Consider the following 144,179-nt stretch of genomic DNA (forward strand, 5'->3'; position numbering starts at 1 on the left):
TGTTTCCTGCCTTTCTGGTAACTAGTCTAGTCCAGATACAGACGTGCTGTATCTAGGACTGTTAGTAAGTGAATGAGCCCCCCAAGCATTTCTGTGTTGGAGGGAAGCCTTCTAGCTTATCAGTGAGAGTGGTAAGTACTAGGTAGCCTATCCTCCATGGGAAGAGTGAGTTTTAGCCCAGGAATTGTAGTTTATTGGCCATTTGGGCAGTTTTCCATCTCTTTCAACTTGCTGGCTTAAAAGCCTATGTTTGCATTTGTTCACCACCTTTCCTGTAACTAGTGTAGTCAGGTACATATTTGCTGTATTCAGGACTCTTTGCAAACTTCTAAGCCCCCCAAGCCTTTCTGTGTTGGAGGGAAGCCTTCTAGGTTATCAGTGGAATTAGTAAGCATTGGGTAGCCTGTCTATCACAAGAGGAGTGGTTCTGACCCAGAAATTGTAGCTTGGGCAGTTTTTTCCATCTCTTTCAACTTTCTGGTTTAAAAGCCGTACTTGCACTTGTTTCCCACCTTTCCTGTAACTAGCCTAGTCCAGATACAGAGTTGCTGTATCCTAGGACTGTTGGTAAGCTTCTGAGCCCTACAACCCTTTCTGTGTTGTAAGAAAGACTTCTAGCTTGTCAGTGGGAATGGTAAGCACTAGATAGCCTGTCTACCACAAGAGGAGTGGTTCTTGGCCCAGAAATTGTAGTTTATTGACCATTTCGGCAGTTTGTCCATCTCTTTCAACTTTCTGGTTTAAAAGACCACATCTGTGCGTGTTTCCCATCTTTCCTGTAACTAACATACTGGGAAGCCCTAGAAAGCCTTAAACTGATACAAGCCTTCTAGCATAGAAGAAAGACTTTGGAGTGATTAAGTATCAGTTTTCTGTATTTTCTTGCTGTACTTAACTGTTTTCCTCCTAAACACCGATTTTCCAGTGTTTATTGTGATTTAAAAGCTTGTTTGTTTTTACATATTGTACTTATTTGACTTCCTACATTTTTAAAAATTCATTTTTTGTTTAAATAATTTGTTTAACTGTTGTAGGCTACACACTAAAGTGCAATAGCCTTTTCTGATCATTTGTAGTCATTTAAAGCTGTTTTCAGTGTATTTTTTTTACTGTTTTTGCCTTATCTTTAAAAAAAAAATCCTTGTTTCCCACCTTTCTAAGCTAGTATAGCCTGGTTATCAAGCTAGTGTTGAATTCAGGGCTGTGTTACAAGTTTCTGAGTTGCCCATACCTTATCGGATAGAAAGAAGTTTTTCTGTTCACCTGTGAGAGAGGGGAGCTTTGAGCAGCCTATCTGTCCCTGGAGGAGTGGTTCCAGCCCAGAAGTTAGTAGTTTATTGGCTATTTTGGGCTAATTTCTCTCTCTTTCATTTTCCTGCTATAAAAACTGCATTTGCACGGTTTTGCACTCCAAGCAGCGCTGATTAGCTAGAGTTAAATTATTCCCGTCTCCACTGTCTCCTCTTCAGTTTTTCCCTTGAAACTAGTCTAACTCTCAAACTAAGCATTCAAAAAGCATCCTACAGCCCAGCACTTGCTCAGACCTAATAGCAAGCACTAATATACCCTGACACTTGATTGCCCAGCATGGCAAGGCTCTTTATTCACCCCTCACCAACCAAGTGACTAAGCAGATCACCTTACTATTCAGTCATGACCAAAGGGCAATTTCAGGTGTACTCTCCAGTCCAGCTGGTGAAGCTGGGTATCCTGAGGCAATGTTACAACTGCCTCATGTACACAGACAACCCTCTCCTCCTACCACAAAACACTAACATATTTGAGAGATGCAATTATACAGCCAAACTGGAGGCTAAGCTCTCTCCACCCAAGACTGGAACAGACAGTCAAGAGGAGAAGGTTAACACTAGCACCACACCACCAGCCACACACAGGCCTACTAAACCAGCACTGGCAAAAAATACACATAAATACACAAACATCATACTCAGAGGCTCTAAATAAAAACCTGCAAAAGCATCAGGGACCTCCAAAGCAGACACCCAAACAACCTGCACCTCCCATCGCATACCAGACAACATATGAAATACAAAATCAGTGTGCCGCACAATCACAGCCTTTAAGGCAAAATAACATACCTAACACACTAGTAATAGGTGACTCTGTAGCCAGGCATACTGACATCTCACTCACTAGGCTGGACAAGCAGAAGATTACTGTTAGCTACCTGTCAGGAGCCAGAATCTGCCACATAACACAAGCACTCAGGTCACTCCAGAACAAGTACAATTATGACTCTGTCATTGTAGATGTTGGTGTGAATGACTTGAGATGTACCTCCATGGAATACATGAAAAGAGACATGGAAGATCTCTCTAATCATGTAGCCCAGGCTGGTATGACCCTGACCCTGAGTAGCATCCTGCCCTTACATAGATTGATACCTCAGTATAAAGAAAACAATTATCAATTTCAACAATTGGCTAAACTTCTGGTGTCATTCAAAGGGGATCCAGTGTCTGTCAGCCTGGGATGACATGATCGATAAGCCCCCATTGCTTTGCAAGAGACAGCTTCCACCTGTCACTCCTAGGCTTTCGAATACTGGTCAAGGCTCTTGCTGCCCCCATAGTGCCTTTTTTAGGCAAGGCTCAAAAGTCAAACCCACCTCCATAAGCAGCACAAGTAACAAAAAACTGAGGGTTATGCTACTCTACACCAGGAGTTTAAATCTCAAAATGCATGCACTCAAAGCACTCCTCAGCATTGAGAATGTCGGCATCTATGCAGTAACGGAAACCTGGTTCAAGGCTCCAGAGAGTACCCCAGCACTACCGGGCTACAACTCATACCACACGTTTCGGCCACAGAACACAGACCAAAACACAAAAGGAGGGGTTGTATCCATATTCATCAAGGATACCTACACCTACAGGTTAGTGACACAGCATGATACCTCTGAGATCATACATGTCCAAATAACATCCGGGAAATCTGCAATGCAAATTGTGGCCTGCTACAGATCACCCTCCATGACCCAGGACCACCACTCCACCTTTCTGAAGAGAATGGAAAACATTAAGGTCCTACCAAACACCTTGATAATGGATGATTTCAATTACCCTACCATTAACTGGGAAACTACTTGAGTACAAACTCCCAGGCCCAGCACTTCCTGGAATTCATCAACTCAAATGCCCTGGATCAGCTGGTAAACTCTCCTACCAGAGGTGAAAACATATTTGACCTGGTCATCACCAACATGGGTGACAGGTGTTCCACACCGGAGGTCAACCCGTCTCTGATTAGATCAGACCATAAACTAATCACTCTGGATGTCCACACCCCACCACCACCCCCAACTAAGGAAACCACAGTAAAAAACTTTTCTAAAGCAAACTTCACCTTACTTAAGACAGAGGCGGTAAGTTTCACAGCCCCCACGCTAAAGGATAACGCTGCCCAAGATGCAGAAACCTTTACAAATGCACTCTATGAGCACCTACAAGGATGCATGGATCGTGCCATCCCTAGCAAAACCAAGACTCACTTCTCTAAGAGAAGGAAACCAGTCTGGTGGACCCCTGCCATAAACAGGCTATACAATAGAAGGAGGAAACTAGTTCATAAAAAAAGCAAATCCCAAGAAGGGAAGACATCCCTGATCAGTATCAGTAAAAAACTACGGTCCCTCATAAAATAATCCAAGGCTAACTTTGAAAGAAAAATAGCCAAGGATTCAAAAGGTAACCACAAAGCCTTATTTAGCTATGTTAAGAATTTAAGTGGCAACTCACAGATATGCACTGAGCTAGTGCAAAATAGCACAAAATGTACTGAACCTACTAATATTGCCAACATCTTGGCAGATAGATTCAGTGCAAGCTTCACCCCCCTCTCACCCCTAAAAGGGCCCACAACAATACCAGAAAAGTGTAGTGTCCAGGAAATCACAGATGCACAGGTGAAAACAGCCCTTTCAAAAGCCAAAAACACAGCTTCAGTGGGGCCAGATGGTGTCCCAGGCTGCGTCTTGCACAAAATATAGAACAAACTAACCCCCCACCTAAACATGCTGTTCAACCTCACCCTCTCCACAGGCTACATGCCCATAGAATGCTGCACAGCAATGGGTATTCCACTCCACAAAGGAGGGGCCACAACTGACCCTGGTAACTATCACCCCATAAGCCTGACTAGCCTGGTCTGCAAGGCTATGGAGCGCATCATCATGGAACTCATTAACAAAGACATTGGGAACCTCCAAATACTTGACCCGACCCAGTTCAGCTTTGTTTAGGTCAGATCATGTCTACTAAACCTGGTTAACTTCTTTGAGATAGTCACCAAGGTCATAGACAAGGGAAAGGTGGTTCACACAGCCTACCTTGACCTTGCCAAGGCTTTCGACACCATTCCTCACTTGGGTATTACAGAAAATCTCACCAGCCTGAACATAAACCCCTATGTCACAAGATGGGTTGCCAACTGGCTTACAGACAGAACTCACACGGTAAGAATAGCAGGCTCCAGGTCCGACTGTAAACCAGTCACAAGTGGTGTCCTGCAAGGCTCGGTCCTGGGACTCCTACTGTTTGGCATATACTTCTCAGAAGTACAGGCAAACACAGGACTATGGCTAACCAAGGTCACCAATGACTGCAAACTGGCAGCCATAATTGACTCTCTGGCTGACACGGACATCCTCCAAAAGGGACTTACTGAGATGACACCTGGTGTCAAAGTCTTGGCCTCAAGCTAAATGCCAAAAAATGCATAGTCATCCCATTTGGGAAAAACAAAACACCAACAAATTACCACATAAGTGGCAGCCCCCTTAATAAAGAAGAGGTGATAAGAGATCTAGGGACCCAGGTAGATAGTAATCTCTCCTTTGACAATCATATTGCCAAAGTAGTTAGGAAATCCTTCTATGTGGCCCATCTAATTACTAAAGGGTTTGCATCCTGAAATAAAGAGGTTATAGTGCCCCTCTAATTGTCACTCATCAGACCCATCATAGAGTACAATGCCCCATTTGGGATATACCTCACAAGACACTTCCAACAGCTGGAAAGACCACAAAAGTACCTCACCAAGAGGATTGCTGGCTTCAAACATATGTCCTATGCAGCCTGACTGAAAAAACTCCGGCTGTACTCAGTGGCATATCGCTTACTCAGAGGTGATCTCTGCCTGACTTACAAAGCCATGAATCAGAATTGATGGACATGCTCCACCTAAAAAAATCCAAGTCACTGCGAGCCACTTGTTCTAGTGGGCTAAACCTCACCACAACAATAAATAGAACATGCTTGAGGTATAGATTCCTGTCATTGAGACTCCCCATGCTTTGGAACAAAATTCCAAACTACATTAGGCAGAGCCCCTCACTAACACTCTTCAAGAGAAACCTTAATGAGTGGTTGGGTAACAGAAAATACACCCCTGGGATCACTTCATTGGCTCTGCTTGATAGAGGATCAGTTAATTAATCAATGGGGTGGTGAAAGCCGACACAATCTGGCTAGGCTTATAAATGCCCTCAGGCAGATAGCCTAGTACCTACCTATGAACCTATTACTGTAAGGTTAACTATGAGTACAGATTTTACACATCCACCAAGGGCAATCACAAGGCTGTCTTCACATATGTCTGCAATCTCAAAGGCAACAACCCAACCTACCCTGTAATGGTGGTCAATCGCACCACATACACACACACCATAGCTATAGCCAATCTAGTGCAGACAGGTTTAGGGCAAACATCACCCCCTGGCTCACCATCAGTATAGGTGGATATGCAAAGCACCCGCATCCCTCACCTCATCATCAGGGAGCAAGCAGGTGCATACTGGCTAATCAAAGTCAACAAAAGCAGGTCTCCATGGGGCCTGATAACATTCCTGTCTGCATCCTACATGAACTCAGGTATATGATTCCAGTTACATCACACACTGTATGCAAACAAAGCCTGAGCATCATTGACATCAATTTGCAAGGAAGATGACCACTGTCATTCCTCTACACAAGTGTGAATGATGAATGGTGGTTTATGCAATGTACTTGCTCTCATTGAGGGGGAACATGATGCATCAGGACCAGGAGTGCAATGCAGGTTCATACTGTGCTGATAGATGACAGGGGTATGATGTGGTTGTAAGTGGTGACTAATTAAAGACAATATTGATGTGCTGGCTCTGTAAATAACTCTGGGCAATGTCTGAGGTCCTGTGATGTGTTTCCTTGTTTATGTCTTCCAGGTGCCATGCAGTGTCATCCAGCATACACTGCAGAGGAGCATGCAGCTATTACGGAAGCAATAATACAGCACCATGCAGTGCTGTTCGGCCAGATCTGACAAAATCTGCAGGAGTGGACTGCCCTGTGGGACAACCTTGTCCACAGAGTGAACACCTTGGGCTACTATGGCCACACATATAATCAGGTCAGGCATCAGGCTTTTGACCTGATAAATCTTGCCTGGCAAAGGGCTGCTGCCATGGCCAGGGACTGTACTGCTACGGGTAGGGGTCCAGCCACACAGGCCCCACTTATGGAAACAGAGCAGTTCCCTGCCAACCTTGGGCAGCCCCCAGACAACACCCAACACATGAAACACCAGTCATGGAGGTGGGTGGCACCCAGGCAACAGGCGAGGAGCATCCAGGTAAGGCCACAGTGCACATCAATTTATTCATGTAACAGTCATACTGTCTTCAATAGAGTATATAGCTGCATATGTCAGTTCAAACTGCATTTGTGGGTGGGGCTTAGTAATGCATACAGGTGCACATCTATGGTGAGGGACAACAAATTGTATATTCTCATAGCTTGTACTGTACCTGTGCAGACATGCAGCATTCATCTTGTACCAATGTCAAATGCAAGTCTGTTGACAATTCCTCTGCCCCACAACTAAATAGGTCACTCTGGTCTGCATGTGGGACAGCAGCCTGAAGTCGTTGAGTATGGGATTTTCCTTTTGTGACTCACCAGTACCCCAGGCATGTTAAGATCATGCATGTGACCATGCACACAACTGTTATGCTCAGCTATTTTGCAATATCTGCATGTTCACTTGTGGGGTTAACTGTATTGCATCAGAGTGGTCATCACAGGGTCTTATTTGCAGGAGATGTCACATATCTCTAGCATACCTCACAACCTGTCATTGCAATAAATCTTGACAAAGACTGACAAAATGGGGGAATGAAGGCCCAAAACATAGGGCATATTTTATAAATTAGTGTTATACTGTGCATATAAATGGTGTACACACACCTGTTAGAATGTCAGGTATTTGTGAAATACAAAAATGAAAGCACAATAACACATTTCCAAACCCTTCCAGCCTATCATGTGACCTATAACCTGTACAATTCAATTGTAAAACAAGCAAATCTGTTAGGGGAACAATTATGACACAATTTACAAGAAGCTAGATGTATACGTGTGCACAGGCTAAAGCTAACACTGTGTTGAAGCAGCTTTCAATATTATTACAGCATTACATCTTCTTGGGTACACACCCGCCATCAATTACAGAGACTCTTGGATTAACAGCAAATAATGGTCAGCTGGCCTACCAGGATTATTCTAACTTTATTCTGTTGCCTGCTACAGCAACAGCCATACTTTTCATACAGCTTATGAAGCAGCAAAGGGATGTCATTTGTGAAAGGTATCAGCCCAGAGAAGGGTACCCACACATTTTCACAGCATTGTACATACCATGTTACACAGTGAAGACAGTCTTCAAATGGTGGTGGAAATATGGGACAACAATGACATTGCAGAGAACTGGACATACCTACAAATGTGTGGAAAAGACAAGACCTAAAGTGGTCAGGGAGGCTGCCAGGAAACCTACAGCAACAATACAGGAGTTGCAGGAATCACTGGCAAGTGCTGGTTGTGTACTACATGTGACAATAATCTCCCTTATCCTCCACATAACTGGCCTATCGGGTAGGTTTGGTAGATGGAAGCATTCTCACATGCAAAACAATATTCAGATCTGGCAAAATTTCTCAGGAAAAATACATCAGGTCCCCCAGTAGCATGTCGTGAAATGTGTTATGGTGTAATGAGACCAAGGTTGCACTTTTAGGCCACAATACCAAAAGATTTGCTTGGCACAAGAACAACACTGTGCATCACCGAAAGAACACCATCCTCATAGTGAAGCATGGTGATGGCAGTGTCCTGCTTTGGGGTTGCTGTTCCTAAGTTGGAAGTGGGCCTGTACCCAAGGTGGAGGGGATTAGGAACATTTCAAAATAGCAGTCTCTTTTGGGACAAAATCATCATGTGTCTGCTAGAAAGATGTGGATGGAGAGGACTTACACCTTTCCACACAACACTAACCCATACCATACATCAAAATCCATAAAATAATGTCTTCACCAGAAGACAGTCAATGTTTTGGAATGGCCCAGCCACAGTCGACACATACATCCAATAAAGAATCTGTGGGGTGCCCTGAAGAGGCCTATGCAGAATTGATGCCCTCACAATCTGACAGAGTCGGAGGGCTTCTGCAAGAGAGAGTGTACAAATATTGCTAAGTTGAAATGTGTCATGCTGATACACACCTTCCCAAGAGGATTGATTACTGTTGTGAAATCAAAAGGTGCTTTAACTAAGTATTAATTTAAGGGTGTGCACAGCCATGCGACCAGCCTATTTTACTTATTTCAACTTCCACGTTACCCCTAACCAATGTATTTGTTCTTCAATTGACTTGTACAGGTTTTAGGTCACATTAAAGGTGGGAAATATTATCACATGATTTCTCTGGCCTCATATTATATATCATACAAACCTGGAATGTTAACAGGGGTGTCTACACTTTTAATATCCACTGTAAGCTTAGAAGATTGATAGTGTAACCGGTTCTGTTGTATCATACATGCACTGCACGTTTTCAAGTATGAGACTCAAAATATGTCATTAAATAGTGACACCAGTCCTCATATCATCCCAGTAATGTGTCAGACAAATACTGGATTTATGACAAACAGATCAGAAATATGAGCCACACATGTAGACATTTAGCAACACTCTGTACAGTTGAGAGGTATGTTCTGTAGGAGTTGCCACTGTGATATACAGGTGAACAGCAATTATGTGTACATGAGTGTAGTGTGTGCTACTTGAATGCCCATCACCTACTAACACTACTCACATATCACAGAGGTGTATATAAGTTGTAACCAGAAGTGGAAAGGGCTGCACTGCATGATGTTGAGGCCCTCTCCAGGGTGTGTATGTAGTGGTCCGACTGTGTTGTGAATGTCACCAGTTGGCTATTGTAAGGTCTGTTTAATGCTTGTCTGCCACCTCACCTGTATTTGTGTGTGTGTGTGTGTGTGTGTGTGTGTGTGTGTGTGTGTGTGTGTGTGTGCGTGTGTGTGCGTGTGTGTGTGTGTGTGTGTGTGTGCATGCGAGTGTGTGTAGCACCTAACAGTATAGTGCAGGTATTAATTTACATATGTTGCATTTTCCCCACTGGTGGTCATGGTGGTCATGGTCCCTCCCACTCATTATCTGATGTCAGTGTCAATGCAGACTCTGGCAATGATGATGGTCATTTTCAGGCACAGGTGGTGTTGTCAGGGGCTGACTCTGTGCCATCAGTTGGCTTCCCATAGTCATCCACAATGTCCTCACACACAGTCACAATGCCCACAACTGCCCCATCCCCAGCAGCCACAGATGATGGACAATTGACAGGTGGTGGTATGGAACAGGCTAGTGTGGTGACTATGGCAGGCATGAGTGTAGACACTGGCCATAGCCAGAGTGCAGGCAAGGTCCCACACAGGCAGATGGAATGGGGTGCACATAGGAGGACTGCTGTATATCAAGCCACTGTCACAAGTGCCACAGCAGGTGTCACCAGATGCATGTTTTAGGCTGTCATGGATGCACAGGCATGTAGTGAACACCACACCAGACAAATGCTCAGGGTGGTGGATGCAAATCTTCCTGATTTACATGGTGATACATGACCTTGTTGAAGCCACATGCCAAAATACTGAGGTCATGAATAGATGGTGGGGTGAGACCTTGACAATCCTCAACCATGGCATGTCTGTGCTAGAGCATGTGGTGGGAGATGGGCATTGGCCACATGGATGTAGGTCATAGGTTCATAGGTTCATAAGTAGGTACTAGGCTATTGGCCCTAGGGCCTATATAAGCCTAGCCAAATGGTACCCTGGCTTTTGCCACCCAAGAAAATTATTTTCCTGTGCCCCTGTCAAGCAGAGCAAGAGTTGTGATCCCTGGGATGAATTTCCTATCTCCCATCCAATCATCAAGATTTTTCTTGAAGAGTGCTAATAAGGGGCTTTGTTTGATACAGATAGGTAGTTTGTTCCAGAGTATGGGAAGTCTCTGGGACAGGAATCTATCCCTCAGGCAAGTTCTGTTTATTTTTGTGACAAGGTTTAGGTCCCTAGAGCATGTAGCTCAGAGGGATTGGGATTTCTTTAAGTGGAGCATGTCCAACAGCACTGGGTTTGACATAGCTTTGTATGTTAGGCAGAGATTGCCTCTGAGTAGGCAATATGCGACAGAGTAAAGCTGGAGTCTTTTGATATGGTCTGCGTAGGACATCTGTTTGAGGTCAGTAATCCTCTTTGTGAGGTATTTCTGTGGCCTTTTCAGTTGTTGTAGATGTCTTGTAAGGTACATACCAAAAGGGGCGTTGTACTCTATAATGGGTCTAATGAGTGATAAGTAGAGGGAAACAATGACCTATTTTTTCTTGGATGAGAAACCTTTTTTGATGAGGTGCGCCATGTAGAAGGATTTCCTAACTACTGTGGCGATGTGATTATCAAAGGAGAGACTACTGTCCACCTATGTCCCAAGGTCTCTTATCATACTTTCAGTATTAAGTAGACTACTGCCTATGTGGTAGTGCATGGGTACAGAGTTTTTACCAAAAGGGATGACAATGCACTTTTTGGCATTGAGCTTGAGACCATGGCTTTGACAGCAGGCATCTGTCTCAGTGAGGCCCTTTTGTAGGATGTCCACATCATTAGGAGTTTTGATTATGGCTCCTAGTTTGCAGTCATCTGCAAACTTTGGTAGCCAAAGACCTTCTGTGTTAGCCTGTACTTCAAAGAAGTAGATACAAAAGAGGAGAGGACTTAGGACTGAACCCTGTGGAACTCCACTTGTCACTGGTCTGAAGTTGGATTTAGAGTCCACTACTTTCACAGTGTGGGTTCTGTCAGTAAGCCAGTTGGCAACCCATTTTGTGACATAGGGATTTATACCTAATTTAGTGAGTTTATCTATAATTAAAGAGTGGGGGATGGTGTTGAAAGCCTTGGCAAGATCTAGATAGGCTGTTTGAACCACCATACCCTCATCTACGGCTTTGGTGACTGCTTCACAGAAGTCTATCAGGTTTAGGAGACATGATCTGCATTTTACAAACCCGAACTGGGTAGTGTTCAGAGTTTGGAGATTACCAATGTCTTTGTTTATAAGTTCCATGATGATACGTTCCATAGCCTTGCAGACCAGGCTCATCAGGCTAATGGGGCAGTAGTTCCCATGGTCCATGGTGGCTCCCCCTTTGTGAAGTGGGATAAACGTTGCTGTGTGCCATTTAGTGAGCACAAAGCCTGAGGTGAGACTATGATTGAACATGGTGCTTATGTGGGGTGCCAATTCATTCTGTAGTTCATGTAGAACACAGCCTGGGATGTTGTCAGGTCCCATGGATGCTGTGTTCTTGGCTTTAGAGAGCATGTTTGTTACCTGTGCAGCCATGATTACAGGAACTTTGCATTCTTCCGGTATAGAAATGGGACCTTTAGGGGTGAGATAGGGGTAAAGTTAGTACTGAACCTATCTGCCAGGATGGTGGCAATATCATCTGGTTCTGTATATTTAGTGCCATTGTGCTGTTACTCAGAGCAGATCTGAGTGTTGACATTGAGATTCTTGACATAGCTATAGAATGCTTTGTTGTTGTCTTTAGAATTAGTGGCGTTTTTTTTTTTTGTAACTAGCTTTGGAGGATTTTATGAGGGATCTCAACTTCTTACTGCGGCTAACCATGGAGTTTCTCCAATCATGGGATTTTACTCTTTTTTTGCAAAAGTCTCTTTCTTCTGTTGTAGAGTTTGTTTATGGCAGGGGACCACCAGATTGGCTTCCGTTTTTTGGAGGATAGCATCTTAGTTCTTTAGGGATTGCATGATCGATGCATGCGTGTAAGCACTTATAAAGTGTATTTGTATAGGATTCAGCAGTCGTACCTCTATTGTCCGTCAGCATGGGTGTTGTGAAGTTTTCCACTTCTGTCTTAAGAAGCGTGAAGTTGGCTTTGGAGAAATGTTTTACGGTGGTTTCCCCTAATGAGGGCTGGGGGTGGGATGTGGATGTCTAGGGTGATTAGCTATTGGTCAGATTTGACCAACAAGGAATTGACCTCTGGTGTGGAACACTGGTTGCCCATGTTGGTAATGACCAGGTCTAGGATATTGCTGCCCCTGGTGGGGGTGTGGATAAGTTGATTCAAGGCATTGGAATTTATGAATTCCTGAAAACATTGAGTGCAATAGTTGGTACATGAGTAGTTTTCCCAGTCAATGGTGGGGTAGTTGAAATCGACCATTATTAGGGTGTTTGGTTGTACCCTAATATTTTCCAGTATATCAAGAAATGAGGAGTGGGAATTCTGGGGCATGGTGGGAGATCTGTAGCAAGCTACAGTTTGGATTGTGGTCTTGTCCAGAGTTAGTTGCACTTGGATAATCTCGGATGCATTATGTTGAGCAACTAGCCTGGAGGTGTGGATATCCTTAATGAATATAGACACACCTCCACCTTTAGTGTTTCGGTCCAGGTTAGGTGGCCGACGGGTGTGCTATGAATTATAGCAGGTGAGTAATGCAGGGGTGCTCTCTGGAACCTTGAACCAGGTCTCTGTCACTGCACAGATGTCGATGATCTTGAATTTAAGGAGTGTCTCGAGTGAGTGCATTTGAGATTTAGACTTCTAGCATTAAGTAGCATTACCCTCAGATTTTGCTTGCTTGTACCTGTTACTGTGGTGAATGTGTCATTTGAACTTTGCCTAAAAAAGGAGCTATAGGTGTGGTGAGAGCCTTAGCCAGAATCCGGAATCCCAAAGGCGACAGGTGCAGGCCATCTCTGCCAAACCATCGTGTTTTGTCGATCATGTAATCCCAGGCAGACAGATACTGGATCCCCTTAGAATGACAACAGACTCTTAGCCAATTGTTGAAGTCAATCATTTTGTCCTTGTACTGTGGTATCATTCTGGGTGATGGCAGGATGCTACGCAGGGCTAGGGTCATACCTGCCTGGGTTACAAGATCGGACAGCTCTTCCATGTCTCTTTTCATGTAGTCCAGGGAGGTATGTCTCAGGTCATTCACACCAACATGGACAATGACAGAGTCATATTTGTACTTGTTGTGGAGTGACCTGAGTGCATGCATTATGTGGCGGATCCTAACCTGACAGGCAGCTGACAGTAACTTTCTCCTTGTTTAGCCTGATGAGTGGAACATCAGTGTGCCTGACTATAGAGGCACCTATGACTAGAGTGTTGGGTATGTTGTTGTGCCTTATGGGCTGTGGTTGAGTGGCACACTGAGTTTGTGGGCTATGTGTCATTTGGGTTGTGTTGGGGGGTGGAGGTTGCTTGCGTATCTGCTTTGGAGGTCTCTGTTGCTTGGGTAGATTTTTATTGAGAGCCTCCGTGAATGTAGGTGTGTGTTTTGTGTTTCTATGTGTGTGTTTTGGTGGTGTAGGTTTTGATGGACTATGTGATGAGTGAGGTGTGGTGCAAGTGTTAACCTTCACCTCTTGACTGTCTAGTCCAGTCTTGGGTGAAGAGAGCTTTGCTTCCAGTTTGGTTATATAAGTGCATCTCTCACAGGTTGTAGTGTTGGGTGGTAGGAGGAGAGGGTTGCCTGTGTACATGAGGCAATTGCTGCATTGCTCCAAGATGCCCAGATTCATCAGGTAGACAGGAGAAAACACCAGGAGCTGACCCTTAGATATGCCTGAATAGGTGCTTATTTATTAAGTACTAAAAATTGTTTTCCTCTAGACAAGTGAGGAAAGTTGAGTGCTGTAGTAATTTGTAGCTTATTTAGTGCTTACAATGAGTTCTGAACAAGTTTTCTGCTCAAAGAAACAGATTTGAGTGCTGAAACTAGAAAACTGGCTAGTTCTAAGAAACAAAATTAAGCTAGAAGGCTTCCCTCCAACACAGAAAGGCTTGGGGGCTCAGAAGCTTACAAACATTCCTGGAAAAAGCAAATCTGTATCTGGACTAGACAACTTACAGGAAAGGCATGAAAGAAGCTATTTTTTTGTAAAGTGGAAGGGGTAAAGAAGGAGCAGAAACTAACTGGGTTGGCCTTCTCAAAAGTTCTCCCTGGATTAGGTAGAATGAGGTAATGACACTAGACTGGGAGGAGTGTCCCAGGTCAAATTTACAGTAGGGGTGGGCAACTGCAAAGCCACCAAGTATAAAAACAGCATACCAATAGGGAGGGTGGGAAACAAAAATCAGAACAAACAAATCTAACCAAATGCTTAACAATTGTAGAAAATGTTTAGTTAATACCTCACACACAGTGAAACTAGCTAGAAAAGTATATGCAGACAATAAAAGTGCTAAAAATAACTTGTAAAAATAAGCAAAAAAACAGGATACTTAAAGTTATACATCATAGATTAGTTGGCTCAGAGCCCTTCCTCTTATTAGCTCAGTGTGAAATGGTCAGCACCAACATAAGATGAGAGTCTATAGGGACATGCACCTTCACACTCCCATAGTGGCGGTGACACCAGCACTACTGAAGGGGACTTGCAGCCCACATCACAACCGAGCAGGTTATGGGCACATGTTCCTGGCTAGTCCCATCAGGGACACAGATCCAGCAGACAGCAGTCAACATCAAGAAGCAGTACTGCATCTGGCCTCGGGCCTGGTGATGCCAGTGACACCCCTGGCAGGACCAGTTCACTTGTCCATGGCAGGAGAATATGAAATGGACACCCTGCCATGTACAGACCACAGCTATCCAACATACCCCTGTGTAGGGTAGCCACATGGCATGATTGTGTGAATAGATGCACACACACACACACACACACACACACACACACACACACACACACACACACACACACACACACACACACGCACACACACGCACACACACGCACACACACGCACACACACTCACAGACACACACACACACACACACAGACACACACACACACACACACACACACACACACACACACACACACACACACACACATCTGTATCACAGGAAGATCACCTCCAGATGCTTGCTCACAGCACCTTTGTACAGCCCATCTATAAGATACCCCCTCCAAACACAGACACAGGGATGTCAACCATATGGCCCAGCCTAAACCTCTGGCAAACCCATACCACACCCTGTGCATATGATGATACCTGTGCCACATCCCTATCATCCATACCATCGATGCAGAGACAGGCTAATATGGGTCTGATACACAAGATGAATATAGTACCATGTAGCTATGTAATACTGTTTTAGGTGCTGTCTGCTTGCATTTGTTATGGGTATACATAAAGGTGTATATACCTTATTAGCCATGATGCATTATTGCTTTTAGTACCACTGACTGAATGTAGTCTGACATGCAGTATTCTGTTTGTGTTCCAGGTGTCTGTGTGTCTGCAGGCTGTGGCCCTGCAGGCATTACCAATGTGGAGTTTGGCAGAGTGGAAATACATCGACCATTTCATAGCCAAGGTACAGCTTTATATTTATATATGCATGCAACAGTGTGTGATGGACACTATTGTCATACAGTGTGACCTGGTGTACATACCCCTTGTCACAGACAGGTAGCCTTCAGACGTGTCACCTCATTGTTGTGTAGTACCACAGGCTCATACATATGGAACAGGTTACCGGAGTACTGTCAGTAGGTCCCTCAACAGCTTAGCCATTAGATTGACTGCAACAGATTCATGTGTTAGCACCTGTTGCTGCTGCCATTTCTTTCTCATACACTCAACCCTGATGCAATTGGTGAAGGCATGCATGGTACTGTGTATGACAGGTTTGTGGTATGTATTCCTGAGTTCACAGGGTGGAACAGGGAGACAAAATGGTATATCCTTTGCATACACACAGCAAAGACTGACACAGGGGATGTGCATACAGTAACACAAACACAGTAGGCAATGAACAGATTCATAAACCTACATATCCACTTTAATGTACTATAGTGCTACATGCACATGAGATACCACACATAGACTATATGTGTGGGACATAACCCACTACCTCTTATAACATGTAATGTTGTGAATGCCTTCATGGATGGTGAGTTAACCCACTAGAAATAGCAACTGGAGTCATCTATTCCTCCTACATGCCAGGACAAGTGATAGGGTAACAGACATTGTATCAGCATGATGTTTCAGTCAGGTATGATATCTGATGCTGGCATCAGTGTCAGTACACTAACTGTGACCTACTTGGCAATGATATCACATGCATGGCCATTGTTAGGGGACACAGACACATATGGGTTCCAAATATCCAGATATTCTGTAGACATGTGTACAGATGATTGGAATGGCCTGTACAATGGTTTAACATGCTGCATGTGAGGTGGATGCCATTAACATGTTATATAAAGCAATGCCATCAGAAGATGGTAAACAGGCATGTATGGTACACAACTCAAAATGGTATAACCCAGAGACAATATGATTCTCACCCCCCCACACACACACATACACACACAGTTGCCAGTGTTGCGATTAGAACCCCAACCTATTTAGTCATTTCTATGTATTTATTTATTTATTTATAGTTTGTTTGCCAGAATAGTCCATTGGGCCATGAGGAGCCTGTTTCAACTGCGTCCTGGGGAGAAAAGCTCCAGAAAATTACAAATTACAGATGTAACATAAGAGTAAGTTATTAGAGAAATGTAATGAGCACAAATGAAGCAAAATTAAACAAATAGAAAACACATATTAGTAGAGTGCATATATTAGTACAATGCAATAAGAGTAATATTTACAAACAAAGGTTTTAACAATTTAACATATTAGCAGAATGCAATAACAGAAACAGTCTAATTTTTTAACAGTTATGCTAATTCATGCAGTTAATTTCTAGGCTACTGAATTCTACTATAATGTTATGCAGTTATCAGATGTGCCACTAAGCTTATATGAATTTATCTTGTTCAAAGGTGAATGACATCAGCAGGCCTTGTAAAGTAGGGTAATGGGAAGTGTACAGGGTGGTACACAACTCAAAATGGTAACACACACACACACACACACACACACACACACACTTGCCTGTATTGAGATTAGAACCTATGCCTATTTAGTGATTTGTACTATAGTGTTACACAGTTATCACATGCACTGTGGAGTTTACTGTGGTAGCAACTGGACAGCAAACACACACACACACACACACATACACACACACACATGCACACACGCACACACACACACACACACACACACACACACACACACACACACACACACACACACTTACTTGCCAGCATTAAGATTAGAACCCCTGCCTATTTTGTGATTTGTACTATAGTGTTACACAGTTGTCATACTAGCTACAGAGTTTACAGGGCTAGTAATTGGCCAACGGTGCTGATAAGGGGAATGACATCAGCAGGACTGATAAAGTAGGGCACTGAGTGGGAAACTCATCAAAGTACTTCTTCTTACAAACATATACACTTACACACACATTTGCCGGATCTGAGATTAGAACTGCTACATATCTAGTGATTTGTCCTATAGTGTTATGCAGTTATTGCACACACTGCAGAGCTTACTGGGCCAAAGGTGCTGATAAGGGGAATGGCATCAGCAGGACTGATAGAAGTAGGGCAATGGGTGGGTAACGTATCAAAATATTTCTTACAAACATATACACGTACTTATACACCTACATTTGCCGGATCTGAGATTAGAACCACTGCCTATTTAGTGATTTGTAATATGTTTCACAGTTATTGCACATGCTTCAGAGCTTACTGGGCTGACAACTGGCCAAAGGTGCTGATAGGGGAATGGCATCAAAAGGACTGATAAAGTAGGGCACTGGGTGGGAAATTTATCAAAATAATTATTCTTACAGGCATACACACTTATACACCCACACACACATTTGCTGGATCTGATATTAGAACTCCTGTCTATCTAGTGGTTTGTACTATAGTGTTACACAATTACATGCATTACAGAGCTTACTGGGCTGACAACTGGCCAAAGGTGCTGATAAGGGGGATGGCATCAGCAGGACTGATATAGTGGGGCACTGGGAAATGTTGTAGGTGGGAATGGCCTAAAACTGTTTCACCTACAAACAAACAAACACAGACTCCCTCATTCTCACACACAAAACTGTCACACACACACACACACACACACACACACACACACACACACACAGTTGCCAGTATTGAGATTAGAACCCCTACCTACCTAGTTATGTGTACTACAGTGTTACACAGTTATCACACATGCTACAAAGCTTATAGGGGTAATAGGTGTCCAATGGAACTGCTAAGGAGAAAAAAGAAAAAAAGCAGGTACTGGCCCCCATGTTGAACAGCTTCAAAACTTTTACTTAAAAACACAATTAAAAACACAGGAATAAGTGCTTTTGGGACAAAGCCCTTCTTCAGATCTGAAGAAGTACAGATTGTAATGGGATATATACTTGAGTTTCAGACTTCTTACCATTTGTAGCCTTACTGCAACTATGAGTCCTGCTGTGCTATCACTGTGTGAGTCTGTAGGGGGGGGGTAATTCAACATTGCCAGCATTTGTGTGACTTTACCAGCCATTTTTCTCTGGTTTTCTACAACTGACTAACTGTTTGGGGTGGGTATGGGAGCCCCAAGACTGATATCTATGCCTGTGACCTATGACCCCCCAGTTAGTTGTCCCCACACATATACTGCAGTGGCATTTGCCACCTTGGTTACTACTGCATAGTGTGTTGAGGCAAGTTTTTTCCAGACATTTCCTCATGTCCCACATAGCTGTCAGTAGTGTGCTGCTATCCCAGTGGGTGACCCCATTTTCCCTTGCATGCATGCAGCATTACCATAGATATACTAGCAAAACATACTAATCCATTCATATATTGATAAACAGACTGACTTACGTTGTGCATGCAGCAGTTGTGAGGACAGTGCTTGATGGCCGACTATGTTGGATGCACACAGTACACTACCTATAAATGGTAAATTACAGGTAATGTGATGTGTGTGTCATCCATTTTACTGTGTGTGTGAGTCAGAGAGAGATGTTAGTCCCTGGGGGTCCCCACAGTGTCAGTGTGTGTGTGCTATGCATTACCTCTTTGCCAAGGCCTGAGCATACTGGGTACACCTCCATCTGCCTACAGGAACAGTCTTGGGGCCTCCTCCTCTGAATCACTTTGTGTCTGTGGGGACCTTGATATTGGTGGTGGGCTGTGTGGCCCTTCCTCATGCTGTTCCTGCTGCAGCTGTTTCCACAGGATCATATTGTGTAGCATGGTGCATACTATGAACATGTGTGCACATGCGGCTGGAAAGGATGGCAAGGCTCCACCAGATATGTCAAGGTTGCGGAACTGTGAGTTGAGCATCCCAAACATATGCTCTAAAATGAACCTGGTCTGTGTGTGTGTGCCTCATTATGGCGTTCCTGTGTGGGTGTGTGTGTGTGCATTTCTGATGGGTGTCATCATCTACGGCTCCAGTGCATAGCCAGCATCCCCCACAAGATGGCCATATGGGATGTCCCCACTGGCAAATGCCTGGTACAGCTGTGATGAATACCAGATGTGGGAGTCGTGATTGCTTCCAGGGCTTCCAGCACACACATTCATGATAATGCCCTGGGCATTGCACATGATTTGGCAGTTTATGAAGGGGAATCCCTTGTGATTTATGTAGACCCTACCCTGTTCACCAGGTGGTGCTTTGATGTGGATGTGCATGCAGTCTATCCCACCCAGTACCTCCAGGTATTCTACTACATGGTAGAAGAGATGCATATTGCTGACTCTTTCCTTATGGGTGTTGGGGAAGTAAATGTGCTGACTGGCATGTGGTAGCATGGCATCCAGGAACTGATGGAGCACCCTGAATGCAGATGCCTGTGAGACCCCTATGATGACCCCAGTAAGTCTTTGGAAAGTACCTGTAGCTAGAATTCTTAAGGCTACACATAACTTGGTATCCACTGGGATAGGTTCCCCTCTGTTGGTTCTAGGTCTGAGTTGAGGCTAACACAGCTCAGTGATTTGCTGAAGTACGTCTCTGTCCACTCTGTAGCAGTCTATTATCTCCAGATCGTGTAGTCCCTGGTAATTTACCCTGGGTCTGAACACGCTTCTCCTCCTCCTTGGTCTGTGGCAATTGTCAGCATTATCCTCCTCTCTGCCCACAGCCTCTAGCACATACTGATGGATCAAAGCAATGGCAGCCCCTAACATTTTTCCAGTTAAAATTCCCCTGCATGTGTACTCCAATGGTGCAGAGTTTGCGGGGAAAAATCAGAGTGTAAGGTATTTCCATAGTTTATATTGTTGCGCTGCAGATGCTGCCTGTATAAATTGTCGATTATGATGCATTCCACCTGCTAGCTAAGTAATTTCTTCTTGGTTGCTTTTATTCTGCTATTTTCCTTTTTTCCCTTCCCATTTCCTCCCCTTTTAAGCCCAGAGGTATGCTGTGCATACCTGGTGCCCAAATATAAACAGTCCTGGTATTTCCTTTTTTTTTTTTTGTTTTTTTTGTTTTGTTTTTGTTTTAGACTCGGTGCGCAATGGGCATACATGTTTAGCTTATGTAAACCAAAAGAAATGGCCTTCCCTGGACATGAACACACTCTTCAATTCATGGAATAAGTCAAAACAGCATCAGACACACACCCTTGCTTAGCTGTGCTTAGCTAAGCTTATCCGTGTGCCATAGGGCTCCAATGTGCATACACCATGCATGACACACACCTTTGTCATGTCTGCTGCTCCTCCTATTTACATGATTGTGCTATAACACCTAAACAGCTAGGTGCAGTTTGGCACTTAGAAGATTTTTGTGAGTTAGTAAATTTCCCCTCATTTGCATACCCCACTGCCTTAGTCCATAGTTACTGCACTACCCCAGAGCCTTTCCTTTTGACAACCACTGTTCCCTGGTATTGTTTTGACTCTACATGTCATAGACTATGATGGCAAAATGCAGATTTCCCTTAAAATTGTGTTTTCACATTTTTTTTCCATTTTCAGCAAGATCCTGTTTATGCACTGCTGCCCTATGTGTAAACTGCCCTAGATCGGCCAAAAAAAAACCCTTTATTTTTATAAAAATGAAGCACATTTCCATGCCAATGGCCACTGACATGCCTAAAGATTGTAATAGATGCTTTTTTTTTTGAACTGTCATGACTCTGCTTTCATTTTTGCAGAAATGTATTCGGCTAGTAGCCAAATACATTTCTGCAGCTAACACTATTATTGCACAGATGCTTGCCTGCTTGCTGAATCACTAATTCACCTCATTTGCATGGTTTTCACCAGCAAATGAGGTAATTAGCATTATGCAGTGGTGTCCATACAGGAATAGTGTAGGCAGGCTCGTGCACGTCATATAAGTAGTTGACTGGATTGCTCAGCAGCCATATTCCATGCAAGAGCGGCTATACTGTTCCTGCATGGAAAAATGACTTTATTGAATGTGTTTTAAATTTGTAGTTTTGAGCATTTGTTCAGTAAGCAATGAAACAAAATAGATGACCCAATAATGACAAAACTGCCCTTTTCAAAACATTTCCACCAGAAGGGGTCACTCAAACTTCTGCCATTACATCCACCAATACCAGTCAATATACACAATCTCTGCAGAAGTAAAAGTTATCTGAATAATTCTATATAAAATGGATCTGCAACTAATAAAGAGGTTGCTGCAAACAAACAACTTTATATTTCAGTGTTTTATCTACAAATTCAGTGCCTGCTTCCCTTGAAATATAAATTGTCTATGTTACAGTAAAAAATATTGGTAAGCTGGTAATATTGCAATAGGGAAAGGATAGCAAACTAAGAATAGATTCATTGTTACTAAGCATCTCATGCAAATGAGGACACTCTCATGACTGCGGGCCACTAGAAAACAGTGGCAGAAGTCAAAATAGCTTCTGCTTGCTGTCTGTTCTTGCAATCAGCCCCTGACATTATTTCAAAATGTTTCGTTGACAAGTCTAGCTGGCTGATTGTGCTCACTAAGTGCTTTACTGGGTTTAAAATCCAGCAAAATAACTTGAGATTTTTTTCTGTTATGAGTTGAACATGGAGCAAATAAATCTCCATACACTGCAAAGAAGTATAATTGGATCTCCAATTGTAACCCTAAAATATGTGTTCTTGACAGGGATGCCAGTCTTCCCCTCTCAGTCTTCACACTCAAGGTGAATTTTTTGGTATCATTATCTTGAACATGCTTAGGATCTGAGGCCCAATTATAATCCTCTATATTAACAATCTGATATTGTCTTCATATTTTATCAAATGAAATGCCAACCTGATCATGGCCACTGGTGTATAAGTTATAGCCTCCATTTTCTTAAATCACACATTTATAGTCAAAACATGTAACTTTTTAGGATGTAAACTTAATATACATTAAGTAGAAGATGAAAATATTTTGCATCATGACTTCCATAATGCTAGAGTAAAACATTTGTCTGTTTTACCTTATTGTTTCTGTCTGTAATTTTAATGTGACAAATCATCCATTTCCAAAAAACTAATGTCATGTAACACATGTAAGTAAAGGAATGCCAGAGAACATGCTGGTGATCTGCAGAGCTCCTGTTTCCTCTTATAAATGTTTTTATACTCCTGTTAAATTTCTAAAATAATTTATATTTTGTCAGCTCCACAATTTTTTACTAATGGTATTGTTGAGTTAGTAATCACAGCTTGATAGTCAATATAAATACTGCTGGGCATTTACCACATGCAGGTATAACATATGTATTCACTTAGGACTACCGCTGTGACTCTAAATGACAGCTTGTGACATTTTCAGACATACTAGGCTGCATATATTTGGAGAAAAAAATTGCTACTAAGTCTCTTGCATACTTACTTTCAGATGAATTTTATTAAGCTATTTAAAGGAAAAATAATGTAGTAACTTTCCAATTAATATAATCAAATTAAGACACTAACAACTCTGTTGACATGACCACAGACTCCATTGTGCTGTCAAAAATCTTAGAGCTATGCTGCTCTACTGTCATGCATTTTGATAATAACTAATATCACAGACAGGCTGAAGTGGAGAAGCTCAATGTAAGGAAGTCTGATTAACTGACTGTAATGAATCATGACCCATTCCCTGAAATTAAAAAAAAAAAGAAGATGCAATAATGGACTATCTTGTCTGTATTAGTTAAAAGAAACCGAATTGTGAATGTGATCTTTTATTTTAGCAGTTTAATCAATGAAACTGAATTGATCTTGACTTGTTAAAGCTAATGTTTTTATATAGAGCATCTTAATAACAGAAATGATTAGCAAGTGGTGGCTTACTAAAGAGAACACAGGAATACAAAATGTAAGCACATTTGCATTTAATGCTGGCTATTCAGTGAAATTCATCTGCATGTTTAAAATTATTTCTAAACGAAGTCTGTTTCTGTAATGTCATGAATGCAAATAACACTTTGAAAGACAAGATAGCTTGCATGTTCTAAGCTAGTAAGTTTAGTTCTGATATGGTGAACGAAATTTCTTTCTGATAGCAATTTGATACTGATTTAAAAAAGTATTTTTTAATGAATATAATGAATATGTCAGTACTATTACTCCTGTTTTTGTAACAAAATAGCATCTCTGAGGGCCATACCCTGCTATGGGTTATATGTAATTCAGTTTGCTGAACATTCATTAAACTAAACAAATAAAGCTTCCCTGCAAGGTTGTTACTTGTGCAGATAAATGCATGATTCATTTCACATAATATAAAGCATTAGATCAAATAATTTCTAACCAGTAATTGTAGTTGTGTGCAATGGCAGTTCACTTTATACAAAAAGACTATAATTTATTTTTGTAAACTGGGTGAGCACTTACAGAATATTCATTCATATTCCGATAAACATTTTAACTTCTTCAGGGTTCAGAGAAGCTGGAGTATATCTCAGCAAGCAGCTGGGTCCCCCATAAAACCTCAGCTTATAAGATATGAAGGAACCAAAATACCAAACACAAATGACAAAAATGGTGAAAGGGTGAAATGTATGACTGTAAGCATTTTTATGGAAGGGCAAGCCCCACTATCCCCCCTTACCTCCACAACCCTGCTCGCTCACTCACCCTCTTTCTCTCTCTCTCTCTCTATATATATATATATATATATATATATATATATATATATATATATAAACCAACTCTATGAATGCACAAACATGAAGAAAAAATAAAAATAAATCTCTCAAAGTAGAGGTATCACTACCAGTACACACTTACAAATCACACTGTAGTTATTTCCTATGGAAAACTGTGTTCAGCATTCTGTTCCTTGTCATTTTATGATTCTGGCACTTGACACTCAAAAAATTTGACCTCAACTATTTGTAGATTGTAATATAAAGAATTAGGCATAAGGCATTGACCTAATTCTGAACAAGATGCTATTTCTTTGTGTTATGCTTGTGTATTCTTGCATACTCAGCACAAACAGCTAGAAACAGCCTAAAGAGTCATTAACTCCTAATGGCAATAATTTAGGAGTGGGAAAAATGAAAACCCTGGTGAAAGCACACAAAATACAGTGAAGACAGGCAAACTTAACTCAGAAGAAATTCTAACAGGAAACTAAGTAGAAAACCAAGCACTATGAGCCAACAAACTAACGATTACACTACTACCTATTTAGGCAGTAGGTAAGTTTAAAAATGCTGTAGCTACAAGAAAATGTGCCTCAGATTTTTCACAAAAAATGTTTAATGTAAATAATCTATTGTACAATTAGAACCCATTACATACTGACTGCTGTCACTATTGTATGGTTTTACAAATATTTCTGAAAAGTCAGCTAGCATTTAAATAGTTTTACCGTGGAATTTATAAAGGTGTGCAGTTTGCCTGTGCAGTGCTAAAACTGAGTGGGCTCATTGAGCTTATTATGAAGGGATGGCATTAGCTCCTAAAGTATAAAGCAACATTATAAAGCAATCAGACAGCATTAACCGTTACAGTGTTATAACAGGATAATAGAATATGAGTACTAGCATGGTGTATAGGGATGATATGCATTATGTCATAAGAAAGACCCTGCTGAGTGTTCAGTGGATGAAAGCATATGTTTTATTGTTTTGTGCTAAACTTTTAGAGATTTTATTTACCTTCATTAAATTAATGCATTTTATTGTTTGCTGTCTTTTTGAGTCATACACTACACAGAGGCATTCTTAAAACAGCTTTGTTTTTGTGTTATTGATTATACTGGTGTTTCCTTTTGCATGTCATAAAACATCCTTATTTTCTACCCAAGACAAGGCAAATAGCTCTGAGCAGTCCACAGCTCTCAGTGTCAGAGTACTGTACATAAATAACATGTAGGGCAGCAAAGCAGAGCTCACTTCAGGAAGAGCAACTTGGGTGTGCCCTCCAAAGTGTTCAACTTGATTATCATTTAAATGGAAAGGCAAGATAGGAAAGTAAGAAAGTGGAGTACAGCAAATAGAGGGAAAAATGAAGTTAGCAATAAGAACTAGAAGGTAGAAAGGGTGAGAATTTTATTTCCTCTTATCCCAGACCTATTTCTCCATATTATTAGACCTATTTTTATTATTATACCCAAATTTTAAAATGGGAGGTACTTAGACCTCTATGATAATTTCTGTATTAACCTGTAACAACATTGCTTGTAAAAATGTTTTTTTTTTTTGCTATTTTTTTGCACGGAGCTTATCTCCCTGGGCCTCTACTGAAAATGAACATGTATCCAGTTAGACTAGCATGGTCAACAAATGTAAAATAAAAATAAATAAATAAATAAAGAATGGGTCTTTTTGTAGTATACTGTAGTATAAATCTTATTTATATTACTAAAAAAAGAATGATAGAAGAAAAAGGTACTGAAGATGGCTTCATGTGGGATAATGTGAGGAGGGCAGTCAGTGGGTGTTGATAGGGAAACAGATAACAGAGATAGAAACACTCAGAGGTGGTGTATGTAGAAATGGAAGAGTGGGCAGTGGATGGACAAATACAGACAGGTATTAGACAAATGAAGGTGGGGAGGTATGAGCACTGAACAAGGCACAAGTAATGACAGAAAAGTTAAGGGTAGGACTGAGATGAGGATAATAACCTATCAGATGTAATACCTCAGAATAATCTATTCTGTCTGCTGTGGCATCTCTGTCCAGTTATGAAAATAATGTGCATTTTCCATATGACCACTTATTTCCATAAAAATGACATATGCATCTATTCCAATACAACATTATAGAACTGATTAATAATAATAGCTATCACCTTTTTAACATTAAGCCTTGTGCACACAAAAGCTCTTTTTGATATGGAAATTATACTTGAATGTCAGCCAGCTAGCATAGAGTCAGGCAATGTCTTTGTAGTTAGCACAAATAATTAAGGCTCCAAATAGTAAATGAGCTGCTTTCTGTAACCAAAACACAGGAGCTGATTATTTTCACCTCCATTTGCCTGCTGTGTTTATTTGACCAAGTCACCTAACCAGATGATGCTCTCAGACTGAGTTTGAAAAAGGCTGATGTGGATAAGTGCACTATCCTGGTTAACCATCAGCTGCATTTGTCTATCTTATCCTGCACAGACTCTGAGCTATTCTAGTTTCAGCTGATACTGACAATTCTGAAATAATCCCCACATCTTTATCTAATCTTCTTCACATTCTGGCAAGTCAGTTCTGCTAAGTGTATTACCTGTACATATCAGTTTATTTGGTTTGTACACCCTGACTTTATTGTGTTAGAGGTGGAGGCCTGATTGCCTCCCAGGCAACTGGGGATCAATTAGAGATCACAGCACTGAAGGATCTGGGCATGGGGGAATGGGGTAAAAGGATATGGCCAGGTCACATGTCTCAAAGGGGGTGAGGAGGAAAACACACACTTGGGGGCATACTGAATAGTGCAATTCCTCCTGGTAGTAAATGGAAAAAAATGCCACTTGTGCTTCAAGATGATGGGCAACACAGTTTGAGAGGAAATGCTACCTCACTGAAAACCACTGAATATCAATTAATCATCAGATATGTGTCACTGGATGGAGCTGCATTAAAAAAAGAAAACCTCAACATACCCTGATGACTTTGTGAATGAGTGATGGAGAACAAAATGGGATGACTGGTTAGGAGTGAGCTAGTGATAGGCCGATAGGCTGACAGCATCTGTATGGGTGGGGTGGGGAGAATATTTGAATTATTTAAAACTTGTAAAATGTACTTCTGCAAACTTAGTAACATACTTGTAGCCTGGCTGTTGTTTTATAAAGAGACTTTTTGGACATAGCCTGCAATGGTTTATGCAGTGATTCCAGTATAACTGATTCACCACAACAATAATAATAATAGAACTTTTGATTACAAAAAAAAAACTATGGTCCCATTATTTTCACAGTATGATCACAATGTTGTGTCTTTCAGCTTTTCCCAGTTAGGGGTAACCACAGCAGAACTCTGGTCCGCTAATGATTGGCAGTAGATTTTTGCATGCCGAGTTGCCAGCTCTGCCACACAACCTTCAATGAAGGTATGCCCATTCACGCATGTCTCCACACAGAAGACAGTCTAGCTGAGAATCGAAGGAGACGTCTTACTGCGAGGCGACAGTGCTACCGCAGCACCACCACCGCAGTATGATCACAATATGTTTGAAAAAACCTTTCACCATGTATTACTAGGACGATGTTCCTGCAGCAGCATTGCTCCAAGTTTTTTTTTTTTTTTTTTGGACAGGCATTCATCTGAAATGTAACTGATTACAGTACATCATACAACTTTAAAATAGTAACTTTGATACAACATCTTGAAAATTTTGTCTTGGTCTTACAAAAGAATCAACCAACCCAATGCTCAAGTAGCTTCACAAGTAGCACTGTTATATCTGACAAGTTTGAAATGAGCTTGGAAAGATATTTAGCCATACCATGAAATCACATAAAAGGCAATTTGCCATGGGGTTTCTGCATACACTGGGTATGACACTGAACTACCCACAGTCCAGTATGAGTCCTTTAGTAGTAAAAACAAGTTGTATATAATTAAGAGTAGATATACTGATTTGGTACTTATTTCTTCTCAGCTTCAAACTTTTCTTCATCTGTCTGTGCAGTGACTTGGTAAGTCATGAATCTTGTTCCTGCTTGGCATCTGCTCACACTGGACAATCAATGCTTGTGTTAACTATATTCTATCTCTTCATCTATTTTTCTTACAGCCGTTTGAATGATTTATGGGGCTGACAGTACTCAAAATGTAATCTCAGAAATGGTATCTGCTCATAGGAGTGATGAATTTCCAAATTTATTATTTTTAGTTATTTATTTATTTATTTTATATTTGTTAACCAGGCTAGTCTAGCTGGATATATGTCCATTTACAGTAGAGGCCTGGGGAGAAAAGCTCCACTAGAAACACTAAAAATAAGAAAGCAGTTCTAAATCTAAACAACATAATAAGGATTATAAACAACACTAAATGCAGTAGTAACATAGAAAAATGAAAAAAAAATATTACAAGAAATGGCATACCGGGTAAAACAACTGTTGTAACAGTATGATACAAGAAATAATTTGCAGTAGATAATACTTAATGTTCATAGGTAGTTCCTATAGGTTTCTATGATTATGATTTCTACAGTCAGAGGTAGTGAGAAGAGATAACTTAATTAAGCAAAGTAGGATTTTGTAAAATATTAGTGGAGAGGGCACAGAATTAATCAGGGTTACTGCAGGGGCATAGCCAATGAGATTTGAGGTGTCTTTTGAGATTCTGTTTAAAGAGGGGTATGGAGGTGAGTGAAGTGAGTTCATTAGGTAGTAGGTTTTAAACTTTTCCAGCAGTGTTTGAGAACAGGGAATCCCCTGCCAAGTTGTTGGCCTTGCTTATACTAACTAGTAGTTTGCTTGAAGAGCATAATGTATAAGATTTTTGTAGGGGATGATGAGGTTAGAGAGGATAAGATTGTTATTAGGTTGATTTAGGATTTTATGGACAATGGTAAGCTGGGTAAGATGGAGTTGGTTTTGTAGTTCTAGCCAACCGAGTTGTTTTATATTCTGACAATGGTGAGTTCTAAAGGGATTCCCAGAGGCAAATCTGGCAATGTTATTGTAGGAGTTAGCTAACTTGAGAAGAGTCTTTTTTTTCAAATTAGTGTATATGGGTGAGGCGTAAAGAAGAGTTGAGATTAGATGGGAATGGGCAATTGTGGTTCTGGCTATAGCAGTCAGGAAGTATTTAATCCTGTATAGGTAGCCCATTTTTCTATTTACTGTTTTTATAGTGTTGTTAATATGGCTATCAAAGGTAAGGTTATCTATTGTAATTCCTAAGAGTTTGGTGGTGGAGTCTGGGGATGTGAGGGCACCAGTGTTAGATATTACTGAGAAATCTACAGGGGAGGACTTGCTAGAAGGAGTAAAGAGTAGGAGCTTGTTTTTTTTGGATTCAAGAGGAGATGTTTTAAGAACCATGTCTCCACAGTACTGAATACCATCTGAGTCAGGGATTGCAGTTCAGAAGAGGAATTGGCTGAGCATATGATTGTTGAATCATCAGCATATTGAATACAGGTAGCTTGGGGAATTGCTAAGTATAGATCACTGATAAATAGTGGGAACAAGAATGGAGCCCTGAGGGACTCCAAGGGTGACTGGAAGGTGTGATGATATGTTGCTCTCCCAAAGCATTGCCTGCTGCCTATTACTGAGGTGGGAATTGAACCATTGTACAGCCTGAGTGTCACTAGAAAGAGGGATTTGAGAATATTTATAAGCAGACGGTGGTTTACCATATCAAAGGCTTTAGAAAGATCAATGAAGAGTGCTGAAGAGAGGATTGTATTATTATGGTTTCTGTTAATGGAATCAGTGAAGGATAAAAGGGCAGTGGTGGTACTGTGAAATGGTCTAAAACCATGCCGGCTATTAGCTAGTATATTGTATTGAATTAAATGTTCTAGTAGCTGACGATGAATGCATTTTTCCATGATTTTAGCTAAGGGTGATAGAAGGGCTATGAGTCTATAGTTAGAATATTCATATGAGTTACCACCTTTGTGTAGGGGTATAATGTGAGAGATTTTCCAGATGGCTGGGATAGTTCCCTCATTAATGGTTCTGTTAATAAGGATAGATATAGGATAGGCTACAGCTTTTGCAGCTTTTTGTAGATATTCAGATGGTATCTGGTCAGCAGAAGGAGTACATGGCTTAAGTTTCAGGAGAAGTTTAAAGATGCAAGTAGTAGAGATGGGTTGTCGTTGGAAAGAAGGAGAGCACTAGAACTGTGGGTAGAGAGGCTTGAGCTATCCTGGGATAGCTGACTGGATAGAGATTGTATAGCTTCTGTGAAGAAGGTATTGAAGGCATTGGCAGTTTGCTGGGGAGTGTTAAGACTAGACCCTAGTGGTGCTGGAGTACTGGAGTGCCCTGGGTGAAGAAGTTTATTGATACTTGTCCAGAACTTTTGTGGAGTATTTTGGTGGGTTTGTTGCAGTTTGCAATAAAAGTTCTTTTTGTCTGTGAGTACAGCTTTTTTTGTTATATTTCTCAGTTGCCTAAACATTTGCTGGTCTGAGATATTTTTGGTGGCATGCCACTTAGCTCAAGATTTGTTCCTGATTAGGATGTTTTGTCTGTGTTCTTTTGAGAGCCAGGGGGCTGGTTTTGACTTGATTCTATGGTAACGCTTAGGTGCATGTTGGTCTAGGATAGTTAAGACTTTAGAGTTAAAGTATTTAATAGCCTCTTCAAGTGGAAGTCTTTTTAGAGGGTTCCAATCACATGCACTCAGCTCACTTTGGAATTGCGTAAGGCTAAAGTGTTTGGTATTCCATGAGTTTTTATATGTGGTTTGCCTGATAATATAGGTCAATGAGTGATTGCTTATATCATCAGGTAAAGTTCCTACCTTATAGGTTTGGTGAAGTTTATTGATAAGAATCCAATCTAAGTTGCTCTTTTTTTTTGCTTGTTTTGTTTATTCTGGTTGTGGAGTTGATGGTTTGAGAGAAACCATGAAGGTTGATATGGGAGGTAGGATTTTCAGTGTTAACACATTTCCAATCCATATTAATGTCCCCTAGTATTATTGTTTCTTGTAGGTAAGTTGTTGACACCCAGTCTAGGATAACCTTTATTGTATTGGCGTTATTACCAGGTGGATAATGTATAAGGACTTACTTGGGTTGAGTTGTAGTCTGGAAATAAGGACTTCTGCATTATTGTCCAAGGGTGGGTTATATAGTGAAGAGGTGATTTGCAGGCCCTCTTTAAACAGAATTGCTACTCCCCCTCCCTTACGCTTTCTGTGGTCTTGTCTCAATATATTATATCCTGGAGGGATAATTTCAATATCTTTAGTTCCAGATTTTAACCATGTCTCAGTCAGACATAGGATATCAAAGAAGAGAACTTCTAGGAGAGCATGGAGATGGGCTACTTTATTGTTTAAACTTTGAATATTGAGTTGTGCTAGTAGGAGTGAGTTGGGAGGTCGAGAGGGAATTAGTGGGATAAAAGGATTGTGATTATGAGTTTCAATTGTTGAGATATTTGTCAGGCCAGGGTTAGGATGAATATCACCATCTTTTAAGGAGAGGTTTTTTAGTCTTAGTCTGGGATTATGTATATTAATATTTGGATATTTATCTTTCTTTACTATGAGACTATAATATTTAATGTGTGCAAATCTGTGGTATTTCACAAGCAGGTAGTTAGGTATGGCTGTAATGTTTATATGACTATGTGAGAGAGTAAGAGTCTGTGTAGCTGTTTGTTTGGATGGGTAGTAAAACTGAAGATGTATCAGGTTTTCATAGGAGGTAAGGAGATAGGCTGAGGTTAGAATAGGTATGAGTGTGGTAATGAGTAGTAGCTTGGTAAGGGTAGAGTGAGTTAGCATGTTTGTTGTAGGCATGTTACTATGTTTGGATAAGAGTGATCTGTAGGTGTTAGGATTAAAGTAAGACAATTAGAGAGGAAATAGGATGTGGTTTAAGTGGAGGGAAATTGTTAGTGGTTAGATGTCAGGTGGGGGTGTGGTTCTAAACAATTAGAGTAGTGCGGATGTCTAATTAGTGGGATGGGGAAGAGGGTGTGGTAAGAAAGTATAAGTCCAGGGCCTCTGGGGGTGTGTAGAATTTGGGGGTAGGGTAGGGTAGGGGAGCGGAGTGAGCCCACAGGGCGAACAGAGTGGGTAGATACAAGAGAGGGAGGAATGTTGAAAAGAACAATCAGTGAAAAAGCATATGATGTAACGTAGAGTAATATAAGAGGTGTGTAAAGAGATAGGGTAGAAGTGGGAGGAGTATAGGAGGGGGTTTAGTAGGTAAAATACAATATATAAAAGGATGAAGTGGAGTGCAATAGAGTAGTCACAGAGATGAAGTGGAGAATATTTAACCATGAAACTTGGGCCAGGGATAGGAAAAAGATTATATGCAGAGGTAGCAGGCAAATTGAGAGGGGAGAAGAGCTGGGAGAGGACAGCACCTAGTGGAAGAACTCTAAAGTACAGTGGAAATTCTGAGAGGACAGGCTAGGGATAAAAACCAAGAGGCTAGAAGTAAGGTACAGAGCTAGTATGGAGGAAAGGTACACAGTCTATATGGGAATGGCTGCTGGCTATCCTGGCTTAAAGCTACCTATTAGTCACCATAAATTAGTTGTAACAATTCTAGAATGTACTGGCAGGTTTAAGTTACAAACATACTTTTGCTTCCTTTTTAATACTTTGGGGAGCAGGATGGTAGATGCTATGCTTAAACACCAGATTGGAGTGGGTCCTTAGCCTTCAGGTCAGAGGAGTCAGATTCCCAAGGACAGGATATGATGCTCTGTGAGCTGGGTATTATAATGGCTAAAGGCGCTGGGGCCAGGGTCGCTCAGCAGCTTGGGGTTCCTGGGATATCACTCTATCTTTTTCTAGACCAGTGCAATACCTCTTGATTATTAGCATCTAGCAGAGAGGAGAACCTAGCATTGGGCATTACTATAATGACTTCCTTAAATGTCAGAAGTAAATAATGATCAATTTTAACCAATTTATTAACGTTTGAAGTCTATACATGCTCTAAGTTCAATTATTTCACAACTATCACATGCAAATCCCCAATTCTCTTACCTACATTTGTTTCACAGATCTGCCCATAGCTTCATCATGTTTTAGTTCCTGACCAGTATTTCTTTGAAGCACCTCTAGGACACTCCTTATTGCAGCAATAGCTGCTTCTGCCTTGGGTGAAACCTTAATACACTACTCTTACACAGACAGTGCAGTATGTAAGACATGCTAATTTAGTCTATATAATGGGTAGGTATGTCTCAATATCCCTTCATTTACTTCACAGCTGCAGGTGTCCATGTGCATGAATCATCAAGCCTATGCAGATAGGCTGCTAAGGCTGATCACCAGGCAGGTTAGTAATTATTCTGCATGTATTGTTATATAAAATAGGTGAGAGAGCCTGAAAGAAAGTGTTGTAGCCCAATAATACAGCCATAAAATGCCCCGAATAATACCTCTGCATGTACTGTTATATAAAATAAGTCAGAGAGCCAGAAAAAGAGTGTAGTAACCCATTAAGAAAGGTAAAATAAGTAAGGAATAATATCTCTGCATGTACTGTCATATAAAATAAGTGAGCGAGACTAAAAAAGAGTGTTGTAACCTATTAATAAAGGTATAATATGTCTTGAATATGTCTTCCGTATGCACTGTAATCTCAAATAAAGGAGAGAGCCTGTAGAAAAGTGTGTAATGTAATTAATAAAGGTATAATACTTGGAGTGTGTCTGTGTCACTTACTTTGAAATGTTGTTGTACCCTTGCATTATACAAATAGTACTGTTGTAATAAGTGCTGTCAACCTACAATTGGGCAGTCCCATATAAAGTGGATGATATAGGTGCCAGTAGCTGTGAAGCATATATACAGTCCTCAACAGTCAGTTAATGGCTGGCATGCATAAGTAAATCTGGCACACGAGTAGCTTGTTAATGTGTTCACCAGAAATTTGAGTGTGCTACATGAAATGTAGGGTTCTGTAGAAATTTAACTGAAAATGTCACGTGAACACATCCAGATATGTAGATATAGAAATATAAATAAAATAAATAACTATGTAGCAGCAACATCTGCATCTTGGACAGTTAGTATGTCAGGTATAGGTCAGGTATATAATGAACTAGCCAAACCCATTATACAACCTAACGCATGTTGACAAGTATAATAATACATGTAGGGGATATACACCTGCAGTCAATAGGAATGTAGTGTAGAGTAAAAGTACTTATAAGATGTTAATTGAGGTTTCTTTCTACACCCTACTGTATGTGCATAAACAATGCAATTCCACATCTCAATGGGTATGTCTAATCTCAAAACATTTGTTGGGACATATGTTCTATTATTCTATAAATATCTGCATTTACTTTGATGCATGTGCCCTGTTCAAACACCGCAATCTTGGTGGCCTGTTGCCACCAATCATCCCTGCATGCTGTTGGAATGTCTACTGTCGTTCAATATATGCATGTGTTATGCTTGCTGTTCAACTGTTGGAACCTTGGTGTGTTGGGTTAATGGGAATATTACTGCATGCTGTTACAATGAATTTGGAATGCTGTTGTTTATGTTGTAATTAAAAATACCTATTCACAGAATGTATGGGAAGGCCAGTCCCAGCGGACCCACCTGTCCCTCCTCAGCTGGCGATTGCACCTGGCACCAGCAGGTCTGGTGCCCAGCCTGGGCACCCCACCTCCACTGGTCCTGTGCCACCTTGGAGTGGAAGCACTACATGGGATGGGGCTCATTCCCCCCGTGCAAGCGTGGGCAGAGAAGGGCCACCTGTCACCCTCCGAAGGATCCGGGTTGTGTTGCGTAGGGAGATCCAGCGTTCAGTCGCTGATCCCCTATGCCAGCTCGAGGCGAGAGTGGCGTGACTCACGGGTGAGCGTGCCCCTCCTACGCAGCCTGCAGCGCAGCCACCCTTGGGGCTGTGAAGGTGCAGTGATGACTGCCCATGGGTGGGGATCTCAGTTCCACTGTTACCATCTGTGGGCTCAAGGGCTTGCAATTTCCAAACATCCGTCCCCGTCAATTTTGTTCACCCACCCCATGTGTCATACTCCGCCCCTGTATGTGTCTTGATTGTCTTGGCTGTTTACCTCTCCAACCTACCTCTCCAAATATACCTACTTCCTCTACCTCACTTTCCACTCTCACTTGAAAAAAAAAAAAGGCCAATCTGTTCCCACAAAAAAAAAATATGCCACATACATAGCTGCCTATTTCGCACACATGTCCACTGGACATGTAAACTAATAATTATAATTGGCAGTACAACAGACTTTGTTGTCCTCACCCCTCTCTCAGGGGTGGAAGGTTTCAAATTTCACTCCAAATTTATTGCATATGCACAGCTGTTGCTGGTAAAGAAATGGGCAGCTATGGACCTTCCCTACACCTGTCCTGCACATCTCGAGCTTGTTTCCATACTGTCTTTTCCTCTTTGTGCCCCCTTTTTCACCACTTTCTTATCTCCCCATTTTCTTTTCTTTCAAAGAAATTAGCGCAGGGGTTAGCAGGAGTAAGCACTTCTAAGCAGTAGTAAGAGGGTGTAAGCGAGTGTGCACATGTGTGCGCTTAGCTAAGCATTGCTAAGCATCGCACAAACCAGCTTACAACTGCTTAAAAGTGCCTTAGTCACTTTGCATGGCAGGGCCATTGTTCTGCTGAGCAGCAAAATAAAACACCTCTGTCAGTCTCGAACCCTGGATCTTGGACACACTAGATGGCATGAAGTACCACTAGGCCACAGCAGATTTACAAGTTGGTGCTGTAATAAATATAGCATGCATTACAATGAGTGAATGTAAAGGGAAAATAGGAATGTCATAACACAAATCTTGTTCTGTGGATCTTTACCAGCAGCTGTTGTGGAATTGCATGACATGACTGTGAAATGAGAACCAGCCATTCTAGTAGGAAATAATGTTACACTAGCACTTTACAAACCCCACACAGTATCAGAGCAGGATAAACACTGGCATATTTGAATAGGGCAGAGGCCATACTGCCCAACTGTGACTGCTTTTCAGGGATGTCCCTGATTCCTAAACAAATGTTAGCTTTGTCCCTCAGAATCCTTCTGAAAAGTACTGACGGTAGGCCGAAGAGTGGGGAATTATACGTACTGAATAATGTCAATATGTAATAGTGCACACTGCATGCACATCAGAACAGGTGTATTAATACATATGCTCTGATTCACTCACAGTCTTAACTTATTGTCTGTAATATATTACAGGTGTACCCCACTTATATGTTCCTTTCCCTGAGGCTGTTCAAATATATACCTGAGTGTATAAGAGTCCTGGCAGAGGCAGAAACACACAGGCATTTCAGCTTGTCTGCTGTTACACACTCTGCAAATAGCTTTGGAATGAGTCCCACAAGCATACCCTTATGTAGGAGTACAACACAGAAATATCAAAGGATGTAGCCATGTACTGTTAACAACCAACTGTGACAATGTCATTGTTCCAGTGTAGAAAAGACCGGTGTGGTGCACAGACAAAGAATAATATGCCAACCTCTGGCTACCATCTGGATATGTCAACAAGTGGGAGCTACGCAGACAGACTATTTGCCTTGTTAGACTAACAGGTACACAGCAACCCTGTATGTTCAGCAAGATAAACATCACACAATAACATATAATTCTCTCTTTACTTCTGCAACCCTACCCAAAAGAACAATATACCAGTGTATTCATGCTCTACCAAGGATGTAGGTAGGCATACTCAGTACTGAAATGTGTCCCGTTGTCTTGAGCAGCCTGTGCTCATGTCAACACAAATAAAATACAAAATGTTCAGAAGTGAGGTAATTAATATTTACAGTATAGTAGTTCACAAACAGTTCATGTGCCAGAGGAATACATTGCAATAACTACTTTTGTATGGCAGTTAATTGTCTAATTAGAATAGAAAGTACATACTCCCATGTATCTTGTGTAAAGCATGTGGAGGGGTGAGTAAAGTTCTACACTGAAAAGTGTGTACTAGAAGCAGCAACGTTCAGGTTTGAATACAACATGCAAATCACTGGCTACAACCCTAGCTTCAGAGATAAGACGTATACCAACCTTCTGACTGACACAACGGTGTCCACAGCAAACAAGCATGGGCCCCACTTTAGAAAGCTGAAAGGGCTACGCCTACCTAACTTAGCATTTTATAGCAGTGGGCTGCAATGACAGTGAGTACTGCAATTATCACACAGCAGGATGCATGCAATTACTAAATGGTGGGCACCAGTTGGTGCAGAGGCCATCACATGCACATGTGCAGATACCTAGAAAAGCAGGCTGTACTTGCTGTCTACACATGCAATAATATCATTGCAGCAAGAGAGAGAGAGACAGAGACAGAGGCAGAGACACAGACAAAGACAGACAGAGAAACACAGAAAAAGAAAGAGCAACAGACAGAGAAAAGAAAAAAAAATTCCTTTAAAAATAAACGGAACACAGCAATATAAATGAAAGGTATGTAACTCATATGTATTTGCTGGCATGTAGTAGATGTTTATGAAGAGTACTCTACATACTGTGAATCATCAATATGTGGCAGCAGTACGTATCTCTATGTATCTGTACATGCACATAGGGCAAAGGACATACTGCAACTGTTTGTGAAGGGTGTACATATATACATTGTTGAAGGTTATGTGCATATTTCTATGTAGGTTGTAGTATGTGGAAAAGAAAATAGCATGCAGTGCTGATATATGACATGTAGTGGTTAAACGCTGTGGGTATGCTCTGTCAGTTTTGCAGTGTTGTAGCCAGTGAGGCCTGCTAAAGCTACATGGGCTGAGGACACCTTCAATGCAGTCTGCACAATACTGTGCAATATAATTACATAACTGTATATCTTACAACTGTCGCATAAGTGATATTCCCATCATGAATAGTGGACTGTATATGGGCCTATATGTACATCTATATGTACAGCAATGGATGTTTATATGTATGTGTGTGTGTGTGTGTGTGTGTGTGTGTGTGTGTGTGTGTATATATATATATATATATATATATATATATATATATATATATATATATAGATATATATAGACACATATATATATATATATATATATATATATATATATATATATATATATATATGTAGATATATATGTAGATATATATATATATATATATATATATATATATATATATATATATATATATATATATATATATATAGTTAGATATGTAGATACATATATCTATATATATATATATATATATATATATATATATATATATATATATATGGACAGAGGGAGAGAGACATGGGGCATACTTACTGCAACAGGTGCCTGGCGCCCAAGGTATGGACTGAAGCTCAGTGTTGACACTGCAGTGCCATCCCTTCTTGCTAGAACACTGTACCCATTAACTACCACATAGGTGGTATTCTACCTAACACCGAAGGTGTGATAAGGGAACATGGGACAAAGGTGGACATTAGCCTCCCATTTGATAATCACAGTGCCACACTGGTCATGTACTCTGTCTATGTGGTACACGTCATCACAAAAGGTGTGTCATCTAGGGAAATATAGGTCAGTGTTCCCCTCTACTTATCACACTTAAAACCCATTGGAGAGTACAGTGCCAACTACAGCAACTGGAAAGGTCACAGACATACCTCACAAAGAGTAATACCGGCCTCAAACAGATGTCCTATGCAGACCGACTCACAAAACCACAGCTACACTCTGTTGCATAGCACCTACCCAGAGGTGACCTCTGCCTGACATACTGAGCTATGTCACACCCATAGCTGTTGGACATCCTCTATGTAAACATATTACAATCCCTCCTAGATACACACTCTAGGGCCCTACACCTTATCAGCTCACTAAACAGCACATGCTGGAGGGATAGAGTCCTAACTCAGAGACATGCCATACTCTGAAACAAACCACTTATCAATAGCAAACAAAGCTCCTCATTAGCAGTTGTCATAAATACTCCTGATGATTGTTTGGGAGATAGGAAATACACCCCGGGAATCACCTCTGTGGCTCTGGTTGACAGGGGCAAGTGAAATTAAATTACATGTGTGTCAAAGGCCAGGGTAGCGTATGGCTAGGCTGCTGTAGGCCCTAGGGACAATAGCATATTACCTACCCATGTCACGAAGCACACAAACATGTACTTAGTGCAATAATTGCTATGTGAGGTTGACTGAGTGTGATGGTGAATGTGTTGGAGAATGTGTGCAAGGTCTGTAAAGGTGTGATAGCTTAGTGTGAAATTGTTTCTGCCATAGTAGTTTGTGTCCAAGCTGTGATCCCAGCAAAAGATGCATATGCGATTGCTAGGCAGAAAAAGTAGTATGGCATACGATGTGACATAGTCCCTTGTTGTCGACTGTGGTGTCCCATTGCAGGTTAAAGCAATACATGTATGCTTAGTGAGTGGTACTGCTGGTGAACCCAACTCCCATATGAACTGTAGTACTACCTGAAGCTGTAGGCCTAAACAGTACAGTATGGTGTATGTTCACATTGCTTGGAAACACTGTTTTGTGTCTTCCCTGTAGTCCTCACAGATTACATACCTCAGGCATAAGGTTTTGTAAATAGTGACACACAGTACTGTATGGTACACAGATAAAGTTAATCTGTGTTAGCATACATTTGTGTGTTGTATGTATGTCTGATGTGTGTGTAATTATGCCTGTACCATGCCCTCAATCATGTCTGTGTTACAGGGTATATGTGTGTATCTAGCAACATGTATAGTCTTGTACAGCAATATGCCACCTATATCAACAACTGTGCACATATGTTAGGCAGGGGTTTGGCATCAAAGACTACTGTGGTATACTGGTAATACTATAACTGTACTTTACATTCATTGCAATGGATGACATACTTCTTCATCTATTAGCTTGATATATACCTCCTGTGGCTAGGCGGTGCATTGTGTCACATACAGTGTGCCATGTACTCTTGTATAGTCTTACATACTGATTTCACTTTGTTGCTGTGCAGAACATGGTTTAATATATAGAATATGCCAGGCACTGTCAGGCAGTTGTGGGCTGAGCACTGATATGTGGTATTAAAAGTGTGTATCTACTGACAGCCAGTAGGTTGCTATATATGGCATTTCATTGATGTCTGTACTTTAGAATGTTAAGTGTGTCACATGACTTGCTCACAATTATTGTTTTATTGTCTTCCAGGGACATGTCTCACAATTGCAAACCTGCATATTCCCCTGAAGAGGAGGAAATACTCCTAGACACCCTACTACAACATCACACCCTGCTGTTCTCCAGAACCAGCCAGGACCAGCCTGGGCACACTGCACTGTGGCAAGATGTGACTTATGAGCAGGTATGCCATCACTGCAGTGATTTAATTAGACATGTCCGGCAGCATGCCTCCAATGTCTGCAGACAACAGCTTGCCACAGGTGGTGGTGCAGCATCTAAATTTAAAATGGGTGGCAAAAGCCAAACACACTCTGGCTAGGCTTATAAATGCCCTAGGACAGATAGCCTAGTATGAACCTATGAACCTATGAACCTATACCTGAGGGGTAGAGACCTATCATGGGGCAGTGCAACACTCTTCAACACACAACACATTCATGTTAGCAATGCTCTCTATTGAACATCTTACATACCCATGTAACAACTGCCTGTGAAATGGTTAATGTAGACAAAGTGCTGCAGTTCAGGTACAGCAAGATAGTTGCATGTGTGGCACACATTAGTGGCCTTGAGTGAACACATGATGCTGCCTGATGATGGCTCATGGTACTACACTACATCCAGTTACAGCAACTACAGTACTGCACATAGCATTCATTGCTGTACACCTGACAGTTGTGTGCACCTGGCCATGGTATGTATACCTATGAGTGATGGTGCACAGGACATTGGAAAGCATTTAATACTTGCACAGCAATGTTGTGTCCATGTACACATTGTGTTGCAGGGTGAGACCAATCATTGAACAACACACATGCATCAAAGACATGTATACTGTTATTAACAAGGACTCTCTACACTTGCACTGCATGCTGTTGAGCAACACACATCCTGCATGCTGGCACGTGTGGTAGGATTCTTTGGCTTATGATACTGTACTCCACTATCAATCCCTAATGAGTATGTTCTGGATTGCTGTTGGTGTGTGTGTGTGTGTGTGTGTGTGTGTGTGTGTGTGTGTGTGTGTGTGTGTGTGTGTGTGAACTTTACCGAGTAGTGTATTTGTGTGCTTGTGTGCATGTGTTCATGTGTTGATGTGTTCATGTGTGCATGTGTGCATGTGTGAATGTGTTCATGTGTGCATGTGCATGTGTGCATGTGTTCATGTGTGCATGTGTTCATGTGTGCTAACATCATGTACAGATTGTAAAGTGTGTTTCCTGTCTTCCTCTCACAGGTGCTGAGGTTGTGTTGGTTGAGTGCAGCAGGGAACCTGAAGTCACTGCCACAAATAGTGGAAATGATGATACATGTGTTGTGGCACAGGCAGGTTTGACAGGGTCTGTCGTTGGTCCGCCAATCGACAGTACATAGCTTTCCACCCCATCTATGTGCACATTCATACTGCCAATACATCCCTCATCACCAATGGCCTTAGCTGAGGGACAGCATACAGTAGGCATTGACCAGGATAGTGTGGTATCTATGGCACATGCATCCCCTCACAGCAGCCATACCCAGACTCCTGGAACAGTACCGCATAGACAGATATCCAGGGGTTCTCGTGGGAGCACTGCTGGTTGCAATGCCCCTGGCAGACGTGCCCCCACAGGTCTTACAACCTCAGGTATGTTCCGGGCTATAATGCAGGCACAGGCACTTATAGAATGGTACACCAGACAGGGACTAAGGGCGCAGAGGGCCCAAAACACCACTATCAATGACAGTATCCATGACCTTGCCAGTGCCATCTGTAATTACACCGAGTTCATTGATAGACGTTGATGGGAGGCACTAGATGTCCTCCGCAATGTCATGTCCATGTGCCAGGACAGAGCAGGACGGCTGAGACGTCATTGTGGATGTATGCCAGCAACATCATCAGCTGGCAGTCATCGTGGATGACATATAAGTCACAGCCGCTCCCGTAGTGGCAGTACCAGCCCCAGCAATGTTAAGGCTGGGTTGTCAATAAACTGTCCTAGAAGACCACGTGCACGTGGCTCTGGCCAGTCCCAGCAGGGACATGGGTCCAGTTGACATCCCTCTGCCTCTGATGATAGTACCCAGTCTGTCTTAGTACCCAGTACTGTCTGTGGCACCACTGCCAGGCACAGGTACTGTGTCCATGGCCAGAGATGGTGGTCTGTACAGCCTGGCAGGTACAGTCTGTGGCTGTCCCACAACCTCCCGTATTTGGCAGCCACATGGTGAAACTGTGTGCATGCAGACACACACACATAAACCAAACACCTGGGGCTAACACATACACACACACATTACATCAACATTGACCCATGCTGTACTGTTGTCCCTCACACACACACACACACACACACACACACACACACACACACACACACACACACACACACACGTCAATTGGATGGGTCAATGTTGGGCTCTGGCAAACCAACAACACACCCTGTGCATATGATGAAACTGTTCCACCTCCTATCATCTGTAACATTGATGCTGGGACAGGCTAACATGGTGTTGATGCACAGGGTGACTTAATAGCAGTGTAGCAATGTTAGCATGTTGTCAACAGTAAAGTGTAATGATATCCTTGTAGGTATATCTGAGCAGGCATGATGCATTAAAGCTATGATTATCAATGCAGTATTGTTTACACCAGTGTTAATTCCAAAAATGTATTGTCGGCCATGTGCCACTTGGCTGATGTGTGTAGTTCTGGCAGCATGTGTTGGTGAGTAGACAGTACGTGTGTGATGTGTGCAGTACAGATTTGCAGGTGTACATTTGTGAACACGGTGGAGATGCACTGTCTGCATGTACGTGCATAGTGGACACATGGGAAGGGTGACATGCCCTGTATTACACAGTGTTAACACTTCATAGTTTCTATTGCTGGCCAGTATGCATTTTACTACACATATGTTTTAACTTGGGTACACATGTGTGTATGACATGGTTTGACACTATGCTGTGGGTGATACTGTTAATATTGGTCATTGGTTTGCATTCTGGTAGTATACACAACCTCAACAGCCTGACTATAACCAGTCGTTAGATGATGTCTTGACAACTGACACACAGATGTAGGAAACACAGTAGCATTTGGATCCTTCCCGTACAATACTATACCAGTAGCCAGTGGTATTGACCGCCACCCATTCCTGGGACCACTCCTGTTTGGCATGTAGCCCTCTTAGGTACAAGCAAACACACTAGAGATATGTCCGTCCACATCTGGTAATGCATACAGTGGCCTACAATGCATTCTCCGGATGAGACACTTATCCTCCATAATAGTATCATACAGACAGATACTTGTTGACCAACCCATGCTGTAAAGCTATAAGCCAACGATAGCATAGTCATCCACATTTACTAAACATAGTATCCCGACAGTACCACATGGGTAGTAGCCTACGACATGTAGCAGGGGTACCGATGTGTACATACAGCCACATGTTATGCCATCTGTCCTTTGGTATTCACATTTCCAAAGGTATTCTGAAGTCCCTCGGTGTATCACATAAGCAATAAGGGGTCTGTATGCACATCCACGATGTTGTTGTACAACTATAATGAATGTCCATTATTGACAGACTTTGTTGTGTTTGAACATGTCTGACATATACCCCAGGCATGAAACCTCACTCACACTATTCTATAGAAACTGTTATGGGTGTGTGTGACACAGAGGACCTAGGCCGCAGATCACTACAGTGGCTGGCCTTGTCACAAACATACATATGTGACCTAAGGTCTGAGAAGCAGCAGCACAATCTGTCAAAGGTAACAGATGTATTCATGTAGAAAGCAGGCTTCACACCTATGAACTAATTGAGGTCACATGTACATATATGTATTTGGCACACAGATACCTGAAGTGTGCAATGCACATACTGTTGTTTTACTGATATGTCATACAGTAGTAAAAGCAAAACCCACAACACATTGACAACAGTGTCACACACACATACTCAGCAATTGCAGGATTCAAACCCCTACCTTACTATGTTATGATACTAGAGAAATATGCATTAACATGATGTGCTATATGCTTTACTGGGAGTTTTCATTTCCACTGCTGTATTTCTGGGATGCTGACATCATCAGACTTGGCAAAGAGGAATTTCCTCTTATAATGTGTTTTCCTAGTCTCCAAAAAGGGCACTCCTCTCAAAGGAAATAACACACCAAAGCAAACACCCAAACAACTGCTACCCCACAACAATACCCACATATCACATAGTTCACAAAGTCAGTGTGCCACATAGTCACTGCCCTTAAGGCTGAACAACACACCTAATACACTTGTAATAGGTGACTCTATTGTCAGACACACTGACATCCCACTCACCAGGCTGAACAATGAGAAGGTCACTGTAAGCTGTCTGTCGGGTGCCATGATCCGCCACATAACACATGCACTCAGGTCACTCCAAAGCAAGTACAAATATGACTCCATCATTGTCCATACTGGTGTGAATGACCTGAGATGTTCCTCCCTAGACTACATGAAAAGAGACATAGAGGAGCTCTCTGATCATGTAGCCCAGGCTGGTATGACCCTGACCTTGTGTAGCATCTTACCCTCAACAAGAATGATGCCACAGTATAAAGACAAAATGATCAATTTTAACAGTTGGCTAATGTATTGGTGTCATTCAAAGGGGATCCAGTATCTGTCAGCCTGTGATGACATGCTCGACAAGCCACATTGCTTCACTAGGGACGGCTTGCACCTGTCACCCCTGGGCTTTCAAATACTGGCTAGGTCTCTTGCCACCCCCATAGTGCATTTTTTAGGCAAGGCTCAAAAGACAAACCCACCTCCATAGACAATACAAGGTAAAAGAAACTAAGGGTAATGTTGCTCAGTGCAAGAAGTCTACACCTCAAAATGCACGCACTCAAGGGTCTCTTCAGTATGGAGAATATCAATATCTGTGCAGTAACAGAAACCTGGTTCAAGGCTCCCGAAAGCACCCCAGCACTACCAGGTTATACTTCATACCATGCTTTTTGGCCACAAAACCCAGACCGAACCACAAAAGGAGGGGGAGTATCCATATACATCAAAGATACACACACCTCCAGGTTAGTAGCACTGCACGAAGCATCGGAGACCATCCATGTGCAACTAACAGTGGGTAAAACTGCCTTTCAGTTTGTAGCCTGCTACAGACCACCCTCCCAAACTCAGGGACCCCATTCGGCTTTCCTGAGAACACTGGAGAATATGAAGGTCTCTCCAAACACCATTATATTGGGTGATTTCAACTACCCAAACATTGACGGGGAATACTACTCAAGCCCCAACACCCTCATCCAACGGTTCCTAGAATTTATAAACTCAAATGCTATGGAACAACTGGCCACCACCCCCACAAGAGGGGAAAACATATTGGACCTGGTCATCACAAAACATGGGGACTCTATGTTCCACACCAGAGGTATACCCCTCATTGGTAAGGTCAGACCATAAATTTACCTCACTGGACATCCATATCCCGTCCCCACCCCCAGCCAAGGTAATCTCGGTGAAGAACTTCTCAAAAGCAAACGTCATACTTTTCAAAACCGAGGTGGTATCCTTCAAAGCCCCGGGCCAGTGGAAAATACGGCTCAAACCGCAGAATCCTTTACAAATGCATTCTATGGACACCTACAGGAATGCATGGATCGTGCTATCCCAAATGAAACCAAGACTCACTCCTCCAAAGGCAGGGGACCTGTCTGGTGGACCCCAGTCATAAATAAACTATACAACTAAAGGAGGAGGCTGCTACATGATAGAGCAAAATCCCAAAAAGGGAAGGAATCTCTGATCAGTACTAGCGAGAAGCTACGATCACTCATAAAATCATCTAAGGCCAGCTTCGAAAGACAAATTGCACAAGACACTACAGACAATCACAAGGCCTTTTTTAGTTATGTCAGGAACTTGGGTGGCAACTCCCAGATATGCTCTGAGTTAGTGCATAATGACAAAACATACACTGAACCCACAGACATTGCCAACATCCTGGCAGACAGGTTCAGTGCAAATGTCTTCCCCCATCCCCACAAAAGAGCAAATGTCCATCCCAACAGAGTGTAGCCTCCCTGACATCACAGATGAACAGGTGAGCGCTGCCCTCTCCAAAGCAATAACACAGCATCAATGGGACCGGACAGTGTCCCGGGCTGCTTCTTACATGAGCTTCATGAAGAACTTAACCCTCACATAAAGTCACTGTTCAATATCAGACTTACTACATGATATGTACCCAAGGAATGGCGTACTGCAACAGTGGTCCTGCTCCACAAAGTTGGTGCCACAACGTATCCCAGACACTATCGCCCTATAAGCCTGACTAGCCTGGTCTGCAAAGCTATGGAGTGTATCATCATGGAACTCATAAACAAAGACATTGGGAACCTCCAGACACTGGAACCTACCCAATTCAGCTTTGTTAAGGGCAGATCTTGCCTCTTGAACCTGGTCGACTTCTTTGAAACAGTTACCAGGGCCATAGATGTAGGGAAGGTAGTCCACACAACCTACCTGGACCTTGCAAAAGCCTTTGACACAATACTCCACTCGGGCGTCATAAGTAAGCTCACCAGCTTAGAGATCAACACATATGTCACAAGATGGATTGCAAACTGGATCAGGGATAGCACCCACATGGTTGGAATTGCAGGTGCCATGTCAGACTCTACACCAGTTACAAGTGGCGTCCCACAAGGCTCAGTCCTGGGACTTCTCTTGTTCAGTATATATTTCTCTGAGGTCAGGCTAACACAGGAGGGCTATGGCTGACCAAGTTCGCAGATGACTGCAAACTGGGTGCCATAATCGACTCTCTGGCTGACACAAGCATCCTCCAAAAGGATTGCACAGAGATGGATAACTGGTTCCAGAGTCATGGCCTAAAGCTAAATGCCATAAAATGCATAGTCATCCCCTTTGGGAAAAACAAAGTGCCCACAAATTACCACATAGGTGGTAATCCATTACATATGGAAGAAGTAATTAGGGATTTGAGGACCCAAGTAGATAGTAATCTCTCCTTTGATAATCACGTTGCCACAGTGGTTAGAAAAACCTTCTATATAGCCCACCTTATCCCGAAAGGCCCATACTTGAATATAATGCTCCATTTGGGATGTACCTTACCCGACACCTGCAGCAACTGTAATGACCCCAAATGTACCACACCAAGTGGATCAAGGGACTCAAACAGATGCCCTACTCAGTTCGGATAAAGAAACTCCAGCTCTACTCAGTTGCTTACCGCCTACTCAGATGCGATCTGTGCTTGATGTATAAAGCCATGTGCAACCCAGAATTAATGGTCATGCTCCACCTCAGGATATCTGAATCCCTTAGAGCTACATGCTCCAGGGACTTAAAGCTCAGCACAGAAATAAATAGGACATGCTGGAGGGACAGATTCATATCCCAGAGGCTCCCCTCACTCTGGAACAAAATCCCAGTCCAAGTTAGGCAGTGCCCCTCACTGACCCTCTTCAAGAGAAATCTTGACGAGTGGATGGGAGATCGTAAGTTTACCCCTGGGATCTCTTCTGGGTCACTGCTAGACAGAGGCACAATAAACTAACTGTAAAAGGGCTATCTTGTGTGACCTACTATTCAAAGGCACAGTCTACTAATCTAAAAGGGTGGCAAAAGCCAAACACACTCTGGCTAGGCTTATAAATGCCCTAGGGCAGATAGTCTAGTATCAACCTATGAACCTATGATAATGTTTGGAGTGCACATTGTTTATTGATGATACTGATTGCAGGATTTTTATCTTCTTTGCTTTCCCACTTTCTATGAATAACCTAAGTATCTGTAGCACATATTTGATTATGACAGGGTTCCAATATATTATATATGTGTCTGTTGTCATATAACTGTGTGCACAAGGCAGGATTGGTGAATAGTGAGAGTTTTCTGGGTTAACACACGCAGCTGCCAGATATGTGTGGCCCACTGCTGTACTCAGACATGGCCTAAGTGTGTGAGCATGGCCAGTTTGGCCTTTCAGTGTTTTGTTGCCTGACATTTGTCTCATTTATCCATGTGTGAGCATGCCCAGTGTGACCTTTCAGTATATTGCTGTCTGAAGTCCACTACATTTGTTAACGTGTGTGAACATGCCCAATATTAACATTTATACTATATGTGTGTTGAAAATCAAGTTATATTTTTACTGCAGGGCTCACCTTTGTGTCATATCTCGACAGGGATTATGTTGGGCCTGCAGGGTTTCCATGAGACACTTTGCATAGACTTATCAACATTTCTTCATACAGGCTGACCACTCAAATACTGTCATGGTTTAGTGGTTCAGTACTTTGACTATAGTGCACAGTATCCTGGGTTCGCAGCCTGTTACTGCTTTATATTTTCATACTGGGCAGACCAAACTGCTTAAGGACCAGTAAAGCAAATATGAGCATGTTTACCTGCTTTTGCTCAACTATACCCAACTTTGACCAAACTTGCCCAACATTGCTCAGCATTAACCAACATTGCTGAACGTTGCCCAATATTGCTCAACATTGCCCAAAGTTGTGTTAGTTTGTGTGTGCAATTTTGTTTGCATATACTAAATAGTGGTAAAAGCTGTTTAGCACTGCTTTATATTGCTTAAAACATGGCAATCATGCCTCAGGTGGTGCTGCAGGGCTGCCTATGTCGGATGCACATAGTACACTCCCTATACATGTTTGAAAACAAGTAGTGTCAAGTTAGGCATCCCTTTTACTATATGTGTGAGTCAGAGAGAGGTATCATTTCCAGGGTTCCTACTGAGCCAGTGTATGTGCTATGCGTTGCCTCTTTGCCAAGGCCAAAGCATACTGGACACACCTCCTTCTTGCCTACTGGGGCAGGCTCAGGTTGTTCCTTCTCCGAGTCACGCTCTGCCTGTGATGGCCTTGGCAATGGTGGGGGGCTGTTTGGCCCGGGCCTATGCTGCTCCTGCTGCAGCTGTATTTGCAGGATCATATTATGTAGCATAGCACATACCATGACAATTTGGGTACATGTAGTAGGTGAGTACTGCAAGGCTCCACCAGATGTGTCCAGGCACCGGAACCATGACTTGAGCAGCCCAGACACATGCTCGATTACATTTCGTGTTTGTGCATGTGCCTCATTATGGCATTCATGTTCAGGTGTGTGTGCATTTCTGATGGGTGTCATCAGCCACGGCTCCAGTGCATATCCAGCATCCCCCACTAGGTGACCATGAGGGATGTTCCCATTGGCAAATGTCTGGTACAGCTGTGTCAGATGCTAGATATGGGAATCATGGTAGCTTCCAGGGCAGCCAGCACACACATTCAGTATTATGCCCTGGGCATCACACATGACCTGGCAGTTGATGGAGGGGAAGCCCTTGCGGTTAATGTAGGCCCTACCCTGCTTACCAGCTGGTGCTTTGATGCGTATGTGCGTGCAGTCTATTGTACCCACTACCTCAGGGTATTCTGCTATTTGCTGGAAAAGAGGTATATTGCTGGCCAATACCTCACGGGAATTGGGGAAATATACATGATCACCGACATGTGCTGACATGGCATTCAGGAATTGGTGCAGTACCCTGGATGCTGATGCCTGTTATATCCCCATCATATCACCAGTTGGTCTCTGGAAGGTACCTGTTGCTAGTATTCTTAGGCCAACACATACCTTGGTCTCCACTGGGATGGGTTTCCCTCTGTTGGTTCTGTCTGTGAGGCGTGGCCTGCACAGCTCAACAATTTGCTGCATGAGGTCTCTGTCCACTCTATAGCGCTCCACTATCTCCAGCTCATGTAGCCCCTGGTTGGTTACCCTGGGCCTGTACACTCTTCTCTGTCTCCTCACTGAGGGTTGCTCAGCAGCATACGCATTGTCACCACCCTCAGCATGTTGCATATGCCACCTTATAACAGCAATGGCAGCCCCTAACATTTCTTTGTCTCAGTAAAGCTTTTTAAGTTTTCACTTCTCTTAGTTTACTGCAGTGTTGCAGTGTCTCTGAGGAAAACATGGTGGAATGTTGTTTGCAGAGTTTTAAGTGCTGGGCTGGGCTGGGCTAGTGTACTGCCTGTGTAATTGCCTGATTCTGATTGTTTTCACCTGCTAGCTCTGCTAGTTCTCCCTGGTTAACTTCCTACTCTTTGTTGTGCTTTCTTTTACCTTTCTGTTTCCACAGGGGGGGTAGCGCCACGCACACAAGTGTAAACACGTGCACACCAGCTCACACGTGCGCACACATGCTTACACGGCCTAACACTTGCTAATTCCTGCTTAAATGCGTGCACAAGGTGCAAACGCACTTACACAAATTTCAATAAGCTTACACATACTTACTCTGGCTTAAATGCACGCACACGGGCACACACGCGTGCACACAGTCTTACTTGGATATACAGGAGTGCACCCGCGTGCAAACACGTTGCAGGCACTTCAACAAGAAACTTTAGTGTTATCCACAGCATACACCTTCTATTTCTTGCCTTTAGCTAGGATACCTGTTGACACACCTCTTCCAGTGATGAGTAACTGACAGCAAACACATGCCACTCTGCTCCAGTGAGCTTACATTCTTTCATACATACCCTCCTCGTGATGTCACCTATCTTCTACTCTGTTACTCCTCTTATCCTACTCATACACTCCACTGACTGTGCTCATTTGCTATGTAAACTTGGGATTCACTATCCTTACCTTAATTTGCATAGGATTGCCTACTAATGCTTGGTTACATCTCTTAGACTGAGCTTCCCCCCTTAGCAACCTCTACTCGGTAGCCATGTTGTCTTCAGCCTGCCATTCACTTACATTGAAATTTATGATTTTCTATAAAATCCCTATTTGTGGCTTTTAATTTTTGGTTTTCTGGTTTTTAGAGTGCAGCACATTTGTGCGGTGCTGCGCTTTGCTTAAACTTCAGAGATCGAGGTAAAAAAAAATATTTATTTTTTTAATTTTGCATTGGGGAACATTGCCAATGGCCGTATATTTGGCCACTGGCATGCTTTCTCAACTGGATGCAGCCTTTATTTGTAGCTGTCATGGCTCCGTTTTGCTATTTGCAGAATGGTACTCAGTTGTCAATGGAGTAGATTTCTGCAAATAACACCACTCTTATTCAGACAGGTTAGGGTTTCCTGGATTGCAAATTTGCCTCATTTGCATAGCTTTCGGCAGCAAATGAGGTAATTTGCATAACCTAGCCCTGTCCGTGTAAGAGTTGTTTTAGGAGCTCTGTTGCACGCCCCTGCTGGCTGTTCCTGGATTGCTCGGCGGAAATGTTGGCTGCATGGAGTCTTACTCTACTCTTAGACTCCGTGCAAGCCTTCGTGAATCCGGCCCACTATTTTAGTTGAACTCAACCTAAATAAGCCCTTGTTGCTCTGGTTTTAAGACTACCTATCCAACTGCCAACAAGCAGTTAAGTGGCATAATTCCCTCTCCCACTTCTCCCAGTAACAGTAAGTGCACCACAAGGATCCATACTGGGACTCCTACTATTTAACATCTTTATGGTGCTGCGGTAGCATTGTCGCCTCACAGTTAGACGTTGCCCATTTGATTCTCAGTTAGGGCGTCTTCTGTGTGGCAACATGCGTGAATGAGAGTTCCTTTTTTGAAGGTTGTGAGTTAGGCCTGGCAAGCCAGTACATAAAAATCTACTGCCAATCATTAGCGGATCAGAGTTCTGCTGTGGTGACCCCTAACTGGGAAAAGCCGAAAGACACAACAACAACTAACACTCTCCACACTGCCACCCAGCAAGATATAATAGTCCAATATCCAGATGATACTACACTGATCTGCTCAGCCCCCACACTCCAAACAGTCCAGATTTAAACCTAAGAGGCCTTCTCCAATATTGAAAACTGGTTGAAAGTCTCACAACTAATATTTAACCCCAAAAAGATTCAACTTATGCTTTTCCACCCTACCAAAACTATTGACTCTTCTGCTCTTTTATCTATCAATTCTGCCAATAACACACATATCTCCCAAGTATCTCAAGCTAAACTTCTTGATGTAGTACTTGACCAAAACCTATAGTTTGGCAAGCATATAGCACACACCATATCCATATTCAAAGTCCATAAAAAATTTGGAACCCTATACTGCTGCAAAAAGTATTTAACCAAAAATACCAAAATGACTATATCCAAAACTCACTTTCTCTCTACATTGCTTTATGAATCCCCTGTATTAATAAACCTTAACACGACAGACCTACACAAATTGTCCATGTGCTATAATAAAATAGCTATATTTGCACCAAATCTAATTTCTGCTCCCACCACTGTCACTCACTAAAACAATTAGGTTGGCTAGAACTTACCAACCTACTGAACTATAACCAACTGACCATGGCTCATTACTTGCTGCACCACCCAAAACAAGATTCCTGATCTCTCAGGCTTATGAAGCACTAGTTGGACAGAAAGGCTGCTGGGGGTTTTAGCTTGACCACTAGGCTGAGATCTCTACCATAGAGCTGTGCCAGTGGGGAGTCTTATCGGGGATATGGTGAGAAAGGGAGAAACCAGCCCCAGACTGACTGTGATCTCTGTGTGCTCTTAAAGGAAATTGTACTTTACTGTGTGTGTATTTGTTATCCTTCCCAATGTGGATACCCCTTAATGATGTTACTGGTGAGGATTGAGGCTTCTTGATTGCTGGGCCAGTGCACGGGCATCACATATTAATTGTTTGGCAGTGGTGGGATATCCACACCACATATTAATTGGTTGGTACATACTAATTGGCTTGTAGTGGTGTGGATAGTGAATTCATGTAGCTTATGGACAGTGATCACTGAAGGTGTTTTTGTACTCCAAATCAGCCACACAGTGAATATTCAGAGTTCAGATCACAATTGTTTTATTTTTTTTGTGAGCTTAGTTTGTCAGGGAGAGCAGGCAAGCATGTCAGAAGAGGAGTGTAGAAAGCTGACAAGGAGCCAGTTGGCTGAGATGTGCCAGGCTAAAGGACTGATGTGGGCAAACCTGACTAAGGCAGACATGATTGCAGCTTTGGTCACAGCTGCATCAGAAAACATCAACCAGGAAGATGATCAGACTGGCTGTGGAGATGTACAACACTCAGGGAATGGGCAGCTTAACCTTTGTGCAGAGGACTTAAAAACCCATCTGGAGCTAAAGAGACTTGAGTTGGAGGACAGCCATTTGGAAATGGAAGCTGTGGAAAAGGAGTTGCATTGGCAGCACAAAAAGAGATGCTGACTCTTTGCCAGAGTCATGAAGGTAATGGGGGAAGGGAGTAACTGGTCCCCAGAGGCACAAAAAGTCAGTAGATTTCTTCTGCAGTTTACAGAGGGGGATAGTTTTGATAGTTTCATTCATATGTTTGAGAGGATATATAAACATTATGATGTTGACCAAAGGCTATGTGTATGGCTCCTGACCCCCTTACTCCATGGTAAAGCTGTAACTATTTTTTCAAAATGTCTGATGCTGACTGTTTTAATTATACTGATGTTAAGAATTGTTTGTTAGAATTCTTTAAGCTAACACCTGAAACTTGTAGGGAAATATTTTGTGAGCATAGACGCAAGGCAGATGAAAGTGTGTGTTAACATGTTGCTGAACTGAGCACTTATTTTCATAGGTGGGTGAGTGGATTTCAGGTCACCACTTTTGAAGGGCTGGCAGACCTTTTGGTGAGGGAACAAGCCCTTAGCACTTTGCCTGAGGACATGAGGATCTGCTTAGTTGTTAGACAATGTGCTACTTCAGAGGAGTTGGGGAAGAAGGGAGACCTATACCTGGCAAGCAGGGCATCCCTGCACAGGAAAGGGACCTCAAGTACTGTTCATGGATCTAAAGGAACCTATGGTGAGCAGCCAAGACTGCCCCAACAAAATCTGCCAGGAGCAGCGGAAGCCACTAGTCCAGGTACACATCCTGGACCTAGGGGTAAATATTTTGAATGCAACCAGTGGGGCCATGTGACATACAGATTTCCATGGAGGCAAGGTGGGGAACAAAAGGTGAGGCAGCCAGTAAGTGGGAAAGACAAAATGCCAACAGTAGGTTGTCCTGAGAAAACAAGGGTACCAAACTCCCACAAGAGGTTATATCCTATCGCAGTGAATGGCAAAAAAGCCATTGCTAAGAGAGACGCAGCCTCTGACATAACCATTGTGAAGCCTACAATGGTTACAGAGGAGCACTACTTCCCTGGGCGATCTACTCCAGTCAGAACTTCAGGAGGGATACCATTCCAACTACCTTTGGCTAGAGTTCACCTTGACTGGGAGGGTGGAAAAGGAAGCCAGCAAGTAGGTGTGTTTGAGGGTATCCCTGCAGATGTCCTGATAGGGAAAGATTTTGATAGTGCAGTACCATGTGCTTGTGCGTTACCCTCAGTCAGGCTTAGAGACAAGCATGTGAGTCTGGTAGCCTGCGGGAGACCCAGACAGACAGCATACTTGCAGTTGGGACTGATGAGATGGTTACTTCAGGGAGGGAGCTACCCTGTAGCAGTGAGATTGAAGGTGAGCCACAGCTGCTTGTGGGTACTGATGTTCTTGGACACAGGGACTGCAAGGGTAGAAGTGAGTAGTAGGACCCATGCTGAGAGGCACCACTAACAGAGGATACCAGACTTCCTGTGAAAGGGGAGCTGGGGAGGGTTACAAAGAGAGATTTGAGACAGGCTCAGCTCTCAGACCATACATTGCAAGGCCTGAGGCAGGCAGCTACTTAGACGCCTGATTCTCAAGGGAAGGGGGAATCTGTATACTGGGACAAAGGGCTACTGTATAGAGAGTGGACCCCTGAGGGAGGGCTAGAAGGTGAGAGAGTACAGCAGTTGGTAGTGCCTATAGACTACCATCTGGCACTTCTAGCCATAGCCCATGGTATTCCCCTTGCAGGTCATATGGGTATAAAGTGTACAAAGAGACGTCTTATGCAGAACGTCTACTGGCCTGGAATTTCCAGAGATGTAAAAGGGTACTGCAGGACCAGTGAGCAGTGCCAAAAGGAAGGCAAGACAGGAAATAAGGTGAAAGCTCCTTTGAGGCCTTTGCCTGTGATTGAGGAGCCATTTCAGAGGGTAGCTATGGATATTGTGGGGCCTCTAAGTACCCCAAGTTCCACAGGGAGGAAGTATATCCTAGTGGTAGTAGACTATGCTACAAGATACCCTGAGGCAGTGGCTTTGTTCTCCATTGAGGCAGAAAAGGTGACAAATGCTTTGTTAGAGATTTTCAGCCGGGTAGGTTTCACAAAAAAGTACTGACTGACAGGGGTGCCAATTTCATGTCAGACCTGCTGGCTTGTCTGTGGAAGTTCTGTGGGGTGAAGCACCTGAAGACCACCTCCTAGCACCCCCAGACTAATGGTCTTGTTAAGAGGTTAAACTCAACACTCACGTCCATGCGACAGGCATTTGCAGACCAGTTTAAGAGGGAGTGGGACAAATATTTACCTCATCTGTTGTTTTCTCATAGAGAGGTTCCCCAGGAATCCACAGGTTTTTCACCCTTTGAGTTGCTGTGTATGTATTTGTTATCATTTCCAATGTAGATGCCCCTCACTGGTGTTAGTGATGAGGATTGAGGCTCCTTGATTGCTGGGCCAGTGCACAGACATCACACATAGGTCATTAGATTGTATTTCATGCATTTTGCTCACAATGAAATCTGACTAAATGGTTTCAGTTTGTTTTCAAAATTTACTAGAAAATTACACAAAGCTCTATATGCAGTATTTTGCAGAGTCAATGACTTAAGCATGACTTTCTGTTACTATGTTTCATTTTGCACCAAGATCAAGCTAAATGTAATATTCTTGCATTTGAGCACAAATTTTGTCAACATGAAATATAATTTTGCTGTTTCCAGCATGAACGTTTCATAGATTAGTACTAAGCTAACTGCCCTTGTGAGCCATTTTAAGCCTAGCCAATTATCCCTTGTGAGACTCAAACCCCGCACCTTGTGTTTGTAAGGCAAATACCGTAACCATTAGGCCACCCTTCCAACCCTTTTTTAATATATATTTGAACTGTGCCCACAAACCTTCTTATTTTATTTTGTTTGCATCTACTACATGTAAATCTTCCTGCACCAATTTATTTAAATATTTTTCCAGCTTTTCAAAATAGCTCTTACTAGCACATAGCCTTCCCTATAACTGTAGCTTCACTGCTTGCATTTGATATGGAAAATGATTACTCATATTAGGGGTGAAGGGTTGGCATAATGGTTAAGGTGTTTACCTTCCAGACAAGAGGTACATCATTTAATTTTTCATCAAAGAAAATTAGCTGGGACTAAAGTGACTCACAAGGGCAGCTAACCTAGTACTTACATATTTTTTGCCTATAACTATTTCTGATGCTATGTGATAAGCAGTAACATCATTTCTATGTTTGTTTTGCATTCATTTGTACTCAAACTTTTATTTTGTACTCTCCCAACCAATTTGTTGCTTCCTTACTTTTTAAATCTGAAGAGTTTAACACGTCCACCTTTTCCTCACCTGCAACATGAAGGAACACAGTACCCTGAACCTTTTCAGTCCTTTCAGCTCTAATTTTTGTCACAGTCAAATATAACTGAAATTTTTTAATCCTCAATTTCCAGACTTCAAATATTCTTTTCCTCTGCAGTTTCATTGAACTACATTGCTGTAGCGAATAATTTTTGAACCAAAAATAAATCAATATAGCTGAAAGAGCAGTGGTTCCACAGTACTTAAAGCAAAATATTAAAATAAAAAAAAACTCACTGAATGTAAGGACAAGATCCAAAACTAACTAGCTTGTTTTATAAGTGTAACAGTACTTATTCATCATACATTAATAACATGAATATCAGAAAAAATATTTTTTTATTAAAAATAAAAATAATAATCTAGGCTTGATTTTTCATATAGCTGAGATGCTGCAGAGGCATCTTCCAGCAAGAAGAATCTGCAAAATTTAAACTTTGGTTCAGCATGTAAATAAATCAGCATTGGTACCAAATAGCTTTATACGAAATACCATGTAGTATGTATGTATGTATGTGCAATTACATATGTATCTCTCTGGACCTCATCTGAAAATTGGCTTTTTTCCAAGTAGGACTTTTCTGGTAAACAAATGTTAAATAAATAAATAAATAGATAAATAAACAAATAAAATAATGTGTTGACATAGTTAAGATGGAAGAGTGAATAGACAGGACATGCATTCAACAACTAATTTACTGCACTCCATTGAGACAGAAGCAAGTCATATGACACACAAACCCAATTACTAAGGAATCACATTTAAATATACATCTACAGTTTCATTACTATGTATGCTATGCATATTTTCTTGTATTACATTTTCTTCCTTTGTACATCTTTGATTTGAATTAGGAAAGACAACATATTATATTTGTGTGAATGGGGTCATTCCTATGTAACTAGGTAATGTGAACTGATTCACTAAAATTGAGGAAAAAGGAGATATCTCTATCACCCATGTGAACAGGGACCACATATTTAGTTATGAAAAGTAGAGAACTGAGTGGAGGTGAAGAGAGTATTTCCCCCTAAATAAGTGGATTGGCTGGCCTTTGTCACATATGATATTTTCATGTCAAATGTTTTATCCATTCATTTCCATTTGAAATTGTTTTTAAATAGTTTTTTGTTCAAAAAAATTTATTAAATTTAAACATATGAGAATATTACAAACATTCTAATGTAAATTTTGAGTAGATAACTATATACAATATTTACATTTGATCTAATATGAGGAATATTTCACAAGAAACAAATAATAAAACTGTTCATTTACCAATATACATTCAAAATATTTCAACAACATTCAGTCAACTTTATAGAGAATGAGTTGTTTTAAGAGTTTCTATTAAACCAAGAACTTTGATCCAAGGATTATCAGTCCATTTTCTGGGGTAAGTTCTTGTTTCCTTTACTTTTGTTTCTATGAAAGCTGATTCTTCCAATAATAAAAGAAACTCTTCAAAGGTAGGTGGTGCAGATGATTTCCATTTTCTAGTTAAACATTTTCTTGCCACTGCTAAAATAGTCAAAAGGAGATAAAAATTGTTTCTCATCATAGTATTCATGCCATTTACATTCAATAGAATTAGGGGTTTGGATAAAGTAAATGTGTCTGAAAATAAAGCTTGACAAAATTAACCTATGTCAACCCAATACTTATTAATTTTGTTACAGTCATAAATAATGTGTTGCCAATCAGCTGAGCATTCCATAGAACATCTCAAACAAACAACAGTGGCAGATGATTATATTTTAGCAACTTTGTTGGGAATATCAAAAGCTCTGTGTAAGAATGTCCATGTAAAGATTTTCCACATTTGGAGATTGGAAGTTAATTTCACAGAGAATAGTAGATTGGATTTGACTTCTGGAGACAAATTTTAAAATTTGACCTTTATCAATACATTTCCAAAATTTTTGTTTTGGTATAGTTTTGTAATTTATTAGGATTTTGTAAAGATTAGAGATTAAGTTTGGCCAATTCTGATTGTTGTATATCAGATTTTGAATGTGAAGAATCAACTTAAGCTTCATTTTAAATGAAGAGTTATTTATTATTCTACAAAGATCCCAAGCATTAGAAAGAATACTAGGTAAAATAATCCAATCAGAGTCTGAGATATTATAAATATTTTTTTATTTCATGAGACTGCAATACTGTTATATCTTTTATGCAATGTTACCAATAAATTAATTGTTTTGAATCCCAGTCTTGAAAGACATTTTAGTTAATTCTGTTGGTAAAATTTTTAGAAATCCCGAAGGGGATTAATAGGTCCCACCAGAGTTTTACATCTATGTTTGAGTTTATAAATGTTCTAATATTGCTATAGATATGATTTATTATATTTGATTTGCTAGGTTTTGCAATATTATATTGTAGATTAATGCCAATTATGTACCATATATTAACATTTTGATTATCTACTAAGAGATTACTACATAATTTTTTCATTTAAAAAAATGATTGCATGAAGAGATTTCCATGCAGATGAGAAATTAGGATCTAACCAATTAATGGCTAATTTGAGAATGGAAGCTTTAATATAAAAATCATGATCTGGAAAGTTTATTCCCCCTTGTTCCCAGGGTCTGATGTGATGGTAAAGTGCAATTCTATTTCTTTTTGGATACCATAACAAATTTAATAAGATGTTGTTAACGTCATTTAATACCATTTTACCTGGAGACCTAGGAATGGCTTGGATAATATAATTTATATTTGGGAGTAGGGTCATCTTTATTAATTGCAGTCTGTCTTTAAAATTTAAAAACAATTTGTTCCATTTTTCTATTAGTGATTTTATAGTAGATAAAGTATTTGTATAATTTGTGGTTACAGTTGTGTTTGCATTCTCACATAAGGTTATTCCTAAGTAGTTTATGGATGATACTAATGTGCCAATTATGTGATTTGAGTTAAAATGTGTGTTATGTTTTCTATTTAATATCATATGTTTAGATTCTTTATTACTTATTCTTAAAACTGAAATAAGATAACATTTAGCAGTTAGTAAATCTAATTCTTTGAGAGATTCTTCTGAAATTCTCAGAGTAAGAAGAATGTCATCTGCAAAAAGCATGATTTTACAGTTGAATTGTCCATATATTTTAATACCAGTTATTTTTTGGGATTGACAAATAGTAATTGCAAATATTTCAATAATGCAAATAGAATAGGAGACAAAGGGCATCCATGTTTAGTTCCTTTGGCAATTTTTATGGCTTCCAAAGTAAATGGACCAAGTTTTACATAAGCAAGATTGTTACTATATAGACTTATTATCAAATGTATAAATTGGGATGGGAAAATCAAAAATGTTTAGTGATTTAAAAAGAAAGTTTCACTGTAAAGTGTCAAATGTATTTTGACATTAAGGGCAATTAAAAAGCCTCTTGATTATTTCTATTAATAACATCTTTAAAAGTGAGAATCCTTTGAATATTGCTATGTGTTTGCCTGTTGTAAATGAAGCCTGTTTGATCTTATTGTTTGTTTTTCGCCTTTTCCTGGTTAGGGGTCACCACAGTTGAACTCCGTTCTACTACTGATTGGCAGTGGATTTTTATGGTGCTGAGTTGCCAGCCCGATGCCCAACCTTCAAAGAAGGCACACCCATTCATGCACACACCTACCTGCGTGTCTTTAATGTCACTTAACCACGGGAAGGACATGCAGACTCCACACAAAAGGTGCTCCAGCTGAGAATTGAACTGGAGAACCTCTTGCTGTGAGGCGACAATGCTATCTGCTGCACCACCACAGCCTGTTTGATCTTCATGTATATTTATTAAGGATTTCTTGATCCTATTTACTAAAATTAATGTAAAGTTTTTATAATCATTGTTAAGAAGTGAAATAGGTCTATATGAACTACACAAAGATTCATTTTTATTTTCCTTTATAATACGAGTAATTAGAGAATATCTCCAAGCGGGAGGAACTAAATGTTGAGAATGAATTACATTTAGAGCATTGTGAAATAAAGTTAATGCAGGAGTTGGTAATAATTTATATATTTCATTTATGATTCCATCTCTTCCAGGGGCTTTTATTATTTTTGCTTTTCTTAATTTTATCTATTTCTTTTAATGAAATCTGTTGTTGCAAGTCTAATTTTATTTTCTCTGGTAATTTGTTTATATTAGATACGTTTATATCAATATCTATAGAATTTGAGTTGAGGAATATTGGTTTGTAGATTTGAATAATGGTGTTTAAAAGCATCAAGAATATCACTAATATCTGAAACTGCTCTATTACTTTTACCCTCATGTATAATATTTGTGATGTTGTTTTCAGTGGATTTTTTTTATTCTCATTGCTAATCTATGTAAGTGTTTAGGAGACATCGAGTATGAGTTAATTTTCAATTTTTCTAAAGCTAAATTGGTCTTATGTATTAATATTTCATTATATTTTTTTATTTAGTTGATCTATTCCTTTTTTCTTTGTGGATGCATCAATGGAATCATTTATGTTTATATCAATTAATTGTTTTTGTATGTTTTGCAGTTCTGATTCCCATTCTTTAGTTTTGTTTATGATCCATGAAAGAATTTTGTCAAATAAAAAAGCCTTTAACGTATCCCATAAAATTATTGTATTTGTATCTTCTAAGAGGTTCATTTCTAGGAAATAATTTATTTCCAAATGTAGCCATGGTTTAAATTGCTTTAAATTAATAATATAGGCAGAAATTCTAGTTGCTGGGTTAAGTTTTTTAAAGTCAGATTCCATTTTAAGAATAAGGGAATTGTGATCCGAAAGAGGACATGATAAAATTGTAAAATTAATTACTTTCGTGTTTAGATCTTGGGATATGTAAAGTTTGTCAGTTCTAGTTTTAGTATTGAATCTATAATCTCTATGTGAATATGTTAAAGAGGTATTTTCTTTATAAGTAAAGGTGCCAATCAGATTTAAGTTACTCGCCCAGTTTTTGAGCACTTTTCATAACGGAGATAAACAAATAGGTCTACTATCTGCGGTCTCAGAATTATCTATAATGCAATTAAAACCTCCATCCAAAATAAGGACCCCTTTTTTAACTGTATTTATTAGATTTATATGTTTCCTCACTGTTGCCATTCCTATACCTGGAAACCAGTAAATATTAGTTAGAGTCCAGATTCTATTATTATATTTTATTATTACTATTGTTAGTAATCCTTCCTTATCTTCATATTTAAATATAATTTGAGGCATAGTGATGTTTTTTTCCACAATGTAATGATACCTCTTGTTTTTTTCTTGTAGGATGTGTGAGATAATATTGTATATTTCTTGGGATTCCACATGAATTTATCATTAGCGTTAAAATGGGATTCTTGTAAAAATATTACTTGTATCTTATTGATTTTTAAGTATTTTAAAAGATTAGCTCCTTTCCTTGGATTATTTAACCCATTAACATTTAGAGATAGTAATGTTAATTTAATTTAGTATGTTGCATTTGAATGAGGTCTAATAGTGAAATTAACCAAGACTGAAAGTTGAGTAATATCGTTAATAATTATTATAGATAATGATATTGGTAATATGCATATTCTTCCTATGCTAGTGTGGTAGTGATAGTTTACCTTAGGCCAGACTATTAAAAAAAGAAATTATAATTCAATACATATTTCATAAGAAATTAATTAATCATAAAACTCAATTTCAAATGCGGAGTGAAAGTCACACCTAATCTGATAGATGTGAGTAGCTGTATCAGATTAGCCTTCAAACCAAAAGATGAATCAAACAAAGTGAGCTTGAGCTCCAATATGAATACACCAGAAAAAAAATAAAATAAATTAATTGAATTAAAGTTAATTATAGAAGAAAGTGATTTTTATCCCATTTTCCTTATACAAAAATGTGAAAAAGAGTTTGTGTGAATAACCCTTTTTACAATGATAAAATAACTATATCTAACCCTAATTAATAATAACATTAAATCGAGACAGGTAAATACATATAAAGCTGCTTAAAAATGACATGACATCTAACCATAAAATTAAAGATTACTAATTAAATAGTAGTATGAAATTTGATATGAACTAATAAAACAAACCTTTGTTGAATCAATTGTATAAATATTAATTTGAAGATGTTATAGATTATGTTTTGATATGTTTCTTGTTCACTTCTGAAATAACAGGTCACGTTTCAGAAAAACTTTGCAAGTAAGCCCATATCATTTTAAGATACTTCCCTGAGAACATGGGAGTATATAATAATCATTAAAAACCTTCTTTAACGTCTAGCTTACATTTTTTCCATTAGCCCAGTTAGTTTTGATAACAGCTTGAATGACTGTTAATAATTTATTTATTTATTATTTATTTTACATTTGTTTACCGGGCTAGTCAAACTGGATATATTTCCATTTTCAGTAGAGGCCCAGGGAGAAAAGCTCCAGTAGTAACACACAAATATATCTCATGCACAATTATACATAGAAAGGATGTTAAAATACTAAGTAATAACTATAATGAAAAGAAAATTGCACTAATTTCTAATAAATGTACAAGATAGGATGAGTCACTTTACAGTATGATATCTGAGGTAATATACAGTACATTCAAGATTAAATTCATAAGTAATTATAATTTACTAGTGGTGATGATAACTACTTCAGGGGGGTAAACAGTATTGAATGGTAAAAGGAGGCAGTGAAGAGATAGCAATAGTGAAAGCAGAAGATTAGTCAGGGTTGCAAAAAGGCCATAGCCAGTGTGTTTTAAGATGTTTCTTAAACCTTTGTTTAAAGTGCGGAAGAGAGGGTAGTAAAGTTAGATCAGTTGGCAGAAGGTTCCAGTTTTTTCCTGCAGTGTTGGAGAACAAGGAGTCACCAGGCAAGTTATTAGACTTAGTTATGGCAGCCAGGAGTTTGCTAGAAGAGTTGAGATTTCTATAGGGGGTAATAAGGTTAGAAAGTATAGGGGTGTTGTTTGATTGGTAGAATATCCTATGAAACAATGGTAAGTTGGGAAAGTATCAAGATATTTTTAGTTCTAGCCAGTCTAGTTGCTGTAGGTTCTGACAGTGGTGAGTTCTAAATGGGCTCCCAGTGGCAAATCTGGCTATATTATTATAGGAGTTAGCTAGGTTGATAAGATTATTTTTTTGGTTAGTATATATGGGTAAAGCATAAAGAAAAGTTGAGTTTAAATGGGAGTGGGCAATTGTGGTTCTGGCTGTTGGAGTTAAGAAGGGTTTTATTCTATAGAAGGAGCCCGATTTTCTGTTTACTGTTTTAATGATGCTATTAATATGGTTATCAAAAGTAAGGTTATTGTCAATTGTGATTCCTAGCAGTTTGGTGGTAGAGTCTGGGGATATAAGGGTGCCATTATCAGATTTGATTGAGAAATATATAGGGGGGACTTACTGTTTGGCAGATCTTGGTCTTTTTGGCGTTCAAAAGGAGGCAATGTTTTAAGAACCAAGCCTTTACTGTGCTGAATACTTTCTGGGTTAGAGAATGTAGTTCAGTTGTAGAGTTGGCAGAACATATGAGCATAGAATCATCTGCATATTGTATACAGGTGGCTTCAGGTATTGCTACATAGAGGTCATTGATGAATAAAGAGAAAAGAAGAGGTCCTAGAATGGAGCCCTGAGAGACTCCAAGGGAGACCGGCAGGTGGGAAGATAGCTTATTATCCCAGAGAACTGATTGTTGTCTATTGTTAAGGTAGTACTTGAACCAGAGAACAGTCTTGGGGTCTAGAGAAAGGGATTCAAGGGTTTGTATGAGTAGGAGGCGGTTTACCATGTCAAAAGCTTTTGACAGATCAATAAAGAGGGCTAATGAGAGGATGTTGTTATTACGGTTTCTGTTGATGGAGTCGGTGAAAGATAGGAGAGCAGTGGTGACACTATGAAATGGCCTAAAGCCATGTTGGCAGTTAGATAGTATGCTGTGTTGGGTTAAGTGGTCTATTAGCTGACGGTGAATGCATTTTTCCATTACTTTTGCTAAGGGTGATAAGAGGGCTATAGGCCTGTAGTTGGAATAATCATTAGAGTTACCACCTTTATGTAAAGGGATTATGTGGGAGATTTTCCAGATGTTTGGGATGATTCCCTTGTTTATGGTTCAATTTATAAGGATGGATATAGGATAGGCTACCGATTTAGCTGCTATTTGCAAGTATTGAAATGGTAACTGGTCAGGAGAAGGGGTAGAAGGCTTAAGTTTTTGGATGATTTTTTGGATGGAAGTGGTAGAGATGAGTTGAAGTTGGAATGTTGGTAGAGTATCATGTGTAGAGATAGGGAGACTAGCATTGTCTGAGGATAGTTGATGAGCTAGGGATTGTATGGTGTCTGTGAAGAAGGTAATGAAGGTGTTCGCAGTTTGTTGGGAGTTATTATTTTGTGGATTATTATGGTGGGTTTCCTGTAGTTTACAATAGTAGTTTTTTTTGTCGGTGAGTATAGCTTTTTTTGTAATATTTCTTAACTGTCTAAAGGTTTGTTGGTCAGAGATAGTTCTGGTAGCTCTCCACTTGGCCCACGCTTTGTTCCTAAGTAATATATTTTGTCTTGTGTCTTTTAACAGCCAGGGGACTGTTTTGGACTTCATTCTAATAGACCATTTAGGTGTGTGCTCATCAAGGATTGTTAAGAATTTAGAGTTGAAATATTTAACAGTCTCTTCAAGTGGGAGCATCTTTAGAGGATTCCAGTCACAGGCATTAAATTCATTTTGGAAAAATACAGGGTTAAAGTATTTATTGGACTGTGAAATCCTACAAGTGGGGGTATTAGGAATGTCATTTTTATGTCTTATAATGTAAGTTAAGGTATGATCACTTACATCATCCGGCAAAGTTCCTACTTTGTAAGTTTGTTGTTGTTTAGTAATAAGAATCCAATCTAAGATACTCTCTTTTTTGTTTGGTTTGTTTATTCTAGTAGTGATGGTGATTGTTTGATTAAATCCATGAAGATTAATATGTGAAGAAGAGTAGTCTGTATTGACACACTTCCAGTTGGTATTGAAATCACCTAGTATAATTGTTTCTTGACGATAAGTAGTAGATACCCAGCTTAGAATATCCTCTATTGTAGTGATATTATTTCCAGGAGGTAGGTAGATACAGATGATGTTAAGGGATTTGCTAGTATTGAGTTGTAATTGGGAGATAAGGACTTCAGCCTTACTATCTTAGGGTGGGATATAGGAAATAGAGGAGATCTGTTGTCCAGTTTTAAAGTGAAGAGCTACTCCTCCACCCTTACATTTAGTGCAGTCAAGTCTAAATATATTATAACCTGGGGGAATTATCTCATTGTTCTTAGTTCCAGGTTTTAACCAAGTTTCTGTGAGACAGAAGAAATCAAAGGAATGAATAGCAAGAAGGGCATGGAGATGGGCAACTTTGTTGTTGATACTATGGATATTAAGATGTCCTATTAGTAAGGAGTTGGAGAGACTAGTCAAGCTAGGTAGGGTAGAGGGAGCGATGCTGTGAGTTATTACTGTGGACACATTGGTTGGTCCTGGGTTGGGATGGATATCACCATCTTTTAAGGTTGGAGCTTTTAGCCTAGAAATTGGGTTGTAAATGTAGCTAGTTAGATATTTTAGCTTCCTTAGAGTGGTGTTATGGAATTTAATGTGTGTGAGTCGATGGTATTTGGCTAGTAGGTAGCAGGGAGTGATCGTGATATTTATATGAATATGGGTAAGGGTATTGTTTTGAAAATCTGTTTGTTTTGGAGAGTAGTCAAAGTGGTAATAAATCACTTCGTCTAAGGAGGTAAGGAGATAAGCAGAAGTGAGGACAGGTATAAGTTTGGCTATGAGTGTTAACTTAGTTAGGAGAGCTTTAGTTGTTGTGGGAATATTGCTATGATTACTTGTACAATTATGGCACGGTTTCCTGTGCAACTGCAAAAGAGGTTGGACCGGGATAAGGCAATAGCAGAAATGAAGGTATGGTAGAGTGTTAGAAGGAAGAATTATAAAGGAAATGAAATAGGGAAAAATACTGTAGGTGGAGGTAGTAGAGACAGTTGGTTGAGGAAAAAGGTAGTTGAGGAGGGGTGTGGCTAAGTAGTATAGCTTGGTTGAGGCATAGGATAGGGTAGACTAGCAGAAAGGGTGTGGTTAAGGATGTATAAATGTAGGACCACTGGGGCACTGGGGGTGTGTGGGAATTGGGGGTAGGGAAGGGGAGTGGAGTGAGCCCACTGGGCGAACTGAGTGAGTTAGAGACAATAAGACCAGTGCAGAGGAAAAACAATCAGAGAGGTAGGGAGGTGAGTTATAAGTAAGATATCTAGGCTGTCAGGGACTATGAAGTAGAGTGAGTAGAAAGCTGATAAGGGTAAATGCAGTAGCAAAGAGAAAAGGTTAAGAATGTGACTGAGGCATAAAGAGTCAGAATCTAGTTTAATAACTAAGGCTAGATGCAAGTAAGTAATGAGAGATAAAGGGTACTACTGCCCTCTAGTGGTAACTCTAGGTACTATCAAATAACTCTTATCCCGATAGTATAATGAGTAAAAGTGGAGAAAAATAGGAGAAGAGAGAAGAAAAATAGAATAAATGGATAAAACGAGGGGGAGCGTTACAACAGAGAGGCTAAATTGCGGAGTATAGGGGATGTAGTATAGGTGGCTATAGCAGCTGTCTGTCCTGGCAGGGAGTGTTTGCTTACACAAAAATAAGACAGCAAATAGTTCAGTTAAGATTAAGAAGTAGTGTACACATACTTCCAAATAAATATTCCTGCTTCTAAAAGGCAGTACAGCATAGGGAGGACAAGGCTCTTATTCCTGTACTTGGAGGAGGTATCAGAAACTTTGCTGATGACTAGGATATCTCAGGGCTACTGGCAGACAGTAGGACATGGAGGCTGAGGGGTTTTCACTAGCAGGAGGGTTGCACGCTTGAAGGGAAGTAGAGAGAAAGCATTAAGAAAACAGAGCAATATAAGCCCATGTACAAGTAAAGGCAACAGCAGTTAAGCACCACATATAGTGATACACAGTCCATGCAAAAAACCTGTAAGAATAGTAGAAGACAAGGCTACAATAACCACAGATAAATGAGACAGTTAGGCAGCAATGTAATTAGAACATCCACTAAGATATTCAATACAAAATAGCCTATATATTTACATCTATAAGAAACCTGGCCTTTAGTTAAACAGCAAGTTTAGATTATAAAAGTACAAACAACATGTCTAGAAACCAAAGCTTGTAAATTCAAATTGTGATAGTCTAAGGTATATATTCTGAATGCATACAGTCGTGTATAAGCATGACAACTAGGAAACTTGATGACTAATAGCCCTTCTGTAGTGAAAAGCAAACTGCAGCATATCCTGAGGGTACAAATGCTGGGAGCTTGGGAATTTATCCTACTTGTTAAAAAAAATAGTTTACCCATTAGGGAGGCAGTGCAGAGAGCTGCAGGAAGGTAGACTGTAGAAACAGGTCTACCAAGCAGGTAGAAGCACTAATACATATTCAGGAAAGAAAGCAGGCTAAACATCTTTACTTGGATGCTAAGCACTAATTATAGGTAGTAGCAGTTTGCCTTGCACGTTCCACACACAACAGGAAGTACCAAATAGTGCACAGTCAGACAATAGCTCTGAAAGAGGCTAAAACTGTCTAAAAATAAAGTATAGGAATAAGAGGATGGTAGCTGCTGTTAAAAACTGGTTCATAGTTCCATCAGCATTCAGAAAAATGCGCACAAATGAACAGCAGCTCTAGGACTGGCCAGACCTGTACTATAAAGGAAATTAGGGAATTAAGGGTGGTAGCAGCAGCACAAAGTACTCATTCAATGCTAGTAATATAGTGGATAAAACTGTGAACCAGCACTATTTCTGCAAGACAAAGTATGCCAGATAGAAACATTAAAGAATGCATAGACTAGCTAGGGAGATAACAGTAGTAGTCGCAAGACTAGTATGTGCTTATTCTAACAGTGGGGAAAAAAGCATGCAAATCAATTACTCCGCCAAACTGATCCAAAAACAAACAAGAGCAGGTATCATAGTAAAGGTAAAGGAGGAGGTCGGAAGGCTATAGCTCTGTTATCCCTCAGTATATGCAGTGCAGGCAATAGTCAGACAGCATCCCACATGAACTATAACTATCTATCTTTACAGTACATCACGCCACTGCCACTTATAAGGATAGTATTGGTTTAAATGCACCTTAAACAATCAAAAAGCTAACAACCACAAGTAGAAGAGGGTGTTAGCGTCTTGTCTGTTTGTATTGTAAAAAGAGACATTAGGCAAGGTAAATGGTAAATAGCAGCAACTTACCACAAACGCTACCCACGGGGAAACACAGCAGTCAGGAGTGGGGCTACACAATAAAGATGGCGTCCTGAGGGGTGGGGTGGATTTATAAGTTCAGGGGCAGGGACAGAAAGTTAAAATAGGGAGGAGGAGTTAGGCAGGTGTGTGCATATGGGTAACAAGTAGGGGAGGGGGAGGAGACGGCAAGTGACATGAGAGAAAGGGGGCAGTAAGGAAGAGGACAGCAAGAAAGAAGTGAAAGTCGTAGCAAGTGGTAAAGCAATAAGACCAGTGCAGAGGAAAAACAATCAGAGAGGTAGGGAGGTAAGTTCTAAGTAAGGTATCTAGGCTGTCAAGGACTATGAAGTAGAGTGAGTAGAAAGCTGATAAGCGTAAATGCTTTAGCAAAGGGAAAAGCTAAAGAAGGTGACTGAGGCAGAAAGAGTCAGAATGTAGTTTAATAACTAAGGCTAACAGCAAGTAAGTAATGGGAGATAAAGGGTACTACTGCCCTCTAGTGGTCTCTCTAGGTACTATCAAATAAAGCTTATCCCGATAGTATAATGAGTAAAAGTTGGGAAAAATAGGAGAAGAGAGAAAAAATAGAATAAGTGGATAAAAGGAGGGGGGAGCATTACAACAGGGAGGCTAAATTGGGGAGTGTAGGGGATGTAGTATAGGTGGCTATAGCTGCTGGCTGTTCTGGCAGGGAGCGTTTGCTTACACAAAAATAAAGCAAGATATAATTTAGTTAAGATGAAGAAGTAGTGTCCACATGCTTCCAAATAAATATTCCTGCTTTTCAAAGGCAGTACAGCATAGGGAGGACAAGGCTCTTATTCCTGTACTGGGAGGAGGTATCAGAAACTTTGCTGATGACTAGGATATCTCAAGGCTTCTGGCAGACAGCAGGATATAGAGGCTGGGGGGGGTTTCACTAGCAGGAGGGTTGTGCGCACAAACGCTACCCACAGGAAAACACAGCAGCCAGGAGTGGGGCTACATAATAACTAAGATGCAATACAGAATTCATATTAGATAACACCTTTATATCAGAGTGCGTCAGTCTATCAGCTTACTTTTTTTTTGAGATTTTCATATATAGTCAGTGAAGAAACATATGTGAGAATCTGAATCATATAGAAAATTATAACAACATATAGTATTCAGTTATCTATTCTTAGCTTGACAAATGAAATAAAATAATAAACATCTCTATGATATAGGGAAATATATTATACTGTCTGATTGAGTAGACAGCTAATGTAATAATATCAAAAATAAAACATTATAGTAATATTTTAACATATTTAAATTGTTCTTAGTGACATTTTAGTATATGCTCAAAAACAGTTCAAATACATTAATTAGACAATTACAATATGTTAAACAGACATATCTTTTAGTTGCACTATTTAAAGGTAAAAGTTATTTCAAAAGAATGAGATCAGTTTGACATTTCATTCTCACTAGAGTAACTAAAATCTGCTTCTTGACATACAACATATTTACACAGTTACTTGGAAAGCAGAGTGTCATGACCTACATAAAATACTCTGACAAACATATTTTCATAAAATTTCCAAATATTTACCACTTGTGAAATGACATTAGCACAAATGTACTATTTGACATTTAAGTGCCCAGTGAATTTGACCTCAAAAGTCAAGAAATTGAAATGTGCACCAGAATGTTTGTAAGATTTAGTACTATCATAAATCACCATATACATATGGGCATTATAGCAACATGTCATGGATTCTGAAAAGATTCCTGCCTGAGGTTAATGAATTTGTTCCTAGCTAATGTGGAACAGCAATATATATGCTTGTGCTTATTCCAAATGCAGGATATCCTTTGGGAGAATTATTTATCCTACCAACAAATGTGTTATTACAGCTATGTATGTTTAAGTTCTTAGAGCAGGTAATTGATGGTTTTTTTTTTTGTTTGTTTGTTTTGTTTTATGACAGTGCATAGCTTAGGAACCTAATGCCTTAGTTTTTTTCCTGGTTTGAAATCATTATGAAAGATGAATCATGTTTTGATACATGTATGCCACAAGGAGCATTACATTCTAATACAGGCCTGATAGAGAAGGAGTAAAGTGAGACTACAACTTCCTATGACCTGGAGAATATGCTAGGATCACTGAGCTATACAGAGAGAGTTCATAATGACAGATGACATATGGTGGTGGAAAGAGAGCTTATTCCTCATGAACATGTCTAGGTCTCTAATGACAGTTTTAACTTGGAGGGGGTATCATTTATGTAGAAGGTACATTGGTGTTTTTTATTTTCTTTTTTTTACCAACGAGTACAAATTTTTATGTTTTTATGGCAAGCTTTATTCCATGGTCTTAATAATAAGAAGTTCTATGTTGAAGCTCTAAGAAGAGTTGAGTGCTGTATGGAGTGTTTAAAACAGCAACAGTCATAATGAAATTTAGTTAGCCAGAGACCATTGATGCCAACTTTAATGTTGATGAAGTATATACCAAATAATAGTGGTTCTAAAATAGAGCTCCTGAAGCAATACTATGAATCTTTTTAAGGAAAGTGTGCCACCGACCCTGATTGTATGGGTTCGGTCTTCTAGGCAGTTTGGTATCTATTGAAATACATCGGGTTATGTTTAGCTACATCAGATTATCAAAAATGGCAAAGTATTATGATCCCTGCTGAAACAGTTTATGTACACAAGACAAAACAATAAAACGGAAGTGTACTAGGTGCACTGAAGCATCAGAGTGGATAGCATTAAAGTTATATCGAAATCTTGAGAACTGCTGCTGCACTTAAATAAACATGTATTAGAGGTGTATTCCAGTGAATGTCTTTTTAATGTAAAGAATGGACATGTAAGCAGACTAAAAATATAAAAAAATGAGTCCTTTAACTAATAAAAACATATAAATAAAGCAGGACGATCCTAGGGAGTCCCGTGTTAATATTAAAACTAGCCCTTATTACTAAGATGTTAAAATTGCATTTCCCCTTTAAAAAGATCTTCTAATAGATCGAGTATGTGCGTAGCTACATAACTGTGGGACAGATTCTTAACATTTCATGAAATCTCCTCATCTAAAAAGAAATGCTGCATATGGTGATTAAAACATCAATTTTTTTGTATTTTTTTATATTAAAGGTAAGTTATTATGGATTTGTACACTATGGGCAGGATTCACAAAGCCTCCGTGAGTTATAACTCTTACACGGAGGCTGCAGTTAAACGGAGTGATGTCAGCATGCTCTGCATATTCATGAGAGCATACTGAATCACACCTAAGTCTAACACAGTCCATGTAAGACAGTAGGGGGCATGTCCGTAGGCCGATCCCTGCAAGCGGACACGCCCCCAGAAGAGTAAAAGTGCCCAAAGTAAACACCCACGACAGAGTCCATGGAAATGTGAATAAACACAACACAACACATGCCCCCACAGACTATGAACAGAAAATATATAAATGAACATGTGATATATTTTTTTTAAATTGTAAAGATGTTTAACCGTGAGTGCACTCGTTTGAGCGGGCGTGCCCGTAGCGCAGCTACAGTTAGCAGTCAGTGGGAAAGCATATAAGAAGTAAATATGAAAAGTAAGCCAAGAAGCAATAGCATAGCGGTAGAGACGTCAGCTGAAGAGCAGGCATGCATGGTTCGAGCCCCCACAATGCCAACTTTTATTTTTAGCAAAATAAGCATGAAACAAGTCCCTGACAAACATGTACACATATAAAATCACATTTTATGTAAAATGTAATGAACTAGTCCATTTATTCTGAAGAAATGTGAGGTAACAAAACAATAAAAAAATGCCAGATGTGCCTATAGCTGAGCTACAGTTTAACAAGGTGAGTGCATCTGCCCGTAGGTGAGCAGTGGTTTAACAGGTGCAAAATGAGTGCCCGTAGGTGAGCAGTGGTTTCACACGCTGAAACTGTGAGCCCCTAGCTGAGCTGAGCGTACTATGCGTGCTGACAGCCAAATGAGGCGTAAGCCAGCGCACCCCATTTGCGCGGAGCTGCGCACCGTGCTAACAAGCTAACCAACGGGCAATGTTGAGCAAGCTGTAACAAAACTGCCTTTACACAGACACACCCCCTAGCCTGTCTAGACAGTCATAAAATATAAAAAGCAGTGGCCAGGTTTGAACCCAGGATACCATGCACCATAGTCAAGGTACTGAACCACTAAGCTATGACAGCTGCACTCCAAAATGCAGTAATAGCAAATATATAGGAATGAATAGAAAGTGGAGCATGACAAAGCAGGTTTTGTGAAGTGGATACAATTCCAAAATGGCCAATCACAGATAAGTGCGGGAAAACCGGCATATATAAGCCCCATAGGTGGGAATACACAGCATAAACGATTGTAGAACTGACTTGAAGCCAGAATGTCAGGTGTAGGTGAGGGTAGTTGCTTTCGAGCACAGAGGTGGGGCGTTGAGGAGTCCAGATACATGGTCTGGCTCCTAGTCCACAATCATGAGGCCCAACTCATGCAGGGCCAGGTCCTGTGGAGAGCATGTAGGGCTGAGGCGTGGGACCGGTTGGCTCATGATCTTACCAGTGCCACAGGGATTCCAAGGACTGGTGAGCAGGTCCGTCACCACCATGCGGACCTGAAGAGACGCAAGCAGGACCAATTGAACCTTTGGATCCAGGAGGCCCGGCAAATGCCCAACACCCCACTACTGAGTAAGTTACATTTAATTATGTATGTAAGAAATTAAATTAGCTGATATTATGGAGCTGTGTATTCCAATATTACTTCATTTATATTACAGCTGCAGGTGTCCGTTCTGCGAACCGCAGAGCTTATGGCGATAGGCTGGTGCGGTTGCGCCACCAGGCAGGTCAGTAATCCACTCCCAGTAACTGTAAAGAAATATAAAAGTATGACAGTTAGCAAAAGAGTGCAGTGTAGTCACTAAGTAATAAAATGTGCAAGTAACAGTGTAAAAGTGTTTGCAAGTATTGCTTGATTACAAAAGTGTGTTGCAGTCTGAAATCCAAACAGAAAAATGAAAATGTCTGAAATAAAGTCTGAAATAAAGATACCCCACCTATAATATCATAGTGCACAACCTGCAGCAGGCTGAAAAGTACAGCTGCAGAACATGAGCAACTCACATGTGTGAAATATATCCCTGTTGAAATACTGAAACATGACAGAAGTGAGACTGCTGGAAAGGATTGTAATAACTACAGGTAAAACATGTCAATAAAGCCTAGAAGTAAGTACCATCCTGAATAGTAAAATGAAAACAAATGAGAGGGTGTGAGAAAGAGGTATGAATCCACCAATAAAGTAGTAATAACCCCTGTATAAAGTATACTGCAGTCAGTACAGAATGAAATGAATGTGACAAGTAGAACCAAACTGCGAAATGTGTCCAAAGTGTTGCTGCAGCTGGAATGTGTATCCCAAAATCTGGATATGCTGCTCTCAGTCTGCAATATGCAGATAGTATGATTGTGTGAAATATCAAACATCCACAGTTGTCTATAGCTATATAAAGCAAATGTAGCAGGATGATGTAGCTGAACAAAGCCAGATATGAACATGTATGAATAACAATAAAATGTATATTGATGTAGCAGTAACAGTCCTATCACCAAATTGAAGTAGTTATTATATAGGAAACGGTAGTTAGAACAGTAGTGTGTATATATATGTAGCTATTAGAAATGTACAGCATATGTATTGGTATTCGAAGGTGTTAATAATATTTTCTTCACCCCAACCTATAACCACATATAATCGATTCCACGTGAAAATGGTATGTGCAATCACAATTAACACCCCTGGACATTTGTCCTCATGGGTCATAAATATTTGCATGTCTGTTGATGCATCTGCCCTGTTCATACATCCAAACCTGATGGCCTGTTGCCATCAATCAACCCTGCATGTTGTTGGACTGTGTATTGCTGTTCAAATTATGCATGTGTTATGCTTGCTGTTCAATGGTGTGAATATCTGGGTGTTTGGTTAATGGGAATACTAATGCATGCTGTTACAACTAATTGCGAATGGTATTGTATGTTACTAACCCAAACTGCCATGACATAATGCAAAACATAGGACGACAGGGAAGGCGGGTTCCAGGGGACCCACCTCTCCCGCCTCAGCTGTCAAGTGCACCTGGCACTAGTGCTCAGTCTGGACCCTCCTCTGGTGGCCCTGTGCCACCTGCAGGTGGAAGCGCTGCAGGGGATGGGGCCCATCCCCCCTCTGCAAGCGTGGCCAGAGGAGAACCACCACTCACCCTCCGTAGCGTCCGGAATGTGGTGCGTAGGGAGATCCGGGACTCTGTTCTCGAGCCCCTACGCCAGCTTGAGGCACAGGTGACACAACTTACGGGCATGCCTGTTGCCCGGCCTACACAGCCCCCAGCACAGCCCCATCCTGGGCAGTGAAGGAACAGTGGCAACTGCCCTTGGGTGGGGATATCAGTTCCACTGTTGCCATCTGTGGGCTCATGGGCTCTGGATATCCAAACCTCCGTCCCCGTCAATTGTATAACCCCCCCACACGTGTCATACACCGCCTCTGTATGCGTCTTGTTTGTCTTGTCTGCTGACCTACCCAATCTACCTCCCCAGCTGTACCGACTTCCTTCACCTGACATACCACTCTCACGTGAAAAAAAAAAAAGGACACTATGTGCCCACAAAAAAATTACACCCCATACATAGCTGCCCATTCCGCACATATGTCTACCAGACATGGAAACTACAAATTACAATTGGCTGTACAACAAGTATTATTGTTGTCCTTACACCTCTCTCAGGGGTGGAAGGTATCAAATGTCACACCAAATTACAAACATATGCACAGCTGTTGCTGATGAAGAAATGGGCAGCTTTGGGCCTTACCTACATCCCTCCTGCAAAACCCAAGCTTGTTTCCCTACTGTCTTACCCTCTTTGTGACCCCTTTTTCACCACTTTCCTGTCTCCCCATTTTAATTTCTTTCAAAGAAAATAGCGCTGGTGTGCGCAGGAGTAAGCATGTTTAAGCTGTTGTAAGCGGGTGTGCGCATGTGTGCGCAGAGCTGAACGCCAGTGCGCATGTGTGAGCTCCACGCAAACCAGCGCTAACCCGGTTACAACTGCTTAAAAGTGCCTTAGTCACTCTGAATGACAGGTCCTGTAGTCTGCTTAAAAGCAAAATAAAATCCCACTGTCAGTCCCGAACCCAGGACCTTGGAAACAGTAGTCTGCATGACTTACCACTAAGCCATGACTGTTACACATTGTGCTAAAATAAATATATCATGTAATAGTAGGAATGAATGTAAAGGGAATATAGGATGTGTAGTACACAAAGCATGTCATTTAGAATTACTGTCAAAACTAGTGGATTTCAATAATAGTAGTGTGTGAACAGAAACAGCCATGCTAGTTGGTAGCTAGTAGGTAATAATGTCACTGTAGCACCTTGCAAGCCACACACATACTCACAGCAGGATAATCACTGCCCATACCCCACAACCTCTTACAGGAACACATCCGGACCAAGTAATAAAATATGTGGAGCAAAGGCCCAAAACCAGGGACACATTACAAATAATGTTACAACAAACGCAGACAGTTCAGAGAGTAACAGGGTCTGCATTTTGTGGGATGTTTGGAAGGGTATGAAGTCTGAAACTTGAATGTTTGTCACTATATTCTGACTTGAGCCCAGAGTGATTTGCCAGAAACAGCTGTGCATGAGATATTGACCAAAATATGAGGCAGAAATGTGGACAACCTGCAAATATTTGTACACATGAGAGGTCTGACACCACCATATTTGTATAGTTAAGAGCCTAGACATAGCAACAGTGAATGACTTACAGGGCTGCCCCACAGACTCCATGTGAAACGTACAAACAGTAGGCAGAAAGGTGTAACAACACATGCAATGGTAACTATGGAGTCCTGAAAGTATTCACCACTTGCATGGCAGAATAAGTGTAGTAATACATATGCTCATGCTAACCCACAGTCACAACTGCAGCATACCAGACAATTTAATGGATGTACCCCACTGATATGTACAATTCCATGAGGCAGATAGATGAACCTGAGAGTCTCTGGGGCCTGCTCAGCAGCATACTCAAATACCCTAATAGATGTCATGGCCCACACCATAGCCAGACCACACTGCATGCTGTAACACCCTAGCAGATATAGCAAGCATTCCAAGGTGTGAATGTACATGGAAAATAGGAAAGCTACAGCAGCACACTACAGACAGGACACCTAGCAGGCATACAAGTAGTGACGGTAAAGGGCAAATATTGAAGCATTAGCAACAAAGTGCAAGCAAAAGTGAAAGGAAAGCACACACACATTAACAGTAGTAGTTGTAGGTGTCAGTGTACATGCACAGTTAGTACAGGAAACTGGAGAAATGAATGGAGGAATGTTAATCTACAACACAGCTGGAAATATGAGAGAGATACCAACCTTTACACTCACAGAACATTGTCCACAGCATACTAGCATGGTCCCTGCCCTTAAAATCTGAAAGGGCTATGCCTATCTCACATACCTTTTTATAGCACTGTTCTGAAATCACAGTGAGAACTGCAATCAGTACACAACTGGCTGCATGCAATTAGCAAATGTTGGCTAACAATTGGTGCAGAGGCCATCACATGGACATATGCAGATACCTACAAAAGTATGCTGTACTCGCAGTCCACACATGCAATACTTTCATTGCACCCTGAGGAGGACGTGAGAGACAGACAGACAGAGAGAGAGAGAGAGAGAGACAGAGACAGAGACAGAGAAAATTGAAATTAAGCAGACACAAACAAAACTGTTCAGCAACAGCCACCTGAAAGCTGACAACTGGCAAGTGGAGGAGCAGGACAGAAAACGAGACAGCAACACAAGCAGCTGTGAAAAACACAGGTAATGTAAAGTAATACTATAAAGGTCTACATACTGTGAACCCTCCATATGTGTCATTGGTCTGTATCCATATGTATATGAAGATGTGTAAAGGGCAGGGGACATACAGCAACTATCAGTGAAGGCTGTACATACATTTGTATGTGAGAGCATCTATGTGCACACATCAATGTAGGTTGACTATAGGTTGTAGTGCAATGTACAAAGTTGGTTTCACAGTTATGTATGTTTAGCAGTATGTTAGTGTGTGTATACAGTATGGTAGACAAACATGTTGATATACCTGTCTATCATATGGATACGTATGTATGTCAAAATATGTATGTATGTATATATATATATATATATATATATATATATATATATATATATATATATGATATGCATATATGTATACATACATAGAGAGAGATGTAGGAATACATAGACAGATGTAGATAGATAGAATATGTACAAACATATATGTAATGCACACATACAGATATAGATATATGTAGTAACATATACATAGACAGACTGATCTATCTACAGGTATGACTGTATATGACGACCTCAACACCCGCTGTCCCACCCCCTCTGTCACTCTCACCCCCTCTGTGCCCCCCCTCTCCATATCTATAGCAATATATGTACATCAATATAAATATGTGTATATGTATACAGACATATATATGTGTATATGTGTATATATATATATATATATATATATATATATATATATATATATATACATATAGATATATCTATATACATATATATATATATATATATATAGAGAGAGAGAGAGAGAGATGTATATATATTCTGAGTGAGGCACATGTGTACAGATGTATTGCAACAGGTGCCTGGTGACAAAGGCATGGAGTGAACACCAGTGTCAAAACCGGAGTACCATACCCCATTTCAAATCACCTATACCAGTAACCACCAGATATGTGATTGGCTGCCCACCACTGCATGTGTCAGGGGTGAACAGGGCCATAAATGTGTACAATAGTGCCCCCAATGATATTCACAGTGGCACACTATTCCTGGAATACCTGCACATGGTATGTGTCAGCAGACATAGTGTGTCAGCTATGGACATGTAGGTCGGTGTACCCCTCCACACCACATAATGGATGCCATGGTATGGACCTCACATGACAGCTACAGATATGGAGAAGGACACAGTGGCATGTACAACACTGTGACAATGCACTCAAACACATTACCAATGCACAGTGACTGACAAAACCACAGAGTACACACATACTACCCACATAGAGGTTACCACTCCCGGATTTACATACGTAAGTCACACCCATGACAGATGTCCAACAACCATAGTAACACCTCACACTATCCACAACCTAAATGACTGCTGTGTGTCGTCCATGCCACTGCAATAGAGAGCACATGTGTAGGTAAAAGTTTCTACCCACAGATAAGACATACCCTGCAATAAACCACACAGTGTTAAGAAGCAAGACTCCCCATGAGTACATGTCACACATACCCCTGCTGAATGTTAGTCAGATAGGTAATATGCCATATGAGTCACCCTGTGTAACTGTGTGACAGCAGCAGGTACCATCACACCACATGTGTCACAATGGTCACTGTAGCAGAACAGTATGCTGCTGTAGTCCCAGGGGCAATAGCATATTGTATAGTATTGTATTGTTTGGTATGTTGAGGTGCCTCCTTCATGGAGTGGAACCACTGCTGCTGTGTGCCAGTGTACAGGTACATATCCTGTAGTCAGGCTAGTGTTACATAGCACTTCTATATGTGTGTTTAGCTCCTGTCAGAGTTTATGTAGCATGCAACTGGGGATACCATCAGGTCCCAGTCATGTTGTGTATTCTGCTTTCATGAGGGCGTCTCTCAGCTGGACATCTGTGATGAAAGGGAAGTTACAGTCAGCTGGGATAACTATGTCTTATTTTGGGGGAGAGGGCGGGGTGACACCTGCACTGAACCTGTCTGCCACAATGTTGTCAATATCTGTGGTTTTAGTGAAATATTTGTTGTTGTGTACTAACTATGGGCATAGTGGATGGATTCTGACCAGGTTGCTAACATAACTGAAGAAGGCCTTCTGGTTATCTGTAGTGTCCCTCTTGATTTCCCTCTCAAAGTTGCCCATGGATGTTTGTATGATGGAAAATAGATCCTTACTAGTGCTGCTCAGACATGCCTTCCCTTTATGGAATTATGCTCTGTCTTGCAATAGCTTCCATCTTTTGTAATACAATCTGTCTATGGCTGGGGCCCACCAGACAGGATGCTGTCCCTTTGTGGAGAGTGTCTTGGTCATATATGGGATTACATGATCCATGCATTCTCGGAGATGTCTGTAGAAAGCATTTGTGTAGGGGTCAGCATTGTGGGTTGTATCTGCCACTGGCCCAGTGGGCTGAAAGGATACCATGTCACTGTTACAAAGTGTAAAGTTTGCATCTGCAATGTTATTCACTATAGTCATTTGTGCTGGTGGTGGAGGTGGGATATGTATATCTAGGGCAATTAGTGTGTGGTCAGCTCACAGTAGTTGATGATGTAGGCCATACAGTACCTAGATACAACCCCCCAGAGTGAGGAGGTGCTCTGGACCTGAATCAGTGTTCTGACTGCTGGGGTTTGGTAGTATGTCGTATTGAGTGTGCCAGGTACTGTTGCACAGTTGCTGGCTGAGCACTGATACCTGGCCATTTACATGTGTATCCACCAATAGACAGACAGATGCTATATATGTGAGATATGTTGTATCATAACAGTCGAGTAGCATGGGTAGTATGTGTGCCAAATTCTGCTGACATATATTGCTGATATCAGGTTATTTTCTTTTTCAGGTACATGGCTCACCCGCGGAATCCCGCTTACTCCACAGCTGAGGATGAGGAGATACACCAGAGCCTGGTGCGGGATTATGCAATACTCTTTTCCCGCACCAGCCAGAATCAGCAGGAGAGGGCTGCACTGTGGCAAGACCTGGTCCGTCGGGTAAATGACATAGGCAGGCATAATAGGACATATGAGCAGGTACTGCATCACTGCAGTGATTTAATCAGAAATGTCCATCAGAGTGCACCAGATATCCACAGGCAACAGGTCGCCACAGGTGGTGGGGTGGATACACATCCCCCACTCACCAGACTGGAGGGACTACTCATGAGTGTAGTGGCTCCAGTCCGCCAGCAACAACAACAGCAGCAGACATGCATTATGATGAAGGCTGGAGCCACGCAGCAGCAAGACAGTGAGCATGCAGGTAATATGCCATATGTATAGTTGACTGTTGTGTACACTGGTAGTTAATGCATGTGTGAGGTGTGTCCTTGGATTGTAGCTGTCACCATAGTATTTAATGTGCAAGTGTGATATCCTCAATATTAGCAGCTGACCTGTGAAAGGCGACAGTTGTGCCCACTGACATTAGTTTCTTCATGTCTGCAGGTCCCTCCGGTGTAACAGCAATGCAGCCTATCCATGCTGGTGAGTGTGTATTAACAATACCTGTAATAGTCTTGATAGTAATAGTAATATTAGGCTCACTTAGTAGTGCTCTTTGTATGCATGTAGGTGTGTCTGTGTCTGTGTGTTGATATCATGCATACTGAGGAATGTACAATTGTGTGCAACTGTGTGCATGTGTATGTGTGCATGTGTGCATGTGTGCATGTGTGCACCTGTGCATGTGTGCATGTTTGCATGTGTGCACCTGTGCATGTGTGCATGTGTGCATGTGTGCATGTGTGCACCTGTGCATGTGTGCATGTGTGCATGTGTGCATGTGCACATGTGTGCATGTGTGCACCTGTGCACGTGTGCATGTGCGCATGTGCACATGTGTGCATGTATACACATGTGCATGTGTGCTTGTGCGCACGTGTGCATGTGTGCATGTGCGCATGTGTGCATGTGTGCATGACATTAGTTTCTTCATGTCTGCAGGTCCCTCTGGTGTAACAGCAATGCAGCCTATCCATGCTGGTGAGTGTGTGCAACTGTGTGCATGTGTACGTGTGCACGTGTGCATGTGTGCATGTGTGCATGTGTGCACCTGTGCATGTGTGCATGTGCGCATGTGTGCATGTGTGCACCTGTGCATGTGTGCATGTGTGCATGTGCACATGTGTGCATGTGTGCACCTGTGCACGTGTGCATGTGCGCATGTGTGCATGTGTGCATGTGTGCATGTGCGCATGTGTGCATGTGTGCATGTGCGCATGTGCGCGTGTGCATGCATGTGCATGTGCGCATGTGTGCATGTGTGCATGTGTGCATGTGTTCATGTGTGCACCTGTGCATGTGTACATGTGTGCATGTGTGCATGTGTGCATGTGTGCACCTGTGCATGTGTGCATGTGTGCACCTGTGCATGTGTGCATGTCTGCATTTCTGGACCTGTGCATGTGTGGATGTGTGCATCACTGGTAATGTGTAGGCATTGTAAACTGTGTTTCCTGTTTCCCTCCCTCAGGTTCTGGTGCTGCTCTGGTGTCATGCAGCAGGGAACCTGAATCAGGTGCCATGGGTACTGATAATGATGACATCTGTGTAATGGCACAGGAAGGTATGCCAGGGTCCGCCATTGGTCAGCCGATTGACAGTACACAGCTGTCGACCCCATCAATGCGCACAGTTATCCTGCCAATACACCCTTTGTCACCAATGTTCCTAGGTAATGGGCAGCATATAGTGGGCATTGACCAGGGTAATGTGGTATCCGTGGCACATGCCTCCCCACACAGCAGCTATGGGCATGGCCCAGAGATGGTACCACACAGACAGATGTCCAGGGGTTCTCGTGGGAGCATCCGTGGGCGTACTGCCCCTGTCAGACGTGCCCACAGAGGTCTTACAACCTCAGCTATGTTTTGGGCTGTCATGCAGGCACAGTCACGTATGGAACGGTACACCAGACAGAGTCTGAAGGAGCTGACAGCATGTCGCACAGCCATGACTGACAGTATGCGTGATATTGCGGCTGCCATCCATAATTTCACCGATGTCATAGACAGACGTTGTGAGGACATATTAGACCGGTTCCAAAACTACATGTCCATGAGCCAGGGCGATGGTGGACGGTTGAGGCATCGACGTGGGTGTATGCCAGCTACAGCTGCAGCTTGCAGTCATCACAGATGACAACAGGGCCGTGGCCACCCCCATAGTGCCAGCAGCAGCCCCAGCAATGCTGGGTCTGTGCTATCATCAGACCGCCCCAAGGGACCACGTGCACGTGGCTCTGGCCAGGCCCGACAGGGATCTGTGTCCAGTCAACAAACACCTGCTTCTGATGACAGTACCCAGTCTGGGTTGGTACCGGATACAGTCCGTAGCACCCCTGCAAGGCACAGGTACCGTGTCCGTGGCCAGAGACACTGTTCTGTATGACCTGGCAGGTACAGTCTGTGGCTGTCCACAAACACCAGTATATGGAAGCCATGAGGTGGAACTGTGTGCATCCATACACACATGCGAATTGACAACACCTAGGGCTACCGCATACACGCACACACTGCATCAACATTGCCCCACCTTGTACTGCTGTCCCTCACCAACACACATACACATACACATACATGTCAATCGGTGGTATCGGTGGCTGACTCAGGCATACCAAGTTCACACCCTGTGCATATGATGAAACTGTGCCACCTCCTGCAATCTGTAACATCAGTGCAGGTACAGGTTAACATGTTGCTGATGCACAGGGTGACTACATAGACTTGTAGTAATAGTATCATGTTGTTAACAGTACTGTGTGCTGAATTAATTGTGGGTATATCACAGCATGCCTGATGCAGTAAGGGTGTGATTGTCATGTACTGTTGTCTACACCCATGGTAAGTGCCATAGTGTATCATCTGCACATTTTGGCATACTGGTGGTAAGGATGTCAACAGAAGGCTACATACATAGGTAGCACAGGGGATAAGGTAATGAATGTATTAATATGCAATGATGGACATGTAAACTGCAAGTGGCATGTTGCCCACACTGGACTCTGCAATGTGGATGTTTGAGGATGTTGATATGTGTGCAGTACCACACGACTGGTACAGGACACACAGGAGCACCCTAGCACTGCAAGCTCACATCCCATACCATGCTAGACAGCCCCAACACACAAAACTAACTGTCACAGGAGGGAGAGTCTCCATACATATCTGGGATACTGTGGTGGCAGGCCAGGTAGCACACATCCTACTACGTATGGAACCACTGAGTGAAGGCTCAGTGTCTGTTATTTGACATGTGTATTACTGCAGGTATGAGCACATGGGTTTCCATCCAGTTATTGTACATCCTGACAGTACGTGGTCTGTACACTTGTGTGTGCTGAGACTGGACCCTAGCCATCTGACCTGTGTATTTCCATGTACATGTGCATAGTGCCTGAATATTTGCAGTGTTACCTACTGGAAGTGGTACAGCTTGTTTGTTGTACAATGGACTACATGCAGCCCTGCTTACTGTAGCTTTGTTTGCATGCATGTTTGCTTGCAATTACCCTGGAATACTGATCCCACCTGCAATGCATAGTTACAGAGCTTCTGTGGACTCCTAGTGACATCTGCATAGCTTACTATATGTATGTCCATGTCTCACTTGACAGAATGTCACTGTTTATCCTGTTCGCATGTACGTTGCCTGTGACACATTGCATATGACTTACCTGGTATTTGTCCATGTGAGCAGTCATATATGCTACTGCTAACTAATCACAGGCACTACACCCTCACATATTCATCTTCTGTTGAACCACCTGCTTCGCTAGGGACGGCTTGCACCTGTCACCCCTGGGCTTTCAGATATTGGCAAAGGCTCTTGCTACCCCCATAGTGCCTATGTTAGGCAAGGCTCAAATGACAAACCCACCTTCATAGATATCACAAGGGATAAGAAACTAAGAGTAATGCTACCCAACACCAGAAGTCTAAACCTCAAGATGCATGCACCCGAAACTCTCCTTGGCATGGAGAACATCGATATCTGTGCAGTAACAGATGCCTGGTTAAGGGCTACGGAGAGCACCCCAGCACTACCAGGTTATACCTCATACCATGCTTTTCAGAACCAAAACTTGGAAGAACCACAAATGGAGGGGAGTATTGATATTCATCAAAGATACCCACACCTCCAGGTTGGTGGCAAAACACCAAGCATCAGAGACTATCCATGTGCAACTAACAATGGGTGAAACTGCCTTCCAGGTTATAGCCTGCTACAGACCACCCTCCCAAACCCAAGAACTGCACTCAGCCATCCTGTGAACAGTGGAAATATGAAGGTCTCTCCAAACACCATTATATTGGGCGACGTCAACTACCCAAACATGGACTGGGAGCATGACTCTAGCTCCAACACCGTAGTCCAAAGATCCCTAGAATATATGAGCTCAAATGTAAAACCAAAGGCGGGTGAAACACAATAAGAGAAGCTGTAATTTCCCCAAATTTATTCTTCCAAATAAATGTTAGCGCTTTCGGCAGGTAAAATAACCCACCTTCATCAGACAAACAGTGGGATGACTTTACACTGCTGTTTAAATACTACGTACAATCCACATTATCCAATCATAAAAGCTAGCATTCCGCTCAAGTTAAAAACCATAGAAACTAAAAGTTAGATGCAACAATCACATCCATATTATTAAGTATTGTGTTATTACATATTACTAAACATAAAATCCACGCTCTGTGTAAAATAGAAATACAATACTGTAAAACCAGATTAACATGAAACGTAAATACAGTAAAAGCAGCAACAGATAATAAATGTCAGGACAAAATGTTTAACACTAAGTATAATGAGATCTAGCAAAACATATTACTTATTATATATGTTGTTAGATGATCTCATCTTATTAAATAGTGTTAGTATTGTTATACACATATTTTAGCACTTGTCAAATCGCAAGGAAGACACCTTTGACTCATATAAATGTCTTATTTGGTCTATCTGTGAAACCTCACTTAATGGATTAAATAAACCAATTATTTAGTGTATAAAGGCACATTGTAATGCCAAAAGGATTTGTCACAAATTGGATAAAAAACTCCAGTGAACAATCTATTTAGAAATGGTCAATATATTAAATCAAAAGAAGATTAATATACCTATCTATTATAAGAAAGCCATTTAAGGACACATTTGATTGACTGTGCCTCATTAATACCTGGCAACAGATGAGCTTTTGTTCGAATTTGCCATAGCAATTCATCTATTTCCAACAGTATTTGCCACGGACCTCCTCTAATGTCCACTTCCCTGTGTTGTAAAACTAAATAATTAAATGTGTGCCCAATACATTCCACACAATGCCTAGCCAAGGAGTTGGTAGAATCATTCTTCGCTATGGCATATTGATGTTCGTATATTCTATGTTTAAACATTCTCTCGGTCTTACCGATATAAAATGCTTTGCAATGGTTACAAAGGGCGGCGTAAATTATAGATTTTATCTCACAGTTAAAATGTCCATTGATCTTATACTCTTTACCATTGATGTTGAAACTTTTTGTAACTCTTATGTGTTTACACTGATTGCAAAAACCACACTTGAACATACCCTGTGGTTTATTGGATCTTACATGTGGCTTCCCTTTCTCCAAAATGTTTTTCATGTTTTTGCCTCTTCTGTATGTAATTTTTGGACCTTCTCCTAAAAGGGTGCAAAGGCTTTTGTCATTTTTAATAATGTCCCAGTTTTTATACACAATTTCCCTTATTTTAATGGAATCTAGGGAATAAGTATTCAAAAAGCTGGTTGTAAATTTACTATTTTGGGTATTTGTTATAATAGTTAAATCCACATCCGATGTTACCTGTTCGTTGTTAAAATCAATAGTAGCTGTGCCTTGTCCTGAAAGTAAAGGAAAAAAAAAAAACCCTTCCCGTTTTTGGGTCACTTCGGCCACTATAGTTGTTATCAGTAATGATGGATACCCTCTAGACTCAAACATGTTGGTAAGATTTGCACACTCATTGATAAAATCTTGAGTGTCCGTTATCATACGTGCGGCTCTAACCATCTGTCCTTTAATGACCGCCTTCTTTTGGTGGTATGGGTGATTGCTAGTAAAGTGCAAAAGAGAGTTGGAATAGGTTGGTTTTCTATATATGCAGCTTTTAAATCTTTTACTAGCACTGTCTTTAATAAGCAATATATCCAAATAATTAATTTGAGTATCACTTGTGCTATAGGTGAACAATAGGAAATCAGTTGTCCTATTTATTCTATCAATAAATGAAGGAATTATATCACTAGCACCATCCCAGATACAAAAAATGTCATCCTGGTACCGAGTGTACCAGGTGACATGATTAAGGAATAGTTCATCCTTGAACAACATAGTGGACTCCCAGTGTGCCATGACTGCATTTGCGAAAGTACCCCCACAGGGTGAGCCCATGGCTACACCAGATGTTTGCAAATAAAATTGCTTTTCAAAGATGAAAAAATTATTTGTCAAAACTATTTCTAGGAGGGTCTCAATTAAGTATATAATGTCATCCCCCATGTTCTTGGACAACATATATTCTCTGACCCAAGCTATGCCAACTGTTTGTGGTATGACAGTATATAAATCTTTGACATCAATAGTCAGGAACAGAGCATGCTCGTTATATGCAAGTTTGTTAATGTTCTCCAAAAAAGACCATGAATCTTTACAGATATGCTTTTCATTTTGAATCAAAGGTTTTATGATACTGTCAACAAATTTTGCGCATGCTTGGGTAACTGATCCTCTCCCATCAATAATTGGCCTAAATGGGGGTGCATTCAACCATTTATGTAACTTAGGTATTCCGAAAAATGCTGGAATTCTTGGGGCAGGCATTGAAAGATACTTATGTGTGTCTGTATCTATATATCCTTCCAAGAATAAATCATTTAAGATGTTATTTATTTTCCTATATGCCCCATGTATCTCATTTATGGTAACTGATTTGTAAGCCGTTGAATCTAGATGTTCAAGCATGTACTCAATGTACTTACAATGGTCCATAAAGACAATACCCCCACCTTTATCCGGTTTCATGGCCCTAATATGACAGTCTTGCAGGAGGTGAATGAAATCACGTTCTATCGAAGTGATGTTACTTGGGTATTTTTGATTACTATAAATAACCTGGTTCTTAATAGCCCATAGATCCATCTCACAAATTTTCTCAAATGTGTTCAAGATAGGATGTAAAGGTGGGTTATAAGAACTGGCTACTCTAAGCAGTTTTACTGCAGATGAATCATTGCCCATCAAACAATTCAAATTGAGTTTACGTGTAAACACCTTTAGGTCAATAATTGTTTTACCAATATCCATATGGCACCCAGGGACAAAATTGAAGTCCTTCGCTAAAAAGTCTACAATGTCCTGCTGAATGTCCAAAGTGGTATAATTGTAAACAATAAAGTCACCATTAGTGCTTCTGAACAACCTTGGTTTTATACCAAATTCCAAGGTATCATTCATCTCCTGCGTCCACGTCGTTTGTTCCTCGTATTGTTCTGTGTTGGAGCTCGGGGACGGTAGTTTCCCGAGGGCTGGTTGGCTGAGGGAAAATCCTGGTTATTATTTGAATTATTAGCACCAGGACAGTCCAAAGATGTAGATGGCAGTGCTTGTTGAAAAGAGTTCTCAACTCTCACCCCACCGGGAAAGTTGGTTTGATTTGGCACATTAGTATTGTTATTATTTAATCTGGGACTCCTTCTAGGAGCCTGTCTTTGTTCGGACTGATTGTTGTTATTATTTGCAGGCAAGGATGAAGTAGAAAAGGAATTATGCTGATCATTATCCCTATGGACGTTGGGATTAATTTGGATGTTCCGCGGGAGCCTAGGATACGCGCATTTGTTAGCATAATCCCTGATATCCCTAGCCAGTTTCTTTTTCTTAGTATTGATTAGTTTTTCCATTGTAGCATCAATACTGGAAAAGATCCTACAATACTCAAATTTGTATCGTGGAAACTCTGGATCATTTTTGATGTCAATTTCAAGTTTTTCAAGTTCTATTTTTAACTTGGAAATGTCATGTGTGTAAAACACTATCAATGCCTGTAAAAAATCAATCCTCTGTCTGTCAAATAATTCCAACAGTTTCTGGTAAAAAGGCAGGTCATCCATAAGACCGGCCGGGAAACGCCACTGGCGTAAACCTTTAGGGATGATCTTATTCTTGATACACTCTTGTAAGTACGATACTTCCAATTGTAACTTTTTACATTTAAACAATTTTGTATCAAATAAATCAATTTTGATACCCAAATTCTCATTAAGTGTATCTTGTGACACATTATTGCCATCTGTAAGGTTAAATCTTCCCGAGAAGAAGTTATTATTTTCCAAAAAATTGTTCATAACAGGAATACTATCAAAATGAGCAAATACTTGATCGTTACCTCTTGTAAGTGGAACCGTTAGCAAAGCGTCCGTCTGTGGCTGGTTGCCATTAGTTTGAACAGGGAAATGCTGTACCGTGTTAATCACTGGCATGTAAGGTTCCGTGGCTGAAGTTGGATTAACGGTTGTTGAAATAGGAGATCGCTGACCGTTAGGGATAGTTGTTTCACTTAGGTCAGCTGAGGCCATAGATCTATTCGTGTTACCGGTGTTGTTAAATGAAGTTGAATTGGCAAAGGCGTCGACCTTCTGCGTCAAGGCGTCAACCCTTTTGAGAAGTGCTTCGACCAGCACTGTTAAGTTCCCTGGAGAATTCGTGTTGCTGCTATTGTTGTCATCCTGCTGCGAGAACAGCGTTGGGGAAACAGCCTCTCCGGTTCCATTCGCCATACCAAAACACTGAAACAAACGGAAAGCTCACAAACCACTGTAAAACCAAAGGCGGGTGAAACACAATAAGAGAAGCTGTAATTTCCACAAATTTATTCTTCCAAATAAATGTTAGCGCTTTCGGCAGGTAAAATAACCCACCTTCATCAGACAAACAGTGGGATGACTTTACACTGCTGTTTAAATACTACGTACAATCCACATTATCCAATCATAAAAGCTAGCATTCCGCTCAAGTTAAAAACCATAGAAACTAAAAGTTAGATGCAACAATCACATCCATATTATTAAGTATTGTGTTATTACATATTACTAAACATAAAATCCACGCTCTGTGTAAAATAGAAATACAATACTGTAAAACTGGATTAACATGAAGTAAATACAGTAAAAGCAGCAACAGATAATAAATGTCAGGACAAAATGTTTAACACTAAGTATAATGAGATCTAGCAAAACATATTACTTATTATATATGTTGTTAGATGATCTCATCTTATTAAATAGTGTTAGTATTGTTATACACATATTTTAGCACTTGTCAAATCGCAAGGAAGACACCTTTGACTCATATAAATGTCTTATTTGGTCTATCTGTGAAACCTCACTTAATGGATTAAATAAACCAATTATTTAGTGTATAAAGGCACATTGTAATGCCAAAAGGATTTGTCACAAATTGGATAAAAAACTCCAGTGAACAATCTATTTAGAAATGGTCAATATATTAAATCAAAAGAAGATTAATATACCTATCTATTATAAGAAAGCCATTTAAGGACACATTTGATTGACTGTGCCTCATTAATACCTGGCAACAGATGAGCTTTTGTTCGAACTTCAATTTTGTCCCTGGGTGCCATATGGATATTGGTAAAACAATTATTGACCTAAAGGTGTTTACACGTAAACTCAATTTGAATTGTTTGATGGGCAATGATTCATCTGCAGTAAAACTGCTTAGAGTAGCCAGTTCTTATAACCCACCTTTACATCCTATCTTGAACACATTTGAGAAAATTTGTGAGATGGATCTATGGGCTATTAAGAACCAGGTTATTTATAGTAATCAAAAATACCCAAGTAACATCACTTCGATAGAACGTGATTTCATTCACCTCCTGCAAGACTGTCATATTAGGGCCATGAAACCGGATAAAGGTGGGGGTATCGTCTTTATGGACCATTGTAAGTACGTTGAGTACATGCTTGAACATCTAGATTCAACGGCTTACAAATCAGTTACCATAAATGAGATACATGGGGCATATAGGAAAATAAATAACATCTTAAATGATTTATTCTTGGAAGGATATATAGATACAGACACACATAAGTATCTTTCAATGCCTGCCCCAAGAATTCCAGCATTTTTCGGAATACCTAAGTTACATAAACGGTTGAATGCACCCCCATTTAGGCCAATTATTGATGGGAGAGGATCAGTTACCCAAGCATGCACAAAATTTGTTGACAGTATCATAAAACCTTTGATTCAAAATGAAAATCATATCTGTAAAGATTCATGGTCTTTTTTGGAGAACATTAACAAACTTGCATATAACGAGCATGCTCTGTTCCTGACTATTGATGTCAAAGATTTATATACTGTCATACCACAAACAGTTGGCATAGCTTGGGTCAGAGAATATATGTTGTCCAAGAACATGGGGGATGACATTATATACTTAATTGAGACCCTCCTAGAAATAGTTTTGACAAATATTTTTTTCATCTTTGAAAAGCAATTTTATTTGCAAACATCTGGTGTAGCCATGGGCTCACCCTGTGGGGGTACTTTCGCAAATGCAGTCATGGCACACTGGGAGTCCACTATGTGGTTCAAGGATGAACTATTCCTTAATCATGTCACCTGGTACACTCAGTACCAGGATGACATTTTTTGTATCTGGGATGGTGCTAGTGATATAATTCCTTCATTTATTGATAGAATAAATAGGACAACTGATTTCCTAGAGTTCACCTATAGCACAAGTGATACTCAAATTAATTATTTGGATATATTGCTTATTAAAGACAGTGCTAGTAAAAGATTTAAAAGCTGCATATATAGAAAACCAACCTATTCCAACTCTCTTTTGCACTTTACTAGCAATCACCCATACCACCAAAAGAAGGCGGTCATTAAAGGACAGATGGTTAGAGCCGCACGTATGATAACGGACACTCAAGATTTTATCAATGAGTGTGCAAATCTTACCAACATGTTTGAGTCTAGAGGGTATCCATCATCATTGATAACAACTATAGTGGCCGAAGTGACCCAAAAACGGGAAGGGGGTTATTTTTTCCCTTTACTTTCAGGACAAGGCACAGCTACTATTGATTTTAACAACGAACAGGTAACATCGGATGTGGATTTAACTATTATAACAAATACCCAAAATAGTAAATTTACAACCAGCTTTTTGAATACTTATTCCCTAGATTCCATTAAAATAAGGGAAATTGTGTATAAAAACTGGGACATTATTAAAAATGACAAAAGCCTTTGCACCCTTTTAGGAGAAGGTCCAAAAATTACATACAGAAGAGGCAAAAACATGAAAAACATTTTGGAGAAAGGGAAGCCACATGTAAGATCCAATAAACCACAGGGTATGTTCAAGTGTGGTTTTTGCAATCAGTGTAAACACATAAGAGTTACAAAAAGGTTCAACATCAATGGTAAATAGTATAAGATCAATGGACATTTTAACTGTGAGATAAAATCTATAATTTACGCCGCCCTTTGTAACCATTGCAAAGCATTTTATATCGGTAAGACTGAGAGAATGTTTAAACATAGAATATACGAACATCAATATGCCATAGCAAAGAATGATTCTACCAACGCCTTGGCTAGGCATTGTGTGGAATGTATTGGGCACACATTTAATTATTTAGTTTTACAACACAGGGAAGTGGACATTAGAGGAGGTCCGTGGCAAATACTGTTGGAAATAGATGAATTGCTATGGCAAATTCGAACAAAAGCTCATCTGTTGCCAGGTATTAATGAGGCACAGTCAATCAAATGTGTCCTTAAATGGCTTTCTTATAATAGATAGGTATATTAATCTTCTTTTGATTTAATATATTGACCATTTCTAAATAGATTGTTCACTGGAGTTTTTTATCCAATTTGTGACAAATCCTTTTGGCATTACAATGTGCCTTTATACACTAAATAATTGGTTTATTTAATCCATTAAGTGAGGTTTCACAGATAGACCAAATAAGACATTTATATGAGTCAAAGGTGTCTTCCTTGCGATTTGACAAGTGCTAAAATATGTGTATAACAATACTAACACTATTTAATAAGATGAGATCATCTAACAACATATATAATAAGTAATATGTTTTGCTAGATCTCATTATACTTAGTGTTAAACATTTTGTCCTGACATTTATTATCTGTTGCTGCTTTTACTGTATTTACGTTTCATGTTAATCCGGTTTTACAGTATTGTATTTCTATTTTACACAGAGCGTGGATTTTATGTTTAGTAATATGTAATAACACAATACTTAATAATATGGATGTGATTGTTGCATCTAACTTTTAGTTTCTATGGTTTTTAACTTGAGCGGAATGCTAGCTTTTATGATTGGATAATGTGGATTGTACGTAGTATTTAAACAGCAGTGTAAAGTCATCCCACTGTTTGTCTGATGAAGGTGGGTTATTTTACCTGCCGAAAGCGCTAACATTTATTTGGAAGAATAAATTTGTGGAAATTACAGCTTCTCTTATTGTGTTTCACCCACCTTTGGTTTTACAGTGGTTTGTGAGCTTTCCGTTTGTTTCATATGAGCTCAAATAATATGGAACAACTTGTTACCACTCCCACAAGAAGGTGAAACATACTGGACCTGATCATCACCAACATGGGGACTCTAGGCTCCAGACCAGAAGTGTATCCCTCACTGGTAAGATCGGACCATAAACTAATCTCACTGGATAGTCACATCCCGACCCCACCCCCTGCCCAGGACACCACTGTGAACAACTTCTCTAAAGCAAATTCACACTCCTCAAAACTGAGGTGGAAACCTTCAAAGCCCCCTGGCCTGTGGAAACTACAGACCAGACCGCAGATTCCTCTATAAACGCATTCTATGGACACCTTCAGGAATGCATGGGTCATGTGATCCCGAATAAAACCAAGACCCAATCCTCCAAAGGCAGACATCCTGTCTGGTGGACCCCAGCCATAAACAACCTACACAATAGAAGGAGGAAGCTACTAAATGATACAGCAAAATCCCAAAAAGGGAGGGCATCACTGATCAGTATTAGCAAATAACTACAGGCACTCATAAGAAAGTCTAACGCCAGCTTTGAGAGAAATTGCACAGGACACTAAGGATAATCACAAGGCTTTCTTCAGTTATGTTAGGAACCTGGGTGGTAATTCCCAGATATGCTCAGAGGTAGTCCAAAATGTCAATAGAAATACCAAACCCACAAACATTGCCAACATTCTAGCTGACAGGTTCAGTGCAAACTTCTCACCCCCCTCCACACCCAAAGGGCAAATATGTATCCCAGCAGAGTGCTGCCCCCCTGACATCTCAGATGCTCAGGTAAGAGCTGCCCTCTCCAAAGCAATACACACTGCATCAATGGGACCAGTCAGTGTCCCGGGCTGTGTCCTACATGACCTCCAAGACGTGCTACAACCAAACATAAAACTACTGTTCAATCCCAGCCTTACTACAGGATATGTGTCCAAAGTGTGGCGTACAGCAACAGTGGTCCCTCTACAGAAAGGTGGTCCCTCAACGGATCCTGGACACTATCGCCCCATAAGCCACACTAGCTTGGTCTGCAGAGCTATGGAAAGGATCATCATGGACCACATAAATATAGATATTGGGGACCTACAGACACTGGTTCATACCCAGTTTGGCTTTGTTAAGGGCAGCTCCTGCCTCTCAAACCTGGTTGATTTCTTTGAAACAGTCACCAAGGCCATTGACGAGGGGAAGGTGGTCCAGACAGCCTACCTGGACCTCGCAAAAGCCTTCAAAACAATACCCCACTCGGGCATTCTAGAGAAGCTCACCAGCTTAAATACGAGACCCTATGTCATTAGATGGATTGCACACTGGCTCAGGGACAGAACCCACATGGCTAGAACTGCTGGAGCCATGCCAGACTCCAAACCAGTTACAAGTGGTGTCCCACAAGACTCAGTCCTGGGACCTCTCTTGTTTGGTATATATTTATCGGAGGTACAGGCCAACACGGAAGGACTGTGGCTGACCAGATATGCAGATGACTGCAAACTGGCTGCCATAATTGACTCTCCAGCCGACACAAGCATCTTCCAAAGGGGCCTCATAGAAACAGACAACTTGTGCCAGAGCCATGGCCTCCATCTGAATGCAAAAATGTGTATAGTCATCCCCTTTGGCAAAAACAAAGTGCCCACAAAGTACCACATAGGTGGTACTCCATTACGTACAGAAGAAGTAATTAGGGACCTGGGGACCCAAGTTGATAGCAATCTCTCATTTGACAACCACGTGGCCAAAGTGGTTAGAAAGGCATTGTATATAGCCCACCCCATCATGAACGGATTCACATCTACATCAGGGGAGGACATTGTGCCTCTTTACTCATCCCTCATCAGGCCCATAATTGAGTACAATCCCCCTGTTGGGATGTACCTTACCAGACACCTGCAGCAACTGGAAAGACCCCACAAGTACCTCACCAAGAGGATCAAAGGGCTCAAACAGATGCCATATGCTGACCGGTTAAAGAAACCCCAGCTCTACTCAGTGGCATACTGCCTGTTCAGAGGCGATCTGTGCCTAATGTATAACGCCATGTCAAACCCGGAATTAATGGGCATGCTGCACCTGAGAATATCCAAATCCCATCGGGTTACACGCTTGAGAGACCTGAACCTCAGCACTGAAATAAATAGGACATGCTGGAGGGACAGATTCATAACCCAGAGGCTCACTTCACTCTGGAATAAAATCCCAGTCCAGGTTAGGCAGAGTCCCTCATTGACTCTCTTCAAGAGGAATCTTGATGAGTGGATGGGACATTGTCGGTTTACCCTGGGTATCACTTCTGTGTCACTGTTAGACAGAGGCACAGTATACTAACCTCGGAAAAGGGCATGGCAAGATATATTTACAATGGATGGCGACTGCCAAACACATTCTGGCTAGGTTCTTAAATGCCCTAGGGCAGATAGCCTAGTATGAAGCTATGAACCTATGAACCTATGTACCTTGTTCCCCATTGGCCCTATGTGCTGTTAATCACCATGGCAATCACAATACTATGGTAGCATGTTCAAAGGTCAGTTGTCAGTCACCTCTATGGTACAGTTGTGGATGTCACAGCTGCCACATGTACACAGTCAACCCTCTCCCCTACACATGGACGTACAACACATGTATGAGATGGAACCACATAGCCAAACTGGGGACTAAGCACTCTGAACCCAGTACTGGCATAACCTGTCAGGTGGCATGCAATACTACAGTGAGTACAATACCAGTCTGATGTAGACATACACTGACAGCAATACAAGCATGTGTACACATTGGGCCATTCATGGAGTCTTAGAATAGCATCCTGCCTGAGTGGCACACACCTCTGCAGCTGGCACACAGGCATACGTTATGCCTGAACACATCACACATAACACATAGCACACAAATCCTGTGTGCCAAACAGTCACAGCCTGTACGGCTAGACAACACACCTGCCACAGTTGTGTTAGCTACCTTTATTGTCCGGTACAGTGTGGTCACGCTCACCAGGCTGGACAAGGTGAAGGTCACAGTGATATGCCCGTGGGGCACTATGGTCCACCACATAACCCAAGCATACAGGTCAGTCAGAGGCATGGACACATATGACTCAGTCATTGTCCATGCCACATCCTTCTCCTGCTGTACTTGTAGGATGCTGACATCATCAGTGTTTAGAAAGGGGAATGTGCATCCTGTATTGTGTTTTCCCAGTTGCCAAAAGGGACATTCCCCTCACACAGACTTGCATACACACCAACCCCACTCACACACTGAGCATTTGCAGAATTCAAACCCCTACCTAACTATGTTATGACACTTGAGATGGATGCATTAGCGGAGTGCGCTATTCGCATTACTGGTAGATTTCCCTTCTCCTGCTGTACTTATAGGGTGCTGACATCATCAGTGTTTAGAAAGGGGAATGTGCATCCTGTAGTCTGTTCTGCTAGTTGCCAAAAGGGACATTTCCCTCATCCAAACACACACACTTGCCATTTGGAGGATTCAAACCCCTCCCTGACTATGTTATGACACTTGAGACAGACGCATTAGCAAAGCACGCTATTTGCATTACTGAGAGGTTGCTCTTCTCCTGCTGTACTTATAGGGTGCTGACATCATCAGTGTTTAGAAAGGGGAATGTGCATCCTGTAGTCTGTTCTCCTAGTTGCCAAAAGGGACATCTCCCTCACACACAATTACCCCCCTCATACAAACACACACACTTGCAAGAGTCAAACCCCTACCTGACTATGTTATGACACTCTAGACAGACGCATTAGCGGAGCGCGCTATTGGCATTATGGGGAGGATTTCCTTCTCCTGCTGTACTTATAGGGTGCTGACATCATCAGTGTTTAGAAAGGGGAATGTGCATCCTGTAGTCTGTTCTCCTAGTTGCCAAAAGGGACATTTGTTTCACACACTAACCCCTCTCATCCAAACACACACACTTGCCATTTACAGGATTCAAAGCTCTACCTGACTGTGTTATGACACCTGAAATGGACGCATTAGCAGAGCGCGCTATTTGCATTACTGGGAGATTTCCCTTCTCCTGCTGTACTTATAGGGTGCTGACATCATCAGTGTTTAGAAAGGGGAATGTGCATCCTGTAGTCTGTTCTCTTAGTTGCCAAAAGGGACATTTCCCTCACACACAATTGCACACACACTAACCCCCCTCACCCAAAAACACACACTTGTCCTTTGCAGGATTCAAACCCCTACCTGCCTATGTTATGACACTTGAGATGGACACATCAGTGGAGCGTGCTATGTGCATTACTGGGAAGCTCTTCTTCTCCTGCTTTACTTTTAGGGTGCTGACATCATCAGTGTTTAGAAAGGGGAATGTGTATCTGTAGTCTGTTCTCCTAGTTGCCAAAAGGGACATTTCCCTCACACACAATTGCACCCACACTAACCCTCCTCATCCAAACACACACACTTGCCATTTGCAGGATTCAAACCCCTACCTGACTATGCTATGTTGGGTTGGAAGGGTGGCCTAATGGTTAAGGTGTTTGCCTTGCAAGCATAAGGTGCAGGGTTTGAGTCTCACAAGGGACAATTGGCTAGGCTTAAAATGGCTGGCAAGGGCAGTTAGCTTAGTACTAATCCATGAACCTATGACACTTGAAACAGACACATTAGCGGAGTGCGCTATTCACATTACTGGGAGGTTTCCGCTCTCCTGCTGTACTTATAGGGTGCTGACATCATCAGTGTTAATGTGCATCCTGTATTGTGTTTTCCCAGTTGCCAAAAGGGACATTTCTCTCACACAGACTTAAACACACATCAACCCCACTCACACTGAGCACTTGTAGGATTTAAACCCCTACCTAACTATGCTATGACACTTGAGACAAATGCATTAGCAAAGCACACTATTCGCATTATTGGGAGGTTTTCCTTCTCCTGCTGTACTTATACGGTGCTGACATCATCAGTGTTTAGAAAGGGGAATGTGCATCCCGCAGTGTGTTTTCCCAGTTGCCAAAAGAGCATTTCCTTCACACAGGCTTGCATAGACACCAACCCCACTCACTTGCCATTTGCAGGATTCAAACCCCTACCTGACTATGTTATGACACTCAAGACAGACACATTAGCGGAGCGTGCTACTCTCATTACTGCAAAATTTCCCTTCTCCTGCTGTACTTATAGGGTGCTGACATCATCAGTGTTTAGAAAGGGGGATGGTGCATCCTGTATTGTGTTTTCCCAGTTGCCAAAAGGGACATTTCCCTCATACAGACTTGCACACACACCAACCCCACTCACACTGAGCACTTGCAGGATTTAAACCCCTACCTAACTATGCTATGACACTGGAGATGGATGCATTAGCAGAGGACGCTATTTACATTACTGGGTGGTTTCCCTTCTCCTGCTGTACTTATAGGGTGCTGACATCATCAATGTTTAGAAAGGGAAATGTGCATACTGTGGGGAGGCAGACGCCAAGCACACTCTGGCTAAGCTGTCATTCCCTAGAGCAAACAGCCTAGTGTTGACCTCTACACCCATATGTTTAATTGTCAAATGCACATTATTTCTTGCTGATAGACTGTTTGCAGGTCTTTATTGCCATAGCATTCCCTGTTTGTATGAGCAACTTGTGTATCTGTGGAAGATGTTTGCATATGGGAGGGATCCACTATATCACGTATGTCTCTGTAGTCATTTAACTGTGTGCACTGGGCAGATTGCTGTAATGTGGTTGGTTCCTGGAATAACACGTACAAATACCAGATATGTGTGGCCAACTGCTAAACTGAGATTTGGCCTAAGTGTGTGAGCATGCCCAGTTCAGCCTTCCCATGGCATGTTGTCTGACATATGTCTCATTTATCAAAGTGTGTGAGCATGCCTAGTGTGAGCTTTCCATATCTTGAACTCTGCAGCCCACCACATTTGTGAATGAGTGTGAACTTCAATAAATATCTCCCGTTTATGGTTGTGTGTTGTGTGTCATGTTGTGTAGTTACTGTCAAACTGCTTTGTGTGTGAACACAACAGGGATTATACCGTGCCTGCAGGGTTTGCATGGGATACTTTGCATACAGTTGTCAACATCCTTTCACACTGACCTAACACTGTAGTACTGTATAGTGTACAGGTTCAGTACTTTGACTGTGTTGGGCAGTATTCTGGGCTTTAGTCCTATCACTGCTTTACATTTCCATAGTGAGCACAACAGCCTGGTTAGGGGCCAGTTGTGCACATCTGACCATGTTGCATTATGTTCAGATATGAACTACTTAAACCAGGCTTGTCGAACATTGGTAGTGCATTCCACAACATAGGTGTACATTTGCAAACACTAGCGATGTGCCCTAGGCCATTTCTAATGCTAGTCAGAGAGTGTGTTGGTCCTTCGACACACATTGTAAGTGGAGTTTGCCATGACATATGTCATGGTTAGTATACTGTGCCTCTGTCTACCTGTGACATAACAGTGATACCCAGGGTAAAGCTACCATCACCCATCCACTCATCAAGATTCCTCTTGAGGAGAATCGATGAGTGACTCTATGGATAGCCTGTACTGGGAGTTTACTCATGGGTGGGGGTGGCTTCTGTGTTATGGATCATGCAGTACAGCTTGTCCTATGTAAGTCAGTGCTGGGGTTCAGGTCTCTCATGTGCATAGCTCACTGCCATTCAGATTGTACAAGGTGCAGCATGTTTATTGATACCAGCTTGGACATGGCTTTATACATCAGGCACAGCTTGCCTCTGGGTGGGCAGTATGGCAGTGTGTGTAGCTGCAGTTTGTTTAATCAGGCAACACATGGCATCTGTGCAAGCTCTTTGATACTCCTGGTGAGGTACTGTTGGGGAATTTACAGTTGATGGAGGTGTCTGCTGAGGTACATCCCACAGGGGCTATTGTAGTCAATTGTAACGCTGATGAAGGATGACTGCAGAGCCACAATGACCTCCCCTTATCTAGATCTGACAACCTACATGATTAGGTGGGTATACGGTATGTTTCTGTGAACACTACAGCCACATGTTTGTCCAATGCAGGATATCTATCACCTTGTGTCCCCAGGTCTCTCATTACATGTTAAGTACATAATGGGTTAACACCTATGTGGTAATTGGTGGGCACTTACTGTATATCCATGGGGGTTGACTATACACTTTTCTGCAATTAGCTTGCTGACATGGCTATGGCACCAGTTGTCTGTTTCTATGTGGTCCTTTTGTGGGATGCTTGTGTCAGCTGGAGGGTCATATATGGTGAGCAGTTTGTAGTCCTCTGCAAACATGTTCAGACACAGTCCTTCCATGTTGGCCTGTACCTATGGGACATATATACCAGACGAGGGAGATCCCAGGACCAAGCCTTGTGGGATGCCAGTTATATCTGGTTTGTAGTCTGACATGGCTGCAGCATGTCTGAACATGTCTGTTCTGTCCTTGGTCTGGTTTGCAACCCCTCTACTGACATAGGGGTTTATATTTAAGCTGGTGAGCATATCTATAATGAACACATAGGGTATTGTATAGAAGCCTTTGCAAGGTCCAGCTACGCTGTGTGGACCACATTGCCCTCATCAATGACCTTAATGACTGTTTCAAATGAGTCAAACATGTTTAGGGGCAGGATCTGCACTTAAGAAAGCCACACTGGGTAGGGTCCGGTGTCAGTAGGTCCCCAATATCTTTATGTCTGCGGTACATGCTGATCCTTTCCATAGCTGTGCAGACCAAGCTTCTCAGAATTCTGGGGTGGTATTTTTCAGTATCCATTCAGGCAACACCTTTGTTGAGAAGGACCACTGTTGTTGTACACTGCTCTTTGGGTACATATCCTGTGGTAAGGCTGACATTGAGCAGTAGTGTGATTTGGCATTCCATTCGTCTTGGAGTCCATGTTGGACTCAGCCCAGGACACCATCTCATACCATTGCTGCTGTGTGTTTTGCTTTGTAGATGCTGCCTATTACCTCAGCATCTGCAATGTCAGGGGGCCAGCGGTCTGCTGGGATAGATATTTTGCATTCTGGGGGGGTTGCACTGCACCTGTCAGGATGTATGTTGGCAATATGTGTGTGTGTTTGGTATGTTGTTTGTGATATTTGTGTGATTCAGAGCATATCTGTGAATTCCCAACATGGTTCCTACCATCAGTTGTGGAAGCCTTGGGATTATCCTTAGTGTCCTGTACAATTTGTATCTTCATAGGTTCATAGGTTCATACTAGGCTATCCACCCAAGGGCATTTGTAAGCCTAGCCAGAGTGTGTGTGGCTTTCGCCACCCCTTGCTATGTGAATATTATGGCCATTTATGATTTGATTTGCTGTGCCTCTGTCTGGACGTGACACAGTGAAGACCACCAGTGTAACTCTACGATCATCCATCCACTTGGCAAGATTCCTGTTGAAGAGTGTCAGTGAGGGGCTCTGCCTAACATGGAGTGGAATTCTGTTCCAGGGTGTGGGGAGCCTCTGGGTTATGTATCTGTCCCTCCAGCACATCCTATTTCATTATGTGTTGAGGTTGACATCTCTCATTCTCACAGCTCCGATGGCTTTGAGTTTTCTGGGGTGGAGCATGTCCATTACTCCTGTGCTGGACATGGCCTTGTGCAACAGGCATGCAATGCCTCTGTGTAGGCAGTATGTGACTGCATTCAGCTGGGGTGTCTACATCCTGGCAGCATATGCCATATATTTGAGACCCTTTATCTTCTTGGTGAGGTACCTTTGAGGTCTTTCTAACTGCTGCAGGTGTCAGGTAAGGTACATCCCATATGAGGCATTGTACTAGATTATGGGTGTGATAAGAGAACAGTATAGGGGCACAATGACCTCTGTTGACGTAGATGTGAATCCTTTCATGATACGGTTTCCAATGTAGACAGTCTTCCTAGCCACATTGGCAATGTGAGTGTCACATAACAGGTTACTGTCCACTTGTGTCCCTAGGTCCCTGATTGCTCCTTCCATACATAATGGTTTACCACCTATGTGGTAATTTGTGAGTATTCTGAAATTAGGAGAAATTGTGACAATAATGCACTATGTAAACATATTAAAACTTGTGGTGAAACACATACATTTAAGTTTAGAGTGATTGATGCTCTATATCCAAATGAAAGAGGTGGTGATGTCAACAACCGCCTTGAGCTCAAAGAATTTGAATGGATATTGAGATTAGCTGCTGACACTCATCCTGGTTTAAATAGCACTGTCAGTTTAAAACCTGTGTTAGTTAAGCTACGTAATATTGTAAAGTAAATATTTTATACTGTGTATCTACACATCTTTTAATATATTTATATGTATATGTCTTTAATTTTTAATTTGTTTTCTGTCACATGATTTCATTTGGCTGCTGGTCATGTGATTTTAGACCTGTATTTAAGCTTCTAGAGTTTAGTGTTTGAATGTATTAGTACTGAAGAAGGGTTATGCCCGAAAGCTCTGCTTTTTATTAAACTGGTTTTCTCTGCAAGTTTTCTCGTTTGAGTTCGTGTTTTGCAACTGGTTTTACTTGTGCTGTTACTGTTTCTGCTGTTATTGGGAATTCCTGTTGGAGGTCTATCTCGCAGCCCTTAGCCTGGATATGGCAGTTGGAACTAGCTTGAATTCTTTAAAGTCTCTGATTAATATTGAGACCAACCCTTTACTGAACTGTGTGGACTCTACAAACTCTGCTACTTCGTCTGATGTTGTTCCTGAGCCAGAAAGCCTGGCAGAGTTTCATAAAATCTTGCAACAATTAGAGAGAAAGGTAACTGCATTTAAATTCTTGCAGTGGCAGCGTTTTAGCTTTTTAGCTTATGTGGAAAGAGGTATTGTCCCACGTGGGCTTAGGATTCTTAAAATGCCTTCATATGGTAATACTTTTCCTGAACTTTTAAAATCATGGCAACAGTTGAACATCAAGTTGTCTTTAGACTATATGTGCTTAATGAATGATTTCTTTGTTAAAATAGAAGATGAATATAAAAAAGAAAGCTTCACCATGGAAAATGCCATTATGGAACTTTCTGTTTTTTCTAAGTTAATTCATGTCTATCAGCAAATGCTAGATAGACTGCATACCCTCGACATAAGAATGGAAGCTACTAAGAAACGTAAACTTTTACATGACATTGGGGACTTCCAAAAGGGGAATATTTTCTCTTGGCCTAAATCTGATTATCATACAACCTCTAATTATCAAAAGCCTACTTATAAAGAAGCACTTGATGCCTTAGATACTTTTGATGAACCTGTATGCAACACTAATGTCGTAGAAACACCTACAACTAAAGAGATTCCCCCCAATACAACATCTGATGGGATATCCCTACCTACACCTACGTCTGTAACCAGCATGCACATCTGTTAGGATATGAAGTAAGAATGATGGCGCTGACAACGTGAATATGCTAACTGGAAAAAAGACTCAACAACTTACTTTTAGCTTTATACCTAAGCGTTTTTAGTTAGAACAACCAGAAGCAGTTGGAAATAAATCCCCCAAGTTGAGGGGCTTGTTATCTACACAAATTACATCTACAAACAAAAGGAAGAATCAAAGCCCTTTAGGACTGAACAAAGTAAGTCGCAAATGAACAGTGTATTAAACCTCTCCACTTCTGAATTACAATCAGCGCACTTTTCGCTTTTCAGTAAAGGTTTTAAATTTATACCATATGGTTGTGACAATATTGTCTCTGCTTTAACAGAACTAAAAATCTTTGTTCGAAATCTCAACTTAAGACTGCTATTTGGTAATACTCCTGCGCCTGAAAAATGTTGTAAACGTAGTAGCACTTTTATGCCAGTTAGTGTTCCTGTACTAAAGGCTTTTCATGACATTTGCGAGTTTCAGATTAGAGAACTCTATTTAAAACCTGTTAAAAACACGGCATATAATTTAAGCTTCTCTGAGTATAATGCCTTAAAAAGTTTACAACAGTGTAATGACATTATTATAAAACAAGCTGATAAAGGTGGCAAGGCTGTCTTAATGAATCGTGATAATTATTTTTTAGCTGTTTCTCTGCTTTTAAATGATGATACTGCCTTTAAAGTTATCACTAGAACTGATGTAAAAAATTGTATAAGTTATGTGAACATGGTTGTGTATGAGCTGCAGCTTAATAATGACATAGATATTGATCTTTTTAACTATTTTACAGTACCTTGTCCTCTGATTCCACATTTATATGGGATCCCTAAGATTCATAAATCCCTGGAAAATCCACCCATGAGACCGATTGTCTCTGGAGGTGGTTGGGTTACTGAACCCAAATCAGTTTATTTGCATAGGCAATTAGAAGTTTATTTACCTAAATGTAGTTCTATTCTAAAGGATACTTGTGATTTATTGTCAAAGCTACGGGTATGGTATAATAATGTAAAAACTGATTTAAATACCAAGAAATATTATTTAGTGACGCTTGATATCATGTCCCTTTTCACAGTTATTCTCAATGATGTGGGAATAGAACTACTTAGAGAATTTTTGTCTTCTCAACCTAGTCCTGACCATAGGCTCATTAGCAATATCTGTTGCCTTATGGATGTAGTTCTGAGGAACAATGTGTTTATGTTTAATAATACCTCATTTCTTCAGTTAACAGGCGTAGCTATGGGCACATCCGTAGCAAATACTTACGCTAATTTAGTGCTTTACCAATGGGAATGCAATTATTTGTTTAATGCACAAAATCTATTTCTTAGTAACATTAGGTTTCTATCAGCGATTTGTAGACGATTGTCTACTAATATGGAATGCTACTTTAGATGATTTGAATATTTTTGTTGATTATTTAAATTCTAGTACTAATTTTTTGAAATTTAAAATGGATGTGTCTGACAGCAGCATATGTTTTTTAGATGTCAAACTGCAATTGAATGATGGCATATTAAACACTAGTATTTATAGAAAGGATGTTAGTAATGGAAGATATACGCATCACAGTAGTATGCACGTGCCACATGTCTTTAAAAGTGTAGCAAAATCTCAATTTATTAGAGCAAGTAGATTAACTACTGATAATACTACATTTGTTTCACAACTTGATAATATGGTAGAGGACTTTTTTTCTAGTGGATATGATATGAATTTATTATCCAAGCTTAAATCTGATGTAATGGAAGCTAGGCAGACATCACTTATACCAACTTTTTTGGAAGATAGGTCAAGCCTCACAGATAGTCAGTGTAATAACACCATTACTCAACATGAAATAAGGTACGTCACAACTTTTAATGGTAGGTCAAGTTCAATTAGACAAATTATTAACAGGAACTGGCCCATTCTGATGGCATTGGATGAACTAAAACTATATTGTGCACCAAGCCACATTTTACATATAAAAATATGAGGACGATTAAAAGTTTACTCTGTTATAAAGATTTTTATAGACCCTGTTATACACAATTGGCTGCTAAAACTGGTACTTTTCCATGTTTTAACTGTGTTGCCTGTGCTTACATCTTAGGGAATGGTAGTGATATTTTCACTCATCCTGCCAATGGACAAGTATTTAATTTTAAAATTACAGCTACTTGTAACACCACTTTTGTGATTTATTTGGCTACCTAAATCTCATGCAGTTCATTTTACGTGGGAAAAACAATACGTAAGCTTAAGGAACGTGTTATAGACCATAATTCTGAAATTAGGAGAAATTGTGACAATAATGCACTATGTAAACATATTAAAACTTGTGGTGAAACACATACACTTAAGTTTAGAGTGATTGATGCTCTATGTCCAAATGAAAGAGGTGGTGATGTCAATAACCGCCTTGAGCTCAAAGAATTTGAATGGATATTGAGATTAGCTGCTGACACTCATCCTGGTTTAAATAGCACTGTCAGTTTAAAACCTGTGTTAGTTAAGCTACGTAATATTGTAAAGTAAATATTTTATATTGTGTATCTACACATCTTTTAATATATTTATATGTATATGTCTTTAATTTTTAATTTGTTTTCTGTCACATGATTTCATTTGGCTGCTGGTCATGTGATTTTAGACCTGTATTTAAGCTTCTAGAGTTTAGTGTTTGAATGTATTAGTATTGAAGAAGGGTTACGCCTGAAAGCTCTACTTTTTATTAAACTGGTTTTCTCTGCAAGTTTTCTCTTTGGAGTTCGTGTTTTGCAGCTGGTTTTACTTGTAATTTGTGAGTACCTTGTTTGGTATTTGGTGGGACATTCATACTGTCCAGTGTCTTCAGGATGGCTGGGTGGGGTTCCTGTGTGTGAGGGTGTGGTCTGTAGCATGCTACAGACTGTACAGCAGTCTTGCCTACGGTTAGTTGCACATGGGTGGACTCCAATGCCTTGTGCAATGTCAGTTACCTGGACGTATGGGTGTCTGTGCTGAATATGGATACTCACCCTACTTTTATGTTTTGTTCCAGGTTTTGGGGCCATGATGCATGATATGTGGTATAACCTGGTAGTGCTGGTGTGCTGTCAGGAGGCTTGCAGCAGGTTTCTGTCACTGCACAGACATCGATGTTCTCCATACTGGGGATGGCCTCGAGCATGCATATTGGGGTTTACACATCTGGCATTGGTCAGCATTACCCTTATGTTTCTTTCCACTTATGTTTTGTAGGGTGGTGGGTTAGTCTTTTCAGCCTTGCCTACGAAAGGCTCTATGGAGGTGGCAAAAGCCTTATCCAATATCCAGACGCCCAGGGGTAACAGGTGCAAGCCATCCCTGGAACAGCTGCGTGGCTTGTCAAGCATGACATCCCAAGCAGACAGACATTGGATCCCCCTGGAATGACACCAGTAATTGTGCCACTTGTTATAACTGATCATTCTGTGTTTGTACTGTGGCATCATTCTTGGTGAGGGTAGGATGCTGCAAACGGTCAGTGTCATATTGGCCTGGACTACATAATCAAAGAGCTCATCTATGTCTCTTTTCATGTAGTCCGGGGAGGTACATCTCAGGTCATTCACACCAGCATGGACTATGACTGCATCATATTTCTACTTGCTTCGGGGTGACCTGCATACTTGTGTTATGTGGCGTATTGTGGCAGCCTACAGGCAGCTTACTGTACCCTTTCCCTTGTTCAGTTTGGTGTGCGGGACAGCAGTGTGCCTCGCTATGGAGTCACCTATTACAACTGTATCAGGCATGTTGTTTCTCCTTCTGGCCTGTGACTGTTTGGCACACCAGCTTTGTGTACTATGTGTTGCATGTGCTATGTTTGGAGGTTGTTTGATTGGGTGTCTGCTTTGGAGGCCTCTGTTGGTGTGGTGTGTTTGTAATTCGGGCCTCCGGGAATGTTTTTCTGTGTTTATGTCTTTGGTTTGCAGTTGTGATAGGTCTATGTGGGACTGGGTTTGTGGTGTGTGTGTGGTTACCTTCTCCTCCTGACTAGTTTTGGGAGTACTGAGTTGAGGGAGCTCAGCCTCCAGTTTGGATAGATGGTTGCATCTCTCACATATATTTGTATTTCTTGGGGGGAGTTGGGGGTTGTCTGTGTACTTGGGGCAGGTGTAACATTGCCTCAAGATTCACAGATTCAACTTGTTGTGGCTGGCCTTAGTGGATTGTATGTGTGGACATATTTTATTGCCATACTACTGATCAGTGATTACTTCATTTTTTATGTTTGCTCTATCATGTAGTAGCTTCCTCATTCTCTTGCATGGTTTGGTTATGGCTAATGTCCACCATGCCAGATGCCTGTATGTATGGCATTGTGTCTTGTTTTAATTTAGGATTGCATAATCCAAGCATTCTTGGCAGTGTTCATGGAATGGCTGTATTACAGGTTCTGAGGTGTGGCCCATATTTTGCACCTGCACATGACCTTTAATGGATTCCACATCAGTTTGGAGGAGTGCAAATATTGCTTTACACATGTTTTTCACTGTGGTTTTCTGGCCAGGGACTGTGGTCAGGATTTGTATATCCAGTGTGATTACTCTATGGTCTGGTTTTACCAGTGAGCAATACACTTCTCATCTTGCCATCCAGTACCCATGTTGCTGATTATCACATCCAGTATGCTTACCCCTCTTGTGGGAGTGGTACGTTGTTCCTGGGCATTTTGGTTTATGGATTCTATGAACTTTTGTCCTACAGTGTTGGGGCTAGTATAATGCTCCCAGTCTATGTCTGGGTATTTTCAGTCACCCAATATAATGTGGTTCGGAGGACTTGATATATTCATGTATTCCAGCATAGGCCAGTTGCAGTTCCTGGTGTTGGGATGGTAGTCTGTAGCAGGCTATAAACTGGGGGGCAGTTTTAGCCACTGTTACTTGACCATGGCTAGTCCATGCTGCTTCTTGTTGTGGTACCAACATGGGGGTGTGGTTATCCTTAACAATTATTGCTAGTCACCCTCCTTTTGTAGCTTGTTCCATGTTTTGAGGCTGTACAGCACAGTATGAGGTTTAACCTGGTAGTGTTAGGGTGCTGTTGTGACCCTTGACCCAGTTTTCTGTTACAGCACAGATATCAACATTCTCCATACTGGGTGAGTTTAGACTGCATGCATTTTGCTGTTTCAACTTCTGGCATTGGGTAGCATTACATCTAGGTTCTTATCCCTTCTGATACCTATGGAGGTAGGTTTGTGTTCTGAGCCTTACCTATTCAGGGCATGCTGTGGGTAACAACAGCCTTTGCCAGGATCCATACGGCCTGCACTGATAGGTGCACACCAGTCCTAGCAGGTGGAACATCATGTCATGCTCAGCATGTCATCCCAGGCTGGCACACATTGGATCCCCTTTGACTAACTGCGATACTTCAGCCAATTATTGCACTTGATCATCTCATTGTCATATTGTGGCATGATGCTTGGTGAGGGTAGGATGTTAGTCAGGGTCCTCAGGAGTGATATAGTACATGGTGTTACATTACTTAACACATGGCATTCATGCCTCAGGGGGTGCTGCAGGGCTGCCTCTGTCGGATGCACATATTACACTCCATGTACATGTTTGTGAGCAGGTCATGTCATTTTAGGCATCCCTGTTATTATTTGAGTGAGTCAGAGGGGGTATCATTCCCAGGGTTCCTACTGAGCCAGTGTATGTGCTATGCGTTGCCTCTTTGCCAAGGCCAGGGCATACTGGGCACGCCTCCTTCTGCCTACTTGGGCAGGCTCAGGTTGTTCCTCCTCCGAGTCATGCTCTGCCTGTGATGGCCTTGGCAATGGTGGGGGGCTGTTTGGCCCAGCCCTATGCTGGTCCTGCTGCAGCTGTTTTCACAAGATCATATTATGTAGCATAGCACATACCATGAGAATTTGGGTACATGTAGTTGGTGTGTACTGCAAGGCTCCACCAGATGTGTCCAGACACCGGAACCATGACTTGAGCAGCCCAAACACACGCTCTATTACATTACGTGTTTGTGCGTGTGCCTCATTATGGCGTTCCTGCTCAGGTGTGTGTGCGTTTCTGATGGGTGTCATCAGCCACGGCTCCAGTGCATAACCTGCATCCCCCACTAGGTGTCCGTGTGGGATGTCCCCATTGGCAAATGTCTGGTACAGCTGCGTCAAATGCCAGATGTGGGAATCATGGTAGCTCCCAGGGCAGCCAGCACACACATTCATTATTATGCCCTGGGCATCACACATGACCTGGCAGTTGATGGAGGGGAAGCCCTTGTGGTTAATGTAGGCCCTACCCCACTCACCAGCTGGTGCTTTGATGCGTATGTGCGTGCAGTCTATTGCACCCACTACCTCAGGGTATTCCGCTATTTGCTGGAAGAGACGCATATTGCTGGCCAATACCTCATGGGCATTGGGGAAATATACATAATCATCGACATGTGCTAACATGGCATCCAGGAACTGGTGCAGTACCCTGGAGGCTGATGCCTGTGATATCCCCATCATATCACCAGTTGGTCTCTGGAAGGTACCTGTTGCTAGTATTCTTAGGCCAACACATACCTTGGTTTTCACTGGGATGGGTTCCCCTCTGTTGGTTCTGTGTGTGAGGTGTGGCCTGCACAGCTCCACTATTTGCTGCAGGAGGTCTCTGTCCACTCTATAGCACTCTACTATCTCCAGCTCATGTAACCCATGGTAGGTGACCCTGGGCCTGTACACTCTTCTCCGGCTCCTCACTGTGTGTTGTCTGACACCATCTGCATTGTGTCAACAAAATCAGGAGAGGATAGGTGTCAGCAAAATCAGGAGAGGATAGGTGTCAGCAAAATCACCATCTGCATTGTCACCACCCTCAGCAAGTCGCCTATGTCTCATTATGACAGCTATGGCAGCCCCTAACATTTATGCTCTGAGTTCAGCTTTTTTCAGTTTTCACTTCTAATAGCTTACTCCTGTCTTGCAGTGTCTCTTGAGAGAAACATCTTGCACTGCTGTTTGCAGATTTTTAAGTGTTGGGCTGAGCTACTATTCTAACTGTGTAATTGCCTGCTTCTAATTGTTTTCACCTGCTAGCTCCAGCAGTATTCCCTGCTAGCTTCCTACTAATTCTGTTGCTTCCTTTTTCCTTTCTGTTTCCTCAGGGGGGAGCAGCGTGTATACCAGCAGAAACACGCTCACAGTGGCTTACACGCGCGCACACATGCTTACACGGTTCAGAATCTGCTTATTCGGGTTAAAACGTGTGCACACCAGCTCAAACAGTGTTACAGCTCTGCCAACAGGCTTCTACATGCTAAGCCTGCCCTACACGCGCACACACCCACGCAAACAGTGTTAAACATCTACCAACATGCTCCCACATGCTCAGTCTGCCTTACTCGTGCACACACTGTCTTACTCGCGCTTCATGGCGTCCACACGTGTGCATGCACGCCCAGCAAGAAACTTTGGTGTAGGCAACAGTGTACACCTTCCATTTCTTGACTTTCCCATGCTTATGTTGTGGCACTCCTCTTTCCATGATATGTGTCTGACATCTGTCATGTAACTTTGACCTCCAATGAACTGCATTTCTTTCTGCCATTCCCCCCTGTGATGTCACCTATCTCCTACTCTGTTCCTCCCCCTTCTGTAACTCTTACACTACTCAGAATGTGCTCATTTGCTATGTGACAGTGGAATTCAGTATCCTAACACTCATTTGCATCAGATTGCCTACTAATGCTTAATTACATCTGTTAGACTCAGCTTCCCCCCTTAGCAACCACTAAACGGTGGCCATGTTGATTTTGGTCTGCTGGTCCCTGCATTGTAAATCCATGTATTGCATAAAACTTACATTTGTGGGTTTATAACCTTAATTTTTATGTATTTATACAGCGCAGCCCATTTGCGCGGGGCTGCGCTGGGTTTAGAAAAAAAAATTATATTTTTATTATTTTTGCATCAGGTTACCTTGCCAATGGCCACATATTTGGCCATTGGCATGCTGCCTGACACATATGCACCCTTTATTTGGAGCTGACATGGCTCCATTGTGGTTTTTGCAGAAACGTACTCAGTTGTCAACTGAGTACATTTCTGCAGCTAAAACGGCTCTTACACGGGCTGTTTTGGGCTTCCTGGATTGCTAATCAACCTCATTTGCATGCTATTCGGCTGCAAGTGAGGTAATTAGCTTATCCACGCCCACTCCGTGTAAGAGACGTTTTAGCTGGTCTCTTACACAGACTTTGGGCTGTTCCTGGATCGCGTAGGCTGCATGGAGTCTTACACTTCTCTTAGACTCCGTGCAAGCCTTCATGAATCCTGCCCTATATGTTTAACTGGTCTACAAAAATAATACAGGGAAGAGTGTATAGCTAGCAGTAAAGAATATGCATTAGTAAAGAATGACATGAAGCCTTAATTGGCTTCACTTTACATAAATAGAGAAGAACGGAATATGATTTATAAGCACATAACAATACTGTTTGTTAAAAGCTGTGTAAAGGAAGCTCGAGTACATACATGCGGTTGAGATTTAAAAAAGGAGTGTGAGGATATTTTAAACATGAAAAAAAGTTACAAAGAAAATATAGACTTTTTCCTTTAAAGAATCTATGTCCCATATCAATGATGGTACGAAACCCAAGAAAACTCAGAGAATACAAACAACTAGTAATAATATCAATTTACTTTAAAGCATTACTATGAAAAGAAAAAAAAAAACTGTAGTTTCCATATCATGTAAATAATGAAATAAACCACCACAGCAGTGCCAGACCAATGCCATTAGCTTAAAAGGCTAATGATTAGTGAAATAAAATAGATATCTAAGAATGGATTAAAAACTCAACCATAACAAAACTAGCTCCCCATTTATGTATGTTTATAGAATCATATACCTAGAGATTATGAAATACTATATATAAATCAAGTTGTCAATAAAATCATGTAGCAAATTTAAAGGTAAAAAAGACATATAAGAATACATACTTTTTTCACTTTGTTCAGAAGATTAAAACTCAATATTTAGTTGATACTTTGAGAAATTTGGAAGTAGCAAAACTTTTACGCTCTGTTTTCTGTTTCTTTTTCCCTACTTACATCCAGTTATTTTTCTCAGGAGATCTTTTTTAATGTGAAAGAACTTGACCAGTCCATATCTTCAGGAATGGTGATTATATTATCGTTTTTGATGAAGGAGATGGTTTCATCTATAGTGTTGAAAGTTTTTAAGTCATTTGAGAAAAATATTCTCATTTTTGCTGGATATATGAGATGGGTTTTTATTTTATTTTGTTTTCAAAACCTTACTAATGACTAGGCTTTCTTCCTTTGTTCTAGAACTCTTGATGAATAGTCATTGTCAAATCTTATTTGGTGCTGCTTATAGGTTAGCGGACTCTTCCTCCAAGCTGACTTGAGAATAAGATCTTTGTCCGGGTATGATAGGAATTTAACAATTATGGACGTGGGAGAGGCAGAAGCTGATGATGACACTGGTTTCCCTATTGCTCTGTGGTCTCTTTCAATACCATTAGATAAGCCTTCCTTTACATCAAGGAATTCTGGAAGCCAAGTATTTAAGAATAAAATTATATTTTCACCCTCAGCCTTTTCAGGAAGACCAAAAATCCTACTATTAGTTCTTCTTTCTCTGTTTTTAAGGTTGTCTAGTTTGTTGATTAGACAACTATTTTGTTGGGTGAGAAATTCAACCTGGTTCTCTTCTTCCTTGAGCCTCCCATCGATATCAATCAGTGATGTTTCAATGTCTATTAATTTGGATTGTTGTTGAAGAATTTCTTTTAAGATGGCAGTTTGATTTTGACAGTTCTCTGTAAGGCTTTCAAGTTTATCTGTAAATTTGTCCATCTTTAATGAGAGATCCTGAAGAGTGGGAAACATCTGTTGTATATCCTTCTTCAGTAGTGAGTCAGAATTCTTTATGTTACTCATTTCCACAATGCTGTTTTTTCTCCAAAATATTTTGACAGGATATTTTTTATATAAAATCCTCAAAGTTGGTATATCTTTAGATTAGTAGTTTAGTAACAGTTTTGTCTTGTTTTCAAATAAATTAGACAGTGTAATTTCCTGTAATTTGGTGTAGTTTATTGAGCTCAAAATAATGCTGCTAACAGTTCACCATTCAGGCCCCACCCAACCGCTTTTTAGGTTCATAGGTTCATAGGTTCATACTAGGCTATCTGCCCAAGGGCATTTATAAGCCTAGCCCAGAGTTTTTGTGGCTTTCGCCACCCCTTTAGTTTGAAGAAAACTATGCCCATTATTTTGCTGTGCCTCTGTCAAGCAGAGACACTGAGGTAATCCATGGGGTATATCTGCGATCTCCCATCCATTGGTCAAGATTTCTCTTGAACACGGCCAGCGAGGTGCTCTGCCTCACATGTACTGGGATTTTGTTCCACAGCATAGGGAGTCTTTGGGTGATGAATCTGTCCCTCCAGCATGTCCTATTAATAACCGTGTCAAGGTTTAAGTCTCCCGCCCTTGTAGTTCTGAGGGATCTAGATTTTTTGAGATGAAGCATGTTCATCAAATCTGGGTTTGACATGGCCTTGTATGTCAGGCACAGGTCACCTCTGAGCAAGCGGTAATCGACTGAATAGAGCTGAAGTTCTTTCAGTCGGGCAGCATAAGACATATTTGTGAGACCCTTTATCCTTTTGGTGAGGAACTTTTGGGGCCTTTCCAGCTGCTACAGGTGTCGGGTCAGATACATTCCGAATGGGGCATTGTACTCAATCATTGGTCTGATGAGTGATGAGTACAGGGGGACGATGACCTCCCTTGATCTAGATGTGAATCCCTTCATGATCAGGTGGGCAATGTAGAAGGTCTTCCTAACTACTTTAGCAACGTGAGTGTCAAATGAAAGGTTACTGTCAACCTGAGTCCCCAGATCCCTGATAACTTCTTCTGTGCTCAGTGGATTGCCACCTATATGGTAGCTAGGGGTAACCTTGTTTTTCCCGAAGGGTATGACTATGCATTTCTTGGTGTTTAACTTTAGGCCATGGCTCTGGCACTAGTTATCCATTTCTGTGAGACCCTTCTGAAGGATATCTGTGTCAGATGTGTTTTCGACTATGGCGCCCAGTTTGCAGTCATCTGCAAACTTTGTCAGCCATAACCCTCCTGTGTTTGCTTGTACTTCAGAAAAGTAGATGCCGAACAAGAGTGGGCCCAGGACTGAGCCCTGTGGGACCCCACTTGTGACAGGCTTTGAGTCTGACATGGCGCCAGCAACTCTGACCCTGTGGGTTCTGTCACTTAGCCAGTTTGCAACCCATCTTGTGATGTATGGGTTTACATTTAAGCTGATGAGTTTTTCAACGATACCTGAGTGGGGTATTGTGTCGAAAGCCTTTGCCAGGTCGAGGTAGGCTGTATGGACTGCCTTTCCCTCATCAATGGCCTTGGTGACTGTTTCGCAAAAGTCGACCAAGTTTAAAAGGCATGATCTGCCTTTAACAAAGCCAAACTGGGTTGGATCCAAAGTCTGCAAGTTCCCTATGTCTTTATATATGAGTTCCATTATGATCCTCTCCATGGCTTTGCAGATCAGGCTTGTCAAGCTGATGGGATGGTAATTTCCAGGGTCGGTGGAGGCACCGCCTTTGTGAAGTGGGACCACAGTTGCCGTGCGCCACTCCTTGGGTATGTATCCTGAGGTGAGGCTAAGATTAAAAAGCTGTCCTAACTGCGGGTTTAATTCCTCGTTGAGTTCATGGAGCACACAGCCGGGGACACCATCCGGTCCCATGGATGCTGTGTTTTTCGCCTTAGAGAGAGCAGTTCTCACCTGGGCGTTAGAGATGTTTGGAGGGCTACAATCCTCTGGTATAAATATCTCTCCTTTTGGGGGGGGTGGGGGGAAGAAGTTTGCACTGAACCTGTCAGCCAGTATATTGGCAATGTCTGTAGGTTCAGTAATTTTCACATCATTTTGAACTAATTCTGAGCAAATCTGGGAGTTTCCTCCCAGGTTTCTAACATAGCTAAAGAAGGCCTTAGGATTGTCTTTTGAGTCCTTAGCGATTTTTCTCTCAAAATTTGTCTTGGATGATTTTATGAGAGCTCTTAGTTTTTTACTTATGATGATCAAAAGTGTCTTACCTTTTAAGGATTTTGCTCTATCTTGTAGTAGCTTCCTCCTTTTGTTGTAGAGCTTGTTTATGGCTGGGGTCCACCAGACTGGACGCTTGCCTTTGGTACAAAGGGTCTTTGTTTTGTTTGGGATTGCCTGATCCATGCAGTCCTGTAGGTGCTGGTAGAAGGCATTTGTAAGTGATTCAGCGGCTTGAGTAATGTTTACCGCCGGCTCGTGGGCCTTAAAAGAGACCACACTAGTCTTTAGAAGTGTGAAGTCGGCTTTTGAGAAGTTCTTCACTGTGGTCTTTTTTATCTCAGTGGGGGCGGGATGAGGACCTCCAGTGAGATTAGTTTATGATCTGATCTCACCAGTGAGGGGTATACTTCCGGTGTTGAATATTGTGATCCCATGTTCATGATGATGAGGTCAAGTATGTTTTCACCTCTTGTGGGGATGGTGACTAGTTGTTCCATGGCATTTGAGTTTATGAACTCCAGGAACCTTTTGGCTAGAGTGTTTGGGCTTGAGTAGTGATCCCAGTCTATATTAGGGTAGTTGAAGTCACCTAGTATGATGGTGTTTGGAGATACATTTATCCCCTCCAGTGTTTTCAGGAAAGCTATGTGAGTTTCCTGAGTTTGAGAGGGTGGCCTGTAACATGCTACAAATTGCAGAGCAGTTTTTCCTATGGTTAATTGCACCTGGATGGTCTCCGATGCATCGTGCGTTGCCACCAACCTTGAGGTGTGGGTGTCCTTGATGAATATGGACACCCCCCTCCTTTCTTGGTGTTGTCCGGATTTTGGGGCCGGAACACATGGTATGAGGTAAAACCTGATAGTGCTGGGGTGCTCTCAGGAGCCTTGAACCAGGTTTCAGTCACAGCACAGACATCGATGTTCTCCATACTGAGAAGGGCCTCGAGTGCATGCATCTTGAGGTTGAGACTTCTGGCATTGATCAGCATTACCCTTAGTTTTTTTCCTTTTTTGTGTTCTAGGGTGGTAGGTTTAGAATTTGAGCCTTGCCTAAAAAAGGCACTATGGGGGGGGGCAAGAGCCTTTGCCAATATCCAGAAGCCCAGGGGTGACAGGTGCAAGCCGTCCCTTGCGAAGCAGCGTGGCTTGTCCAGCATGTCATCCCAGGCTGACAGACATTGGATCCCCTTTGAATGACACCAGAGTTTAAGCCAATTATTAAAGCTGATCATCTTATCTCTGTATTGTGGCATCATTCTTGGTGAAGGTAGGATACTGCTCAAGGTCAGGGTCATAAGCATTTAGTTGTACTTTACTGTTCTATCCACATTTTATTGAGTAGTATGAGCTTCTTGGTTATAGCTTACTGAAGGCACAACAATAAATGAACATTGGTCAGACTCACATACTTGAACAATATTTAATTTTTTCAGCACATGAGCTGAATGTTTTTGTAATATCCCTCAGTAATGATGTTCTGATGTCAGAGTTGATATACTTCAGTAAAAAGATAATCCAACTCTGATTAAGATTTTTAAATACATTTTTTTATATGTTAAGCAAGTTTGTTGATGCCTTTTGCTCTAAAGATGTGTCTAAACATATTAGATGCTCAAGAAGGTGCTTTTTGCAGATGGCCTGCAGATTTTGCCTTTAGCACTTACTTTTCTTGTGGGTTAAACAGCAAGTAAATGTGATAAATTGCCATTGATTGACTGAAACTATTTTCCTAGAAATGTATCACTGTACAAAAGCCATAAGTCATTTCATGTCTGCAGTTGCCCAAAACAAAATGCACTTAACGTGGTAAAGTTCTATACAGGTCAAGTAAGCTGATAACATTAAACAAAGCACACAGCACACACAGGTGCACACACACACACGCACACACGTGCATACTGCGTGCACACTCGCTACACACACACACACACACACACACACACACACACACACACACACACACACACACACACACACACACACACACACACACACACACACATTACACTTCCCATTAAATATGTTGCTGGGATAATCTGGACTCAATGCTTAGTAGTACCTGTAAAGTAAAGACATGAAAAATATTAATGTAACTTTACTGTATGCATACCATGGGACTGAATATTAACCTCACCTGGGATGGTTTGGAAATCAAATTTTTTTCTATTAAAATTAGATTTTGTGAAAACAATTAATACATAAATGAAGGAGGTGTGATATAAATTAAATGCATCCTGAGGTATGGTATAGGGATGTGCTTTTAAAAAAGTTTCAAATCTGAATATGCAAACATCAAAATACTTTGAGAGTAGAAGCCCATGCCCTTTGTAACCCAATGTTAATATTATTAAAACTGCTTATCACTTTATCTGGTATTAGTGGTAAAATTCATAAGTTCATAGGGTGTTACTAGACTAACTGCCACTAGGACCCTTACAAGGCTAGCCATATACCACAAACCCATTTGGATTCTGGGTATCATTGCCATCATCAAAAAAAAAAATGTATCTGCTTTTACTGTATTTGTGTTTCTTCCTACTTTATTTTGCTTTTGCGTCATCTTAAAAGTACTCAATTGTATTTATTACTGCTTGGTGTATCTCATTCTAAGCCTTTTAGTTTAAGCACTTGGGCTTCAGACCAGTTGTTTTACATTAAGAAGGTTTGTGGTCTGCACTGTGGTGGCAGAACAGGTAGCTTACATCCTTCTAAGTTGGGAACTGCTGATTGAGGACTCAGTGTCTGTTATTCTAAAAGTGTATTAATTCTGGTTTAAGCACTTGGGCTTCAGGCCAGTTATTTTACATTAGAAGGGTTCGTGGTCTGCACTCTTGTGGGAGGAGAGGCTGGACAGCTGCCCTTCTGAGCTGGGAATTTCTGGTTAAAGGCTTATAGTGCCTGCATATTTGAACTGCTTCTTACTGAAATTGGTACACCTTGTTTGCTGTAGCATAGACTAGATCCAGGCCTGCTGAATCTAGCTTTGTTTGTATAACTTGAGCACTAATCCAGGCATTCTTTAAAGTATTCAATTGCATTTATTACTGCTTGGTAGTAACTTGATTAAAGTGTAGCTATCATTCTAAGTCTTTTGGATTAAGCACTTGGGCTTCAGACCAGTTGTTTTACATTAGGAAGGTTTGTGGCCTGCACTGTGGTGGCAGGACAGGTAGCTTACATCCTTCTAAGTTGGGAACTGCTGATTGAGGGCTCAGTGTCTGTTATTCTAAAAGTATATTAGTTCTGGTTTAAGCACTTGGGCTTCAGGCCAGTTATTTTACATTAAGAAGGTTCGTGGTCTGCACTCTTGTGGGAGGAGAGGCTGGACTCTGCCCTTTTGAGCTGGAAATTTCTGGTTAAAGATTTATAGTGCCTGCATATTTGAACTGTTTCTTACTGAAATTGGTACACCTTGTTCGCTGTAGCATAGACTAGATCCAGGCCTGCTGAATCTAGCTTTGTTTGTATGCTTGTTGTTTGCTTGTTATTTCCCTGAAACACTAATTCCACCTAAAACGCAGCTTTTCAGCGCTTCTGTGGATCCCTAGTGATATCTGCATTGCTTACTGTACTTATTTCCTTGTTTCACTTGAAAGAAAGTTACTGTTTGTCATTTTTGCATTTAAGTTACCTGTAACACATTACATTTAAGTTACCTGGCACTTGCCCACTACAGCAATTATATAAGTCAGCACTAAAAAATTAAAAGCACTACACCCTCACAAACCCCCCTTGAGTACCTTGTTCCCCATTAGCCCTTTTTTTTCAATTATAAAGGAATTCCCAATACTATTCTAGCATGTCCAAAGGTCAGTTGTCAATCTCCTCTCGGGTCCAGCTGGTGAATCTGGGAATCTTGAGGCAATGTTACAACTGCCTCATGTACACAGGCAACCCTCTCTTCCTCCCAACAAATTTCAACATATGTGAGAGATGCAACCATATTGCCATACTGGAGGCTAAGCTCTCTCAACTCAGTACTGGCGTAACCAGTCAGGAGGAGAAGGAAACCACACTCACTACAATTCCAGTCTCACATAGACCTACCATGGCAGCAAACCAAACACATAAACACACAAAAACATACTCAGAGGCTCTAAATAAAAATCTGCCTAAGCAGCAGAGACCTCCAAAGCAGACACCCAAGCAACCGCTACCCCAAAACAAAACACGTACAACACATAGCTCACAAAGCCAGTGTGCCGAACAGTCACAGCCCTTAAGGCTAAACAACACACCTGATACACTTGTAATAGGTGACTCTATCGTCAGGCACACTGATGTCCCACTCACCAGGCTGAACAAGGAGAAGGTCATGGTGAGCTGCCTGCCAGGGGCTAGGATCTGCCACATAACACAAGCCCTCAGGTCACTCCGAGGCAAGTACAAATATGACTCAGTCATTGTCCATGCTGGTGTGAATGACCTGAGACATACCTCCCTGGACTACATGAAAAGAGACATAGAGGAGCTCTCTGAGCATGTAGCCCAGGCCGGTATGACCCTGACCTTGAGTAGCATCTTACCTTCACCAAGAATGATGCCATAATATGAAGACAAGATGATCAATTTCAACAATTGGCTTAAGTATTGGTGTCATTCAAAGGGGATCCAATGCCTGTCAGCCTGGGATGACATGCTCGACAAGCCACGATGCTTCGCTAGGGATGGCTTGCACCTGTCACCCCTGGGCTTTAGGATATTTGCAAAGGCTATTGCTACCCCCCATAGTGCCTTTTTTAGGCAAGGCTCAAAAGACAAACCCACCTCCATAGGTATCACAAGGGATAAGAAACTAAGAGTAATGCTACTCAACGCCAGAAGTCTAAACCTCAAGATGCACGCACTCGAAACTCTCCTTAGCATGTAGAACATCGATATCTGTGCAGTAACAGAAACCTGGTTCAAAGCTCCTGAGAGCACCCCAGCACTACCAGGTTATACCTCATACCATGCTTTTCGGCCCCAAAACTTGGACCGAACCACAAAAGGAGGGGGAATATCAATATTCGTCAAAGATACCCACACCTCCAGGTTGGTGGCACAGCACAAAGCATCAGAGACTATCCATGTGCAACTAACAGTGGGTAAAACTGCCTTCCAGTTTATAGCCTGCTACAGACCACCCTCCCAAACCCAGGAACCCCACTCGGCCTTCCTGAGAACACTGGAAAATATGAAGGTCTCTCCAAACACCATTATATTGGGCGACTTCAACTACCCAAACATAGACTGGGAGCATTACTCTAGCTCCAACACCCTAGCCCAAAGGTTCCTAGAATTTATAAACTCAAACGCTATGGAACAACTTGTTACCACTCCCACAAGAGGGGAAAACATACTGGACCTGATCATCACCAACATGGGGACTCTATGCTCCAGACCAGAAGTGTATCCCTCATTGTTAAGATCAGATCATAAACTAATCTCACTGGATATTCACATCCCGACTCCACCCCCTGCCCTGAAAACCACAGTGAAAAACTTCTCTAATGCAAATTTCACACTCCTCAAAACTGAGGTGGAATCCTTCAAAGCCCCCGGGCCTGTGGAAAATACGGCCCAGACCGCAGAATCCTTTATAAACGCATTCTGTGAACACCTTCAGGAATGCATGGATCATGCAATCCCAAATAAAACCAAGTCCCAATCCTCCAAAGGCAGATGTCCTGTCTGGTGGACCCCAGCCATAAACAAACTATACAATAGAAGGAGGAAGCTAGTACATGATAGAGCAAAATCCCAAAAAGGGAAGGCATCTCTGATCAGTATTAGCAAAAAACTATGGGCACTCATAAAATCGTCTAAGGCCAACTTTGAGAGAAAAATTGCACAGGACACTAAGGATAATCACAAGGCTTTCTTTAGTTATGTTAGGAACCTGGGTGGGAATTCCCAGATATACTCAGAATTAGTCCAAAATGACAAAAAATACACCAAACTCACAGACATTGCCAACATCCTAGCTGACAGGTTCAGCGCAAACCCCCCCCCCCCACCTAAAGGGCAAATATCTATCCCAGCAGAGTGCTGCCCCCCTGACATCTCAGATTCTCAGGTAAGAGCTGCCCTCTCCAAAGCAAAAAACACAGCATCAATGGGACCAGATGGTGTCCCGGGCTGCGTCCTACATGAACTCCAAGAAGAGCTAAACCCAAACATAAAACTACTGTTCAATCTCAGCCTTACTACAGGATATGTACCCAAAGAGTGGCATACAGCAACAGTGGTCCCTCTCCACAAAGGTGGTCCCTCAACGGATCCTGGAAACTATCACCCCATAAGCCTGACTAGCTTGGTCTGCAAAGCTATGGAAAGGATCATCATGGACCTCATAAATAAAGATATTGGGGACCTACAGACACTGGATCCTACCCAGTTTGGCTTTGTTAAGGGCAGATCCTGCCTCTTAAACCTGGTTGATTTCTTTGAAACAGTCACTAAGGCCATTGACGAGGGGAAGGTGGTCCACACAGCCTACCTGGACCTGGCAAAATCCTTCGATACAATACCCCACTCGGGCATTATAGATAAGCTCACCAGCTTAAATATAACCCCCTATGTCACTAGATGGGTTGCAAACTGGCTTAAGGACAGAACCCACATGGTTAGAATTGCTGGAGCCATGTCAGACTCCAAAACAGTTACAAGTGGCATCCCACAAGGCTCAGTCCTGGGACCTCTCTTGTTCGGTATATATTTCTCGGAGGTACAGGCCAACACGGAAGGACTGTGGCTGACCAAGTTTGCTGATGACTGCAAACTGGGCACCATAATCGACACTCCAGCCGACACAAGCATCCTCCAAAAGGGCCTCATAGAAACAGACAACTGGTGCCAGAGCCATGGCCTCAAGCTAAACACCAAAAAGTGTATAGTCATCCCCTTTGGCAAAACAAAGTGCCCACAAATTACCACATAGGTGGTAATCCATTAAGTACAGAAGAAGTAATTAGGGACCTGGGGACCCAAGTTGATAGCAATCTCTCATTTGACAACCACGTGGCCAAAGTTGTTAGAAAAAAATTTTATATAGCCCACCTAATCATGAAGGGTTTTACATCTAGATCAGGGGAGGTCATCATGCCTCTTTACGCATCCTTCATCAGGCCCATAGTCGAGTACAATGCCCCTTTTGGGATGTACCTTACCAGTCACCTGCAGCAACTGGAAAGACCCCAAAAGTACCTCACCAAGAGGATCAAAGAGCTCAAACAAATGCCATATGCTGCCCAGTTAAAGAAACTCCAGCTCTACTCAGTGGCATACCACCTGCTCAGAGGTGATCTGTGCCTGACGTAAAAAGCCATGTCCAACCCGGAATTAGTGGACATGCTGCACCTCAGAAAATCCAAATCCCATCGAGCTATGCGCTTGAGAGACTTGAACCTCAGCACTTAAATAAATAGGACATGCTGGAGGGACAGATTCATAACCCAGAGGCTCCCTTCACTCTGGAATAAAATCCCAGTCCAGGTTAGGCAGAGTCCCTCATTGACTCTCTTCAAGAGGAATCTTGATGAGTGGATGGGAGATTGTAGGTTTACCCTGGGTATCACTTCTGTGTCACTGTTAGACAGAGGCACAGTATACTAACCTCAAAAAAGGGCATAGCAAAATTATTTTAAAATGGGTGGCGAAAGCCAAACACACTCTGGCTAGGCTTATAAATGCCCTCGGGCAGATAGCCTAGTATGAACCTATGAACCTATGAACCTATATGGGGGGAGGGGGCATGTTAGTAAGGACCTAACTAAGAGATTTATTGGGGAGTGTTAATTAGGCCAGACAGATTATGATTTCTCATCCAATTACCAAGGTTTCATTTGACTAAGGTCAAGGATGGACTCTGTTTTACATGGAAGGGGAACTTATTCCATAGTGCAGGGATCCTTTGGGACACATATCTGTCTCTGTAGCATATTCTGTTTATGTTTCATAGGTTCATAGGTTCATAGGTTGGTACTAGGCTATCAGCACTGGGGCCTATACAAGCCTAGCCATAACAATTCCCTGGCTATTTCTTCCCACATTATTTACTTTCCTGGACCCCTGTCTAGGACTGACGTGATCCCTGGGGTGAATTAACTTTCTCCCATCCAATTGTCAAGGTTCCTCTTGAAGAGGTCCAAAGAGGCACTCTGCTTGACATGTATGGGCAATCTATTCTAGAGTCTGGGGAGTCTCTGGGTCAGGAACCTATCCCTCCAGCATGTTTTATTTATTGTGATGACAAGGTTTAGATCCCTGGAGCGTGTAGCTCTGAGGGATTGGGATTTCTTTAAGTGTAGCATGTCCAAAAGCTCTGGGTTTGACATGGCCTTGTATGTTAAGCAGAGATTGCCTCTGAGTAGACGATATGCGACAGAGTATAGCTGGAGTTTTTTAAGGCGGTCAGCGTAGGGCATCTGCTTTAGGCCTGTGATTCTTTTAGTGAGGTATTTCTGAGGCCTTTCCAGTTGTTGCAGATGCCTTGAGAGGTACATACCAAATAGGGCGTTGTATTCTATAATGGGTCTAATGAGGGATGAGTACAGTGGGACAATGACCTCCTTTTTTCTGGATGAAAAGCCCTTCATGATGAGGTGTGCCACATAGAAGGATTTCCTGACTGTTGTGGCGATGTGGTTATCGAAGGTGAGACCACTGTCCACCTGTGTTCCTAAGTCTCTTATCACACTTTCTGTGTTTAGTGTACTGCCACCTATATGGTAATTCATGGATACATGTTTTTTCCCAAAGGGGATAACAATACATTTCTTGGCATTGAGCTTGAGCCCATGGCTCTGGCACCAAGCATCTGTTTCTGTAAGGCCCTTTTGTAGAGTATCCACATCATTTGGGGATTCAATAATGGCTCCCAGTTTGCAGTCATCTGCAAACTTTGTTAGCCAGAGTCCCTTAGTGTTGACCTGTACTTCAGAGAAGTAGATGCCAAACAAGAGCGGCCCCAGGACTGAACCCTGAGGTACTCCACTTGTCACTTGTCTGGAGCTGGATTTGGAGTCGGCTACTTTTACAGTGTGGGTTCTATCAGTAAGCCATTTAGCAACCCATTGGGTGACATAGGGATTAATGCCCAACTTAGTAAGTTTATCTATGATTCCAGAGTGGGGGATGGTGTCAAAGGCCTTGGCAAGGTCTAGATAGGCTGTGTGGACCACCTTACCCTTGTCCATGGCTCTGGAGACTGATTGAAATAAGTCAATTAGGTTCAGGAGACAAGATCGGCCCTTCACAAACCCAAACCAGGTGGGGTCCAGTGTTTGAAGGTTGCCAATGTCTTTGTTTATAAGTTTCATGATAATATGCTCCATGGCCTTGCAGATAAGGCTTGTCAGACTGATGGGACGGTAGTTTCCGGGATCCAAGGTGGATCCCCCCCTTGTGGATTGGGATAACTGTAGCTCTGCGCCACTCAGTGGGCACAAAACCTGAGGTGAGGCTATGATTAAACATGACACTTAGGTGAGGTGCCAGTTCATATTGTAGTTCATGTAGTACACAGCCCAGGATGTCATCTGGTCCCATGGATGCTGTATTCTTGGCTTTAGAGAGTGTGTTTTGTACCTGTGTGGCCGTTATTACTGGAATTTGGCAATCTTCTGGTATTGAGATGGGCCATTTATGGGGTGAGAGGGGGTGAAGTTGGCACTGAATCGATCTGCCAGGATATTGGCAATATCCTTTGGATCAGTATATTTAATGCCATTCTGTTTTAGCTCAGAGCAGATCTGAGCATTGCCATTTAGATTCTTGACATAGTTATAGAATGCTTTGTGGTTGTCTTTGGAATCTTTGGCAATTTTATTTTCGTAACTAGCTTTGGAGGATTTTATGAGGCATCTCAGTTTCTTACTGAGGCTAGTAATGGAGTTTTTTGCATCCTGGGATTTTCCTCTTTTCTGCAAAGGTTTCTTCCTTTTGTTGTAAAGTTTGTTTATGGCAGGGGACCACCAGATTGGCTTCCTTTTTTGGATGAGAGCATTTTGGTTCTATTTGGGATGGCACGATTCATGCATGAGTGGATGTGCTCGTACAGTGCCTTAGTGTAGGATTCAGCAGTTGAACTTTCAGTTCCCATCTGCATGGATGTTATGAAGTTTGTCACTTCTGACTTGAGTAGCATGAAGTTGGCTTTGGAGAAGTTTTTATGGTGGTTTCTTTACTGTGGTGTGTGGGTGGGATGTGGATGTTAAGGGTGATTAGCTTATGGTCAGACCTGACTAACGAGGGGGTGACCATAGGTATGGAGCATTGATTTCCCATATTGGTAATGACCAGGTCTAGGATATTGAAGCCCCTGGTGGGACTATGGATTAGTTGATCCAAGGCATTGGAATTTATCAATTCCAAGAACCGTTGCGCAAAGGTGTTGGGACATGAGTAGTTTTCCCAGTTAATGGCAGGGTAGTTAAAATCACCCAGTATTAGGGTGTTTGGTTCTATCTTAATATTTTCCAGTATGTTTAGAAAGGTGTAGTGAGAATCCTGGGGTATGGTGGGGGATCTGTAGCAAGCTACAATTTGGATTGCAGTCTTATCTAGTGTTAGTTGCACTTGGAGAATTTCAGACACATTGTGTTGGCCAACTAGCCTGGTGGTGTGAATATCCTTGGTGAATATTGACACTCCTCCACCTTTAGTGTTTCGGTCCTGGTTTGGTGGCCGAAAAGTGTGGTAAGAGTTGTAGCCTGGTATTGCAGGGGTGCTCTCTGGAGCCTTGAACCAGGTCTCAGTTACTGCACAGATATCGATATTCTCCATTTTTAGGAGTGCCTCGAGAGAGTGCATTTTGAGGTTTAGACTTCTAGCATTGAGTAGCATTACCTTCAAATTTTGCATGCTTGTACCTGTTACGGTGGTGGTTTTGTCCTTTGAAGTTCGCCTAAAAAAGGCACTATAGGGGTGGCAAGAGCCTTAGCCAGTAACCTGAATCCCAGGGGCGACAGGTGCAGACCATCTCTGGCAAAGCATTGTGGTCTGTCAATCATGTCATCCCAGGCAGACAGATACTGGATCCCCTTTGAATGACACCATAAGCTTAGCCAATTGTTGAAGTCAATCATTTTATCCTTATATTGTGGTATCATTCTGTGCGAAGGCAGGATGCTACTCAGGGCTAGGGTCATACCTGCCTGGGCCACATGATCCGAGAGCTCTTCCATGTCTCTTTTCATGTAGTCCAGGGAGGTACATCTCAAGTCATTCACTCCAACATGGACAATGACAGTGTCATATTTGTACTTGTTGTGGAGTGACTTGAGTGCATGTGTTATGTGGCGGATCCTGGCACCCGACAGGCAGTTGACTGTAATTTTCTCCTTATTCAACCTGGTAAGAGGGACATCAGTATGCCGGACTATAGAGTCACCTATGACTAAAGTGTTAGGTATATTGTCTTGCCTTAGGGCTGTTGCTGGGTTGCACACTGGTGTTGTGAACTATGTGACACATTGGTTGTGATTGGTGTTTGTTTGCGTTTCAGCTTCAGAGGTCTTTGTTGCTTGGGTAGGTTACAGTTAAGGGCCTCTGCATATGTGGATTTAGTGTTGCTATATGTGGGTGTTGGTGGTGCGGGTTTAGAAGGGCTATGTGTTGCTTGAGATGTAGTGTGGGTGTTAACCTTCTCCTCTTGACTGTTTAGCAAAATCTTGGGTGGAGAGAGCTTTGCTTCCATTTTGGCTATGTAAGTGCATCTCTCACAGGTTGTAGTGTTGGGAGGTAGGAGGAGAGGGTTGTCTGTGTACATGAGGCAATTGCTGCATTGCCCCAGTATGCCCAGATTCACCAGGTGGACAGGAGAAATCACCGGAAGCTGACCCTTGGACATGCTTGGTTTGGGGCTTTTTTTTTTTCTTTGTAAAGTATAGGAGCTGTTTCCTTAGCAAGGTACTTTGCAATTATAGGCTGTTTAGTGCCTACTATTAATTTCTCCTTGTTAACAAGGAGAGTTCAGTGTTTGTATGAGTTTAAGGCTTCCTAGTGCTTTCCAGCAGGTATTAGAGAAAGTGCTAGTCACAGGGATGCTTAAAGGTAAGATTGAAAAGAATGCACTCTGCAGTGTGCACTAGAGAAGTTAGATGTAAAAGTAGGTAACTTGAGTTTTACCCGTTTAAAAAGTTAAGGTTTAGTGGAGAGTTACTATTTTTAAAACAGCAAGATGGATTGAAAGGGGTGGTCACTTTTGTATTTTGGTACTATGAAATACTGTAGGATGGCCAATAAATTTAAATAATTGAAGGGGTGGGATTTCAAAAATGATGATTTTGTGATTACTCACATAAGCCAGTGAAAGTAGAGAGAAATGAGATATATGGTCAGATTAACATAAGAGGCGGGCAACTAGAAAGACAGCGGGAAAAAAATCTGCCTGACTCAGAACAGAGAGAGCTGTGGTCTCCTTTGAAGTTTTAATATGCTGTTAAAACAGAATGCAAGCAAAACACAAAGTAAAGAAAACAAACTACAGTATTCAAAATATAGAAAGGCAATACAGTAATACAAAAAATAACAGCAAACTAACCTTTCCTTCACAGCAAAGTGTAGCAGAGTCTGGATGAGCCTTTCTGGTAAAGCTCGAATCCCTGGATCAAAGTTCGAATCCCTGGATATAGTGCTGCTACTACTGTATGTTCTGCACATGTGCAACAGATCCACCAGTGCTGGATCTGAGGAAGCCCTGTAAGCCAGGCAACGATTCCATTTTAGCAGTCTGTATGAGCCTTTAGGCAATCTGTGCATCACAGGATATTCATGCCCTGAATTCTCCAGATGTGAAACCTTTGTGGGTATTACAACTGTTGAAGTATTTGGTTGGGTACATATCAAAGGTCTGATGAGGACTGAGTACAGTGGTACTATAACTTTTTCAGACCTGGATATTATACCCTTACTTATAAGTTGGATAACATATAATGATTTTCTTACTATTTAGTTACATGTTGGTCAAAGGCCAGATTGCTCTCTACATATATTCCCAGATCCCATACTACTGGATCAATTTTTCAGGGTGTTTTTATCAATGGAGTAATTAACTTGGGTTGACAGTTTCCAAAAGGCATTATATTGCATTTTTAGCACTGAGTAGGCCATGGCTTTGGCACCAGCCACATGTCTGTGTTAAACCCTCTTACAAGATGTTGGTGCTTTGGGTGGAATCTGCAGTAATTCCAAATTTACAGTCATCTGCAAACTTGGTGAGTCAGAGACCTTGAACATTTGCCCTGACTTTGAAGAGGTAGATGCCAAACAGAAGTCCTCCCAGCACAGTGCACTTGGGTAGTCCGCTGGTGACAGGTTTCTTGGTGGAGGTGGTTTCATCAATCATGACTTCTTAGGTCCTGTCTATGAGCCAGCTGGCAATCCAGTCAGTTATATAGGGATTTATGCCTATCTCAGAGTGCTTGTAAATGATGCCTGAATGGGTAGTGCATTGAACGCCTTGGTCAGGTCAAGATATGCAGTACACACTGTTTTACACTCATCCATTGCCTTGGTGACCATCTCAAAAGAAAATTAACAGGTTGAGCAGGCACAAACCCCACTTAACAAAGCCAAATTGAAATGGGTATAGTGTCTGTAGGTTGCCAATGCCCTCGTTTATCATTTCTCTAATAATCTGCTCCATGCCTTTCCATATTAGGCTTGTTAGACTAATGAGTCTATAGTTCCCAGGTCAGTTAATGGTCCACCCTTGTGGAGAGGAATGACTGGTTTGGTCCTCCATTCACTTGGAATGTAGCCTGTTTTGAGGCTGTAATTGAGGAGTGCCTCAAGAGGTCCTGATATATCATGTTTTAGACTATTCAGGAAGCAACTGGGGATGTTGTCAGGACCCATAGAGATGGTGTTCTTGGCTTTAGTGAGTTTGTCTTTTGTCTGTAAGGCTATCCTGACCTTGTAGGTGGCCATGTTGGACTTAATTAGATGTCTTAGGTACACATTTAGTGGGTCTATATTAGAACACCAAACTTTCAAAATTTTGAGCGTTCTAGCATCGACCCATTTTCAGCGAACGCTGAAAATATCGAAGAAACAGAAAACCAAATTTTATCCCAGGGAAATAATTTGGTTGTCTGTTTCTGTTGCTTCGGTATTTTCAGCGCTGTGGTGGAAAGTTACTGGTTGGGTTCAAGTAAGTGTGTGATTGTGTGGACGTGAGGGTTAGGGCAGGTTAGGTGAGTTAGGGTTAGGGCGTGGGTCAGATAAGTGTGCGGTTGTGTGGACATGAGGGTTAGGGTGGGGTAGGTGAGTTAGGGTTAGGGCGTGGGTGAGGTGACTGTGCGATAGTGATGGACCTTAGGGTTAGGGTTAAGGTAAGTGGATAGTTAGTGGTGTATGTATAGTTTAGTGTAGGGTTAGGTGTAAGAGTTTAGGTATATGTGTGTGGATTGCTGTTTGTTTGGTGTGCATGTGTTGGGTGTATGTGTTTTGGAGCAGCAAATTTTTTCCCCAGGAAAAAAATTCGCTGTTCTGTATATTCACTGTTTTAAATTTTTGATTAATAGGGTTCAATATTAGAACACTCAAAATTTTGAAAGTTCAGTGTTCTAATATAGACCCTGTTTAGTTGTATAAGAGAGCACTTGTCTTTAATAAAACTGCTCTTCCTGATTTTGGCCATTTTTTTTATATACCCTGTTTTGGTGAGGATTCCCCCCAATTTCTTTTTTTTTTTTTTTTTTTGTGCATTGTTTGCTTTAGATTTACTTCTGGTATGTACAGCAGGTAAGGTATATTGTAAATTGTGATTTATTTTAGTATGTCTGTTTCATAGTCTACACTTTTAATAGACAGAAAATTGTACTTAATCTGTGGAATTATTGGTATGTAACACAGCCCTTGACTGAAAAATGCAGACTGTAAATCAACCCACCTTTCTCTATTAATTAATAAATTAAGAAACTACATTATGGATTTCTTAAGATTTCAGGCATTGTGTAGTTTCATCTTTGTTAGTGTTACTATAGATAGAACTACTCTTGTTTTGTTTTGTTTTTTTTCTTCTTATTTTAGATACTGCACATCTCCAATAAAGAAGTCGGACAAGAAGTCGGAATGGTATACTGACAAATGAATGATATGTTGACAGTTCAATCCACCACTATCAGGCAGAACCCATAACTGAAAAAGTGGTATATTGCCTTCCAGTGTTTAAGATGAGAAAGGTGGTAGCTTTAATTTTTTTTAATTTTAGGCATGTTTTAATGTTTAATCACATGCTTTTTAATATAGCACTGTTATTTCCAACAAAACTGAGTGGTGATCTGCAGATTCTAAAATACTGACTGTTTCTGTCAGAGCCCAGTTTGAACTATGCATATGCCTGCAGCATAACTGATATCATCAGTCAGCCTTGTCTAGCATTACAGGTTGTCTATCAATAATGCACTGTTGATGAAAATGCTAATGCTTTTGAACAACGAGCAGGCTCCTGCTGAAGTCTTGTTTTGATATGACTTCTGCAAAAGTAGTCACACGGTAGTGGCAATGCTTGTAAGTTATTGAAGCTGCTCAAGACTGTGTCTGGTTTGAGGGCCTTATTAGTACCTGATGCAGAATATAGTTTATAAAAGAGCTGACCTGGTTTCAAACAACAGCTGGAGTTTGTTAAGAGACAAGGAGAGAAAACAGCAGGTGACACTATTGATGTTCCCTTTCAAATGATGATAAATGCATATTTCCAAGGCTAGGGATAGAGATTAGAGAAAATGTTTCAAGTCAAGTTGAAAACATTAAATAAGACAGTGAAACAATATTGAATCTCCTCTTTTTACTACTATTCAAAAATGTACATCTGTTCTAAAATTGCAACTAGTGTAGAGTTTAGTCTTATAGCTAATGAAGCACATATGATTCATATTAAGTTGTTTACTGATTCATAATAATATTTGTTTAATATACAATCCCAGGCTATGATTAGAGCCAGAACATGGGCAAATGGTGCCCTGTGCCACCCCCAGCCATACAAATATCTCATTACTTAGCTGTTTTCCCCGAGTTACCATAAAATACTGTTTAATCAGTTAGCAGGAATAGAATTTTCCCTTTTACTCTTGCAAGGCTCACAGAAATTTGGATCTAATTTAAAATTGTTATTGCAAAGTTTAAAGCAAAAACAATGACGGTCATTTGCTAAACAAAACAAAAAAGCCCCATACTTAAAATAGATTTAGCAAAAACAACAATAATCATTTCATCCTTTGAAACTCAAATTTATTGAACATGCATCTGGCTAGACATTAAACTACAAGATGTGTGATGGGACTCACAGCAAAATAATATATAGCAAGGCACTAATTATAATCTATGTGAAGTGTGAAGAAAGTCAAAACACAAATGTGAAACACATTTGGTAACTGCTAGGGGCTTCCCACTGAATGCATGTATCACTTTTCAAAGGGAGCCCAGTAGCACTGTTTGGTAAAGTGACAGGGTCAGAGTCACACAGCAGAAAAATGAGGGCTGAGGGAAACAAACCCTGCAGTACAGAAGCACCTCACAGCCTTAATCATCCATACTGAGTGTCAAACAGACTGTTGAAACACAACACACTGCCTTTTATACCCGCATGCTTGTAAAACAAACAAACAAACAGCTAAATTAAAAAATGTATTCACAGTTAAAGCATTAACATTAAACTTGTAGATTTCATGCTGACCAGCTTATTAACAGCCAGATAATAAACACACAGTCAACAAAACAAGGAAATCAAGAATCATACCCAAAGAACATTGCTCATAAGATAATGTTGCTGATTTCTACACTCAGTTCATTCTTTACACCATAACTATTTTAGGTGACATGAGCTTAGTGTTTACATACACACACATAAACACACACATCAATTACAGCCAGTTGTATGACTTTATACTTCAAATATTTTCTTGACAACAAGTGAATGAATACATTCATTAATAATAGGCCAGGCATGCAAACAAACAAACAGTTAAATTAAAAAAAATGTATTCACAGTTAAAACATTAACATTATACCATGACCCCCCCATTAATATTCCAAAACGTGCATGCTGATTGGCCAGTGTGCACATTGTAAATCGACTTATACTAATGGAAAAAGGTCCAGTCGCCCGGACTTTTTCCATTAGTATAAGTCTCTTTTAAAACACTGTCTCGCTATGTTAAAAGAGTTTAACATAGCGAGACAGGTTTAAAAAAAGCAACGGAGATCTCCGTTGCTTTTTTTAAAGCTGTCTCGCTATGTTAAACTCCTTTAACATAGCAACACAGTGTGTAAAAAGCAATGGAGATCTTGCGTTCTCCTTTGCTTTTTTTTAAACCTGTCTCGCTATGTTAAATGGGTTTAACATACCGAGACAGCTTTAAAATAAGCAACAGAGATCTCCGTTGCTTATTTTAAAGCTGTCTCGCTATATTAAACCCATTTAACATAGCGAGACAGGTTTAAAAAAAAAAAGCAATGGAGAAAGCAAGATCTCCATTGCTTTTTATTGTTTCGCTATGTTAAATGGGTTTAACATAGCGAGACAGCTTTAAAATACGCAACGGACATCTCCGTTGCTTATTTTAAAGCTGTCTCGCTATGTTAAACCCATTTATCATAGCGAAACAGCAAAAAGCAACGGAGATCTTGCTTTCTCCGTTGATTTTGGCCACAGCTCTGATGTACTGCGTAGGCATGCGCAGTACATCAGAACTGCCGCGGATACCAGACAGCTGCGGAAGGGCAGCAAAGAGGCATTATACAATGCCATTATTTAAGAAAAGTAATTATTTCTTTTCTTAAATAATGTCATAGTATAATAGCAATAACCCACTTCTGGATGTGGGTAATGCGGGATTTACCCACGGTTGTCTTTCTTTGGTCCCTCGGGCTTCACCCTCGGGACCAAACCACGCCAACCGTGGGTAAATCCCACATTACCCACACCCAGGCGTGGGTTATTGCTATATTAAACTTGTAGATTTCATGCTGACCAGCTTATTAACAGCCAGATAATAAACACACAATCAACAGTCAACAAAACAAGGAAATCAAGGATCATACCCAAAGAACATTGCTCATAAGATAATGTTGCTGTTTTCTACACTCAGTTCATTCTTTGCACCATATCTATTTTAGGTGACATGAGCTTAGTGCTTACATACACACACATAAACACACACATCAATTACAGCCAGTTGTATGACTTTATACTTCAAATATTTTCTTGACAACAAGTGAATGAATACATTCATTAATAATAGGCCAGGCATGTATCTTAGCTAACTGCTGTCAGAACCATATATAAGAACTAACTGCAATCCTTCTCAGCCATCTCAACTTCTCAGATCAAAAAAAGAAACAAAGACTCAAAAATCAGGCATACATTTTAAATTATTCTCTTATATAGACCATAAATATGAACTTAGATAAATAGAAAAAAAAAGATAAAACATAAATACGAGGTAAAACAGAGAAGCTTGCATTCTGTGAGCAAAAAAAAAATGTAGGAAATCTGATGACTGACATTACTGACTGTTAGCCTATTCATGCATTGGTTTTCACCTTGAAGATGCTTTCAGTTTGTTCAAGGAGGTAGCAGAACATACACATAACCTCACGCACATACACTCACACACTCACATTTCTGTTCTCTGATCACCTTCTACTAAGAATATGGGAATCATGATCTCAATATAGCTATAACTGACAAAAGAAAACAACAGTGTAACAAAATTTTAGAGTTTGTAGTCATCCTGCTTCACTCTTAGCAAGACAAACAAGCACACCACTTCTGACAGCAAAAAACAAAAAAATGTACTTTTCTGATTTTGTGCTTCAGACATTCTCTCTTATTAGCCAGTGTGAGCTTTCTTGGAGCTCAAAGTCTGAGAAGCATAGTCTTTTTTGCCTGGTACTAACACTGATTGTACAGCCAAGAGGAGTGGATAAATGAGGTTTCTGTTTTTTTTTTTTAAATGACCACGACAGGCATCCCAGGCAGCGCTGGGTGCTAGGAAGCTGTCTAGAGCACCTTGTGCTTCATCTACCCTTGGTTTGTTTATTTTATTATGCCATCAGAGATTAGACTCCTGGTTCTTTGATTGGTGAGCACTTTTCCATAATTGAAGTAACTGTTTCATTCTGTGTATAACAGTAACTTGGTATAGCACTATCTAGGTTACCAACGCACATTACTGCTGGAATGACCTGTAATATTTTTAAAACATAAATATTTATTGTGGTCATTGCTACAATCCAGTTATATAGTACACATTTCAATGTGCCGTTAATACAATTCAAATGAATAGACATGTAATTTCTAAACAAATAGCAAACTGAAAGCATCATCATTTGAACAATAAACATACAGTTCAAGTGACCTGGTCAACAAACATCTTTAGGCTATGTCATACTTACAAAAGATATTACATTTTTACTTAACTAAACCATTATCAGTCTCTCTGTAGGATTCATGAACAATGTTTACGTGTTAGTGCAATGAGCTGAAGTGATAATTGCATATGCATGCTGCTCATCATGCTTATACAAGCAAGTTGTCATGGCCAGCAACAGTGTTGTTGGCCAGGAAAATATGCTGAGCAGCACAAGCACACACAGTATACAAGCAAGCTTGGCTATGGGCAAACCTGTTAATCGTGCTCACATGGACAGCACAAAGAACTGCATAAGGTAAATAATGCAAGCTATATCAGGAAGGGAAAGTATACTGAGTGTACTGTGTGCATAAATCATATGCATGAATAAAACTATAAATAAGAGGAGAAGGGAAAAGTCAAGGGCAACTACAATACATGGGTTACCAGACAGGAAAAGTGTACTGAGGACAATGTGCACAAAAATTTAAGAGATGTAGACTGAAACATGTAAGATGGGAGAGTAAATGTTCAAATTCTTGTAAGATAATGGATGTGCTTATGGTACAAAAACAATTTTGTAATAATACAATTTTGCAATACATATATCATAATAATTAATGGTGGTCACACTTACTGAGCAAATATTAGTAGATAAAAGCAAACATGATATTATAGGATGTGACAGTTACACAAATTAACAATGTAACAGAGGGGAATTATATGACATATTTATGTCATTAACATGCTGAGTTGAGATAACAGTTCACAAGAACAGTACATACATTATGAGATATTTGCACAGAGTGCATTTTGTCAATATAGCATGCTGGAAAATAGGAATAGCTCAGAAGCCACAATCTCCTCTTGCAAGAGTCGAACCCATCACATCAATGTTAACACTAACCTGTGCATTAACTGTGCACACCACAGAAATGGGCCTAATACACATATAGTGAGGATAACCCTTAAAAAGAATTATGCATTTCAATATTCTAATGGTTATGCATCCCATATGTCAGCGTGTGAGGTGTTACAAATGTGATAGCAAAGTGTGACACACATAATACCCTTGAGGAAGGCACTCCTGACTGACACTGTTATTGTGCAGACAGATGAGAACAGAATGCAAACACCACATTATGATGCAGTGTATTCCCCAGAGCTGTTTATTGCCGGCTTCTGCCGCAGGAGGTAGCAATGGAATTTGTTATGAACAAATGAAATTAATGCATAAATTGAGAAAGGACCCCGATGATGAATGTCATATCAGTATTTAAAACTAATGACAATTAAATAAGTATGCTCACGTGCACACAGTTGTGATAAGTCATATATCAGTGTTCTGTGATCAAGAAAGGTTTCTCTATATGTCTTTACACATACCACACAAGAAGTGGAACACACTCATGTACACCAGTTTACTCAAGGCATGTGTTAACGTAGCATTGTCACCATGACAGTGGCAGAGTAAATGATACTGCCATGAAATCCAAAGCTACATTCACATGTGACCATCCAACATATCAAGGGGCAAAACTGAAATGATGTAATGGTTATTGTGTGACATCAGTACATTCACACAAAATGAATCCTTATGCTAGAATCGAACATCAGACTGTACAACTCCTCCAATAACAATGTTATGAATCACATTCACTACAGTGGAACTGTTATCACAGTTGTCAAACGCAACCTATTTGAAGTCAATCAGTCACCTATACTTTATTTGCTTAAACTGATGGTGGAGGCCTCTGCCACTATATACATGCAAAGTATATTGGGGGGATGTCTTTCATGCAGAACACTTAAGGACACAAATGCTTACAAACACTTATTGCTGGTTTGGAACACTTGCCGATTCACTGAAAAAGTCAACACCATATTTTGATCAACGAATGTGCCATGGTGTAAGTGCATCACCAGTTACCATATGTGTGGTTATGTGAAAGGCTTACATCATGTGTAAATCAAAGAACATGTGTCCCTGCAATAACTTGGAAAGAATCTTGCTGTATGTCAGACAACATTGCTTGATGCTAGGTATAGTCAAACACATCTGTAGTCCCCTGTTGTTGTGACTGTTGTGGTAGAACAACAATTATGTGCAATGTGGATATAATCCCATATTAGTACACATGCCTTACTTAGGCAATAACATAAATTACATCTCATGTCCTCAGTACTGTGGAGGCATTGCACTACAACTGTGATGGAACAACCATCTATTCAAATGACAGGATCAATCTTTAATACAGCCTTTCTGAAGGAAATGTAGAATAAACTCCTGTAACAGGAAGCAACATCTACACATGAACAAAGCACATGTGGGTGACAACACTGTTAACATGTACACTGACTGTAAGCAGTGATGTTGGGATTTGGACTATATAGCTAACATCACAGGCTAATGGAGGTTTGCTGTAATACAAGCACAACCACAGATTTATTTGATGACTGTAACACTGCACATTTCAATGGATAACAACACCATTGTGTATTACCTTCATGTTTCTGTTAAAAACGTATGACACAGCATAGGCAGACTGTATAGATATTCCTCATACATGCATTTGCAGCCTGTTTTGCATAGTAAAAAGAAGAAACACACACTCACAGATGACAGTCATTCCTGTATTTGACCTTTCTATCTATGGACTGAAGCAATCACCACACAAGTATGTTATATGCATACACCACAGGAGAAATTTGACTCCATGTGAGTCACACTGCATCTTTGAAAGGATGACATCAGCTGTGCCATGGAAAGGAGATCTGTGTACAAAAATGACTTCTACATCTACGTGGAATTCTAAATGTTGCCAATGCTAAGAGGTGTAAGATACTCATGCATCCATTTACATTCATACACGCACACAATCAGGAGGGTGTCACTGCCATATCTGAACTCCCTGTCTGTCGACTGATACACTCTACAACCAAGTGTATTATACACACACACACACACACACACACACACACACACACACACACACACACACACGCACACACACACACACACAAACACACACCACCACCACAGGGGAGGTCTGACTTTAGTGGTGTGAGAGTGCATTTTTGAAATGATGACCTCATCAGTGTGTTGCAAACAGTATGCATTTGTGTATAGAGTGAAAAAGGGATGTGGGATTCATCTGACCATGTAAATGTTTCTCACGAGTGGGAGTCAAATGAGCATACCTTTTGAAATAATCCTCCAGTAATGTAATGGATCCACCATCACACACACAAGATGATTGTTGTGAGATTAGAACCCCCTACCTATATATTTATACAATCTAGAGGGCACTACTTAATGCAAGCATCACCATAGAATTCTGACTTTTATAGTGTGAAAGTACACTTTATAGAAGATGACACAAGTGTGGTGTTCCAGAGAAGATGATGTTATGAGAAAGGTCTTACATTGATGTACCTTCACCCTGCAGTGTAAAATTAACTCCAGGCTACTACTTTTTTGAGGCCAGCAATAAATAAGGTCATACTTACACAACTCCACACACACACGCACACACACGCACACACACGCACACACACACACACACACACACACACACACACACACACACACACACACACACACACACACACACACACACACACACACACACACACACACACACACACACTCACACACACACACACACACACACACACACACACACACATATTGACTACTGCGAGATTAGAAACCTCTACCTATCTAGCTATACAATCTAGAGGACAATGTACTTAATGCAAGCACTGGTTATATTTACACAACAATCTTGAGGATAGAGGCTATAACTGTATTTTAACAAAAATAACCAAGGTGTTGTAGGCTGATGCAATATCAGTGCTGAACTGACGGGGTTTGCTGATTATGAACTATTGCAAAGAAATAAATAACTGCACAAGTGTTAGCAAATCTATGCTATAATTGTGTTTTAACAACACCCAAAGATTTGTAGGCTGATACAATACAATTGCCGAACTGTAGAGCATGTCATACAGTCTGCAAAAAAACTGACACAGCAGACACCGATTCAGTCTGTGAATAGGCAGCCTATGCACAACAGATCAGTCACTGGAAAACAAAGTGACACAAGCAAGTATATTACACATTACAAAACAACATTCAAAACAAATACCAGTCACAGTCCATCAAAACCAAGTACAAATAAAAAGGAGTCAGGAATCCACACCACAGTACTTTATTAAGCGCTTTCGTTTCATAGTAGAAACTTCATCAGAATACATAATACCTAAACCCCACCTGTTATATATCCCCATAAATAATGACAGCATTTCCTTTTATTTAATATTAAAGCAGTATTACTACATTAAAATCCACTCCTACTAGTTAATATGCTAAAAGTGTTGATATTTTAATACATGATGAAACTTCTCTTATTACTCAAAAAACAAAGCGTATTTTTTTAACATCGCCCATCAACATAAGCAGCCACAATTATGACAAAAACAATATCAAAATGCAATAGTTTACTACCATAATGTACATCATGCATATAGGCATACAAGCATACTGGTACATTATAAAAAATGAAATAAAAGTAAAAATTAATATAGAATATAAGGATTTCAGAAGGAGCAATATTTACATAAAATATTGTGCTTTTAACCTTAGTGGTGCTGCGGTAGCATTGTCACCTCACAGTAAGACGCTGTCCAGTTCGATTCTCAGCTAGAGCGTCTTCTGCGTGGAGACATGTGTGAATGGGCGTACCTTCATTGAAGGTTGTGCTTCAGGCCTGGCAAGCTAGTACGTAAAAATCAACTGTCAGACATTAGCGGACCGGAGTTCCGCTGTGGCGACCCCTAACCGGGAAAAGCCGAAAGACACAAACAAAATTGTGCTTTTAACCTTAAAATTGAGCTAATCGAGATAGCACTATTTAACCCAGGGGGCTCTGAAGCATTGGTTCTCAGTTGCTATCTCAATTCCTTTTGTTCTAAAAAATCATTAAGTGGACCCCCCTCTCTCACCCACAGCAGCCTGGTCAATGACTGTAAAATTTAAGTTATGTCCCTCGTGAAGCAATATGGATGGCTAAAACATTTTTCTTATCCTTTTTACTAATGTCATAGTTGTGCTGATATATTCGTGTCCTTAAGGTATTGATAGTTTTCCCTATATAGAAACAGGGACATGAGGCACATAATGCTAGATATACCACAGCTTTACTGCTGCATGTGTATTTCTTGTTCAAATAAATCTTACCATAATGTGGGACTGTTGCCTCTTTCTCCACTTTGATATCCCTACATTGTAAACAGAATTCACATTTCACTATGCCATCACCCTTCCTATTCACATTTCTATTCCTTTCAAGGATGTTCTTCAGGCTCTGCTCTCTCTTATAAATTTTTCTAGGTGCTTGACCCACTAGTTCTAGTTGTTCCCTATCCACCCTAAAAATACTCCAGTTATGGGTTAAAATCTTTTTTTATATCAAAATAGTGATTATTAAATTTAAAAGTGGCTAGTTTCTCAATATTGTAACTCTCCTGTTGTCTATTGCTTACCTCTGTCACCTGTATTTTTCCTAATAAAGAGGAAAACAAACCTTGTTCCCTTTTCCTAATAACTTCCTTAAATATATTTTCTATAAACCACAATGGATAGTCTCTTTTGAACAACATGTTTTTTAAAATTTCTAATCGCCGCTTAAATTCACCTTCTTCTGATACCGTCCTTGCTATGCGCACCCTCTGTCCCTTCACCAAGGATTTTTTTCTGATGGATGGGGTGTCAACTTCTAAAATGCAAGAGGGTATTGGAGTAGGTTGCCTTCCTATAGATATTAGACATAAATTCCCTTTAGTTCTTATTTTTTTCTATATTATCTAGGTAATTAACACCTTCCTTAGTTATATTACTAGTGAATTCAAGAAGGTTAGTACTTGTATTTATGAACTCTAAGAATTCTAATAATACTTGTTCACCTTTCTTCCAAAAAACAATGATAGCATCTAAAAAGTGGCCATGGGATGTCCAACCATCAATAAATAAACTTTTAAATACTATTTTTTTCCCAAAAAGCCAACACAGTGTTTGCAAAAATGGGGACACATGCTGCCCCCATAGCCACTCCTTTGGTTTGCCTAAACAATTGTTCTTCAAATGTGATGATGTTAGTTTGTAAAACTAATTCCATGAGTGCCCTTATGGTTAAAAATACGTTCATGTCTTAAGTCAGTATATTTACATAAAAAAGCATAGAACCACTCTATACCTATATCATGTGGAATTATCGAAAACAAATCTTTTATATCCATTGTGACAAATATTAAATCATCACTATATTTATCCATGGTAATTTTCCTTAAGCAATCACAGGAGTCTTTTAATATCCAGAAACAATTATTAAGTATGTTCTTCAATTGACTATCTATGAATCAGACTAAAGGGTATATCTTAGAGGCTCTTGCATCTACTATTGGCCTTAAAGGTGGGTCCCGAAGATTTTTGTGTATCTTCAGGACCCCAAAAATTGTAATAATTTTTGGATGCTTAATTTGCATAAACATGTATTCTTCCTCTGTGATGTCCTTATTTAATACCATCTACTTTGTTGCAACATCTACTTTTCTATATGCAATATTCTTTTCATTAATACTAATTTCATCATATGTGTCCGTGTATAATACATTTAACATCTTGTCCACATATGTATTTCGATTCATTATCACTAAGCCTCCACCTTTATCTGGTTTTTGCTACTCTAATTTCAGTGTTGTTACAAATGTTGTTCAGAATTTCCATTTCTTCACTAGTCATATTATTTTCACTATATGTTTTCTTTTTGTTTCTTACCACATCCCTGATATCATTCTCACACATTTTTTCAAATAATTGTACACTAGGATTCAGGGGAGGATTAAAAACACTAGGCTTCCTACATGTATTCCCACTTATTTTTGCCTGTGTACTGCCCTCAAATTAAAAATCAAAGTTTATTTTTCTTGTAAAAAGTTGTAAATCTATTAAAGCTTCATCGATGGCTGTATCTTTATTTGGCACAAAGGACAAGCCTTTTTCAAACAGATCTGCTGCCCTACTATCAATATCCAGACTACTGTATTTATAAATTTTAAAATCCCCAAATTTGTTAGTAACAATACTAACTGAATGTTTATTTTCCATTAAAATCTCCTGTATAAGCCTTCCCCAATCCCTTTGCCCCAGTTGTTTCAATTGTAAGGTTGGTGATAATTGTTGTAATAACCATGCTCTTTTTCTTTCCTCTGATTCTTCAGCCACTCGGACCTTCTCAGTGGAGGATACTCTAAAGGGTCAGGGTTATATTCATCATCATTACCAACATCCTGAGTATCACTCATTTCCCTTTGTATATTCTGATTATCTTCCCTCAGGTATCCATTCTGTCCCGGGGAGTGGGGGGGAATGCCATCCCTTCCCTATACTCCTTCTCATCCCTCTGTAACTTGTGTTTCTTTCTGCCCTGAAGTTCGTTTATGATGTCATCAATACGTGTAAATATTTTAAAATACTCATGTTGCTTAGAGTCAAACAATAAATCATTATGTAGATTCCTATCAACGGTTTTAATATTTTCCATTAACTTAACCATTTTCCTGTCATTATCTTTGATTATTAATTTCAACAGTTTGCAACTTTGTTTATTATACAGTTCCAAATGTTCTTTATGAAGGAGGGAATCCTTTGCCACACCAGTAGGGTATTTCAAAAATCTTAGTCCCTTCTTGATGCGCTCGTTTCTTACACATTCCGTCAGGTAGCTGTTTTCAGTTTGTAGTTTACGGTACTTCAGTGTCAAATCCTCAGAGTTCTTCAATTGGTCATTTAAAGTTCCCAAATTGTGGTCATTGCCTTCTAAAACACCATAAGAGTCCACACGCCATTCCTTTCCTTCTTAAAACCAATGAGACAACGAATTACGTCTGTTGTAGGTGTTTACATCATGTTGCATCGCTCCATGCGTCGGAATATGCAAATCTCCGCTATCTGATTAGCTCCTGTTGCCCGGTCATTCTCTTTGGGCTGGGGTTATGCCAAAAGAATTCGAACTGCTATCTCAAGGTCCTGGGTTCTGTACATCACTCATTTTCATACAATCAAAACACTAAGACTTGTATACAAATCATCCACTGCAACTTATATGTGACAGATATACCTACCCAACTGTTAGGTTGCGAAGTCCAATTCAAAAACTATGTGCTGAAAAAATGGCTTAATATTACATAATATTTTAACAGTTTTGGATTTAAATCCTAGTTTTAAGGACAGCAATAGTGTGTTAATTTCACTTACCTTGCTGATGCATGATGGGTATTCCTGAATTCTAAGCAACATGCATGTTAATGTGAGAAATATAGATCTGTAACAAGGATCAGATGCATTTCATTTCATGAAACAAAAAACATAATCAGCATACCTCTCTCCCTCCATTGCTCCTCAAGCCTGTGCATCTGTTTAATGCACAGAGTGTGTTTCCTGGTCTAGGCTTCATCACCTGAAAAAAAAGAGCAACTA

This window comes from Protopterus annectens, chromosome 12.part0 (assembly GCF_019279795.1).
Source record: "Protopterus annectens isolate FY-2018-M chromosome 12.part0, PAN1.0, whole genome shotgun sequence".
Classification (NCBI taxonomy): Eukaryota; Metazoa; Chordata; order Ceratodontiformes; family Protopteridae; genus Protopterus; species Protopterus annectens.